The 131,709-nt window shown below is 39.7% G+C and overlaps 3 protein-coding genes, 2 long non-coding RNA genes and 1 pseudogene across 7 annotated transcripts; 2 read left to right on the top strand and 4 right to left on the bottom strand.

Annotated features, from left to right (window-relative positions):
* Positions 1-10,521: 10,521 nt before the first annotated feature.
* On the bottom strand, positions 10,522-83,136 carry MOSMO (modulator of smoothened). The gene is made up of 3 exons (XM_069570320.1): positions 82,804-83,136; positions 16,182-16,394; positions 10,522-11,335 (listed from the first exon to the last, which is right to left on the bottom strand). The coding sequence occupies exons 1-3, from the start codon at positions 82,907-82,909 to the stop codon at positions 11,151-11,153; spliced, it is 504 nt and encodes a 167-aa protein (XP_069426421.1). The 5' UTR covers positions 82,910-83,136; the 3' UTR covers positions 10,522-11,150.
* Positions 39,460-40,794, bottom strand: LOC138429136 (uncharacterized). The gene is made up of 2 exons (XR_011252699.1): positions 40,678-40,794; positions 39,460-39,664 (listed from the first exon to the last, which is right to left on the bottom strand). It is a non-coding gene; the product is annotated as an uncharacterized lncRNA (long non-coding RNA).
* On the top strand, positions 59,656-60,409 carry LOC138429134 (large ribosomal subunit protein uL30 pseudogene; annotated as a pseudogene).
* Positions 61,263-62,787, bottom strand: LOC138429137 (uncharacterized). The gene is made up of 2 exons (XR_011252700.1): positions 62,696-62,787; positions 61,263-62,583 (listed from the first exon to the last, which is right to left on the bottom strand). It is a non-coding gene; the product is annotated as an uncharacterized lncRNA (long non-coding RNA).
* A 4-nt stretch (positions 83,137-83,140) lies between the features above and the next one.
* PDZD9 (PDZ domain containing 9) lies at positions 83,141-104,173 on the top strand. Of its 2 annotated transcripts, XM_069570319.1 has the most exons (6): positions 83,141-83,456; positions 84,519-84,598; positions 88,857-89,094; positions 91,049-91,228; positions 98,444-98,633; positions 102,273-104,173. In XM_069570319.1, the coding sequence occupies exons 3-6, from the start codon at positions 89,064-89,066 to the stop codon at positions 102,661-102,663; spliced, it is 792 nt and encodes a 263-aa protein (XP_069426420.1). In that variant the 5' UTR covers positions 83,141-83,456; positions 84,519-84,598; positions 88,857-89,063; the 3' UTR covers positions 102,664-104,173. The 2 variants fall into 2 exon arrangements, with proteins under 2 accessions (XP_069426420.1, XP_069426419.1); XM_069570318.1 differs by having other exon boundaries at positions 83,164-84,598.
* Positions 103,169-129,531, bottom strand: UQCRC2 (ubiquinol-cytochrome c reductase core protein 2). Of its 2 annotated transcripts, XM_069570316.1 has the most exons (14): positions 128,737-129,531; positions 125,622-125,705; positions 125,378-125,527; positions 124,252-124,316; positions 122,853-122,909; positions 122,369-122,493; positions 120,752-120,849; positions 119,090-119,147; positions 115,634-115,729; positions 115,110-115,309; positions 110,639-110,719; positions 108,965-109,041; positions 106,810-106,963; positions 103,169-103,436 (listed from the first exon to the last, which is right to left on the bottom strand). In XM_069570316.1, the coding sequence occupies exons 1-14, from the start codon at positions 128,767-128,769 to the stop codon at positions 103,353-103,355; spliced, it is 1,362 nt and encodes a 453-aa protein (XP_069426417.1). In that variant the 5' UTR covers positions 128,770-129,531; the 3' UTR covers positions 103,169-103,352. The 2 variants fall into 2 exon arrangements, with proteins under 2 accessions (XP_069426417.1, XP_069426418.1); XM_069570317.1 differs by lacking the exons at positions 125,378-125,527; positions 125,622-125,705 and having other exon boundaries at positions 128,737-128,853.
* Positions 129,532-131,709: the final 2,178 nt, after the last annotated feature.

Below are 131,709 nucleotides of genomic sequence, written 5' to 3'. Positions count from 1 at the left end.
GAACCTCTGGGTCATCGGAAAACTATGGTTTAGACCAGTGGAGCCCTGGTGCCTGCTGCCTTCCTGTGCTAGGAACTGAAGACAGACAGCAGAGAACCTGTGACATGCGTGAAAGCTGATGACCTTCCTTCTCTTCTGCAGATTCCCTGGGGCCCTCCAAACACACTCCTTGGGAGAGGTCTGGCAGTCCCTCACCCCGACCAGCTCCAGCTCCACCCAAACCTGGCTAATGCAACAGCAGTCTCAGTGATCTCTTAGCATAAGAAGAGATCACCTATTACAGTGGTTCCCAAGCCCAGGTGCCCATCACAGTCATCTAGGTTGTATGCTAAGAAAACATACATACCTTCCCATCTGGCAGACTGATACAGAACTGTAGCAGAGTGTGGGAACAAGAATCTTTAACAATGGTTCCAGGTGATTATGATGTAACCAGCTCTTAGCCCACAGTTGGGGACCTTTCCAGCTTCTTCTATGGAAGTCAAGAGAGATGAAGTGATGTACTCAATGTCAACTAACTAGCTTGTAGTAGCGAAGGGATCTGCACTTGGTTTTTGTTCTCCAGGTCATTCCTCAAGTCACGATCTTCCCTTACTGAATCTTGAATTTGTAATTTAGAACATGTGCTACTTGTGGTAGTCACTATGTGATAGAGAACCCCTTCAGATGTTGACCCCCCAAGATCCCTCTATAGGTCAGATCAGACACAAAATTCTTCAAAATAGAGACAGCTCACTTATCACCTCTCACTCTGGGCAGACTAGTTATGGGTGAGAATAGCAGCTGTAAATCATGGCATTTGGTCAACACCAATGAGGCAGGAGAGGAGGAGCCTAGAAAGAGAAAAGGAAGTCAGAAGAGGGAAGAGCCACAGATGCCGAGAGAAACCAGCCAAAGGCTACCCTGTGAGCAAGAGGTGAGGGTCCTTGGGCCCACCTGATTGGAAATCCTGGGTAGAAGGGGCTGGCTGGCTTTGATGCACCATTCTTGGAGACACAAGGGCTCAAGATAGATGGGTTACCACCCTCACAACATCCTTTGCTCCTGGATAACGGATTTTCAACATTTTACAAGAAGTAAAACCCAACATTGAAAAGTTCATTGTTACTACTGTTTTCTATTTGAGTTTACATGACACATACTCTGGATGTATTTGGGCCAGATGGGTAAAGCAGAGTAAGGTTTTCAGGCTTTATGATTAGTGTAGGAGAAAGCTCTGTGCTGGTACCATCTTTCTTGGCTCTCCTCAGACTGTCTACAGCTCATGATTGGCCTCGTGTTGGAGCACAGTAGGAATTTCTCTTTCTCACACCTTAGGTTCTTGGGACCTGCCATCTACTATACTCCAGTATATATGTACTATATTCTGTACTCTCATGCTCAGGGCCTGGGTTCAATCCCTTGTTGGGGAACTAAGATCCCACAAGCAGCACACTGCGGTGGAAAGAAAAATCCTCTTTCCCTCTTTTTTAAAAAATTGAGGTATAATTGACATACTACGTTAGTTTCAGGTATACAATGTATCTAGTTAGCATCTAGTTAAATTTGTTTTTTATAAGCCAACTAAGTCTGAGGTATTTGTTACAACAGCCCAAACAGACCGACAATATTGTGATATACTTCTTTAGACACCAATTTGTATTTTGCTGTATTTCTTCCCTCTATTTCAAGCAGTTGCAGGTGTTTTGTTAGGTTTAGAAGTGGCCTGAAGTCAACAGTTTTTTCCTGTCTTTTGTAAAAGCCTAAGTCACTTAAAAGATTAAAATGACATGCAAAGCATGGGAAGTGATGGATGTATCAATGTCAAGAGGAAAGTGGGAAAGTATAAAGATTCTTTTAGTTAAAAAGAGACAAAAACCCAACTCAAGCTGGCTTAAGGAAAAGAGGGAGTTTATTTACTCAGAAGACAGAAAAATCCAGGAATAATTTTGGCCTTGGGCATGGCTTGATCCAAAGGCTAAAATTATGTTCAGAAATTTGTCTCCATTTCTTTGTGATGGCTTTATTCTTAGGTAGGCTCTTTAGGAGTGGTTGGCAAACTTGGGACGTCAGCCCTCAGCTTTCCTCCCCACAGTCTTCAGCACCCTAAAGAAAGAACAACTCTTCCAGGAGAGTCCCAGGCTTGGCTTGGTCACAGGATATACTCATTCCTGAACCAATCACGGTGACTCTGATTGGCCAGATCTGGCTTCTGCATCTAGTCCTGGAGCCAGACGGTGAAATCAGCCTCATGAAAAGATCTGTTTTTGTTGTGGTTTAACCAAAGAAGGGGACACTAGGCAAACATGACTGAGGAAAGCCAATGCAAGAGAGAATAGTCCCCAGAAAAACAGAGGTCAAGAAATCAGATCTGAAATTAGAGGGAGGAGGGAACTGCATAGCGTTTGTAGCCATAGTGGTGAGATAGCAAGACCTAAAGGGAAACGGGTCCTTGGTACATCCAGGAAGATAGTCCAGAGGCATAGGGGCTTCTAGCTCACCAAAGGTTACCATGCCCCAAGTGTGGGGATTATTGGACCATTCGGCCTAGAGTAGCTGATGTTTCAGCAGCAACGAGTATAGGGGCTCACTACCAGAGGGGTCAGTCAAACCACCAGAGGGGACTTTCTAAAGTTTCAGCCAGGGGTCTCTGCACAACTTGAGGGTGTCCCCAGTGGCCAATAGATTTCCTGCCAACAAGGTAGAAGAGAGCTAGTTGATTTTTTAAAGTGCTATAGGTAGGATAGGGGATGGCCTTTTTGGGAAAATTTCCCTATGTGCTCAATTCTCAAGAGGGTTCCAATAAAACCATTGGATGACATCATGTAATTCACTAGTTAAGGAAGTAAGCCCTGCTGCTGCTGCTGCTAAGTCGTTTCAGTCGTGTCCAACTCTGTGCGACCCCAGAGACGGCAGCCCACCAGGCTCCCCCATCCCTGGGATTCTCCAGGCAAGAACACTGGAGTGGGTTGCCATTTCCTTTTCCAATGCATGAAAGTGAAAAGTGAAAGTGAAGTTGCTCAGTTGTGTCCGACTCTTAGCGACCCCATGGACTGCAGCCCATCAGGCTCCCCTGTCCATGGGATTTTCCAGGCAAGAGTACTGGAGCGGGGTGCCATTGCATTCTCCAAAGTAAGCACTATAAAATACCAATTAGCAATGATTGCAGAAAGCTTGAAAATCAGCAGTGAATAATGGCAGATTAAAGACAACTTAATAACTTTTATAATTTTTTCTTTCAATATAAGTAATATTTGTAAGTAGAGACTACCTTTTATGGTTGTTTGCATTCCACATCCAGAAGAAGCAAACCATAGATTTAGCTGCTCATGTCTGAGCCAAGGAATCATGCATCTGGGACAAGCTATTTTTATTTTCTTTAGACTAGCCAAACTGGCAATGTGGGACAGCAGAAGCAGTTCTAGATCTGAAGTCAGGGAACCTAGGATTGAAACCCCAATTCACTAATAAAACTTTGGGTAAATGGTTCACCCTTCTGATTCCTAGTGTTTTCTAATTTATAAAATAGTCTCCTACCTCATAGGAGTATTGACATATGGAAAAACACAACATGGATTTAACGTTAGCTTCTTTCTCTAAACTCTTACGAATGCCACTATTTTTCAACCAGTTTTTAAAAAAAAATATGAATTGTGTTAATAGAGTAATTGATGTGCTTCGGTTAGAATGTCAGATTATTCTATTTGGCAAGATATTTGGGGAGTTTCTGTTATGTAAGGATTAAGTTCACAGCTGCATTATTTGTAATAGCAAAGACTTGGAGACAAATGTACAACAGGAAAGGAGAAATATATCTATATTATACAGTGTGTAAGAGATGTATCTATCTATATAGTCATTAAAAATCAGGAAGATCTATATTTACTGACACAGAAAGAGAGTCATCATAAATTGTTAAAAAAGAAAGTAGTGCTACTCATGTATAATATGATCTTGCTTTTGTTAAAACAGTTGAACAGGACACATCCACATACATATATGCAAATACCACACACACATACACACACACTGTAAAGAAAGCAGTCTCTGAAAGAATACCTAGTAAAGTGTCAACAGTGGTACTTTCTGGAAGGTGGAATGTCAGGAAGGGAACTTTAACTTCCTATTTTCATTTAAAAATTACAGACGTGTTACTGTTAAAAGAAAAAAAATATTTTGTCCCAATTTAGGGTCATGGTTAACTTTCTTCTCCACAGCAGCATTGAGGACAAGAAAAAGTTGCCAGTGACCTTGAAAGCAGAAACGAGCTAAAGTATTTGAGTGGTATGTGTGTGTGGGGGGCTGTGACACACAAGTCCATTTTGCTCTCACTACATTAGCAAAATATGTAGAAGATGAGGTAGTTAAAAACTTTCTTAGATATGTGGATTACTTTTTCCCCTCTAACACGACTTATCAAGGTTAGTGGGAGAGGTTTTCTTTGGTGGTTCTTCAACTACATTTGCATTTTGCCACAGAAAACAAAGCAATGTGAAAGAAAAAGGTTTTAAGTTTTTTATTTAAGAAAATACTTAACTGTCTTACACAACTAAATTAAGTATTTAAACAACATGAAGAGTGCCAGCGTCAGGACATAGCATTAATTTTACTGACTTGCCCCAACAGATAATAAATATTGATTTAATGGTGACCAAACACATTGGCAATAGCAACTAAAGTGCCACAAGATGGTCAGTTGGGGATAATCTCCTCTAAAATGAGATCAAATCCTTGAGTCCATTCCTTTTAGCAGAAACAAAACCATCTTGGCAGAACCAGGTCTCAGCAAAACATACCACATGTATGGAAGGCTTCAAGAGAATGAAGAACCCACAAACTTGAAGAAGCCTCCAGAGTTCTCGTCAGGATCAACAATGTGCTTGTTATCATCATGGTCCTCTGTATGAGTATCAACATTAGAGCACTGTGAATTTAGCAGTAAAGGGTCTTGAGTCCAGAGAAATCCTAAGGGGGTCAGCAAGACTGGCATGTTACACAGTCCAATACTCACCAATAAAATAACCACACTCACCCATAAAGGCTGCTGATCTATGCATGTCTCTGCTTTCAGGAAAAAGTTCACTGAAACAATCCTGGCAGATAGGTGAGTGGGCCTTTTACACCTCCAGGAAATAGTTTCATAGTTTTCCTTTATAACCTAGCCCCAAATTTAATCATGATAATTCATGTAAAGCACTGTGTCAGGTCTCTGGACTATGAGAAAGCCACATTCCTTGAATTCAGAAGTTTGATCAAATTATAGAGAAGTGTTTAATAACAGCAGCAACGAACACTTGAAGGTTTACTATGCACCAGTAACTTTCTGTGCTTTACCTCATTTAAACCAACAATACCCTATGAGGTAGGTACTATCAGACCCGGGCTACAAGTAAGAAAACCAAAGTGCACAGAGATTAAGTGATTTATTACGTGATTTATTGTGGACCTGAGACTTGAATCCAGGCAGTCGATCTCCCTCTAGTTAGTTCTGTTACAGAGGTACAAGCAAAAGAGAAACACAGCACAAAAAATTAGATTATTTAAAATACAAGAGGGATTAAAGAAACTGCAAGGGGGAGGGCATACAGGCACAGCTAAGACAGAAAGCAAGGTGTAGTAAAAGAATGAAGATGGTTTGTCAGTAAAAAGTGAAAAGAGAATGATGGGAAATCAAACTGAACAGACAGACTGACGTCAGCTCATAAGGGTTTTCGATATTATGGTAAGGAAGCTTGGATTTCATTCTGTAACTGTGGGGCTAACAGGAACTCAAGTGAAGAAACGAAAAGTGTTCTTCTGTGTTAAGATTGGCAGAAATGATTTGGATGAACCGACGGAGATGGAGATTAGTTGAAGAAACACTAATTCAAGTGACTATAGAATTTGAAGAACTGTCCTAGGTCAACAACTGCCCAAGGCCTGTTTGTCAAACACATTCTTTTCTACAGTATTGAGTGTCCTGCTGAGACCTAGTTATGTGACTTTGGGAAAGTCAAGAAGCCTTTGAATCCTTGATTTCTTCATCTAGAAAATGGAAACACTGAACATGCTTTTAGATTTCATCCAGGTCTGAAAATTTGAGTCGCCTGAAGAATCTTGTCTTGAAATTTAATCTTGGGTGGTCTTAGTCTTTAGAACTGGGGCTTATTTGTAGAAACCTTGAATGTGCTTGAAAATATCCCAGTGTTTTTTTTTCTTGCTGGGAAAAGAACCAAAATTCTAAAAAATAATACATTATGCTTTCTATCTTTAATACAACTTATAAATAACTACTTTTATTTTGTTGCTGGGTAACTGTGACCCAGAAGAGTTGACTTTGCATAAAAGGAACCCACAGTCCTCTAGTCTTGGTGTTTTTCCTATAATCTTCTCATACAGTGGTTAGAAGAGTTGATGGAAGACTAACTCAAAGTATTTTTTAACTCATATTATTGTTCTTTAAAGACAGTGTGTTGCCTTTTCCTACAAAGAGAAGAAAAAGGCATTTTTTCCCCCCTCTCTTAGAAGTTCTGTATTTAGTCAACCACTGCCATTTCCAGTTGACCTATTCATTGATATTTATAGAAAATAACCCTTCAAATACCTCAAATCTGTGTTATAAATTGGGGTAAGATCTGAATGGTGCAAAAGTAGGGTGACCAGTTAATTTCTTTTTGCCTGGAACTTTCTCAGTTACAGCACTAAACATCTCATGTCCCAGAAAAGCCCTGTCTCAAACAAACTGGGATGGTTGGTCATCCTAAGATGCCGTTAAGGTCCAGAAGCCAGGAACATCCAATTCCTACCTTGTCCCAATTCCCTATGAGGCTCCTGCAGAGGCCATATAAAGAGACAGCAGTGAAGGGTAAACCTAGTGTTTTATTTGATTACTAGTTACTATTAGGCTAGGCTACTCCCAATACTACTAAACAGAGTTACAGTAAAGCTGGGATGGAGCATGTGAATGAGTCCGGAAACCAAAGGGCTCTACATTGCTCCTTCAAGCCCAGTTTTAAAATCTTACAAGCTAAGAGTCTTTGGCTTGAAATAAAAGTAGAAACAGAAGACTGAAGCAAAGATGAAAGAGTTTAGGTCAATGTGCAAGGAAAAAAGAAAAGATGAGAGCGCCTTGGCTCAGTACCTCTCTTCAAGTCCATGGAAATATGATACAGAAGAGTGCCACACGTACGGTCTTTTATTGCTGAGTGCCTCTTCTTATTGGTAAACACACAATGACCCATGTTGTGGAATATTAACAGCATCTCTTCCCTAGCGGGTAGGTAGGAGAGTGGGAGAGGGGAGGCCTTTCCCTGGCACAATGCTAACAACAAAATCAAACCAAGAGGCATCGAAGTGTCACTGTGTGAGTATGTGAAACCGCTATAAGAAATTTATTTCTAAAATAAAGTTTTAAATTCAAAGCTTGTTTCAAAGTAATAGAAGCCTTTTTAGTTTCTTTAGTAGACAATTTATTTTGATAAACTTGCTCAATAACAAAAATACAAGTGAAGAAAAATTATGTTCATTTTATACAGTTTGTATTAACCATTTGTTTTTAAACTATTAATTGAAAAATGCTATAACCAATTAGAAAACAATCCTTAATAAAGTTTGGGGTAATATACAGGCCTTGATCACAAACTTTAAAATCTCTTGAGGTGATATAACTAATAAGTCCTGTGTAGGGAATCCAACCTACACAGGCCACTTTTTTCCTTCATATGCTTTTATCCTTCAAAAATTAGTTCTGAAAGACAGCTTACTATTTTGAATTGTGAATGTAAATTTAATATTTTAAAAGAAGATCAAAGTGGGTTGATAAAATAGCTACTATAATCAGAGTAACTTGTGGCTAGTAGTCTTTTAATAAAGACAAAATAAATGCAACATGTTCTTCCCATGAAGCCCACGATGCAAAACAATAGCTAAGAGTAGTGTATTCAAAGTTAGTTTCCATTACCTTTTCAGGGTCTTCCTCAAAATCAATAGATTGTATGTCACCAGGACTGTTCATTATTTTACTTAAGAGATTAAGTGAATTCACAGAACATCAAAAGGGATATCAAAGATTTAGGCAAAAGAGTAAAAATCAATGAAGTGTTTTGGTCATCTAGAACATTAAAAAGAAAAAAAAAAGAGCCATCCTTCAAAAGCAAAACAAATGAAACAGAAAATAGGTTGATAAGAAATAGAAGAGTCAGAAAAATTACATACACACATTAACAACATAGAACATGGATTACCTTTGGAAAGAATCATACTGAAATATTTGCTTTTAATGAATTGAAGATTTTTCATGTTTACAGATGTTTAGGCATGTTCAATAGGAGCTTCCAAAAATTTCAAACTAATTAAGTCTTGTGCAAATAAAACCTATAAATATTTTTCAGCAGATTTTACAGTGATGTTCTTAGGTATGAGAAGAATGCACACACTCTAAAAACAATGTAACAGACAAAAGTTTGACAAATGATTGCACCATTAAACAGTGTTTTATATACAGTTTACAAGATATGATTTCCTGCTATAAATTAATACTGTACTCTATAGTACTTATTATAGTGACCTTTTTAAAAGCAACTGCTGACAATTGTCTATCTTTTCACTTACAGGATTTATAGAATTTTATATGAATGAATCCATTTCAATGTTTGGTCTGGAAGAGTACAAAGATGTGACTTCACATACTACTTGATGGGATGGTTTTCATCCTGGGTTAGAGTGCGGACTGGTTAGAGGGAGTTTCCCCCATCAGTCCTTTGTGCACTGGACCTCCAAGACAGTGATGAAATTAAAGACAAGTTTATGGTTTGTGTAATAGATACAAATAAAACTTTAAATTCTGCAATCTTATATGCAATACCACTGTAAGTGAAAGAAGTAAACAGTGGGGAAATTCTTAGCAGCTGAGAAACTTTCTCTCCCCATGCTCTTGATCCAGTTAGAAATACTTTGAGAAACTATTTACAATAAAATTCATCTTTTGGAAGAGAAAAGCTCTTGGTCATTATTATAAATTAATTTGAACCATACTTTGCTAATAACACTTTACTTCAGTGGTATAATGGCGACAACCAAAGCTTTCCTTCAAAGTGATCCACTTGACTGAGACTGAGGTCCAATCAAGTCACAATGAGAACTGCAATCCCAAATGTCCACAGCACATGTCCAGTGGTATTCTTAGAATGGACTAGACATCATAATACTTGGGGAAAACTAATCTCCCTCAGGCATTTCCTAGAGATTTCTTTGACCCTGGGAAGGAAATGTGTGACATTCCCCCAGTACACTCAAGGAACACACCACAGTGGTGGTCCTCCTCTTACCCTGACTCCTGAGTGAGCTGAAACACTGGGGTTTTCTTCTACAATCAATTACTGCTGAATTAACAGTAAGAAATATGAATGTCAAACAAGCCAGTGTGAAACACATCAGGCTCCTCCATTTCATACCTTGAATAACTGAGGAGGCAGCCCCATCTCTGAAGTAATCATTAAAAAACAAACAAACAAAATAAACCAGTGCATTCATTTCCATTTGTGTGAAACAAGGGACCTACACTCTACTGAGAGGACACTTGGGTTGCTGTTGTCATGAAAGACTCTCCTGCTCCACATTTCAAACAGGAGATTGTCTATTGTGTTTGCCTGGAAAAACAACTAGGCATGAAGGCATGGAAATGTGGAGAAGAGAAATACTGTATTTCAAAATGATCTGTGGGCTCAAACGTTAGCTGCAATGTTGCTTTCAGGAAGAAATATAAAGCTGTGAGGTTAGTACAGCTCTTTAAACTAAATGCAAAGATGTTAGCTTTTAGCAAACAAGGCATATAGCATTTAAAGAAAATATTGTATTGCTCATGTTTTTGGTAAAGGATATTATTAATAATGCTTACAGATGAAAAGAATATTAATTTTTATGGCAGAGTGAAGTTAGTGTTATAAATAGCCAAAATATTGTAAATTGATTCTACTTGATTTTGAACTTATGTAAAGTTGTGTGCTTGAACACATAAAATGCATTATTAATGTAACAGACCAAGCCAGTTGAAAAAGAGAACCTCTGTACAACAGACAACAGTTGCCAATAATTTAAATAGTGTCAGATTCCCCAAATTATAAGATTTGACATGGTCTTACCTTCTACTATCATGTACAAATAAATTAACCCTACAAAGAACTTTAGTTTAACTTAAAATTGCACCTAGAAAGGTATGGGATTATTTGTACCTATTACAAAAACCAGTTAAAATCAAGGGCTGCTACAAAGAATGAGGTAAACTGAAGACTCTCTCCACTATGCAGCCTTCAGATAAATGGCTTTTTTTTCTATTGGGTTCTAGGTTTGCACACCACAGTGTTTTGCTAGCAAAGCATTCAGAGTTCTCTTCCAGGAACTGTTTGCATGTGTGTGTATATAAATTTACACACACACATACACACACACACATATATACACACTGTATACTGCATCAGCAAAATATATATATTATATATATATTTATATAAATATAAGGAACATTTCCCCCACCCACCCACCCCCAACATGTTTCTTAGTGTTTAATTTTTCTTTTTTTGTACACAGAGAATAGGGAATTTCAGAATTTTTACATACATTTTAGCAAAGAAGTTTTGATCTATTGGCTTCTTGGTGCAGTGATGCAATGGCAATCCATTCTGGTGCCAAAGACTCATACCATTACAAGGAAGCTGTGAACACTAATTTCTTAGGAGGTGAGGCCAGCCCCACATGAACATCTTTTGCATCCCTCTGGTCCGCCATGATTCATAAATACTTAGACTTTTTTCTTTTCCTCCCTCAAATGAATCATTAGACGTTAAAAATGGAACAACAGAGTACAAAGGGCCACATGCTTTTCGGTATAAAGCATTCTCCTTCACTAGGTTGCTATCACAGTGCAGACCTGACTGCCTGAATATGCTCAGGAGATTTAGTCAATATTGTCTGTATTTGGTTATGGAAAAGGCTCTCCTTATTTTTGTTTTTAAATCCAAAGTGCATAGTGAGAACAAATCAAAGCATTTTTTTTTTCTTTTCAGCATCAGTTTCATCTAAGCATCTTCCTATGTGAGGACTACTCAGATGCCTTGCCTTTGTCCTCCCCACCCTCCAAAAATAAAAAATAAAATAAAATTAAAAATAATAAAAGAGTCAAGCAATTTAGACATTCATCAGCCTGGTAAACAAACTTTGCCGGCAAATAGAAGTCCTACTATTGTAAAGAAAATTGATAAGACAAAAAGTACATATGATGACCCAACTACTGTGTTGTTGGGTAATTTATAAGGTTGACCTCCGACTTCATTGATGTAAAATCCTATTGGAAATATTAGGGCAGCCATACAGAAAAGGATCACTGTAAAACAAACCAAAACATAATATTAGTAACATGGTTTGGTGATTAAGAAAACAATGAAAATTTGGCACAAAGGAAGTTTATAAGCAGGGTTGTGGACTGATGACAACATGGTCAAATCTGTTACAACATGGACCACTTGTAAAAAGGTTTGCATATATTACAGATCCTCCAAGCTTAACAATTAAATACAACAAAAGCTGGTTTAGCCTTTTACATACAGTTTTGAATACAACCATTAAGAAAGGCCACCAAACCTACTAAGTAATTGTATATACAATTCTTGACCATTTAAAGCAGTGGCAAAGGGCTCAGTCAGACAGGGGCAAAGTTCTGGCTCTACTAGAGTAATCTTAGTCTTCTGAAATTCTGAAAATGGGTAAGTTGTAGGAGAATAAACAAAACAATTTTAAGTCCTTTGTGCAGTGCCAGGTTGATATTCAGTGCTGAATAAATGTTGATTATTATCATCCTAGTATTATTTTCCCAATTCTCTGCTCTTCTCAGTTGATATGTTATAAGGAATTGAGAAAAGGTACATACAAATATAGATACTATTTACCTTACTCTGATTTAAAATCAGCTAGTGGAAAGAGCCACAGACTTCTGATATGTGGAACAAACTGCAGGTGTCTCTCTCTCTCATGGACAACATTCGAAAAAAATAAAAAAGCACAACTCTCCCAGGTTTCTGACTGCACAGAGTTTAAAGAGGGGGATGGTGGGGAAATCTTTGAGTTTTGTATACAAATACAATGAAATATATTATTTGCTAAAATGCTTTTAGAAAGATATCAGAAAACCCAGTGTTTGGGCAGAAGTTATTCCATAGTTGGTTGTTTTAGAAACTATGTGCTCCCCTATGCTACCAAAGAAAATCTCTTCTTAAGAAACACAAATTACCTATAAATAGGCTGGCTCTTCCAAGAAAATATTTTGTGCTTTTTGAAAGCATATTCATAGTCTTTCAACTTTCTCTGAAGGCAGAAATATTTCCTCAGTATATTGTGAAGGCAGAATACTACAGTCATCCCTATTACTAAATCAATGAGAAAAGTTTTCTGTGTTAAACCCATTCCCAGCAATAATGACAGAATCCTGGATGAATATACCAGTTGACACTTGTCCTAAATTATTTGTGTTACTCAATCAACAAAATTTAATAGGAGAGTTCTGAAAAGGCCAATTAGAAATATTTCCTGGATGGAATAGCTCCAGAAATGTAGTAAAAGGCAACATTTTCTTAAGTAATACACTAGCTTAAGAAACACACCAGCACGCTTGTTTGCTTTGCACCGTTTACGTGACTATTTTATATTAAATCGACATAGAGTTTGTTTTCATTTTGGGCATATGACCACACCAAATAATGTTACATAAGCAGATTTAGATTCTTTTAGATACCTACTACAAAGCGAATGAAAAATTCAGGTATTAAGCATTAGATTTTTTGGCCTTTCTGTTGTATAGTTAGCAATAAACAACTTTATTAGCACTGCCAATGTCCCCTCATCAGTGTTATTTGTCACCAACCTTTAATGGTTCTTATGTCTTAATGTGGTTTGGTAAATAAAATGAAACCACAATCTAAATAGCTATAGACAATCTAATAAAAGCAATGGGAAAACATTATTGTCTTAAAAACAATTTGTTATTTAATATAGATTAATCTAACTTCAGGAAACACTAAAATAATTTAGAAGTGCTTCAGACATATGCAGATGTTACTCTTGTTCATTCTGTTAACTGATGTGCCAACTTAATTCCTATCCTTTATTATTTTCTACTGTAAAATAAAAATCTATCCTTTATAGTAATCATTTACCACTTAATGACTATATTTAAAGCAGGGTTTAATATTTTACAAGTGTTAAATATTTTCCAAATTGGTTAGGAACAGCTTAATCAAATTTCAAGGAAGCAATGAACACCTGATTGTATCCAACAGTGATTTCTAATCCAAGGAATCAAGTTATCTATACTTCCTGAGGAGTTTTTAATGCTGGTGGATGAGATTTTTTTTAAGCTCTTGAGACCTGAGAAGTTACTTCAGATCTTAAAATACTGTTTATGCTGCAAATATCTATCAACTTTTGACAATTAAGTTCTGGGTCCTAAAAAAGTCTGTAAAACATATATAAAAAAGTCTGTAAAAACTTCATATCCTGTATGGCATAGATTTCTTGGCAGTGAGAGCCAGATATCAGGTGTACTGGCAGACAAGTAAATTAAGGTGGCAAAAGCAAGGACGAGAAAATAACTTGAAGAAAAAGACACGTCTTTTTGTCACTCTTGCCGCCACAGGTGAGTCCCTAATGTGTGGCTCTCCTTTGAGCACTTCTTCTGTGTAAATCCATTTGAAAATTAATTTAGTTTATATTAACAAAACGACTGAGAAGTACATTTTCAAAGGCTGAATGGCAACACTAGGGGGAGTCCAACCCCTCTTCTGACTGCCACCCCAGTAGACTAGCTGGGGTAACAAAAACAATGCATTTAAGGAAGTTAAGAGAAAGGCTCTACGCTTCCTTAGATGACATCAACCCTAAGATACACTGTTGAACCAAAAAACCAAGATACAGAATAGTATAAATAGAATAAATATGTATTTATAGAACACTCACACATATACATATATGTTTCTACACACAGAACACCTCTGGTAGGAAACCCCAGAAACTGGTGAGAATGGTTGCTTCCAGGAAAGGAGTAGTGGGTAACTGGGTGACAGGGCCATAAATGAGATCTACTTTTCACTTGGTGACCCTTTCATAGGTTCTGAATTATATATCATACACATATTTTAAGAATTTAAATTATTTAAACTGAAAAATAAAGGAAAAAAATTCTACATTTCAAGGTGAACCAGTGAAGTTGCTCAGTCGTGTCCGACTCTTTGCGATCCCATGGACTGTAGCCTACCAGGCTCCTCCATCCATGGAATTTTCCAGGCTAGAGTACTGGAGTGGGTTGCCATTTCCTTCTCCAGGGGATCTTTACGTATGTAAATATTCTCTCTTGAAGAGGAATGAAAAACAAGATAATCAAATTTCTTTCCTTTTATTGAGTCACAAGAATCAATGGCTCATTGAGTAACTTAGTGCTTTTCTTTGACTCATACTACTTTGCTAACTTATATTTTAGATTTTTGATATTCAGAGCACGGAAAGTGAAACTGTTAGTCACTCAGTCGTGTCTGACTCTTTGTGACCCCAAGGACTGTAGCTTCTGTCCATGGAATTTTCCAGGCAAGAATACTGGAGTGGGTTGCCATTTCCTTCCCCAGGGGATCTTCCCAATCCAGCGATTGAACTCAAGTCTCCTGAATTGCAGGCAGATTCTTTACTGTCTGAGCCATCAAGGAATATGCACTCCCAAATTTTAACTAAATCCGTCTGGATGTTATTTTACTTCTAAAGAGTGAATTCTATCTGGACAAGTAACTGTATCTGTAAGTAAAGATTCTCTTTAAATTCCTCATCAGTACCCTTTAATTTAGTAGCCCCATCTCTGTAACTGCCTCTAGACCCTACTATTTAGAAAACTGTCTCAGGAGGTCTGAACTCAAACGAGATCATCAACTTGTTTTACAATTCTTAACAAGGTTGAAGAAGCATTTTTATGTCAACTGCAACTTGATCTACATTTTAAAATTAAGGGAGAAATAGAGGTGAGAATAAAACAACAGATCTGGAAATGTATACATTCTCTAAAGAGAAAGAGCTTCACAGAGAGAGAGGGAGAAAAGAGGCTCATGAACTAATATCCCTATCCTATGATCTTTAAGAATAAATTGAGTATTAACATTAATAGGAATACATGGGATTATGCCTGCCCCTATAAATCCTACATGGCAACATCAAGGAAAGTAAGCTGTGCTATAATATTTATTTTTTAAAAAACTTAAGAAAACCTGAGATGATTATAAGATATTGAATTAGAAATTAAATCCTGTATTATTTGGCATAGGTATAGTTATGTTGTTCTTTAGTACAGAGTTTCTTAACAGGCCCTACTGGCGTCTGGGGCCAGATAAGTCTTTGTTTTGGGGGCTATTCTGTGCATTTGTACACTTCTTAGCAGCATCCTTGGACTCTGCTCACTACATGCCAGTAGCATCCCCTTAGTTGGAATCTATCTATCAATCTAAGATGTTTACAGACTTTGACAAATGTCCCCTGGGGGATAAAACTGCCTTAGAAGGAAGAAAGCAAAATTATAGGAATCTTTCCTTTGTGCATTTTTGTTGTTTCTAGCTTGGGAAAAGCCTGTGTTGTGTTTTCAAATTAAACCAATTTTGCAAAGTACAAGAGAATGTGTAATATATGTATCATACCCTTGGGCATAGCTTAATGGCATAAGAAATGTTGACAAACAACTGTTAGTTAGCTAAATGTGTTGATTTTTCAATGATCACACAACAACTTACAGTAGAAACTCAAATCAATGATATTAAAAAGCAAATCACCACCTTAAACTAATTTATATTTCTGTATATATTTTTCTAGATTTATTTGACAGAAGATACCAATACCTTTAAGAAGAGGCAAAGACTCAGGTTAGTGGTAGCTCTGAGTCACAGGCCTGGAAAACTTATGTCACAGTGTGAGCAAAAATAAAATTCATTAAAATAGCACTTTATTCAAAGCAATTAAGGTCTGGATGTCCTGGTCTTGTGGTGAGAATTCTGAAGAGCTGATGGGACTGCGTGGAGTCTATCTGATGGCCGTGCACAAATGGTGCTCTTTGATGATTAGAGAGTCCTTATTACTGAGACTTGAATATCTTCATAAAAATACCAGTGTGAGTGCCTTCGAGACAAATTTACTTAGCACAGGTTACTTACTTCCAGTGAATGCTATCCATCGAGCATATTTTGTGGCTTCTCTTCGCCAGTGGGAAGCCACCAACAAACCACAAGTGACAGTCAATGAAATGATTCCCATGATGATAAAAAACAGTGTGGTGACCCACTCTGGGGGAAGCCGAGGTGGGATGCATGTCCGGTCTCGCCCATGGATTGTTTGACACTGTCGCACAAGGCCTACAGTGAGTGCTCCTGGGGAGATGCAAAACACAGGAATATGTTAGTGGGTTTGGCACACCCAGGGAATAGTCCCTACCAACACCCCTTAAATCTTATTTCTCTCTGAGTGGGTCATCCCAGCACTTAATCCCACTGGGTCCTACTCTGCAGCATTCTGCTGTAGTCTGTTACGTAGAAATATTTCATTTAACATGCAAAGTAAACTTAAACAAACCCCACCAGTCATAGAAGGCAATTCATTCAGTCATTTATTACTTTTCTGGGTGCTTGAGTCAAGCACTGTTCTAGGCTCCAGGGAAATAAGTGAATAAGAGAGATGAGGTTCCTGCTCTCGCTGGGCTTATCATTCTAGCAGAAATAATCGAAACTTTTCTATTCCCAGATCTAAGTCTCACCGTATATTGTTTTGGCTGAGAAGAAACACACTTAAAAAAAAAATTAAAGGCAAACTTGAACTATTTCTAAGTGTAATATGTAGATAAAATTAAATAATGGATTAAATACTAGATACAATATTATTTTATTAAAATGTAAAAGGTCTAAGAATATTACAATATAAGCATTTTTCCATGAAATTCAAGAAAATGCTAGAAAAACTAGTAAGTTCACCTTGTTTGGTAAGTTCAACAATTTTTGTACAATGTAAAAGTACTCACATTGCTAAATCATTACTAGCATGCTTCAGCAAAAAATCATAGAGGCATCAGTGCTAATTTTTAAAACACCTCTCTCCCATTTAAATAAATGAAAGCATTTTTTTGTAAAACATTAAGTGCTATTTTTAAACAAACATGTTCTCATGTCAAACCCAAGGAACCCCTCTATCAAATTTGGGGTAAATTAATTTACAGAAATCTAGACAAGGAAGATGAAAAAGTAATTATTTTATCCTTTTCCCCACTAAGAAGAACAATTAAAATGTTACTTCTGAGTAAAACTTCCTTGCTTCTCCCTTTAAGAGCAACTAAAAATGGGAAAACAGCTGCCAAAAATACAAGAAATTACTGGAGCCACTGAAAACATAATAGATTTCTGCATCTTTTGTTGGTCTTATTTTCTCACTATGAGCAACAGCTACAACAAAAAGACGTTAACCTCAAAATCACAGCACGTGCCATGAACAAGTTTCTTTGTGAGGCATTTTGGGAAGCTGCCCTTAGTGGGAGAAGACAGACCAGGGCTGGAGCTGTATATATATGTGTATATGTGGCGCTGTTGGATGGGTGCTGCTTTCCTGCAAGTTGCCTTTGCCATTAGTACATTTTTAGAAATAATCAATGTGTTTAAAGAAAACAAAGAAAAAAAAACAGCTCTGCTCTCAAAATTGAGTTGTGGTCTTTTTTTTTTTTTCCTCTAAGGCTAAGTGTAACTTTTCAAGAATGGAAGACAATAACTCAAATGGGCTGGACTTTTTCTCTCAAATCATCTGATAATTAGGCACTTCCTGTGATCTCCGAAGAGGTGCAAAGAGCGTTATAATTATGGGATCATCTCCAGCAAGGTGGAGGAGGTGCGGGGGGAGAGGGGCAGAAAGTGAGCAAGCCTTCATGGTAATGCTACACTATCCGCCTCCTATAGCCGCTGTTTGGAGTGGAGTGAGTTCATAGGCTCAGTTCAAAGTTTCAGACAATCACTAATCCCCTAGATCACGGATTGAACCTGTGTCTCCTGCTCTGGCAGGCAGGCGGATTCTTTACCACTGAGCCACCAGGGAAGCCCAACCTTTTTAGTATCCTGGTAATTGCTTCAGACCAGAAAAGGGGCGACAACAGGGGTGAAGAGGTACCAGGGAGTTGCATAATTGTTCTTAAAATGAATCACTAAAAAGTTTTCTTGAAAAGGAAACTTGGGGGAGAGAGTGTGTCTTATTATGATAAGCCATTTTATAGTAATTTGGGAAATAAAGAAGGCATTCACAGCAGTGCTCAAGCACTTCTATCAGGAAACCATTCCTGATCACTCAGCAAAAAACTTCTAACAAATTACCCTCTGTAGTCACTATCTCATTTATAAAAGCTCTAATTACTGTGAGAATAGACAACAGGCAATAAAAGACCCTCTGGAAAAATTCAATATTATGAATTCTGATTACAGTTAACAACTTCCCTCACTACTTAAATATTGGTACAGACACTTTCATCGGTAACTCTAAACAGTCAGCACAGTGAAATTTAAATTTGAGAATTATTCTTGCTGGTAAATATTTGAGGCTGTAGGTTCAATACATCTCTCCTTCAAAATATTTCTGAGTATCCTTTTGTTGCCCCTCTTATTTTCCATTTATGGGCATGGCAAGGAGGACTCGAATTTAATTTTCTGCGCCTATAGATTGTTATGCTTTCTGAGTAGGACTGCTTTTTCCTCCTCTCCTGAGAGGCACACCACACCAAGTGAATACAGAGATAACAAGTAAGAAAATGAAAATTATAGCTTTCAGTTCAGTTCAGTTGCTCAGTCGTGTGCGACTCTTTGTGACTCCATGAACTGCAGCATGCCAGGCTTCCCTGTCCATCACCAACTCCCAGAGCTTGCTCAAACTCATGACCATTGAGTCCACTGAGATAGCTATACTTTCTAGAAATCAAATGGATATAACCTGACAGATGTTCAGCTTTGAAAGAGGAGTTATGCTCCTATATTTACAAAAGGCCTTATCACCACAAATCAAGACCAAATATTCAACAGCTATGTTCTGGAAGAAAAGAAAGCTAATACTAACAGGAAGATATACTGTATGTAAGAAAATCAACTCACAAATATTTTATTGAGTGTCTCTTATGTGCTCACATTTCTATAGTGGTTTGAGATTATAAAACTAATACTCTGTCACACTTTTGGTTAAAATAGATTTTTTTTTCTTAAATTATGCAAGCCTTAGTGCAAATAGTGGTTGGTCAACATTGTTGCTAATATTCATTTTCCTAAGATTCTAGGGCAATATAATTTATATCAGAGTTACATATTTTCCATAAGCTGTCTGGATGTAGGGAACTGCAAGGGTAACTGTGCTGCTATTGTTGAATGTTATAAACTCAGGTACTGTGAGTACCCGAACTTTCACCAGGTCTTTAAATTTCATCTTTTACCTCAGAGTATTATCTCCTACCTGCAGATTCAAATCCACCACTCACACTGACTAGATAAAATCTTTTATATCCTCCAAATTCTCTGAACACACTTACAGACTGTATCACATAATTGTGCACTTGATTTTTTAAAAATAAATTTTTAATTTATCTATTATTTTTGGCTTTGCTGGGTCTTCATTGCTGTGTAGGCCTTTCTCTAGATGCAGTGTGTAGGCTTCATCATTGTGGTGGCTTCAGGGCACGCAGGCTTCAGTAGTTGGCTTCAGTAGTTGCAGGCACTCAGGCTTCAGTAGTTGGCTTCAGTAGTTGCGGGCACGCAGGCTTCAGTAGTTGGTTTCAGTAGTTGCGGGCACGCAGGCTTCAGTAGTTGGCTTCAGTAGTTGCGGGCACACAGGCTTCAGTAGTGGCTTCAGTAGTTGTGGGCACGCAGGCTCCAGCAGTTGTGGCTCCTGGGCTCTAGAGCACAGGAGCAATAGTTATGGCACATGGGCTTAGTTGCTCCGTGGCATGTGAATCTTCCCAGATCAGGGATCGAACCTGTGTCTCCTGCATTAGCAGGATTCTGTATCAGTGAGCCACCAGGAAAGCCCCATGCACTTGATTTTAAGGTAGCTTCTTTTAGACCCAAACAGAAAATGAGGGAACTGAACGTTTCACTTCACTGAAAGTCCTCAGAATGGCCTGCAGCAGTGGGTGCAAAGCAGGAATTAACAAACATTTGGTGAAATTAAAAAATAAACTAAATTTAAAAATCACGCTGCATTAAGTAAATTCTCTATAGAACTCAGTGTGATTTCTTGAAGCACACTAAATTAAGCATAAACTTAGCCATTCACTAATTTTTTGCTTTATCCAACAGGTCTTCTGTTTCTTGAAGGGGTCTGTAATTCCATTTCCCAAACAGCCAATCCATCTTTACCCTGCAGCTGTTTCCTAGGTAACCAGTCTAGCCAAATAAAAGACTTGCACACAATAGGAAAAAGGAAATCAAACCAGGAACTATAGCATGCCATAGGCCTCTTAGTATCTCACCCGTGTATCAAAACACAGAAAAATAAGTCATAATTTCCTGTGAAGTGGGGAATCTTAACTGAGGAGGCTTTTGACATCCATCATCTATGGATCCAAACACTACTGAAATGATTTAACACAGCCAGTTTGAGCACGTCTGTTGCTACAATGAGGATGATTACAAGGCATGTCATCACCATGTGGAAAAGTGGTGTTAACAGAAAATCTGAAACACAGGCGTCGTAAAGCACTAAGGCACGCATACCCACCAATCCGTCAGAGCAAACTGGGTGCAGTAACTGCTCAATAAACTGGCCATAGATTGGGTTTTCCAATATAGGTCTGAATTTGAAGAAAACGGTGAAGTTATTTAACGTTTGCCATTGCCCTCTTCCATCTTCCCCTTGAAATTTCTTCCTACCCGTGTTCTCTTCATCTCATGGGCTCTCTTTGTTAGTGAAAGGTACTGGGAACTGGCCCATCCAATCGCTACCACTGATGTGGATCTTTTACTCTACTTTCTCTCTGGGGATACAAACATCTGATCTTGGCAAGCTAGCCTGCTAGTAACGTAAGGGTCTTAATGATTGATAAAGGCTTAACATATTGCCCTTTTCAAGAGCATATGTTTAAGTAAGGGACAACCGAACTGAAACTTAGAGTTTTATGTTTTAGTGACAGGTTGGCTGAGGAAATTTAGGAGAATCTGGAGGCAGGTGAGAAGAAGCCTGGTAGGGGCCCCAGTGTGGGCAGTGATATACACCTTCCTGTGTAAGTCATACCCTGGCAGCTCATACTTTAAATGAGTAGGGACACAAGCACAGAAAATAATAGTTCACAGGTAACTTAAAAACTTCACCTATTTAATTTTTTCCTCCAGAAGCACTGCTAGTAATGATTATTTTTTATCAGCTGTGATTTCTGGTTTCTACCTTAAGAAGTTGTTGTTTACTTCCAAAGTTGGGTCCGACTCTTTGCCGCCCCATGGACAGTAGCCTGCCAGGCAAGAATACTGGAGAGGGTTGCCATTTCCTTCTCCAGTGCATGAAAGTGAAAAGTAAAAGTGAAGTCGCTCAGTCGTGTCCAACCCCTAGCGACCCCATGGACTGCAGCCCACCAGGCTCCTCCGTCCATGGGATTAATGTTTGGGTTTATTAGGCCAGTCACCAGTGTCTGCTATAGTAAGTGTCCCTTCCTCTTACTTCCACCTGTTCTTATACCTCCCTGGCACTTCCTGTCACTGGCTGCTATTTTCTTAGCATCCACCACTCTCCTATCTTCTTCACTTCTTCCCTTATATAGCCTAGAGTCCTTGATCCATCATATTACCCCCTAACTTCTATCCTTTCACTGCACCCACCTGGCAAAAACCATAACCCAGATTCAATATAAGTTTTGCCCTTGCACTTACCTCCAGGATGCGGATGCTCAGAGCAGAGGAGTGCCACTGTTAAGTTCCTATCGAGAAACCATCACTATCTCAGGACCATTATTATCCAGAAACAAATTAGATTTCCCTAATTCACCACTTCCCCATTCTCTCCTGCGCCCATTTCAAGTCCGCTGCACTCAATATGAGAACGATCCACCACCCCCTATCACTTCAGTAGATGCCTTCGTCTGTTACTTTTCAGAAAAGATAGGGGTCATCATACAGCAACTCCTTAACTGTTCACCATCAAAACTTACAAATTTATCTGCATATACTTGTTCTTTCATCTTATTGATCTTTCTACCTTTGTTTTGGATCCTATTCCCTCTTACTTTCTCTGAGAACTTGCCTAACATTATTTTCTTTCTCTTCTGGATTGCAAAAGTCTCCCCTATTTTTTAAGACCTGTTTACTTTTTATTGTTTGGCTGCACCACCTGGTGTGTGGGATCCTAATTCCCTGACCAAGGATGAAACCCATGGCCCTTGAATTAGACATGGAGAGTATTAACCACTGGACAGCCAGAGAAGCCCCCTAAGTCTCCCCTATTATAAAACAAGAACACCCCATCATGTCAAGTCATCCTCTGATCTCAACATGCCTGTGTTTCTGTCTGCTCTGCCTAGCATCTTTTGTCCCCGAGCCTGGTCAACAGTTCCTGGCTCCACTTCCCTGAGTTTTGTTCACCCTTAAATCTACTGTAGCTTGGCTTTTACCCCAACCACCCACTGGCACAGCTCTTGCCAGGCTCATTCATCTACTCTGCTGACTTTGATAGATATTTCTAAGTCTTTTCTTAATATTTTAGCAGCATCTGATATAACTTCGTTTCCTCTGGTTTTAGTGGCTCCATATTCTATTTATTTTCCTCCTGCCTCTCTGGTTTTTCGTTCTCTTTTTTCGCAGGCACTTTTTTTCTCTGCCATGGTGTTTCTTAGGGATCTTTGCTGGATCCTGTTTTTCTTCTACACATAGTTTCCTCGATTAAGTCCAAGTCGCTTACAAAAGTCTGGATGATATTGCTTCTTTTTTCCTTTTTCTTCATATTTGGTGTTCAAGTTCTTAAGTTAATTCTTAAATCATCTCTAACAAGCATGAGCACACCAGGCTTTCATATATGCTGTTCCCTCTGCTTAAACTACTCTTTCAAACGGTTACTACCTACAATTCCAAATCCCAGTCACAGTTTATAAGTCACTTCTGGGAAGGCTTCCTCGACAAGCTCATACATTCCCACTCTGGGTGCATCGCTCCTCTATGCTTTCATGACCCCAGTCATAGCATCATAACTGTTTCTTTATTGAACTTGAGGGAAATCCTAAATTTATAGCCAGTAGGTCAGAAATACCCCCTCACCCCAAACTTGTGGCACTCTCTGAATTAGGGGCAATCTTGTGGAAGACAGAGCCCTTAATGTGTGGGATCTGTGCTAACTCTAGGTGGCTACTGTCAGAACTGAAGTGTATTACAGTGTTCTCAGGAGTTAGAATACATACATTTACACAAAAACTTGTATATGAATATCCAAAGCATTATTCATAATAACAAGGAAAGTGGAAACAACCCAAATGTCCACCAACTGATAGACAAAATCCATAGATTATTCAGAAATTTTTTTAAAAAGTACTAACACAAGCTACATGTATGAACCCTATGTTAAGTAAACAACAAAAAAAAAGCCAGACACAAAAGGCTATCAGTCAGTTTAGTTCAGTCGCTCAGTCGTGTCCGACTCTTTGTGACCCCATGAATACCAAAGGCTATATGGTATATTATTCCATGCATATGAAATATAATAAATAGGTAAATCCACAGAGACAGAGATTAGTTGCTGCCAGGGGCTAGGGTAGGAGAAATTGCAAAGTTCGGGGTTTCTTTTTCCTGGGCTGATGCAAATACTCTGAAACTAGATATTGGCAATGACTGCACAGCGTTATGAATATACTAAAAATCACTGAATTGTACACTTTAAAATGATGGATTTTATCTCAAACAGATTAGATTTACCAACAGATTAACCAACTTAATTTCAACAGTATACCAAAATTTTCACCCCAATATCCCTCTATTACCTCCCTTTCTTTTGTACTTATTACCATGTAAATTACATCTTTATACATTGTAAGCCCATCAACACAGTTTCATAATTATTACCCCATTTTAAAGAGAAAAAGAGGACTTCCCAGTTAGCTCAGTGGTAAAAGAATCTGCCTGCCAATGCAGGGGACACAGGTTCAATCCCTGGTCCAGGAAAATCCCACATGCTGCTGAGCAACTAAGCTTGTGCACCACAACTACTGAAGTCCAAGAGCCTAGAGCCTGTGCTCCACAAGAGAAGCGACTGCAATGCAAAGCCTGCGCACTGCACCTAGAGAACAGCCCCCACTTGCTGCAACTGAAGAAGGCCCACACAAAGCAATAAAGACCCAGCACAGCCTAAATAAATAAATAAGCCTTTTAAAGAGGAAAGGATTACTAGCAAAAAGACATTTATACTGACTTTTATTTTCACTTCTGTAGTTACTTTTACTGGTGGATTTCTTCAAGTGGATTCAAAACAGTGCCTCATGCCCTTTTATTTCAATTTGAAGAAAACTCCCCTCAGTATTTCTTACAGGACGAGTCTGTTTGTGATGAATTTTCTCAGTTTTTATTTTTTTAAGAATATCTTGATTTCTCCTTTGTTTCTGAAGGATAGTTTTGCAGAATTTTTAGTTGACAGTCTGTTTCTTGTAGCATTTTGAATGTGTCATCCCACTGCTCTCTGGCCTCATGATCTCTGATGAGAAGTCAGTTGCTAATGGTTTTGAGGATCCCTTGTACATAAGGATTCACTTTTCCCCTGCTGTTTTCAAGATGCTCTTCATGTCTCTGGATTGTTTGACTACGATGTAGCTAGGTGTGAATTACTTTGAGTCTATCCTGCTTGGAATTTGTTGAGATTCTTCAATGTGGAGATTAAAGTTTTTCCATTAAACCTGGAGGGATTTTGGTCATTATTTCTTCAAATATTCTTTAAGTCCCTTCACTGTCCCCCTTCTGAGACCTGTTATGTGTGTGCTAGAATACAATATTCCCCCCTTAACCACAGTTTTGTTTTCCAGTTTGTTACCTGCAGTCGATCGCAGTCCAAAAATATTAAATGGAAAATTCCAGAAGTAAATGATTCTAAACTAAATAAAACTGTTCAAATTTTGGGGGGGTCACAAAGAGTCAAACACGACTGAGCGACTGAACAACAAAATGAAATACTTAGTTTTAAATTGTGAGCTGTTTTGAGTAGCATGATGAAATCTCATGCCATCTGTCTCTGGCCCACCTAGGACACGAATCATCCCGTTGTCCAGTGGTTACACACTGTGTGGGCTACCGCCTGTTAGTCACTTGTTGTTCAGTCACTAAGTCATGTCTAACTCTTTGTGACTCCATGGACTGCAACATGCTAGGCTTCCCTGTACTTCACCATCTCCCAGAGCTTGCTCAAACTCATGTCCAGTAAGTCGATGATGCCATCCAACCGTCTCATCCTCTGTTGTCCCGTTTTCCTACTTTGCCAGCATCAGGATATTTTCCAATGAGACGGCTCTTTGTATCAGGTAGCCAAAGTACTGGAGTAGCCAAAGTACTGGAGCTTCTGCATCAGCATCAGTCCTTCCAATGAATATTCAGGGTTGATTTCCTTTAGGATTTTTGGTCATGTAAGTTATCCAACAGACTCTTGAGGTATCCCAGTGCTTCTGTTCAGGAACCCTTATTTTACTTAATAATAGCCCCAAAGTACAAGACTAGTGACGCTGGCAATTAGGCTATGCCAAAGTGAAACCATAAAGAACTTCTTTTACGTGAAAGGTGACAGTTTTCAGTAAGAAAAACAGTTGTATGCCGAGATTGCTAAGATCTATAGTACAAATGAATCTTCTATCTGTGAATTGTGAAGATGGAAAAAGAAATTCATGCTATTTTTGCTGTTGTACCTCAAGCTGCGTAAGTTATGGCCACAATGTGTTAAGTACTTAGCTAAGATGGAAAAGGCATTCAACGTGTAGGTGGAAGACATGCCAATTGATGGCAATGTGTTACATCAGAAAGCATAGAGTCTATAGGAAAACATCAGCAAAGGAGTCCCTAAAACAAATGATACCAAGCCATTTACTGCCAGTAAAGGATGACTACATAGCTTCAGGAATAGGTCTGGATGGAAGAATATACAAACTATTAAAGAAGTTGTATCTGCAAATGAAGAATCCACTGCCACATTTCTGGCAGTGTTGAAGTTAAAGAGAGATCACATTCACATAACTTTCATTCAATATATTCTTATAATTTTTCTCTTTTAGTTCTTGTTTTTAAGCTCTTACTCTGCCTTATTTATAAAAACTTTATCATAGGTATTTTTGTATAGGGAAAAACATAGTATAGAGGGTTGAGTACTACCTGCAGTTTCCAGCATTTACTGGGGGTCTTGGAACATACCCCCTCATAGGGGAGAAAAAGCAGGAACTACTGCATTTCCCTTACTGAAGTATAAGAGCTCTTTAAATATTAAAGAAATCAGCTATTTATCTGTGATTTGAGCTACAGATTTTACCTGAGATATCCTGAGAACTCCTGCTTTTTCCTAGAGATAGGTTTACCTTCAAAACTTGCTTCTTGTCAAAGAGATGATCAGACCTAAAGAGTAACAATCAATTATACTTGGCAAGAATAGTGTTTCTTAAATCCTGGAATTATTTTCTTTTGGAGTTTAATATTTTAAATCACCACATAAAGCCTCTGGTGCTAGAGATATAGCGAAGTATGCTATTTAAAGACCACAAGGCAGAATAGAGGAACACAAGCAGAACCCAAGTCAATTCACTTTACTTACTCTAGCTTAAGAGAGGATTTCCTTTTAACTTCCAAAATTAAAGTGTTTGAAAATACTTCCACAGAGTGCTTTCTTTCCAAAGCAAACTCTCTGGCCACAAAACAGATGTAAACAACCTCAATCAATAAATCAATAAAACAGAATCAAATAACCTCAACAGATCAAATGTATATATGATGGCATTAGAAATCAATAGAAATAATGGATTAAGAATTAGAAAAGAACTTTTTAGAAAGTTAAAAAATAATTTTCTAATTAGAAAAGAATTAAGATAGATCCCTGTTAATACCCTGTATCAAAATAAGATAGCAGAAATATAAAAATTAAAACCATAAAATAAAAAGAAAAAAAATAGGGGCTTCCCTGGTCGCTTAGTGGTGAAGCATCCACCTGCCAATGTAAGAGACATGAGTTCAATCCCTGGTTCAGGAAGATCCCATGTGTCCCGGAGAAACTAAGCCTGTGTGCCACAACTATTGAGCCTGTACTCTGGAGCCCAAGAGCCACAACTCCTGAGCCCACATGCTGCAACTACTGAAGCCCACGTATCCTAGAATCTGCATTCAACAAGAAAAGCCACAGCAATGAGGAGGAACCACAACAAACAGTAGTCCTTGCTCATCACAACTAGAGAAATGCCCGCACAGCAGCAAGGACCCAGCACAACCAAAAATAAACAAATAAATAAAAGTATTTTTTAAAAAAGGAAAATATACTAGTTGACTGTGTGGTCTTAGGAATGGGGAATACTCTTCAACTATATACGCAAAGTCAGACTCTATAAAGAAAAAGATCATGATTGTAATTTAAAAATAAATAATAACCACTGTGTAATACATATGAAGGGGTAATATTCTTTATATATAGCGAGTCCTTTCAAATCAATATGAAATCGAACATCAAAATTGAAAAATGGACAAAGGATATGAATAAGCAATTCATATAAGATGGCATACAGGATATCTAAAGTATATATACTTTAAAGTTCATGCTTTCCAGTAACCAAAGAAATGCAGACCAAAACAATATTTCTATTTTTTGGCTACAGCAAAAATAAAAAATATTAAAAAAAACACGAAACACCAGGTTGAGGAGGTGAAGAAAGATATTCAATAAGACAAATTTCTAAACGTATTCTTCAGGGCAATTTGGCAACACATATTAAGACCTTCAAAAATATATCCATATCTTCCGATCTAATACATACAAGAATTTAGAATACAGTAAAGGTGGCATTTCAAAATATCAGGGAAAAAAAAAGTGCCCATCAATGAATAGCACTGGGGCAATGCCCATTATTGGGGGAAAAAATAAAGCTAAATATTTAAAATTATGGATAAAAATAAATTCAAAATGTTATATATAGCTAAATATAAAAAAAGAAACAAACCCCAAAACTATAACCCTGAAGACTTAAAAAAAAAAAAGACACAAAACCCTCAGCTCATAAAGAAAAAAGATAAACAAAACTTTAGGGACTTCCCCCACCACGGTGGTGCAATGGTTAACAATTTGCTTTGCAACGTAGATGACACAGGTTTGATCCCTGGTCATTGAACCAAGATTCTACATGTTGCAGAGTAAACAAGCCTGCGTGTGGCAACTACTGAACCCGAGCGCCACAACTAGAGAGTGTTCGCCATCAATGAAAGATCCCACGTGACACAACTAAGACCTGACACAACCAAATAAATAAATATTTCAAAAAACTTTTAAACTTCTTTTAAACTTCTTACTTCTGGAAAGGAAAGATGGAGTGGGGCGGGGTAGGAAAGTTAGATATGAGCAAGAAAACCTGTATTTTCTTTTTTTTCTGGCCACGCTGCATGGTTTGCAGGATTTTAGTTCCTCTCTTCAGGGACTGAATGTGGGCCCCAGCAGTGAAAGTGCCGAGTCCTAACCATTGGACTGCCAGGAAATTCTCTCAGTTTTCATCTTAAAATTTAAAATGCATTCACATACAGTTGATCCTCATTATTTGTGGATTTCATACTTGCAAATATGCTCACCCACTAAAATTTATTTGTAACCTTCAAATCAACAGCTGAGAGGCACTTTAGTGGGCATCCAAAGACAACAGAATGTGTGCAGGATGGCAAAAAGCTGAGTCACCTGACATACACATTTTCAGCTGAAGTCGAACTAGGTGATGCTCTGCCTTGTTTCAGCTCTCATATGGAAAACAAGGGTCCTTTCCATGGTCTCTTTATGCTATGTTTTTACATTTGTGAGGTGTTTATTGGCGATTTTACTGTTCACTTTTTAATTTTTTTGGCTGTGCTTCAGGGCACATAGGGTCTTAGTTCCTTGACCAGGGACCAAATTGGCATCCCCTACATTGGAACTGCAGTCCTAACCACTAGACCCCCAGGGAAGTCCAGAATTGGCTGTTTAAAATGGCCCCCAAGTATAATGCCCAAGTGCTGCCTAGTGTTCCTAAGCAAGGCTAAGTGTTCCTAAGTGTTCCTAAGGAAGGCTGTGGTGTGACTTTCAGAGAAAAAACATGTGTCAGATACACTCTGTTCAGACATGAGTTATAGTGCTGTTGGCACCATATTATTATATATTATTAGTAGTGTATGGAGAAGGCAATGAACCCTCCAGTACTCTTGCCTGGAAAATGCCATGGATGGAGCAGCCTGGTAGGCTGCAGTCCCTGGGGGTTGCTAAGAGTTGAGCACGACTGAGTGACTTCACTTTCACTTTTTACTTCCATGCATTGGAGAAGGAAATGGCAACCCACTCCAGTATTCTTGCCTGGAGAATCCCAGGGACAGAGGAGCCTAGTGGGCTGTTGTCTATGGGGTCACACAGAGTCGGACACGACTGAAGCAACTTAGCAGCAGCAGTAGTGTATAATATTTGTATATTAATATATCATTGATTTATTGAATCCTTAACGAGTCTTTTGGAGAAGGCGATGGCACCCCACTCCAGTACTCTTGCCTGGAAAACCCCAGGGACAGGGGAGCCTGGTGGGCTGCAGTCCATGGGGTCTTGAAGAGTCGGACACAACTGAGCAACTTCACTTTCACTTTTCCCTTTCATGCATTGGAGAAGGAAATGGCAACCTACTCCAGTGTTCTTGCCTAGAGAATCCCAGGGATGGGGGAGCCTGGTGGGTGGCTGTCTATGGGGTCGCACAGAGTCGGACACGACTAAAGCGACTTAGCAGCAGCAAGGTGTCTTTAAACAGAAACACGAAACTAGGTAATGAATTGACTGGTTGATGAAATGTGACCATAGGCTCACAGTAACCTAACCCTTAGGGGACAGTGATCCACTATTCACTAATCCAGCGTTTGGAGTGACTTTACAGAACATAACTACCAAATGAGAATTAAATCAAAGTGTAAAAAAAAAAAAAAGGCACAGGAGTTATATTAACCAGAGTCCATTAAAAACAGAGAAATAAAGTCCTCAACAGGGGTCGTGTCCTTTTAGTTCTCCTGTGCATTCAAATTCCACATCCCTGACCTTTCTACTTTTCACGTGGTGATAACAGAGCTGTCTGGACTTTTCTAAACTTAAGTTTTTCTTCACAAGGCCCCAAATAAAAGAATTAAAGAAATCAAAACAAATTACTACTGACAACCTAGGTTCATTCAACAAGATTGAAGATTTTATTATGAAAATGACATCTTGGTCAGCTTGAACCTGAACCAATATATTAGCCACTAGACATATTTGGTTATTAAGAACCTGAAATACATCATAACATTTTTTAAACACTAACCAAAAATCTTTTTAAATTTAAGAAATGCAGAGGGCAGACAAATTGTTATTTTCAGGATCCAATAACTATTCACTTTTGTTGTTGTTGAGTCACTAAGTCACGTCTGACTCTTTGCGACTCAGTGGACTATAGCATGCCATGCCCCTGATTCTACTATCTTCTGGAGTTTGCTCAGATTCATGTCCATTGAGGCAGTGAAGCTAACTATCTTATCCTCTGCTGCCCCCTTTTCCTTTTGCCTTCAATCTTTCCCAGTATCAGAGTCTTTTCCAGTGAGTCAGCTTGTCGCATCAGGTGGCCAAAGTATTGGAGCTTCAGCTTCAGCATTAGTCCTTTTAATGAATATTAAGGACTGATTTCCTTTAGGATGGACTGGTTGGATCTCCTTGCAGGCCAAAGGAGTCCCAAGAGTCTTCTCCAGCATCACAATTCAAAAACATCAATTCTTTGGCACTCAGCCTTCTTTACGGTCTAATTCTCACAACCATACACGACTACTGGAAAAATAGCTTTGACTATATGGACCTTTGTTGGCAAAGTGATGTCTCTGCTTTTTAATATGTTTTCTAGGTTGGTCACAGTTTTCCTTGCAAGGAGCAAGCATCTTTTAATTTCATGGCTGCAGTCACTGTCTGCAGTGATTTTGGAGCCCAGGAAAAGAAAATTGGTCACTGTTTCCACTTTCTCCCCTTCTAATTGCCATGATATGGTGGGACCACATGCTATGATCTTAGTTTTATTTTAATCTTTTTAAATTATGAAAGTATGATAATACATTTATAGGAGACTTGGAAGATACAGAACAAGGTTACATATAGTTCCACTATATATTACAATTGCTTTTAAGTAGATAAATTAAGATTTTTAGTTGGAATTTCAATAACAAACTCTCAAAAATTAATAGAAGCAATATACAGAGAAGTAGAAGGATACAGTTGATGTGAAAAGCACTGTGAACCAATTCAACATAATTAACACTTATACAATCTTCGCACAACAGCAGGATACACATTCTACTCAAGTACCCACAGACTGTAAACTAGGAGACACTGGATCATATCCAGGGACATAAAACAAGGTGCAAAAATTTCATGGTCTAAAGGTACTGACTGGGAAAGGAGTATGTCAAGGCTGTATATTGTCACCCTACTGATTTAACCTATATGAAGAGTACATCATGTGAAATGCCAGGCTGGATGAAGCACAAGCTGGAATCAAGATTGCCGGAAGAAATATCAATAACCTCAAATATGCAGATGACACTACCCTTATGGCAGAAAGCAAAGAGGAACTATAGAGCCTCTTGATGAAGGTGAAAGGAGAGTAAAAAAGTTGGCTTAAAACTCAACATTCAAAAAACTAAGATTATGGCACCTGGTCCCACCACTTCATGGCACATAGATGAGGAAACAATGGAAACAGTGACAGACTTCATTTTCTTGGGCTTCAAAATCACAGCAGATGGTGACTGCAGCCATGAAAGTAAAAGATGCTTGCTCCGTGGAAGAAAAGCTATGACAAACCTAGAGAACATATTAAAAAGCAGAGACACTACCTGGCCGACAAAGGTCCATATAGTCAAAGCTATGGTTTTTTCAGTAGTCATGTATGGATGTGAGAGTTGGACCATAAAGAAAGCTGAGTGCTGAAGAATTGATGCTTTTGAACTGTGGTGTTGGAGAAGACTCTTGAGAGTCCCTTGGACTGCAAGGAGATCCAACCAGTCCATCCTAAAGGAAATCAGTCCTGAATATTCATTGGAAGGACTGATGCTGAAGCTGAAGCTCTGAAGTATTGGAATTCTCCAATCAGTTCCACCTGATGTGAAGAACTGGCTCATTGGCAAAGACTGATGCTGGGAAAGATTGAAGGCAGGAGGAGAAGGGGATGACAGAGGGTAAGATGGCTGATGACACCACCGACTTGATGGACATGAGTTTGAACAAGCTCTGGGAGTTGGTGACGGACAGGGAAGCCTGGTGTGCTGCAGTTCATGGGATTGCAAAAAGTCGGACATGACTGAGCAACTGAACTGAACTGAGAAAGATACTGAAATCATAGAGTCAGTTCTCTTATCATCATGGAATTATGTTAGAGATCAATATCAAAAGATATTTGAAAATAACCCGCATATTTTCAAGTCAATGTGACATTTACCAAGAGAATTTTTGACTTAGTTATTCAAAGCCTTAATTTAGACTGAAAAAAATAGAGGGTAATTGCAGAGAAGAAAGCATTTAAGTGAGAAATTAGTATCAAAATGAGAAATTAATATTAAAAATAATTTAAACAATATCCCATGCATTTGGAAATTAAATATCCAATTTAAGTAACGGGTGTATCTAAGAAGTCATAATAAGGAAAATTAGGAAATATCTGTAAAAGAATAAAAATGAAGAGAATTTACCAGAATTTGCTGCATGTAGCTGAAACTGCTCAATGCAATTAAATATAATATGGAGTCTTGAATACGGTATGAAAACAAGTAATGGACATGAGCATAATATTTTGTGAAATTTGAACAAAACTTGTACTTTAGTTAGTAATACTGTATCACCTGTTAACTACTTTTCTTTTTTATAACATAGTATTTCTCTATATTCTCAGAATTGCATTAGAAGTTTCAAGCCTCATTCCATTTTTTAAAATCACTAAGATTATAAATTCTCTAGATTTTTAGCAGTAATACTAGATACTAAAATATATGGAACTACATCAAAATTTTGAGTGAACATTTATTAGAAATCTAGCATTCTATTCACACTAAGTCAAAAAAGTGGAATCAAAATGTCATAAAATTTGTTAGCTAAGCAAAATTTCATAAACGTTGTAAAATATATGTTATACATATTATACACACACACACAAACAAGCTTTTCTACTAGGCTTGAGAAAGAACAAAAATAAAGATATGGAGAGATCTGAAAACATAAATGAGAACACAATGTAAAATAGGAAAAGTGAAACAAATTAGATAAAAATAAAAGATCATCATATAGTCTAGTTGTTTTTAAACATGGCTGCTCATCAGAAACATACCTGGAGGCATCTGTATTTTTCAAAAAATTTCAAGATAATTCTGTTATGCATCTGGATTTTAAATGGTGATAACAAGTTTTTCTATTAAAGGAAGTTTTAGTGATATACAATTCTACTATGTTGAAGAATCATGATACAGTGGTATTAAGTGAACAATACTTACGTTATCACAATAGTAAAAGATGTTTATCAGTTGTCACAATCAATAGCCACACAAAAAATAAAAGATAATTACAATTTCCATAATCACAGAAAACTAACCAATCTGATCACATGGACCACAACCTTGTCTAGCTCAATGAAACTATGAGCCATGCCGTGTAGGGCCACCCAAGATGGACTGGTCATAGTGGAAAGTTCTGACAAAATGTGGTCCACTGGAGAAGGGAATGGCAAACCAACTCAGTATTCTTGCCTTGAGAACTCCATGAACAGTATGAAAAGGCAAAAAGATAGGACATTGAAAGATAACTCCACAGGTCGGTAGGTGCCCAATATGCTCCTGGAGATCAGTGGAGAAATAACTCCAGAAAGAAAGAAGAGATGGAGCCAAAGCAAAAACACCACCCAGCTGTGGATGTGACTGGTGATGGAAGTAAATTCCTATGCTGTAAAGAGCAATATTGCAAAGGAACCTGGAACGTCAGGTCCATGAATCAAGGCAAATTGAAGTGGTCAAACAGGAGATGGCAAGATTGAATGTTGACATTTTAGGAATCAGTGAACTAAAATGGACTGGAATGGGTGAATTTAACTCAGATGACCATTATATCTACTACTGTGGGCAAGAATCCATTAGAACAAATGGAGCAGCCATCATAGTCAACAGCAGCCATCATAGTCAACAGAAGAGTCTGAAATGCAGTACTTGGATGCAATCTCAAAAACGACAGAATGATCTCTATTTGTTTCCAAGGCAAACCATTCAGTATCACAGTAATCCAAGTCTATGCCCAGACCAGTAATGCTAAAGAAGCTGAAGTTGAATGGTTCTGTGAAGATGTACAAAACCTTCTAGAACTAACACCCAAAAAGATATCCATTTTATTACAGGGGACTGCAAGCAAAAGTAGGAAGTCAAGAAACACCTGGAGGAACAGGAAAATTTGGCCTTGGAGTACAGAATGATGCAGGGCAAAGGCTAACAAGAGTTTGCCAAGAGAACGCACTGGTCATAGCAAACATCCTCTTCCAACAACACAAGAGAAGACTCTATACATGGACATCACCAGATGGTTAATACCAAAATCAGATTGATTATATTCTTTGCAGCCAAAGATGGAGAAGCTCTATACAGTCAGCAAAAACAAGACAGGGAGCTGATTGTGGCTCAGATCATGAACTCCTTATTGCCAAATTCAGACTTAAATTGAAGAAAGTAGGGAAAACCATTAGACATGCATGACCTAAATCAAATCCCTTACAATTATACAGTGGAAGCGACAAATAGATTCAAGAGATTCGATCTGATAGACAGAGTGCCTGAAGAACTATGGATGGAGGTTCGTGACATTGTATAGGAGGCAGGGATGAAGACCATCCGCAAGAAAAAGAAATGCAAAAAGGCAAAATGGCTGTCTGAGGAGCCCTTACCAATAGCTGTGAAAAGAAGAGAAGTGAAGGCAAAGGAGAAAAGGAAAGATATACCCACTTGAATGCAGAGTTCCAAAGAATAGCAAGGAGAGATAAGAAAGCCTTCCTCAGTGATCAGTGCAACGAAATAGAGGAAAACAATAGAATGGGAAAGACTAGAGATCTCTTGAAGAAAATTAGAGATACCAAGGGAAAATTTCATGCAAAGCTGGGCACAATAAAGGACAGAAATGGTATGGACCTAACAGAAGCAGATGATATTAAGAGGTGGCAAGAATATAAAGAAGAACTGTACAAAAAAGATCTTCACGACCCAGATAATCATGATGGTGTGTTCACTCACATACAGCCAGACATCCTGGAATGAGAAATCAAGTGGGCCTCAGGCAGGAAGCATCACTACAAACAAAACTAGTGGAGGTGATGAAATTCCAGTTGAGCTATTTAAAATCCTGAAAGATGATGCTGCGAAAGTGCTGCACTCAATATGCCAGCAAATTTAGAAAACTCAGGAGTGGCCACAGGACTGGAAAAGGTCAGTTTTCATTCCAATCCCAAAGAAAGGCAATGTCAAAGAATGCTCAAACTACCACACAATTGCACTCATCTCACACGCTAGTAATGTTTAAAAGTCTCCAAGCCAGGCTTCAGCAATACGTGAACCATGAACTTCCAGATGTTCAAGGTTTTAGAAAAGGCAGAGGAACCAGAGATCAAATTGCCAACATCCGCTGGATCATGGAAAAAGCAAGAGAGTTCCAGAAAAACATCTATTTCTGCTTTATTGACTATGCCAAAGCTTTTGACTGTGTGGATCACAACAAACTGTAGAAAATTCTTCAAGAGATGGGAATACTAGACCAGCTGACCTACCTCTTGAGAAATCTGTATGCAGGTCAGGAAGCAACAGTTAGAACTGGACATGGAACAACAGACTGGTTCCAAATAGGAAAAGAAATACGTCAAAGCTGTATACTGTCACCCTGCTTATTTAACTTATATGCAGAGTACATCAAGGGAAACGCTGGGCAGGATGAAGCACAAGTTGGAATCAAGACCGCTGGGAGAAATACCAATAACCTCAGACATGTAGATGACACCACCCTTATGGCAAAAAGTGAAGACCAACTAAAGAGCCTCTTGATGAAAGTGAAAGAGGAGAGTGAAAAAGTTGACTTAAAACAACATTCAGAAAACTGAGATCATGGCATCTGGTCCCATCACTTCATGGCAAATAGATGGGGAAACAATGGAAACAGTGACAGACTTCATTTTTTTGGGCTCCAAAATCACTGCAGATGGTGATTGCAGCCATGAATTTAAAAGATGCTTGTTACTTGGAAAAAAGTTATGACCAACCTAGATAGCAGGTTGAAAAGCAGAGACATTGCTTTGCCAACAAAGGTCCATACAGTTAAAGCTATCCTTTTTCCAGTAGTCAGGTATGGATGTGAGAGTTGGACTATAAAGAAATCTGAGCGCCGAAGAATTGATGCTTTTGAACTGTGGTGTTGGAGAAGACTCTTGAGAGTCCTTTGGACTGCAAGGAGATCCAATCAGTCCATCCTAAAGGAAATCGGTCCTGAATATTCATTGGAAGGACTGATGCTGAAGCTGAAGCTCCAATACTTTGGCCACCTGATGCAAAGAAGTGACTCACTGGAAAAGACCCTGACACTGGGAAAGACTGAAGGTGGGAGGAGAAGGGGACAACAGAGGATGAGACGGGTGGATCATATCACCAACTCAGTGGAGATGAGTCTGAGTAAACTCTGGGAGTTGGTGATGGACGGGAGGCCTGGGGTGCTACAGTCCATGGGGTCCCAAAGAGTCAGACATGACTGAGCAACTAAAAGGAACTGAATTACAATTACAAGCTATAATGGAAACATGATTAACCTAAGAATATAAAATAATTACATGCAATATGGGGGGTTAAGTAGAATGATATAGTTATCTCAGTGTTTTTGAATGTTGAATTTCAAGCCAGCTTTTTCACTCTTCTCTTTCACCCTTGTCAAGAGGCTCTTTAGTTCCTCTTCACTTTCTGCCACTGAAGTGATATCATCTGTATATCGGAGTTGTTGATCATTTCTCCCAGCAGTCTTGATTCCAGCTTGTAATTCACTCAGTTCAGCATTTTGCATACTGTACTCTGCATGTAGGGCTTCCCAGTAAAGAACCTGCCTGCCAATGCAGGAGACATAAGAGATGCAGGTTCGATCCCTGGGTCTGGAAGATCCCCTGGAGGATGGCATGGCAACTCACTCCAGTATTCTTGCCCAGAGAACTCCATGGTCAGAGAAGCCTGGTGGGCTACAGTCCACAGGATCACAAAGAGTCGGACATGACTGAAGTGACTTAGCATACACACACTCTGTATGTAAGTAAACAGGGTGACAATATACAGCCTTCTCATACTCTTTTCCCAATTGTGAACCAGTCCATTCTAACTGCTGCTTCTTGACCCACATACAGGTTTCTCAGGAGACAGGTAAGGTGGTCTGGTACTCCCATCTAAGAATTTTCCAGTTTGTTGTGATCCACACAGTTAAAGGTTTTAGTGTAGTCAGTGAAGCAGATTTTTTTTCTGGAATTCCTTTGCTTTGTCCATAATCCAATGAATGTTGGCAACTGGATCTCTAGTTCTTCAGCCTTTTTGAAACATAGCTTGTATGTATCTGGAAGTTCTTGGTTCACATACTATTGAAACCTACCTTGAAGGATTTTGAGTATAACCTAGTTAGCATGTGAAATAAGTATCATTGTATGGTAGTTTGAATATTCTTTGGCACTGCCCTTCTTTGGGACTGGAATGAAAACTGACCTCCAATCCTGGCCACGGCTGAGTTCCAAATTTGCTGACGTGTTAAATGCAGCACCTTAGCAGCATTATCTTTTGGAGTTTAAGTAGCTCAGCTAGAATTCCATCACCCCCATTAGCTTTGTTCATAGTGATGCTTCCTAAGGCCCACTTGACTTCACATGACAGGATGTCCGGCTCTAAGTGAGTAAGCACACCATCTTGGCCATCCGAGTCATTAAGACCTGTTTTGTATTGTTCTTCTGTGTATTATTGCCAACTCTTGTTAATCTTTTCTGCTTCTGTTAGGTCTTTACCGTTTCTGTCCTTTATTATGCCCATCCTTTCCTGAAATGTTCCCTTGGTATCTCTCATTTTCAAGAGATCTCTAGTCTTTCTCATTTTATTGTTTCCTCTGTTTCTTTCATTGTTCAATTAAGAAAGCCTTCTTATATCGCCTTGCTGTTCTCTGGAATTCTGCATTCAGTCGGGTATATCTTTCCCTTTCTCCTTTGCCTTTTGCTTCTCTTTTCTCAGCAATTTGTAAAGCCTCCGCAGACAACCACTTTGACTTCCTGCATTTCTTTTTCTTTGGGATGGTTTTGGTCACTGCCTCCTGTACAATGCTACAAACCTCTGTTCATAGATCTTCAGGCACTCTACCAGGTCTAATCCCTTGAGTCTATTTGTCGCCTTCACAGTATAATCATGAGGGATTTGATTTAGGTCATACCTGAATGGCCTGGTAGTTTTCCCTGCTTTCTTCAATTTAAGTTTGAATTTTGCAAAAAGGAGCTCTTGATCTGAGCCACAGTCAGCACCAGGTCTTATTGTTGCTGACTGTATAGCACTTCTCCATCTTTGGCTGTAAAGAATATAATCAATCTGATTTTGGTACTGACCATCTGGTGATGTCCAGGTGTTGGGTCAACTCTTATGTTGCTGGAAAGGGTTGTTTGCTATAAGCAATGTGTTCTCACTCTTGCCATTTCCTGCTTGACCATGTCCAATTTACCTTGATTCATGTACCTAACAGTCCAGATTCCAATGCAATACTGTTCTTTACAGCACTGGACTTTAGTTTCACCACCCGATACATCCACAACTGAGCATCATTCCTGCTTTGGCCCAGCTGTTTCATTCTTACTGGAGCTCTTAGAAATTGCCCTCCACTCTTCCCCAGTAGCACACTGGACACTTTCCAACCTGGGTCGGGAGTGGGGGGCACATTTTCCAGTGTCGTATTTTTTTGCCTCTTTTTACTATTCACGGGGTTCCCATGGCAAGAATACTGGAGTGGGTTGTCATTTCCTTCTCCAGCGGACCACATTTTTTGTCAGAACTCTTCACTATGACCTGTATGTCTTGGGTGGCCCTGCAGGGCAAGGCTCATAGCTTCACTGAGCTATGCAAGGCCCTTCATCATGACTAGGCTGTGAGCCATGAAGTGGATTGTTTTTTGTCAGTTACCAAATATTATACTACCCACCAATGACCACAGCCAACATTAGAGAATTCAATACAATTTATTTATAACATCTTATGGGAAAACACAAATGAACAATGAGCTTTTTGGCCAATCCAATACAAATATCATGGGAGATCTAGTCCAAATATTGTTCTTCTGGGAATCCTCTGGTGGTCCAGTGGTTATGACTTGGAGGTTTCACTGCTGTGGCCTGGGTTTAATCTCTGGCCAGGGATCTAAGATCCTGAAAGCCACAAGGGGGGATAAAAAATACGAAAACAAATCAAATACTATTCTTCTTATGCCTTCCCACTCTGGTAAAGTGTCATGAGAAACTATGCTGCATTTTTCTCAAATACCCAAACTTCACACTATGAATTAACTACAGATGATAGACAGAATCTTGACTGTGTGATAAGAGGTTACAGTAAACACCAGATTCTTTCCTTTCACTTAGTTATATTATTGCTATTAAACATAAGTTCATCAGATAATGCAGATTAACTTGTTAAGCTGTTTGAAAGCTATCCTTATTTAACATGAGGGCCAGTGAAGGGCAGCACAGGATACTGGCTAATAGTATAGTAAGCCATAGTAAGTCTGTTTGGGGTACTGTCACTTACTAGCTCTGCAGCTTTGGACAAGTAACTTATCCTATCTCACTTTCTTCATCTGTAAAATGGAGATGATAAAGAGTACCTATCTTACAGGCTGCTGCTGCTACTGCTAAGTCACTTCAGTCATGTCTGACTCTGTGCAACCCCATAGACAGCAGCCCACCAGGCTCCCCCGTTCCTGGGATTCTCCAGGCAAGAACAATGGAGTGGGGTGCCATTCCCTTCTCCAATGCATGAAAGTGAAAAGTGAAAGTGAAGTCGCTCAGTCGTGTCTGACTCTTAGCGACCCCATGGACTGCAGCCCACCAGGCTCCTCCGTCCATGGGCTTCTCTAGGCAAGAGTACTGGAGTCGGGTGCCATTGCCTTCTCTGATCTTACAGGCTACTGCAGATTAAATGAGTTTAATATTATAAAAAGCTTAGAACAATGTGTGATACACAGAAGTGCTTAATAAATTAGTTATTAACACTGAGAAAACGTTTCATACAAACAAGACACTTCTAGCTGCCTAACTTGGGGAATAGGTAACTAAACCCTTTCAAGGGGTTACATTCTATACAATTATTTTTATTTTTATTATTTTTATTTTTTATACAACTATTTTTAGACAATTGATATTTCAGAATTTCTCAGACCTACCTCAACTGAATACATATTTGAGGCAATCGAGGCATCTTAGGCTATCTCCTCATTGTAAATAGAGATCTTCTATTATCTACATGGGCTTCCCAGGTGGCTCAGTGGTAAAGCATCTGCCTGCCAATGCAAGAGACTCAGGTTCAATCCCTGGGTGAGGAAGATCCTTTGAGGGAGGAACTGACAACCCACTCAGTATTCCTGCCTGGAGAATCCCATGGACAGAGAAGCCTGGCAGGCTACAGTCTATGGGGTTGCAAAGAGTCAGACATGAACGATTAAGTGATTGAGCAGGCATGCATGCACACATTAATACAAGGTTGCTAAAAGTATTTAGTAAGTTAAATAGAGTATAAACAGCATAGTGCCTAGGTGTTCCTCCCACTTAGTTTCAACTGATTCCTACGTACCCAAATCTAGAGAAAGCTGAGCAGATTGGTTTCCTTTGCCCTGAGCAAGGGCCCTACATTTACTTGGTAACTTCTGGTGCCCAGGTAAAAATAAAGACCCTCCATGTGTAAAATGACAAGCACCATATGAATTGTGATCAAAGTCCATAAAAACTTGAGTATGGAGAAAATGAATGTAATTATGAATGAAAATTATACAGGAACTATCTTTTGAGTTGAAAGGCAAATTTTAAATACTTATAAAATACTCTGTATATGCAGTTTATTATTCCATGAAGTGAGATAGGTTAAAAGCATTAAAAAAAGTTGTAAGTAAATCTCCAGATGACAGAGTCATGATGAATTATCAAGAGAAGAAACATGCTTTTAGGATTATTTCTTACTTTGAAAACTGTCAGGTCCACCAGTCAGAAGCCTAATGCTGCTTGGGCATGCATGTTTAGTCGCTCAGTGGTATCCAACTCTTTGTGATCCTTTAGACTGTATCCTGGAGAAGGCAATGGCAGCCCACTCCAGTACTCTTGCCTGGAGAATTCCAGGGACGGGGGAGCCTGGTGGGCAGCCGTCTCTGGGGTCGCACAGAGTAGGACACGACTGAAGCAACTTAGCAGCAGTAGCAGACTGTATCCGGCCAGTCTCCTCTGTCCATGGAATTTTTCAGCCAAGGATACTGGAGTGGGTTGCCATTCTCTCCTTCAGGGTATCTTCCTGACCAGGGACTGAACCCACATCTCCTGTGTCTGAGTGTGTCTTTACGCAATGAAGCCCAATGCTCCTCAGTTCAGTTTTGTCGCTCAGTCGTGTCTGACTCTTTGCGACCCCATGAATTGCAGCACGCCAGGCCTCCCTGTCCATCACCAACTCCCAGAGTTCATTCAGACTCACGTCCATAGAGTCAGTGATGCCATCCAGCTATCTCATCCTCTGTCGTCCCCTTCTCCTCCTGTCCCCAATCCCTCCCAGCATCAGAGTCTTTTCCAATGTGTCAACTCTTCACATGAGGTGGCCAAAGTACTGGAGTTTCAGCTTCAACATCATTCCTTCCAAAGAAATCCCAGGGCTGATCTCCTTCAGAATGGACTGGTTGTATCTCCTTGCAGTCCAAGGGACTCTCAAGAGTCTTCTCCAACACCACAGTTCAAAAGCATCAATTCTTCAGCGCTCAGCCTTCTTCACAGTCCAACTCTCACATCCATACATGACTACTGGAAAAGCCACAGCCTTGACTAGACGGACCTTTGGTTGGCAAAGTAATGTCTCTGCTCTTCAATATGCTATCTAGGTTGGTCATAACTTTTCTTCCAAGGAGAATGCTCCTCAGAGGGGCTTAAATTTCTCCTTGGTGAGTCTGTTGCATCTCCCAGAGCAGCCGTTTTGGACCTTTCCATTCTTCTCAAATTCTCTTATGCCTGGCCAGAGTAGATAAACTTTCTTTTCACTTAAAGGTAAAAAAAAACCCGAGGTCATGTAAATGAAGCAACCACATTTGTCCTCGTTTTCACCTGAAAACATCTTTGAAGCTCAGTGCATAATGTCAGAATTTCTCTATACTACCTCTTCCTGTGTGTTTTTGTTATTGTTGCTGTTGTTTTAAGAGCTTAAGAGTAATTTTCATAGTGATCTTTTAATTGATGTATAGTTGATATAACTTCCTATTTCTTTGAAAGGAGATGAACTCCTCCCTCCCAAAGCTTTGCTGTTGTTCAGTCACCCTGTCCTGTCTAACTCTGCAACCCCATGGACTGCAGCATGCCAGGCTTCCTGTCCATCACCATCTCCCAGAGCTTGCTCAAACTCATGTCCATTGAGTCAGGGATGCCATCCAACCATCTTGTCCTCTGTTGTCCCCTTCTCCTCCTGCCCTCAATCTTTCCCAGCATCAGGGTCTTTTCTAATAGTCAGATCTTCACATCAGGTGGCTGAAGTATTGAAGCTTCAGCATCAGTCCTTCCAATGAATATTCAGGGTTGATTTCCTTTAGGATTGACTGGTTTGATCTCCTTGCAGTCCAAGGGCCTCTCAAGAGTCTTCTCCAACATCATAGTTCAAAAGCATCAATTTTCTGGCATTCAGCCTTCTTTCTGGTCCAACTTGCACATCCATACATTACTAGTGGAAAAACCATAGCTTTGACCAGACAGACCTTTGTCGGCAAAAGAATGTCTCTGCTTTTTAATACCCTGCCTAGGTTTGTCATAGCTTTACTGCGGGGGAAGACCCGTGAAGGGTTAAGTCTTGGGAGCTGCTCAGCAGGTATGCAGAGCCCTAGGACATGTTCCTAAGCTCCCTGTCCCGCCACCCTCAAGAATTTTTATAGCCCTTAAGGCTCCAAGATGTTTGGTTTCGGCAACATTTCCTAGAAGATAGATTATCTTATTATGTACACAATGGTAAGGGTCTGGTGATTGTATCTTGAGATTAAAAACAACCTTGTGAATGTCATAAGTCACGTACTTTACCCTATATATACTGCAGCACAATAAAGCAAGGTATCAGCCATTTTGGGCTGATCCTCTCAACCCCATCTTTTGTCTCTCTCTTATTTTTCTTAGCGGGGACGCTCCGTTCTCTCCCTGTGCAGGTGCGACTCTTGCTTGTGCTGGCCGCGGCACTTTACTTCCAAGGAGCAAGCATCTTTTAAGTTTGGGGCTGCAGTCACCATCTGCAGTAATTTTGGATCCCAAGAAGTCTGTCACTGTTTCCATTGTTTTCCCATCTATTTGCCAGGAAGTGATGGGACCAGATACCATGATCTTAGTTTTCTGAATGTTGAGTTTTAAGCCAGCTTTTTTACTCTCCTCTTTGACCTTCATCAAGAGGCTCTTTAGTTCCTCTGCTTTCTGCGATAAGGGTGGTGTCATCTGTATATCTGAGGTTATTGGTATTTCTCCTGGCAGCAATCTTGATTCCAGCTTGTGCTTCATCCAGCCTGACATTTTGCATGAGGTACTCTGCATATAAATTAAATAAGCAGGGTGACAATATACAGCCTTGATGTACTCCTTTCCCAATTTTGAGCCAGTCCGTTGTTCCATGTCTATTTCAAACTGTTGCTTCTTGACATGCATACAGGTTTCTCAGGAGGCAGGTAAAGTGGTCTGGTATTCCCATCTCTTTAAGCTTAACCTTTACCTGATTTCCCTCCCACCCTTTCTTTTGACTTCAGCTGCCTCCTGGACCAGAGTGTCTTAGTATTTAACCATATCAGCATCTCTTTAATGGTGTATGTATGCATCTTGGGGGGTGTAGAGGGGGTTTGCTGTCATTGTTCTTTAGTTGCTAAGTGATGTCTGACTCTTTGGAGACCCCATGGACTGTAGCCCGCCAGGCTCCTCTGTCCATGGGATTTCCCAGGCAAAAAATACTGGCGTGGGTTGCCATATCCTTCTCCAGGGGATCTTCCTGACCCGGGGATCAGACCCACGTCTCCTGCATTGGCAGGTGGACTCTTTACTGCTGAGCCATCAGGAAAGTACGAGGAGAGGGTACTTGTTTTAAAATGCTGATTACAGTATACTAACACATATATATGGAATTTAGGAAGATGGCAATGACGACCCTGTATGCAAGACAGGGAAAGAGACACAGATGTGTATAACGGACTTTTGGACTCAGAGGGAGAGGGAGAGGGTGGGATGATTTGGGAGAATGACATTCTAACATGTATACTATCATGTGAATTGAATCTCCAGTCTATGTCTGACGCAGGATGCAGCATGCTTGGGGCTGGTGCATGGGGATGACCCAGAAAGTTGTTATGGGGAGGGAGGTGGGAGGGGGGTTCATGTTTGGGAATGCATGTAAGAATTAAAGATTTTAAAATTTAAAAAAAAAAAAAAGTGAATAAATAACACCTGGATTTCTATTAAATATTTAGCTTGTCTGGAAGAGAAAACAAAAAAAAAATAAAAAAATAAAAATAAAATAAAATGCTGATTATCTGGTTGTCAGACCTACTGAATCAGATTCTCCTTATATGGCACATTTTAAAGAAAATCCTCTTTTTTTTGGCCATGAGGCAAGTGGAATCTTAGCTCCCTGACCAGGGAACAATGGATCAAATCCGTACCCCCTGCAGTCGAAGTGCAGAGTCTTAACCACCGGACCACCAGGGAAGTCCCAGTAAAATCTCTTGTTGTGCTTATGCACACTAAAATTTGATAACTGTCTTAGACTATGGATCTTTCTTCTCTCTACAAATGTAATGTTTATGTTTTTAAATAAAAAACAAAACAAACTATACTTCTTTTAAATGACTATTCAGATTGCAGACTGCCACACTGTCTCTCTTCATTTGAAAAATTAGTCATTTATTTTTAGTTGCGCCCTCTCTAGTTGCAATGAGCCAGAGCTACTCTTTTCTACAGTACACAGGCTTCTCACTGCAGTGGCTTCCTTGTTGTGGAGGACAGGCTCTAGGCACACGAGTGGACTCCAGTAGATGCAGCACATGGGCTTAGTAGTTGTGGCTGCAGGCTCAAGAGTGAGCAGGCTCCAGTAGTTGGAGAATATGGGCTTAGGTGCGCTGAGCCTTGTGGAATCCTCCCAGACCAGGCATCAAACCCTCATCCCCTGCACTGGCAGGATTCTTATTCACTGTACCACCACTTCTCTTCCTTTAGCTCTGGGAGGTGGGGAGGAGGGGTGATTTATCTCATTAACTCATTCCTCACACCCCCTGTAACATGATTTTCACTTAATTGCTCTATGTAGGTTGTTCTTTCCAAGATCATTCTTGTCCTCTCAGTTCTAAATCCAAAGATCTTCTCCAGTCCTCATTTTCTTTAGCTTTTCTGTAGCTTGTGACACTGGCAGCTCTTTCTTCCTGGCTCTGTCTTTGCCATCCTGAAACCATACTCCTGGTGTTCTCCTGTCTCTGGGGCTGCCTCTTCTGTTTAGTTGCATCTTCCCCCTTAAATGTGGTAAATCCCAAACCCCTTAATTCTTTACAGAATTTTAGCCTCATCTTCTACCTGCTTGGGTGTCTTACTGTTACTTCAGACACACAATGCATGTAAGAGGTAACTTCCTGATTTTCCGGTTTTCTTCATTCATTCAAATATTTACGGCCCATCACTATATATGCTAGTCACTATCCTAAGTATCGGACATAAAAAGTTGTAAAAGGAGATGAATGCAGACACTCTTAATAATGAAACTGTCACTGCTTCAATCACCATTTTGGAAATCATGAAACTATTCTGTTGCTTGCCTCATTCTGTCCTTTCTAATATATTAAAAATTATTCTTTCTTTTCAATTTTTGTTTGTTTCTCCCATTTATACTACTATCATCCATATCTAGATCTTCTACTATTGAAATTACTCCAATAACTAGTCTCTCTTCTTCTAGTCCCTCCTATTTCATTTATTCACCATATATTTACTAAATGTCTTCTGTGGGCAAGGCACTCTTCTGGGTACTGGGATACAGCAGTAAGGCAAAGAACATCCCTTTTTTCATGAAGAATATATCCTGGTAGAGGGAGAAAGGGAAAAAAAAAAAGAATTGTAGATAGTCACAAATGTCACTACAATACTGGAAAATTATATGGGGTTAGGGGTTAAAGAAGAAGAGGAAGCAAATCTAAGATTCTCAGAGTGGTTAGGGAAGGCCTCTGTGAAAAGCTGGTATCTGGCTTAGATCCTATCACATTACTGATTAATTTTCTCAAAACACCACTTTCATGTTATCTCTCTGCTAATTGTTCTTTTTGCTTTCATTGTAAATGCAATCATTACCTTCTTAATTTTTACAGGCTATCTACTAATTATAAAACAAAGGCCAAAATTCCTACCTAGCCTTCCAATTTAATTTTGTAAAAATCTACAGATTCTGCTTCAACTCAAAGTTACTGAGTGCTGAATAGGATATATCTGTCATTGTATTTTTTTCCCTTCAAAAAATACCCAACTGAATGCATATTCCCAACAAGTATTATCATGTCCTTTTTACAAATAAAAAGGAAAGAAACCTGACTAAGATCATTCAGCTAGTGATAGGACTGGCCCACAGGTAATAATAAAAGCTGCTGTTTATTAACACTTCTGTGCCAAACTATGTGTTAAGGGACTTACTTGTCTTTTTTATTCCTTATCACTGAGAGAGGCATTATTATGATTAGGAAATTAATATGATTAGGTGTTGATTTAATTATTAGGAAACTGAAGCTTAGAGAAGCATAAGTAATCTGCCTAAATCACTAGTGGTCAAAATAGGATTAAAACTGAGACATGTCTGATTTAAAAGTCTATTAGACAACTATGCTTAATCAATTCAATGTCATGTGGAAAACTCCATCCCTGGATCAACATAATGATCTCCTTTTCCCACATCTCCACTTACTCTGCTGAACTCTACTAGGGAAAAATATATAACCAGAAGACTGGGATCATTAAAAAAAATCTATGTCCCATAGGCCCAGCTAGGCCCTCATTATGACCTAGAAATCTTCCTGCTTTTCTACTCAGCTCACTCTCTCCTCCCACTCTCTACAGTGGCTATCTCAACCTTTTCCACTCTCCTAAAACTTCCAACCTTATCATCCCCTTTTCATTCCTAACAAATGATACCTTCCATTACACTGCAAAGAAAATATAAGCCACTGGAAGTAAACTCCCTCAAATTTTTACCATCATATCTAGAAATTAACTTCATCTGCTTGATCCTTACTTCCTTTCCTTTTGTCACAAAGGAAACTGTACCTTGTCTCCTGAAGTCTGTCCCTCTGCTATGCTGTCTACCACTCTGCTTTGTACCATCAGGATCCTTACTCAGATGGGAATTCCTTCTCAGACTTTCCTGGTAGCCCAGTGGTTAAGAATCCTCCTGCCAATGCAGGGGACATGGGTTTGATCCCTGGTTGGGGAAGATTCCACATGCCTGTGTGCCACAACTACTAAAGTCCGCAAGCCTAGAGCTCATTTTCTGCAACAAGAGAAGCCCCCACTCGCCAAAACTAGAAAGAAGCCCCCACTCACCACAACTAGAGAAAGCCTGTGTGCAGCAACGAAGACCTAGTGCAGCAAAAAATAAATAAGAATTCCTTCTCTTTGAAGCATTTTCAACTCCTCCCTTTCTACTGACTCCTTATTACCATCAAGATAAGCTCAACTCTTCTCCAGCTAAAACTGACCCACCCCAGACCCCACATTCTTTTCTATTTAACTTACCTCCCTCTCCCTTCCACAGGCAAAATTCCATCTCCATGGCTATCTTACTTCACCTACTAGTCATTTCTCAACCCACTATAGATGAGGCTCCTACTCTACCACTTCACTAAAATGTTTCACCAAGGCTATTAAAAATCTCTTTAAAACTAATTTAACTTTACTTTGGTAACACTGCTGACCATTTCTTTCTTCTTGAAGGCTCTTTCTCCCCAAGATCAAGATCTTTTTCCACAAAATCAAATTTTCTTTTGGTTTTCCTCTTAAATCTAGCACATGGACACATGAAACTACACAGGTGATAAAACTGTGCAGAACTTATTAATACATAAACAGAAGTGACTACAAGTAAAAATAAGGAAATACAGATAAGATCTGTGGAACACATCAATGTCAATAATCTAGTTGTGATATGATACTACAGTTTTGCAAAAATGTAGATATAGAATAGGAATAGACTAGGAATAGAAATGAACTTCTTCAACCTGATAAATATCATACATGTATATTATAAACATAACACTAGGATATATGTACATATATCAGTGTTAGCATACTTAATGGAGAAAGACTGAATGAATGTTTCTGCATAAGATCAGGAATAAGACAAGGATATCTATTCTTGCTGCTTCTATTCAGCACTGTTTAGCTAAGGCAACTGGGCAAGAAAAATAAATTTGTGGAAATACTATTAGAATAAATGACTGTAAAAAGATTGAAGGATATAATATCAATATATAAAAGTTGTGTTCCCATATACTAGTAATGAACAATCTGAAAATTAAGAAGGTAATGATTGCATTTACAGTAACAGCAAAAAGAACAAAACACTAAGGAACAAACTTAACAAAACAAATGGTTAACTTCTGGTTTCTAGACCTGTATGTACGGAACTTAGACGTTGTCACTCTTGCCCACAGAACAAGAAAGTGACAAACTCAATGTCAACAACTTTTCTTAGATCCATCAGAGAATTGGGGACGCAGGACGACGACAACTATTGAAGCCCAAGTGCCTAGAGTTCATGCTCCACGGCTAGAAGACCACCACAAGAAGCCTGGCACTGCAACTACAGAAAAGCTGGAGCAGCAATGAAGACCCAGCGCAGCCAAAAATAAATAAAATAAAAACCCCTGAAACAGAAATGAAGACTGTCTCTGATGGGCTCATCAATACAGTAGACACAGCTGAAGAAAGAATCAGCAAGCTGGAAATGTCTATAGAAAATGCTTGAACTGCAAGGAGAAAAGAGAATGAAAAAGATAGAATATCTAAGAGCTGTGAGACAATGACAAAAGATATAACATAGAATAGTGAGAACACAGAAGGAGAAGAAAGAGAAAAAGGAACAAAAGAAACATCTGAAGTAATGGCCAAGAATTTCCCAAAATTAGTGACAAGTGGCAACCATAGATATAGGAAACTCAGAAAATCAAGCAGGATAAGTATCAAAAAACATACAAGAGTCTTCCTTGGTGGTCCAGTGGTTAAGAATCCGCTTTCCAAGGCAGGGGATGCAGGTTCGATCCCTTGTCAGAGAACTAAGAGCCACATGCCATGTGGCAACTAAGCCCCCACACCACAATGGCTGAAGCCTAGGAACTCTACAGCCTCTGCTCTGCAGCTAGCAAAGTCCTGGCATAACCCAGCACAGACAAAAGGGAAAAAAAAAAGAGAGAGAAAGAAAACAGTTCGTGCAAAGTAATAACAGAAACAATGTAGTCAGTGAAGTGAATGACAGTGATGTTGCAAGGAGGAACTGGGAATTTAATACTCTATAATAAGGGCAGAAGGAGAAGGGGACAACAGAAGATGAGATGGCTGGATGGCATCACCGACTCGATGGACGTGAGTTTGAGTGAACTCCGAGAGATGGTGATGGACAGGGAGGTAAGGCATGCTGTGATTCATAGGGTTGCAAAGAGCTGGACACGACTGAGCGACTGAACTAAACTGAACTGGATTAGCTACAAACTTGAGGTCAGCCGCTAAAAAATTTTTTTAACTATAACTCTTTTACACTGAACACTACAAAATGTTGCTGAAATTAACAAAGTTTTAAATAGATAGTAAGATATCCAGAGATCAAATTGCCAACATCCGCTGGATCATCGAAAAATCAAGAGTTCCAGAAAAACATCTATTTCTGCTTTATTGACTATGCCAAAGCCTTTAACTGTGTGGATCACAATAAACTGTGGAAAATTCTGAAAGATATGGGAATACCAGACCACCTGACATGCCTCTTGAGAAACCTATATGCAGGTCAGGAAGCAACAGTTAGAACTGGACATGGAACAACAGACTGGTTCCAAATAGGAAAAGGAGTACGTCAAGGCTGTATATTGTCACCCTGCTTATTTAACTTATATGCAGAGTACGTCATGAGAAATGCTGGGCTGGAAGAAGCACAAGCTGGAATCAAGATTGCCGGGAGAAATATCAATAACCTCAGATATGCAGATGACACCACCATTATGGCAGAAAGTGAAGAGGAACTATAAAGCCTCTTGATGAAAGTGAAAGAGGAGAGTGAAAAAGTTGGCTTAAAGCTCAACATTCAGAAAATGAAGATCATGGCATCTGGTCCCATCACTTCATGGGAAACAGATGGGGAAATGGTGGAAACAGTGTCACTTTATTTTTGGGGGCTCCAAAATCACTGCAAATGGTGACTGCAGCCATGAAATTGAAAGATGCTTACTCCTTGGAAGAAAAGTTATGACCAACCTAGATAGCATATTCAAAAGCAGAGATATTACTTTGCCAACAGAGGTCCGTCTGGTCAAGGCTATGGTTTTTCCTGTGGTCATGTACGGATGTGAGAGTTGCACTGTGAAGAAAGCTGAGTGCTGAAGAATTGATGCTTTTGAACTGTGGTGTTGGAGAAGACTCTTGAGAGTCCTTTGGACTGCAAGGAGATACAACCAGTCCATTCTGAAGGAGACCAGCCCTGGGATTTCTTTGGAAGGAATGATGCTGAAGCTGAAACTCCAGTACTTTGGCCACCTCATGTGAAGAGTTGACTCACTGGAAAAGACTCTGATGCTGGGAGGGATTGGGGGCAGGAGGAGAAGGGGACGACAGAGGACGAGATGGCTGGATGGCATCACTGACTCGATGGACGCGAGTCTGAGTGAACTCCAGGAATTGGTGATGGACAGGGAGGCCTGGCGTGCTGCGATTCATGGGGTCGCAAAGAGTCGGACATGACTGAGTGACTGAACTGAAGATATCCCATACCCATGGATTGGAAGACTTACTAGATAATAGTTCCCCAACTGATTTATAGATTCAATGTGCTCTTTATCATAATCCCCAATGGGTTTTTTGTTTTCTGTTGTAACAATCAACAAGATGACCCTAAAATTTATATGGAAATATAAGGGACTTACAAATGGTCACAAACATCTTGAAAAAGAACAAAGTTCAAAGATACACTTCTTGACTTCAAAATTTACTATAAAACTACAGTAATCAAGACTGTAACAATGGCACAAGGACAGACAGAGATCAATGGAGTAGAACTGAGAGTCCCAAAATAAACACTCACATTTATGGCCAATTGATTTTTAACAACAGTGCCAAGACTATTCAGGGAAGAAAGAATAGTCTTTTCAACAAGTGGTGATGGGACATATGTGAAAAAATAAATGCAGACTCTTGCTTCACACCATTTACAAAAATTAACTCAAAATTGAAAAGAAATCTGAATGTAACAGTTAAATCTCTGAGATGAAAACTTAGGAAAAGACCTTCATGACAGTGGATTCTTAGATATGACATCAAAAGCACAAGCAATAAAACAAACAGTAGATAGAATGGACTTCAAAGTTAAAAACATCTGTGCATCAAAGGATTCCATGAAGAAAGTGAAAAGATAACCCACAGGACAGAGGAAAATATTTTCAAGTCATATGTCTAATAATTATCTTTTATAACTCAATAATAAAAAGAATTCAATATAAAAATGGGCAGAGGATCAGACATTTTTCCAAAGACAGAATAGAAATGGCCAAAAGTGTATGAAAAGTGCTTACCATTATTAGTCATCAGGGAAATGGAAATCAAAAGCACAATGAGAAACTAGTTCATATCCACTAGGATGGCTATAATCAAAAACACAAGTAACAAGTATTGGTGAAATGCAGAGAAATTAGAATCCTCATACATTGTTGGTAGAAAGGTACATTGGTGCCACCACTTTGGAAAACAGCCTGTCAGTTCCACATAAAGTTGAAGATATGATCAAGTAATTTCACTCCTAGGAAAGCAAGAGAACTGAAAACATATGTCCACATAAAAATGTGTATGTTAGTGTTCATAGCAGCATCATTCATAATAGGCACAAAAAGTAGAAATAACCCAAATGCTCATCAATTGATGAATTACTGAACAAAATGAAGTTTATCTATACAATGGAACATTATTTGGCCATAAAAAGAAACGAAATACTGATACACGTTATGACATTGGATAAACCTTGAAAACATACTAAGGGAAAGAAGCCAGTCACAAAACGGTTATATGATTCCATTTACATAAAACTTGCAGAATAGGTTAAGGCTGGAATATTTGAGGGGGTGGTGATAGTTGAAGGGCAGAGGGTTTCTTTCTGAGGTGACAAAAATGTTCTAAAGCTGACTGGTGATGGTTGTACAACACTGAATTTACTAAAAATTGTACACTTTAAAGGGATGCACTATGTAGCATGTAAAATATCTCAATAAATCTTTTTTTTTTTTTTTTAAGACAGAGATGGAAAAAATAAGCTCTTCATGATCTAGTCCCTATTTCCCCATCATCCTTTGACACTACTCTTCCCTTCAAACTACAGTAATCAGGCACACTGAGCTTTCAGGTTCCCCACATACAACTTTAAATCAAAACAAACTTCTGAGACTTTAAACTTGCTTTTCCTCCTATCTGGAACACTCATACATCCTTCCCTTCTCTGGTCAACTTATTCTTTAGATCAACTTATTCTTTGGATGTCACTCTTCTGTGTTGCTAGCCATTTCTAACATTTCAAGCCTGAGTTAGAGGCACTCCAGTGTGCTCCCACAGCAATATGCCTTTACTACTATTTTAGCACTCTTCTTACTGAATTCCAATTAACTGTTTGTTTGTAGCTTTCACTAAAACTGAGTCTTTATTGCATCTTATCCTAGAGTAGGTAAAAACTACTTTGTAAAGAATGGAATAAACTAAGTCAGAATCACTTCTGTGACCATTTGTCAGCTTAATAGAATACTTAAAAAAAAAGTTCTGAACTGGAAATACTTAATTGTAAACAGAAAGGCACTGGTGCATAATTTGACTAGAAATATGCATCAAATATTCATGTTATGACACTTGAAGCAAGTTTTCAAGTGGAAAAACAGTGACCTGCCTTAGCTGGTTTAGCTTTATACAGACATACATGTTTAACCTGTTTGGAAAAATAAAGTTTTGATTTTCACATACAACTGCATTTAAATCTTTTCCTGCAGAGATGCATGATAGGTTCTGAACCCCAGTGAATAATCAATCTACAGGTAAGTCTGCAAAATAAAAGACCCAAGAGAATAGTGAGGCTCAGAGCACTCTTACCAACTCTGAATCTGGGTGAAGTTTGAGCAGACAGTATGAATTCTGTATGGAGTACAAAGCAACATGGTGACACACTTTGAATAGATTTCTTCTAATATAAGAATGGATATTAGAAACAATTTTGCTAGGAAACATCCCAAACCTGGGGGACTGGGCAGAGAAACATGGGTTTATGGGGAAGGAATCTGAGAAAAAGGTTTTTATAGCCAAACATTAATTTTTGTGTGAAGCTGTTTAACAATCCAGTGATTTCAAAATTTCTATGAGAGGTCCAAATAACTGATGAAAAGCCCTTAAGAACACAATAGCATTTTCTGTCCAGAAGATTTTAGTGTCTAAAATTCAAATCAACTGATTACCAAACTACATTTTGGTGGCACACTGAAAGGAGAGGTAAAAGCTTTAAAACTGGAAAGGAGATTGAAGAAAGGAGAATTTTCCCAAATTGTAAGATCTATGATAATCTATATGACATTAAACTATGTTAGATATTTTCCCCCTAGACAGATAAGGGGCTTCCCTGATGGATCAGACAGGGAAGAATCTGCCTGCGATACAGGAGACCTGACTTTGATCCCTGGGTTGGGAAAATCCCCTGGAGGAGGAAATGGCAACCCATTCTTGTATTCTTGCCAGGAGAGGAACGTGGCGTGCTACAGTCTGCAGGGTTGCAAAGAGTCGGACATGACTGAGCAGCTAAGTATAGACAGGAAAGACCAGAAGACTTTCAATGTCAACTTAATTAAGAAAGAACAGGCAACCCTGTTTCATGTTATGAATCATACACATATCTAACAGCCTTGAGAAAAAATTCTTTTGAACTTGGAAGTATTCAAAATGGTAGGAATTTACACTAAACAATCTGTACTTTGTAACTTTTAAAAACATGAAAGTGAAGTGAGGTCACTCAGTCGTGTCCGACTCTTTGTGACCCCATAGACTGTAGCCTACCAGGCTCCTTTGTCCATAGGATTTTCCAGGCAATAGTACTGGAGTGGATTGCCATTTCCTTCTCCAGGGGATCTTCCCGACCCAGGGCTCAAACCCAGGTCTCCCGCACTGTAGACTGACGCTTTACCGCCTAAGCCACCAGGGAAGTCCTAACATGAGCATCACAGAAAGTGAAAAGGAAGTAATACTCTGATCATACGTACTAATTCACATATATAGTAGTGATGCAATGGTAAATGGAATGTAAATGTAGAACACAAAATATAATTTATCACCTTTGGGAAAATAAAGTTTTAGAAAAAGAAAAATTAAAGGAAATATGACTAAGAAGAGTATATATATGGTGCAATGGCGCAGTCATGTTGCTCTTTGTGGCCTGCCAGGCTCCTCTGCCCACGGAATTTTCCAGGCAAGAAAACTGGCGTGGGTACCATTTCCTAGGGAATATTCCTGACCCAGGGATTGAATCCGAGCTTCTTGCATCTCTTGAATTGGCAGGCAGATTCTTTATCACTAACACCAGCTGGGAAGCCTCAAGAAGATTATATACAACAATGCCTATAAGAAAGAGGTTCAGTATAGTAAAAGGTAATTTAGGACTTCCCTGGTGGTCCACTGGTTAATAATCTACCTGCCAATGCAGGGGACATGAGTTTGATTCCTGCTCTAGGAAGATTCCACATGGTGTGGGGCAACTAAGCTCTACTGACATAACCACAGGGCCCATGAGCCCTAGAGTCGGTGCTCTGCTCTGCAACAAAAGAAACCGCCACAATGAGAAGCCCACACCTTACAACAAGAGAGCAGCTGCTGCTTGCTGCAACTAGAGAAAGCCTGCACACAGCAACAAAGACCCAGTGTAGCCAAAAAGAAAAATAACTTAAAAAAACTTTTTAAAGGGTAATTTGAAAAAGGAAATAGTCATGGATATAGAAAAACTAGTGGTTACCAAAGGGAAGAGGGGAAAATTAGGAGTATGGGATTAAAAACTATATGCTGCCGCTGCTAAATCACTTCAGTCGTGTCCAACTTTGTGCGACCCCATAGACGGCAGAAACTATACGCAGCTATATAAAATAGATAAGCAACAAGGATATACTGTTTGGCACAAGGAATTTTAGCCATTATATTGTAGTAAGTTTTAACAGAGCATATCTATAAAACATTGAATCAATATGCATACACTTGAAAGTAATACTGTTAATCAACTATGCATCAACTTAATGTTATTTTTAGAAATGTTTAAAACACCCTTCTGGGGATTCCCTGGTGGCTCAGTGCTGAAGGGTCCACCTGCCAATGCGGCAGACATGGCTGGTCCGGGAGGATTCTACGTGCTGTGGAACAAATGAATCCATGTGCTGCAAATATTGAGACTATGCTCTGGAGCCCAGGAGCCGCAACTACTGTAGCCCACAAGCCCTAGAGCACTTGCTCTGTGATGGGAAGCCTGAGCACCGCAGCTGAGGGGAGGCCCCCACTCACTAAAGCTGGAGAAGGGCCCAGGCAGCAGTGAAGACCCAAGACAGACAAAAAAGAATGAATAAATAAAATTAATAAAAAAAAGAATGTCTTTTGATGAAGCAGGAAAAATGACCAATTTATTTTAAAAACAAACAAAAACCACCATCTGATATTTACAAAGTATTAATTACGCACTTCTGATATCAGCATCTGCTCTCAATTTTTTTGGCCAAGATGTGTGGCATGACGGATCTTAGTTCCCTGACCAAGGATCAAAGCTGTGGCCCCCTGCATTTGAAGAACAGAGTCTTTACCACTGAACTGCCACAAAAGCCCTGGATTCTCTCTCTTTAAAGACCAGGGTCCAGGGGACTTCCTTGGTGGTCCAATGGTTAAGAATCCGCCTTCTTATGCAGGTGACACAGCTTCCATCCCTGGTCAGGGGACTAAGACCCCACATGCTGTGAGGCAGCTAAGCCCACACCACAACTAAAGAGTTTGCATGCCACAACGAAAGATCCTGCAATCTGCAACTAAGACCTAATGTAGCCAAATAAATAAGATTAAACAAAAAAAGACCAGGGTTCAGCAGCTTATCTATGACACTGATGTGAAAGTGAAAGTGTTAGTTGTTCAGTCGTGTCCAACTCTTTGCCAACCCATGGACTGCAGCCCACCAGGGTCCTCTGCCCGTGAGATTCTTCAGGCAAGAATACTACTGGCGTGGGTTACCATTCCTTTCTCCAGGGGATTTTCCTGACCTAGGGATCGAACTCAGGTCTCCTGCATTGCAGGCAGATTCTTTACCATCTGACTGAGCCACCAGGGATGCCCATGACACTGATGAAATGATTATAATAATAAAAAAAAATCATAACTTCTATTACATAAAGCAATTGAGTAATCACAATAAAGAAAAACTACATTTGTGTGTATGGGTATATATATATGTGCATGTATGTGTTTGGTGTAATGATTATATTCTGAAACAGATAAGGGAAAACTCCAGTAGTTTAACTGATAATAATTTTTATTGATAGTCAACTATATACTTACATTTTCTGTATAAAACGTTTATTTCTTAAGATGAATGGCCACAACTTAGGAAAAGAACTGAAAGAAATTTAATGACATAAAATATGATAGGCTTTAAAAATTGCAACTGCATCCAGATATTCTTCCAGAAAGTTATGGTTAGCTAGCCATACTAAAACTGCTGGAAGCTGTTCTCAGTTGTTTCAGTCAGACAAGGATCTCCAAACGAATACAGAAATATTCATATTGAGACAAAGGAACTGAAAGCAAGCACTTGAGGCAGGAAACAAACTAGAAATTCAATCTTCTTGCCACTGCACAAGTAGAGTAGACATTTGGCAGCTTTCTCACTTTCCAAACAGAATCTCAAGTGTTTGGGTTCAGAAAAATATGATTTTGTCTTAACCTCTACTTTAAAACATTAGAATAAAGGGTGCTCAAAATAAACTTTGCTTCCCTATCACTCATAAATCTAGAGGGGGAAGGAAGGATAAATAATAATAGCTGCCATTATATTCTGGGCACTTAGTGCCAGGTATAGTATTATTAAGTGTTTTACATATACTTATTTAATTCTCAAAATAATACAAATGAGGAACTGAATAACAGGTTAAATGACTAGGTACCAGCTAGAAAAAGTTATAATTCGATACTTTGCTAACAGTTTACTATTTAGGCATGTTTTGGTAGAACAGTGTTTTGTTTTGTTTTTAGTATGTTTGTCCAGAGAGTTAACCCTTAGAACAAAAACAAAGAGGTCTCATAAACTCTGATTCCACAGACAAAGGCACATTCTTCACAAACTCTGCACAGGAAATACTAAAATAATTTTCTTCAGGTGTTTAGAAACTCAGTTAATCTAATAAAAGACAATAACATTATTTTACTGTCTTAATTCTGATAAAACATAATTTTTAAAAATTAATCTGATTCCTAATCTTATTTCTTTTTAACATTATACTGAAATTCTGGGCCTAGGTTTTCTGGACAATTTCTCTGATATGTGCTGTGCTTAGTTGCTCAGTCATGTCCAACTCTTTGTGACCTCATGGACTGTAGCCTGCCAGGCACCTCTGTCCATGGGGATTCTCCAGGCAACAATACTGGAGTGGGTTGCCATGTCCTCCTCCAGGGGATCTTCCCAATCCAGGGATCAAATCCAGATCTCCTGTACTGCAGGCGGATTCTTTACTGTCTGAGCAACCAGGGAAGCCCAAGAATACTGGAGTGGGTATCCCTTCTCCAGGGGATCTACCCAACCTAGGAATGGAACTGGGGTCTCCTGCATTGCAGGTGGATGCTTTACCAGTTGAGTTACTATATTAAATTACGTTTTTAAATCATGCACTTTAAAGATAGTGAAAATAATGAAGTAATACCATTTGCAGCAACAGAGATGGACCTAGAGATTGTTAGATTGCATGAAGTCAGAGAAGGAGAAATATCATATGGTGTCCCTTATATGTGGAATCTAAAAAGAAATGATAGAAATGAACTTATTTACAAACTAGAAACAGACTCCCAGACTTTGAGAATGAACTTATGGTTGCCAGGAAGAGATAGTCGATTTGGGATGACACGCACACACTGCTATATCTGAAATGGATAACCAACAAGGACCTACCGTATAGCACAGAGAACTTTGCTCAATGTTATGCGGCAGCCTGGATGGGAAGGTGGTTTGGAGGAAAACGGATATGTGTATTGGGTATGGCTGAGTCCCTCTGCTGTTTACCTGAAACTATCACAGTATTGCTAATTGGCTATATTCCAATATAAAATTTTTTAAAAAAGACTGGGCCAACTGGAATAATCCAAAACTTTTTTTTAAAAAAATTAAAGATAGTAATTCAGGAATGATTAAAAAATAGAATGAATTCCATTTTGATTGTGCTAATTCAAGAAGAGGTTCTTTAAATGCTGTAGTTTAAAAGTAAGTTTGGAGATTTACAACACAAAGTACTTTAAGCAAGATCCAACTAAATTCTTGTATAGTTTAATTCTTCCCATCATTTTTATCCAGCAAAATCTCAAATAGCAGCTTATGTATGCAAATTATTTACATATTTTCTTCCTTAATCCGTCCCTTTTCAAAGGACAGAAAGTTCATTTAACAACTAATTATATCTTGTTTCACTGCTATTTTTACTTGCCTTCTTTAAAGAATCAATCATTTCAAAATCAAAGTTTATAAACTGATATTTGTTTCTATCTCTTGTGGAAAAAATGCAAGTCCAACAATTGCATTCTCTATCACTTTCCCCACTATATCTCTCACCAAATCCCCGTAAGATATTTCAAGTTACAAACAGATAGATGTCTTTAGGAATGAAGCTTTCACCTCTTTCCCAGCTGGAACCATGGAGGGTGTAGAAGAGAAGAAAAAGAAGGTTCCTGCTGTGCCAGGAACCCTTAAGAAAAAGCGAAAGAATTTCATAGAGCTTAAGCTCAAGTGACTGAAAGAAGTTTGCCCAAAAGATGCTTCGAAAGGCAAGGAGGAAGCTTATCTATGAAAAAGCTAAGCATTACCACAAGGAATATAGGCAGATGTACAGAACTGAAATTCAAAAGGCTATGATGGCACGAAAAGCCGGCAACTTCTATGTACCCGCAGAACCCAAATTGGCGTTTGTCATCAGGATCAGAGGTATCAATGGTGTGAGCCCAAAGTTTCGAAAGGTGCTGCAGCTCCTTCGCCTCCGGCAGATCTTCAATGGCACCTTTGTGAAGCTCAACAAGGCATCAATCAACATGCTGAGAATTGTGGAGCCATACATTGCATGGGGGTAGCCAAATCTGAAGTCTGTAAATGAACTGATCTACAAGCGTGGTTATGGCAAAATGAACAAAAAGTCAATTGCCCTGACACACAACGCACTGATTGCTTGGTCTCTTGGGAAATATGGAATCATCTGCAAGCAGGATCTGATTCATGAGATCTATACCATTGGAAAATGTTTCAAAAAAGCAAACAACTTCCTGTGGCCCTTTAAATTGTCTTCTCCACCAGGTGGAATGAAGAAAACGACCACCCATTTTGTAGAAGGTGGAGATGCTGGCAACAGGGAAGACCAGATCAACAGGCTTATTAGAAGGATGAACTAAGGTATCTACCAGGATAATTTTTGCAGTCTGGTCAGTTAATAAACAATTGAAATAAACTGAAGGAAAAAAAAAAAAAAAGACCGAAGCTCTCTCATTTACAACTTTCAGGCTCAGTTATCAATACAGACTATGCCTGTAAGTAATCATTACTTTGATACTAGCTATAATTCAGCAGGAAACTAATTATTGACAAAGTAGGAGGAATGAGAATCAACAGAAAATCTTTCAGGCCACCTTGGAATTCATAATGAAAAGAGTGGGAAGTGTCACACACCCTTTAATTTAGGAAGGCAGATTTCAAAAAGGTAGGCATGATGGCATGGAATGAAATTCTTGAAGGAAAGGAGATACAAGAGGTCAGGACGCTCTTGAAAATGAGGTTCTGACTAATATTACAGATGATAAAGAAAAGAAATAATAAAAGATAAAGGGAAGGGACGAAAATAAACAAAAGGTAAGAACTAAAGAAACCAGGGACTCATCTAATAGCACACTATAATAATTTTAAAAAGTAGTGTGGTATAATGAACAGGTTATGGGCTTTGAAATTCAGCTCTACCACCTAATTAAATGATGCCAAACAAATCATTCCCTTCTTCAACTATACTTCTTCATCACCAAAATGGGAATAACATTTCTTGTGAAGAGCTACTATAGGGGGTTCGCTACCTACCAAGATCAACATTTCCTTACTGGTCTCTTTGTCCTTAGGTATGGTCCACTAAGAGAACACAGTCAGAGCACTGTATTCAAAAGTTACTTTATTATTTTTTCCTTGGTAGTTACATTATCAATCTGAAATACAGTTAGGCTCACTGGTTTCAATTTGTACTCAACAGTAGGACTTGCTTTCTTGCTATCATTTTTATTTTTTGTGAGTATGTGAAACATATACATGGTTCAAGCAAAGCTTTCTTTTAGCATTTCATTATAGTGGTATTATTCTTTATATAAGGTAAAAAAAAATGTCCATTTGTACATGGGCTAGATTCTATATTCTAGTATGGTGACATTTATATCTACAACCAAAAACTACACAGCATTTATGATCAATTTTAAGATAACTGCCTGTGACTATTGAAAAGATTATAGCAAAGAATCTCCGAAAGTCAGTCCCATCAATTTTAGTTGACACGCAGTGCTATGTGCCAAGCACTATTTTATACACATGATGCTTTAACCTTTAAAGAGGCCTCTGAAGCATGTCAGCCAAGACCATGCCACTAGCAAACAGCACAGGGAGACTTTGAATCCGGATTCCAGAGTCTGCGTTATTAGTCACTTAACTAATGTAACATCTCCTGCATTCGAACCAGTTACCCAGTGTTCTTACTATTTGGGGACTACAGACTTTAAGCCTCTTTTTGTTGTTGTTTTGTTGTTTAGTTGCTAAGTCATGTCCAACTATTTGGCGACCCCACGGACTGCAGCCCACCGGACTCCTCTGTCCATGGGATTTCCCAGGCAAGAATACTGCATCAGGTTGCCATTTCCTTCTCCAGGAGTTATTCCCAACCTAGGGATGGAACCCACGGTTCCTGCATTTGGCAGGTAGATTCTTTACCACTGAGGCACCAGGGAAGCCAAATCTTTTCTAGCTTACCTTAAAAAAAAAAAAGTGTGACTTAGGAAAATTACAACTTTTCCAAGTATTAATAAAAACCTAAAAGACAATAAATTAATGTGGACTAAATCTCTTTTGATTTCTCTCATTCAATTAGCATTTATTCCACACATCTGGGCTTAGTAAAGAATCTGCATGCAATTCAGGAGACCTGGGTTTGATCCTTGGGTTGGGAAGATCCCCTGGAGAAGGGCATGGCTACCCACTCCAGTATTCTTGCCTGGAGAATTCCATGGACAGAGGAGCCTGACAGGCTACAGTCTATGGGGTCACAAAACAGCTGGACACCACTTAGCGACTAACACCTTCACACTGGGAGATAAAGTGAGTCAGTTTGCTCTTCTTCCTTCTCCAAATCTCAATGAAATGACCCAAGTAATTTACATTTAGAAAAATTCTGTAACAGCACGGGAAAATGTCAACAGCAGAGCAGAATCGCTAAAGAATTTCTGGAATGCAGAAGAGAGTAAGTTCACAAAAAAGGAGCAAGTGCTTCTGTAGTTTATAATCATACAGTCAAAAGACAGTCCTGTTCTTCAAAGAAGTGGGTGGATTCTCCCTAAAAAAAAAAAACAAAACACCCCAAATCAGAAAATTGGAGCCCTTAACCACATTAGAGGTCTTTGGTTATATATCTAAGGGGATACAAGAAAAGTCACTGGGAACTGTACCATTTGGGATGGCTGATGACATTTGCAACCCAGACTTTTCCAACTGGATGTGAACTGCTTGAATGGTCAAGTTGGGGATTTGCCACAAGTTCCTAAAGAGGGAGGGCAGAAGGCAAAAGGAGGCGATATATACGGGGTAAAGTATTTAAGTATTTATGGGAAAAGTATTTAAGTATTTTCATTAACTCTAGGCTAACAAAGAGAACAAACGCACTGGCCAACAACTTAACAGAGACAAAAATAAAAAAAGAAACAGCACAGTAGGAAAAACCAAAATGCACCAAACCTCCCTGATAACTCTGGAGATATTCACAATAACATTAATTAAAATCTTAAGTGGTGAGGGATAAACTGGGAGATTGGAATTGACATATATACACTGAGTGAGTGAGTGAATTCGCTCAGTTGTGTCTGACTCTTTACGACCCCATGGACCTACCAGGCTCCTCCATCCATGGGATTTTCCAGGCAAGAATACTGGAGTGGGTTGCCATTTCCTTCTCCAATATACACTACTAGAGATAAAATAGATAAATAATAAGGACCTACTATACAGCACAGGGAACTCTACTCAATACTCTGTAATGACCTATATGGGTAAAGAATCTATAAGAAGAATGGATATATGTGTATGCATAACTGATTCACTTTGCTGTAGAGCAGAAACTAACACGACACTGAAAATCAACTATACTCCAATTTAAAAAATAAAACTTGAAAGTCAAAAAAATAAAATCTTAAATACAAGGTGGTCCACTTAAAGCAAGCATCTTACTGGCTACTAGTGTGAATCTAAATGGTTAATGGATGATAACTACCTGCTGGATGGTTAGTAGGCAATACTCCTGATAGAAAGCTTTGGGAGTTAGTCCTATACCAGCAACACTTCAACATAAGAGTTTGTTTTCTGACCCTAACCCACTAAATCTTGTGAGAGTGGGAGTCCTAAAGGTGATCTTACATGCCTACATACATTTGTTATTTAAAGAAGATTCATTGCTATGGTTTTTTCAGTGATTCAATTAACGATTTTAAAAATTTAAACTCTCAATATAATTATTTTATCTACAGGATAGGAAAATACAGAGTTTCTCATTTATGTCTCATAATAAGCAAACGAATACGACTATAACAAATTATAGGTTACCTGTGATTATCAATCATCCTTTACTTTTACTTTACTTTTACTTTATACTTGGTTACTAACTTCAACTAAGGAGGTCAAGGTCATGGCTTATACAGTTGGCTGGTTAGGGGAAAATCTATTCTTGGGCCACAGACTACATCCATAGTGCACTCAGCAAATGTTACAGTAAAAAGGTTGACATAAATATGGTTTAGTATGTTCTATCATCATTACTGGAAAATCCCCAAATACATGTTACCTTTAATATGCAGAACATAACTTGTATATAAGCATTTAAATAGGCTACCTGAGACTCCCTGGTTGTCCAGTGGTTAAGAATCCACCTGCCAATTCAGGGGACATGGGTTTGATCCCCGGTCTGGAAAGATTCCACATGCTGAGGAGCGACGAAGCCTGTACACCACAACTACTGAAGCCTGTGTACCCTAGAACCCATGCACTGTAACAAGAGAAGTCCCAGCAAGGAGAAGCCTGCACACTGCAACCAAGAGTGGCCTCCGCTAACCGCCACCAGCAAAAGCTTGCCTGCAGCAATGAAGACTCAGGGCAGCCAAAAACAAATAAATACATAATAAATAGGCTGCCTGGTATTTTTTTTTCTCTTAGTGCACTAAACTGGAAGGAAGAAGACAGGAATCCAGATTAAGTATCAGGCATGTATGGTAAAAATGGTATGGGCAACCAGGTCTAACACAATGATATATCCGAGTTGAAAAAAAATCAGATTGCTTTTGGTGACTATATGAGGTCCATGAATCAAGGTAAATCGAAAGGAGATAGCAAGAGTGAACATCAATATTTTAGTAATGAGTAAACTAAGTGGACAGGAATGTGCTATGCTGTGCTTAGTCACTCAGTTGTGTCCGACTCTTTGTGACCTCATGGACTGTAGCTGCCAGGGTCCTTTGTCCATGGGGATTCTCCAGGTAAGAATACTGGAGTGGCTTGCCATGCCCTTCTCCAGGGAATCTTCCCAACCCAGGGATCAAACCCAGGTCTTGTGCATCGCAGGCAGATTCTTTACTATCTGAGCCACCAGGGAAGCCCAAGAATACTTGTGGGTATCCTCTCCAGAGGATCTTACTGACCAAGGAATCAAACCGGGGTCTCCTGCATTGTAGGTGGATTCTTTTCCAGCTGAGCTACGAGGGAAGCCCCCTTCTCTGCCTTCTACCCAGCTATTCCCATTCCTGGACAGATACCCAGCACGCACAATGCAGCTAAAAGTCCAGCTCGTCCTGTCCTAACTGGCCCAACCCAATATACTTCCGGAACACCGACTCCACCCCAAACAATGGTTAGGAGGTTCCATCTTCCTCAACCACTTCCAGGTTTTGTGTTTGTAGAAGACAATGCTCTCAGGGAGGAGGGACAGGAATGAGCGAATTTAACTCAGATGAAATGGAGTAGCTCTCATAGTCAAGAAAACAGTCCAAAATGCAATACTTGGGGTTCAATCTCAAAAATGACAGAATGATTTCAGTTCATTTCCAAAGCAAATCATTCAACATTACAGTAATCCAAGCCTACGCCCCAACCAGTAATGCTGAAGAAGATGAAGCTGAATGGTTCTATGAAGATCCACAAAACCTTCTAGAACTAACACCAAAATAAGATGTCCTTTTCATCATAGGGGACTGAAATGCAAAAGTAAGAAGTGAAGAGATACCTAGAATAACAGGCAAGTTTGGCCTTGGAGTATAAAATGAAGCAGGGCAAAGGCTAACAAAGTTTTGCCAAGAGAACGCACTGGTCACAGCAACCCTCTTCCAACAACAAAAGAGATGACTCTACACATGGATATCACCAAATGGTCAATACCAAAATCAGACTGATTATACTGATCGAATATACTGATTATATTCTGTGCAGCCAAAGATGGAGAATCTCTATACAGTCAGCAAAACAAGACTGGGAGCTGACTGTGGCTCAGATCAAGAGTTCCTTATTGCAAAATTCAGACTTAAAATTGAAGAAAGTAGGGAAAACCACTAGGCCATTTAGGCATGATCTAAATCAAATCCCTTATGAACACAGAGGAAATGAAAAACAGATTCAAGGGATTAGATCTGAGAAACAGTGCCTGAAGAACTATGGTCAGAGGTTCATAACACTGTACAGGAGGCTATGACCAAAACCATTCCCAAGAAAAAGAAATGCAAGAAGGCAAAATGGTTGTCTGAGGATGTCTTACAAATAGCTGAGAAAAGAGAATCGAAAGGCAAAGGAGAAAAGGAAAGTTATATGCATCTGAATGCAGGGTTCCAAAGAATAGCAAGGAGAGATAAGAAAACCTTCTTAAGTGAATAATGCAAAGATATCAGTTCAGTTCAATTCAGTTGCTGAGTCCTGTCTGACTCTTTGCGACTCCATGGACTGCATTACCACAGGCCTCCCTGTCCATCACCAACTCCAGGAGTTTACTCAAACTCATGCCCATTGAGTCGGTGATGCCATCCAACCATCTTATCCTTTGTCATCCCCCTTTCCTTCTGCCTTCAATCTTTCCCAGCATAAGGGTCTTTTCAAATGAGTCAGCTCTTTGTATCAGGTGGCCAAAGTATGGGAGTTTCAGCTTCATCATCAGTCCTTCCGATGAATATTCAGGACTGATTTCCTTTAGGAGGCACTGGTTGGATCTCCTTGCAGTCAAGGGACTCTCAAGAGTCTTCGCAACAGCACAGTTCAGTAGCATCAATTCTTCGGCACTCAGCTTTCTTCACAGTCCAACTCTCACATGCATACCTGACTACTGGAAAAAGCATAGCTTTGACGAGATGGACCTTTGTCGGCAAAGTAATGTCTCTGCTTTTGAATATGCTGTCTAGGTTGGTCCTAACTTCTCTTCAAAGGAGTAACCGTCTTTTAATTTCATGGCTGCAGTCACCATCTGCAGTGATTTTGGAGCCCCCAAAATTAAAGTCTGCCACTGAAAACAACAGAATGGGAAAGACTAGAGATCTCTTCAAGAAAATTAGAGATACCAAGGGAACATTTCATGCAAAGATGGGCTCAATAAAGGACAAAAATGGTATGGACCTAATAGAAGTAGAAGACATTAAGAAGAGGTGGCAAGAATACACAGAAGAACTGTACAAAAAAGATCTTCATGACCCAGATAATCATGATGGTTGATCACTCAACTAAAGCCAGACATCCTGGAATGTGAAGTCAAGTGGGCCTTAGGAAGCATCACTACGAACAAAGCTAGTGGAGGTGATGGAATTCCAGTTGAGCTATTTCAAATCCTGAAAGATGATAATGTGTAAGTGCTGCACTCAATATGCCAGCAAATTTGGAAAACTCAGCAGTGGCCACAGGACTGGAAAAGGTCAGTTTTCATTCCAATCCCAAAGAAAGGCAATGCCAAAGAATGCTCAAACTACTGCACAATTGCACCCATCTCATACTCTGCTGCTACTGCTGCTAAGTCGCTTCAGTCGTGTCCGACTCTGTGCGACCCCAGAGATGGCAGCCCACCAGGCTCCCCCATCCCTGGGATTCTCTAGGCAAGAATACTGGAGGGGGTTGCCATTTCCTTCTCCAATGCATGAAAGTGAAAAGTCAAAGTGAAGCCGCTCAGTTGTGTCCAACTCTTTGCGACCCCATGGACTGTAGCCTACCAGGCTCCTCCATTCATGGGATTCTCTAGGCAAGAGTACTGGAGTGGGGTGCCATTGTCTTCTCCAATCTAGTGATGCTCAAAATTCTCCAAGCTAGGCTTCAACAGTATGTGAACCATGAACTTTCAGATGTTCAAGCTGGTTTTAGAAAAGGTAGAGGAACCAGAGATCAAATTGCCAACATCTGCTGGATCATCAAAAATGCAAAGAGAGTTCCAGAAAAACATCTATTTCTGCTTTACTGATTAAGCCAAAGCCTTTGACTATGTGGATCACAATAAACTCTGGAAATTTCTGAAAGAGATGGGAATACCAGACCATCTGACCTGCCTCTTGAGAAATCTGTATGCAGGTCAATAAGAAACAGTTGGAATTGGACATGGAACAACAGACTGGTTCCAAATAAGGAGGAGTACATCAAGGCTGTATATTGTCACCCTGCTTATTTAACTTATATGTAGAGTACATCATGAGAAACGCTGGGCTGGAAGAAGCACAAGCTGGAATCAAGACTGCTGGGAGAAATATCAATAACCTCAGATATGCAGATGACACTACTTTTATGGCAGAAAGTGAAGAGGAACTAAAGAGTGTCTTGATGAAGGTGAAAGAGGAGAGCGAAAAAGCTAGCTTAAAACTCAACATTCAAAAAACGAGTATCATGGCATCCGGTCCCATCACTTCATGGCAAACAGATGGGGGAAACAATGCAAACAGTGACAGACTTTATTTTCTTGCTCAAAAATCACTGTGGACAGTGACTGCACCCATGAAATTATAAGATGCTTGTTCCTTGAAAGAAAAGCTATGACAAACTTAAGCAGCATATTAAAGAGACATCACTTTGCCTACAAAGGTCCATATAATCAAACCTACGGTTTTTCCAGTAGTCATGTATGGATATGAGAGTTGGACTATAAAGAAGGCTGAGCACCGAAGAACTGATGCTTTTGAACTATGGTGTTGGACAAGACTCTTGAAGGTCCCTTGGACTTCAATGAGATCTAACCAGTCAATCCTACAGGAAATCAGTCCTGAATATTAACTGGAAGGACTAATGCTGGGCTGAAACTCCAATAATTTGGCCACCTGATGCAAAGAGCTGACTCACTGGAAAACACTCTAATGCCACAAAGATTGAGGACAGGAAGAGAAGGAAGCCCCAGAGCATGAGATGGTTGGATGGCATCATTGACTCAATGGACATGAGTTTGAGCAAACTTTTGGGGGATAGTTAGGGAAAGGGAAGCCTAGGGTGCTGCAGTCCAAGGGGTCACGAAGAGTCGGACACGACCGAGCAATTGAACAAAACAAACAGATGAGGAAACTAAACTCAGAGGTCAAGCAAGAAGTCCAAAGCCACATAGCTCAAAAGTGGCAGAGCCAGAATTTGAACTGAATTCTGGCTTCACACCCGTATTCCTTTCACAACATCATTATTAATAATTTCCCAAGAATTCAATATATGATATCATATACACCCACTTTTATTTTAAATCAAGAGATGGATGGTGAAAGAGGAGCTTGGAACTATTTTTTGGTTGGGAAAAATATAAAGAAAAAGCATTCAAGTAATTTTTCAAGCACAAACAAAACATCTACAGCAAAGCCTAAATTAGAAGCCAAGTATCAACAGAAATACTCTTCAAGTTAAAAACAATTAATTTGTACCATTTGTATCCCAACGGACACACAAAATACTATTTTCCTCCTTATTCCATTCATTCATAGAGACCTTCAACAAACAGTAACCATACTAGCCAGGACTAACAGTCCCTCTCATGAGGGTTGGATGAGGAACATTGGATCCAGCTTATTCTGTATCACTTTACTTTACCATGGAGAGATCATTCATCCACTGTAAGTTCCTTATCTTCCCCATGTCTCCTTCCTACCATCACACACCACACAAATCACACATACATTCATGCACTCATACAAATCTTCCTCATCTCCACTGAGTTAATTCTATCTCTGGATATTCTATCTCAAGAAATCTCTTAAACATACATTTTCTGCAAGTCCTTTTCTTCCTCTGCCAGGGCGATTTGTAAGTAAAAAATGACTCAAAATATTGTTGACAAATGTTAAGAAGAATCTCAGTGAAGGACTTTTGTCACATAGAAAAAAAATCTCATGTTTTAAAGTCAAATTGACAAAGGATCAGAGATACAAGCTATTTCTACTTTTTAACTTTTAAAAAGGTTTTTTATCAGTAACTGTATTGCTTTCTACTATATTTTTTTATACAGAAGTAAATAGTTCAGTCATGACATGGTCTTACTGACTAGCCTAGTAATCTAATTTCCGTATTGACCCAGAGAATCAACTAATCAACCTACAAATTAACTTTCATCTTAAAATATTTTTTCAAAGTTGGGAATAACTAGACAGTAGCTGGACCTTACTTTCTAAAATAAAAACCAACTGACAACATGTAAAAAAATTATGAATTTTGTGGACATACAGCTATTTAAAGAAAACCATTAAAATAGAAATATCATATTTATGAAAATGAGAGACAACTAGGGATGCCAAATCCCTCTTTCCTGATTAGCCCCTTTCTGCTTCGATATTCTACTCTCACTTGAAATATAACCTCTAAACCAAAATCATCACTTTTGCCCTTAAAGTGGCTCACTGTCCAAAGTTCCCAATTCTGTTCCCTACTCCAAGTTTAAAGACTTAGTGTCAACCATAACACTTTCTCTTTCCTGCCAAGTGCAAATTTGAGTGAGTGCTAAGGTACAGAGATCAGTGAATTTTATGCCCGGTTCTTTTTTTATATATAAAATTTTAAAAATTATTTTTGTCTGTGCTGGGTCTTTGATGCTGCGTGGGCTTTTCTCTAGTTGTGGAGAGTGGGGGCTACTCTTTAGTTGCAGTGTGAAGGCATCTCATTGTGGAGCAGAGGCTCTAGAGTGTGCAGGCTTCGGTAGTTGTGGCACGTGGGCTCAGTAGTTGTGGCTCAGTATAAAGCACACGCTCAATAGTTGTGGTGTGTGGGCTTAGTTGCTCCACGACATGTGGGATCTTCCCAGACCAGGGAATAAATCTGTGTCTCTGGCAATGGCAGGTGGATTCTTTAACACTGAGCCATGGAGGAAGTCCTATTCTTATAAAACTAAAAATCTACACTAGAAAGCAGGGAAAGTAACATACAAATAACCATAATACAGATATGCTACCATGAAAAACACACAAGAGGGAAAAATCATGTGAGGTAGGAGATCAAAAAGATTTTTATGAAGACAGTAGTTGACACATGCTTGGAAGATGGGTAGGACACCGAACCGACAGGAACTGCTAAGCATGAAAGAGCATCACACTGAGAATAAACAAAGATTTAGAGATGAATAAAGAGATTACTTAGGAAAGTTATGACCAACCTAGATAGAGAGACATTACTTTGCCAACAAAGGTCCGTCTAGTCAAGGCTATGGTTTTTCCAGTAGTCATGTATGGATTGTGAGAGTTGGACTGTGAAGAAGGCTGAGTGCCCAAGAATTGATGCTTTTGAACTGTGGTGTTGGAGAAGACTCTTGAGAGTCCCTTGGACTGCAAGGAGATCCAACCAGTCCATTCTAAAGGAGATCAGCCCTGGGATTTCTTTGGAAGGAATGATGCTGAAGCTGAAACTCCAGTACTTTGGCCACCTCATGTGAAGAGTTGACTCACTGGAAAAGACTCTGATGCTGGGAGGGATTGGGGGCAGGAGGAGAAGGGGACAACAGAGGATGAGATGGCTGGATGGCATTACTGACTCGATGGACGTGAGTTTGAGTGAACTCCGGGAGTTGGTGATGGACAGGGTGGCCTGGCGTGCTGCAATTCATGGGGTCGCAAAGAGTTGGACATGACTGAGCAACTGAACTGAAAGAGATTACAGATTATATTTAGGAAACCGAAAGTAATACAGAGGGGCTGGAATGTAGATCCACGTAGGGAAAAAGTAGGATCAAAAGTTGGAAAGACAAGCCAGAGGCATGTTGTGAAGATCATTAAGGGCCTTCTGTGCTATGGTAGATGAAGGGTCACTGAAGGTTTCTGGTCCAAACATATGCAGTGGTTAAAAGCCAGGACTCTGGAGCTAGATCCAAATCTCAGCTTTTCCACTTAGCAGCTGTGTGACCCTGGGCAAGTTACTTAATTTCTTTTTATCTCTGTGGGGCTAATAGCAGCACTTAGGGATGTTGTGAGGATTAAATTGGTTCACACATGTAAAAAGTGTCTAGAAAAGTAGCTGTCATAAAGCAAGTACTTATAAGTATTTGCAACTATTTAATATTACCATCCTATCCTTTAGAAAGATAAATTTAGCAGCGATGTATAGAAATGAACTGAAATGAATCTTCCCAAACACTTTACAGGTTCCCCAAGGATAAAATACTTTTTCATTCACTTAAAAGAAATCCCTCAGAATATTTAGTACAGTTCCTTACAGACCACACATATCTTAAAAAGCATTTAATGTGAGATTGTCTGTAATAAAGTACAATGATGTAGGAAATATTTACATGAAGATTTAAGGAATACTCACAGTAAATGAAAGATTTATTAAAATGGATGGTACTTTATAAGTGAAATGGTCATAAATGAAGTGGCCTTGGAGATCTTTGCCTTACTTTGAACACGTCCTATTTTTGAAAAAAATTTCTGTATTATAGCTGAAAGCAGACCCAATAATGTTTCAGGTAAATAACTTACTGTGAATATACCACAAATGGGGAGACTCAATGAAATTCCCCTCTCCCATTTTCTTACTTGACCCAACCAACTGCATTTTCTTTACTTTTTTTAATCTCTAATGATAGCATTATACGGTTTCTGTTGAACAGATCTATATTAAAATTCAACAGCTGCCTTTTTGCTCAATATACACAACACCAAGTGTCAAAATACCAAATGTGACCTTTTATTTATAGCAAAGCTAGTAAAAAGAAACACACAAAAAGTGCAGTCTTTTTATCTCAATTAAAAAGAAAAAAAAAGCAATTCAATGAACTGTCAGTTTGCTTCAAAACTGAAGTCATAAACTGAAATGTCATGTAAGTAAACTATACATTCTGGTTTATACATATTCATAAATATATGTAAGTATCATTGATAGCAACACCCAAATCTTTATGCTTCTTTGTCAACTCTAAGGCAATAAATCCCAAAGGACTATTTCATTCTACTTGCCCATGGCATTTCCAGTAAGGATATTTAATTTAGCTGTGACTTACAGCTAATGAGGGAATACATAAATTTTAGAGAGGTATGTTATTGAAAAGTGATTTTGATCCAAATACTTAGTTTTATGTACCTTGATTTTCAAGGATCTTTAGGTTCCCTCATTCTCTTATTTAACCTCTCTACTATTTCAATATGTTTGCTAAATATTGGGCTTCCCTGGTGGCTCAGACTGTAAAGAATCTGCGTGCAATGCAGAAGACCCAAGTTCGATCTCTGGGTCGGGAAGATCCCCTAGAGGGAGTGGCTATACACTCCAGTATTCTTGCCTGGAGAATTCCATGGACAGAGAAGTTGGCGGACTACAGTCCATGGCGTCACAAAGAGTCAGACTCTCGACTGAGCAACTAACACTTTCACTTTTTCACCTTGATTTTCAAGAATCCTTAGTTTCTTTCATGCCCTTAGCTAACCCCTCTATTTCAACAATGTTGTGTTAGCTATTCCAACAATAGCTTTGCCAAATACTACCTTTTCATCAGTCTACAGTCAATAAACAATAAAATAATGTTACCACTACCCATAATCTATTACCAAGTGTACCATGCTTTTTAAGTATCAAACTTATCAGTAGTTACTTGCTAGCCAGGCAAAGAATTCTAAAATGTACCTGGAAAAACATGTAACTTCAGAGCTTGAAATAAAACATTCTGACAATTAAAGAAGTATGAATGTTATGTTTATGTAAATCATCATAAATAAGTTGTAGATATAGAATTTACACCTATATATTATCACTGCTGTCACTGTACAACCTAATTTCTTGGGTTACTCAGAGGATATAAAACAAGGTCACTATGTAAACAATTATCCCTTCAAGTTGCATGATTAAGCTATTTATAACTCAATAACAATAATTTCATGAACAGTAATACTTTATTACATGTCTAAATTTCCCCTGTAAGATTATGTAATATGGCCCACTGCTTAAGTATACACTGAAATGGGGTATGGAAAAATTCATAAACTCACAGGTACATTGAAGAAGCTAATGACAACTAGAAGAAATTTTATTTCATAAATGAAAAATTAACAATTTTCAGTTGTACTATTTGCCAGGTTTCTATCAAGAAACAACTATCTCAGATATTTCAAACTTATTTTCAGCCTTTGAGGTGAGACTCTTTGACTATACTCCAACTGAAAGCTTTACAGATCACTATAGTCCTTTAAAAATAATTTGGGAAATATATGATTTTCATAATTCACTGCAGATACTATTCTTTAACATATTTGTTTTCAGTCACTTTGCAAACCAGTCAATCTTTAATATACAGGAGAACAGAAAGTTGGGGTCAGAACCTGTGCAGCAATTATAAGTTCTACAAGAGGTATTAACCACATCTGAATGATATAATTTTGATTAATAAAAAAATCATCAACTACAACTTGTCTAAGATCAATTACATGGCTAGTGAATAGTGGGACTGGGATCTGACTACATGCTGATCTAGCCCAAAACCTGTGTGTTCTTTCCACTATGGTAGGCTATCTTTCACTTAGAAAACCTCTTTAGTCTATTCCAGAAACATATAAACTCATGCATTCCTTGGTTTTGGTACTTACATATACCCCATGAAGTTTACATTACCACTACAACTGACTTCACAGTCTGTATTCCTGCAAAGCTCCCTTCCCCAAGCTGGATTTCAGAAATATTCACCACAGACACACTTAAATCTCTTTTTAGAACAAGGCAGGACACAAGTAAATAAATAAAACAGATAATACAAAAGGGAAACATTTTAAAATTAGGATGTTTTGACCTTTCATATAACAATGACTAACATTTGAGCATTTGTTATATATTAGGCCATGTGCTAATTCTTCATATGCTATATTTTATTTTCTCACAACCATCCTTTGAGATAAATATATTAATTCCAATTTTATAGGTGAGAAATCAAATTACATGCCCCAAATCATAAAATTCATAAAAAGGGAATCAAAAAATCAAATCTCAATATGTCTGACTCAAATCTCATGGGACTATTTTACTGCACTAAAACTCCAATACAAACTCAACATTTATGAGGAAAGGGGTTAACAACAGAACTATTTTAGGTTTATACTAAGCTGAACAGTGGAGGACTGATGTATATTACTCTTACTATGCCAGCTTTGAAAGGGGTTCTGGCAGCCAAGTGAGGAAGAACTCAACAAGTCTGGTCAGTCTAATAAATGCAATGGCTGTCATCACTCTGTAATACCTTTTTCAGAATTTCCCTCCTCTTAGATTTTTCTACTCTCTCATGACTTCTGTCTATGTTCTTGGTCCCAAATTCCCCTTCACCAAATCTTTTAAGTCAACTAGTTTACATCCTTTATCCTGAAGTGCCTACATCTCTGTTGATAACAGTAAAAAGAGGGGCTTTTTGGAACTAAGGTTGTAAAAAAAAAATGTTTTGTTCAGGAAATCTCATCTCAAATTGGAAAATCTGGACTATCCTGTGAAATTCACAGTATTATAAATTATTTCAAGCTTCAAGTATGATCTGTGAACACTGTAAAAAGACTGGTCTTTGAATTTTTATTCAAAGTTCTTATTTGATATGCTGAAATAAATAATACTGATGATTTACTTTAAAAAAATAAGGAAAAAAATTTATACCACTTTACCATTATGAAGAAGTGGTATTCTTGGAAGGCAAAGAAATTTACTGGCTCCAATATCCATTAACTGATGAATGGATAAATAAATTGGGATTCACCACACAATTTGGCAATAAGAGGAAATGAACTACTGATATTTGCTATAATATGGATGAACACTGAAAACATTATGCTAGGTGAAATAAGCCAATCACAAAAGACCACACATTGCATGATTCCATTTGTAGGAAATATCCAGAATAAGCAAATCTACAAAGACAGAAAGCAGTCTGCCTAAGAACTAGGAAGTTGGGGGGTAATGGCAAAGGGATCTGGGGTTTCTTTTTGGAGTACTGAGAATGTTCTAAAATTGACTGTGGCACAACTTTATGGTTATACAAACCACTTCATTGTACACTTTAAATAGGTGCATCTTACGGTTAATGAAATTATATCTCAAAAAAGCTGTTTTAAAAAAGAAATTTACTGGAAAAAGACTCAAAAGGCCATTGAAGAAGTTTTGTTAATGCTTTTTAAGTTAAAGACGAGCACAATCTCAAGATTTTTGCTCTCTGAGGTAAGCCAGTTCTGTCCTTCTCCAAGTCATGTCCAAAATGATTAACACGACAAAGTTCTAGACAGTTTAGTTTGTTTAACAAAGGATGTTACAAAGCTCCTTCACACCAAACCAACTCTGCTTACCGAAGTTGTCACAGTTCAGGAAAAGGGCTTATCATTTAATAATTTTCTACTATTTAATAACAGATGTGCTTTGGAAGCTTGTAATTTTAATGTTTAAACCAAAGGCTGCCAACGTATAGGCTAGGATCTACCTAAAGATCTTGAACTCTTATGTGACAGATGTCAAGCCCACAGTGTCCTATCTGAGGTTTACCAGGATTTTCTGTGGAGAGAGTAGTGGGTAACAGAATGGGAAATGAAACCCTTCCTCATCTTTCTCAATCATCTGCCAGTCTTCATACTTGAGAAAAAAGAAAATTCTTCCTTGCAAAAGGTTAGCCATCTCCTAGGTTTCAACCTGCTAAGGCTTTCTTCCCACTTCTGATGTTTTTATCCATGAGAGGTGGGGTGGAGGTATGGCTGTTAAGAACATCTAAGTTTATCTGTGTCCCCTCACTCAATCTTTCTCAGGTCAGGAGGAATGATTTCATTTGACTGGCAGTTTAAGATAAAAAACTGGGCATAAGTGGTCCAACTTTTTGCCCTTAGGAGCAAGTTGCCTAAAGGGAGCACTCATCTCTTTCGTTCTTTCGCACTGGAAGTCCTACAGAGCAGGTCCCCCAATCCTGCCTGGGATTGGACAATTAAGTCTGTTCAATTTTGAGGCCCAGTAGGAGGAAGCTGGAAAAGGGAAAGGCTACCCACTCCAGTATTCTGGCCTAGAGAATTCCATGGACAGTCCATGGGGTCGCAAAGAGTCAGACACGACTGACTGACTGACTGACTTTCACTTTCAAGAGGAAGTTACTTGTCCAAGGATATAAGTCACATTCTCCAATATCCTCTTTATCAATATTAAATAATATTTTGGCTAATTATCTTATTCTTTTTTTCTCAGTTAGTTCACAATATAAATAGGGAAGAGGATGATAATGAGACTCCTTAAAAACTCTCACATCCAATCTAATTTTAAAAAGAACAAGAGTAAAGGTATTTTCAGGAATAAATACACTATGACAGACTACAATCTGAATAAGAGAACCAATTCTAGAGAGAAAAATTTTGCTTAGATATAAGGAAGAGGTTCAAGTTCCTTCATATGCTAGAAGACTCCTGGGAAACAGTTGGAAATCTTCATTAAGTACAATGAGTAAATCCATCTAGGATGATAATAATCCTCAACGGCTCGGCTTCCCCAGTGGCTCAGCAGTAGAAAATCTACCTACAATGCAGAAAACACAGGGTTGATCTCTGGGTCAGGAAGATCCCCTGGAGGAGGGCATGGCAACCCACTCCAGTATCCTTACCTGGAGACTCCCATGGACAGAGAAGCCTGGCAGGCTACAGTCCATAGTTACAAAGAGCCGGGCACAACTGAAGTGACTGAGCACACACAATCCTAAATGGTCACTGAAATCTGTGCCATAAAGGAATGATGCCTCAGTAAAAGATCTCTAGATCACTTGTATTTATCAGGAGCAGCTTTGTTGATCTTGTTTAAAAATTTTTTTTTCACTAAAAATTTGTCTCTTGAGGGATGAGAAAACAGTAACTGTGAGGTTAAGGTAATTGTACAAAGTACAGGACATCCCTTTAATACTGAAACCCAAATCTCTTTTACCTCTTCTGTATTCTGGCAAAAATTTTAGCCACTGATATGTACACAAATTCCTACATAGGTAGTGTTCTTGAAGGGGGACTTTGCAACTCGGAAACTCAAATCTCACGTGCGAAACACCGACTTATGGGGCAAAATGTAGAAATTACTATTTAACACTGGCCAAATATAAGAACCCTAGGGAATCAAATCAAGTCACAGATGTCAAAGTGCTTCAAAAACTATAAAGCACTACATAAAATATTGTCTTGATATTGAGTTCCAGTAACCAGTAGAAATTTGACCCTAGTATAGCAGAATTAATGTAATTCTGCCATTATATTTACTATCATTTAATACTTTTTATTACATTAACAGAAACTCCTGAAGGTCCTTACTAAAGTATCCCCCCATGTATATTCCCCATACAAAAGACATCTATTTCTGTTACACTGTATCTTTAGAGTTCACTGGTGGTCCAGCGGTTAGGAATTGGGGTTTTCACTGCCATGGCCTGGGTTCAATCTCTGGTTGGGGAACTAAGGTCCTACAAATCACTCAACCAAATAAAAAAAAAAAAGGGGGGGTGGCAGTCATCATATGTTTAAAAGTTTGTGCATCATCCACAAGCTATTAGAACAAACTCAGGAAATGCTATCACACACAAATGAAAATTAAAGGAATATAGTTTCTCTGTATTTGGGCCAATACTATAAAAACAAATAAAAAACTGCCAGTACGGGACTTCTCAGGTGGCTCAGTGGTAAAGAATCTGTCTGCCAATGCAGGAGACACTGGTTCAATCCCTAGGCTGGGAAGATCCCCTGGAAGAAATGGCAACCCACTCCAGTATTCTTGCCAGGAAAATCCCAGGGACAAGAGGAGCCTGGCATGCTAGAGTCCATGGGGCTGCAGAGCCAGACATGATTGAGCATGCCAATGCAGGGGACATGGGTTCGATTCTTGCTCCAAGAAGATTCTACATGCTGTGGGGCAACCAAGCCTGTAAGCCACAACTACTAAAGCCCACATGCTTTAGATCCCAGGCTCTGCAACAAGAGAAGCCACCCCAATGAGCAGTCCACACACCGCAAGAAGAGTATCGAGCCGAAGAGGAGCCTCTGCTCACTGCAACTAGAGAAAGCCCACGTGCAGCAACGAAGAACTAGCATAGCCAAAAAAAAAAAAGTCTTAAAAAATGGTAAAAAAAAACAAAACCCAAAAAGCTTCCAGCATGAAACATGGCTCATAATGTTATAGTAATATAGTTTATTAGTTGAGATTTAAGGAAGTTATTTTACTCAGCTTTTTGTTTTGGGATATTTCATTTCCTTTTGTGGTAGTTCAAGTAGAAGCTGAGGAGTACAGAGACTAGGAGTTGGAGATGAGAGACTAAAAGAGGAGAAACGGTGATGGTGGAGTCCAAAGCCAAGAGGGAAGACAAATTTGTTTGACTTGTGCTAAGCCTTGATGTCTTCTCACTTCTAAGCATCTAATAAAGAAATTGTGTCAGTTCTCAGTAATAAGTTCTGAGCTTCAGTTTCAAAACTGGGATTCTGACACCTGTTATAAACTTGAACAGCAATACAATGATATCTAACTTTTACTGAGCACTATGTATCAGGCACTGTTCTAAATGTTTTACATGGTTTAACTCAATCATTACAATAACTCAGAGATGCTATCTCTATTTTACAGAAGGGGAACTCTATAGAGAAAGGCCAGGTAAGTTAACCAAAGTAACAGAGCTACTAAGTGGTAAGGTTTGGATTTGAATCCTAAACTTTTCCATTCTAGTTTACTGCAGTGGTTTTCAAACTACATTCTGAGGAACCTTTCAGCTCCAGGAGTTCTATTTTCAAAATATACTTTGTTCATTTAAAAAGTAAAAACATTACAATCAAGACTTTTAGTACGATGTATAATGCACCAAAGGGAATCAACAACATATTAACTTTTTGCTGCCAGGTAAAGTCACTTTTTTGCAGATCTTAGTGTAAAGCCACTCCAGCGTTCTTACCTGGAGAATCCCAGGGACGGGGGAGCCTGGTGGGCTGCTTTCTATGGGGTCGCACAGAGTCTGACACGACTGAAGCGACTTAGCAGCAGCAGCAGCAGCAGCAGCAGCAGTGTAAAGCCAGTCCTGCCACCTCTGAAATCTTAACTGAACTTCCTGTAAATGTTTCATTGATCTGGAAAGTGTAACTCTGCACTGATTTTTTTTTTTTTAACTCAAGACTAGATGTGTTTATTCAGGTAAGAAGTACAATGAGCATTCAAGCTCAAACACTAGGCAAGATTCAGGTACATCTTACCACAAAGCAAAGGCACAAAAGTGAACAAAGAAACATACCACTTCATTCATTTTAAATTTGGGGGAGCTCCCTGTCTGACATATTTAACCTTAAGAAATACAGGTCAGGGAATTCCCTGGTAGTCCAGTGGTTAGGGTTCCATGCTCTCACTGCCAAGGACCCTGGTTCAGTCTCTGACTGGGAAATGAAAATTCCACAAGGCATGGCCAGGAAAAAAAAAAAGAAAAACGAAAACAAGAAAGAAATATCGGGTAGATATGATTTTGAAAAAATCTCCAGTGTTCTTACTATCTCCTCTTATTCCTCTTGCTAAACACAGAATATTTAACTGAAAGGTTATCTTGAGATGGCAAGGGAAACTTTTAGCGGGGGAAAAAAGTCACCTCCTCCACCCCTACTTCAGCCACACAGCACCAGTGTTACAGTCTGGACTTTGTGTCCCCAATCCCCTGCCCTTCCACTCTGCTGTATCAATAACTCTCAGTGAAGTCTTCAACTCTATGGGTCTAAGTCAACTATTCCACTGACCATATGCCATCTGGTATTCAATGACTAAAATATATATAACAGCTTTTTTTTTCACTTTTCCTCTTTATCCAGTTGAGATTTAATGAGCCATCATTACAATATTTTGACCAATGCCTTAAACACTTTTGCTCCTCTGTCATTTTGTTGCATGTATCTGGCAAACCACAACTCTGAATGAAGCTGTCTATTGGCTTTCATCATACACTGGTGCCAGAGTAGCTGAGCACCACCAGAGGGTCAACAAAGCATAGATGGGTTATCACACTTATGTTCATGACCACTGACTTCAATGAAGTCTCCAGGCTGCTAGATAATCCTATTGTCTCCAGCTGTCTCTCACAACTATTATTTCAAACATTTTCTACTTCTTTCAAACCTTGGGACTTCCGTCCCTCCCATCTCCAAGGCAACTCACCGCTGATGACTGCCTAATTTAAAGGAGTTGTATTCATCTTATTCTTGTTTTCTTTCAAATACAATAGAGTATAACATCTTCTCAGGGAAGTTATGAGATTACTTATCTCTCTTTCCTCCCTCTCTAAGCTGTTTCCTTCCCATGGACATTCAGTCTATTTTATAAACTGGGATTCCACTTAAAACTTCTTTACAAAAGGAGTCACTGAACACATAATCAGATTAAAAACAAGTCAGGAACTGGATGTCACACACACAACTAGCAACAGTGACATTACTAACATTTTCAGAAACAAAGCCTGCAGTTTCACCAAATTTGAAATCATTCTGATATTTTCTTTATATGTTTTACAGTTTTAAAAAACAGATATAATTAACATATAAGATTGTGTATGTTTAAAGTGCACAAAGTTTATTTGATACATTTATAAATTGCAACATTACCACTGTAGCAATAGCTAACACTGCTACAGGGTCACATAATAATCATATATGTTTTACACTTAAGAGCTCTGCTATGACTATATAGGCAAGAAAAGGAGCAGAAATTTTTAGAGTGTTATTTTAATAACCAATAAATCTGACAGCATGATTTTGTGTTACTAGGTCTAGATGGGGGAGAGAAAGGAGGAGGAAGCAACAAATGTCCCAGCCACGGCTTTTTTTTAAGAGCTAAAAATACTGCAGGATAAATACAGAATCATAAGCAATACTTAAGAAGTAAGTCTGACAGCACAGTGATACATTCTTACAACAAATTATTCACGGAGGGAGTCTGATAGTCCCAACTCTCATTATTCCCTTCACCTGCACTGAACAAGCAGTTAGAAAAGAAGTTTATTCCTTTACTCCCAACAGCTCTCCTGGCAGCTTTACATTAATTAAAGTTTTGGTCTTACAGGTCTGGGTGAGTGTGAGTGACTGTGTGTGTGTATGTGTGTGTGTGGGGGGGTGTAGTTGGTGGCCCAAGCCAGGAAAAATCCTGCAAAGGCATTCACCTGGGATACCCTTCAGAAAGATGCTTTCCTCTTTCCCGAGGGCACCACCTCGTCGCTGCTGCCCACAGTTCGGTGGTGTTACAGCAGGCACTGTTGGCTACTGGGCTGCCTACAACTCTAATGTGTTACTTAATTTTGTAACTACTATTAGGATCTCGAAAGCGTTTTGTGATGCGCTGGAATGAAAGATGCTCCATAAAATGAAGTTTATTATTAGAATTATTACAGCTCCGGGGCCTAAAATAAAGCAAAATTATAACCACATAGGCTTCAAAGGGAAAATCGGAAGCCACATGCATCTCAAACACTGCCAAGTGGGCAGGGGCTGGGCAGGGGCGCGGGTCTGAGGCTCTCATCCGGCGCCCCCACCGCCACCAGCTCTCGCGGCACCATTAACCCGGTCCTGCCCGGACCTCTATCCCGGACGCCGCTTCTTAGGGTGGGGGAACGAGGGTCAGCGGTCGGCCCCGACTCCTTTCGGCCTCTCGTCGCCCGTCAGCCCTCTCACACCCCACAGGCTGCCTCGCTCCGGGCCCCAGTCTCACCGCCTGGTTTCTAATTCCTTCACAGGCGCCTCAGTTTCCTCCAAATCGGTTTCCTCCTGTCTCTCACCTGGACTTTTTTTTTTTTTTTTTAAATCCAGGACCACGCTCGTTGCCCCCTCCGCTGTCCCTCAGGTTGGCGGCTGTCTCCCTTCACCCTCTCTCCCAGGTCCAGGACCATCAGCCCGGTCCAGATCTCCTCGGCCCTCGGCCATTTCGCACTCAGCCCATGGTGCCGCTCCTCTCCGTTCCCCGCGTGTCCCCTTCGCCAGCCCCTCGGCCAGGCAGCCCGGGTCGCCTCATCGCTCCCTTCTTCTCAGGCTGGCCGCCGCCGCGCATCCTCCAGCCCCGTCTTCTCCTGAGCCGGGTCTCCCCTCCCCTCCCTTCGCCCTCAGCCAATCCCCCGCCCGGCCCCGCGCGCCTGCCGCTCGCTCACCCGCGGACTCCCCGGTGTTGATCCAGTCCGGGTTGGCGATGCTGGCGATGGCGAAGATATCGGCGGCCAGAAAGAGACATCCTGAGATGATGGTCAGTTTATCCATCTCCCCGCCCCGTCCCCCCACCCCCCGAGCCCCGGGCAGGCCGCGGCCTCACGCCTCCCGCCCCATGGGCCGCCGCCGGGGCCAGAAGACCCCACGCCGCCGCCTCGCTCCCCTCAGCCCCCGCGCGCCGCTCGCGCCCTCCGCGCGCCCGGGACTAGCAGCCGCGGCGCGGCCCGCACAGCCGGAACCGCCGCCCGCCCCGGAACTGCTCCGCTCGCCCGCCCCTCACCCGGAAGCGAAGCCGAGGTGCTGGCGCGGCCGGCTCCGGCTCTCGGCCCCTGGCGACCCCGTTCTGTCTTCTCGGTCCAGCCCAGGCTCGCAGCCCCAGTCCTTCCTCCCGCCCGCCTCAGGCCTTGCTCCGCCCGGCTTCTTCTCGGCCGCCCGCCTCGCTGCCCTGGACTGGGCAGGAGCCGCTTTTCTTCCGGCAGGAGGCGGCCTCGCGACCGCCGAGGGAGTTGGTGACAGGCTCTTGTCACCTTGCATTATCGTTGCCTCTGCCGTATCCGTCAGCCCGGGACTGCCCTATTTAGGGAACGCAGCAGGCACTGTAGGTGCTGGGGGTGCCGGAGTGGACAAGAGAAACAAGTTTCCTGCTCTCAGAAAGCTTACCTCCTGGGGCGGGGGGAAGAGACAGAAACTTTGTTAAAAACTGATCTTTAATGCTAGGTGTTAATCTGTTTGATGAGAGGTTTAGGGGGCGGCGGTTTGATGATACTTAGGATAACCAGGGAAGGTTTCACTGAGAATGCCGCGTTCATAAAGACCTCATGCGTGAAGATCTGGGCAAGACTGTACCAAACAGAAAAGAAAGTTCAAAGAACATTAGGGAAGCGGGCAAGGAAGAGGTGGGCTGTTCAAGGAACTGCAAAACGGCCCATGTGGCTGGAGAAAAAGAGAGGTAGGCAGAGATCAAATGTAGGACTTCGAGAGCCGTGATAGAGAGTTTGGATTTTGTTCTAAATGCAACAGGAAAGCACTGGAGGGTTTAAAGCAAGAGAGTGACAGGTCTTATTTAGTCTGTAAAAAGAGTATAGATTGTAGGTGGGGAGGGGCAAGAACAAAAGCAGGGATACCAGTTAAGAGGCACAGTAGTCCAGGACAGAGAGAAATGTAGCTTTAGCTAGGATAAGAGTATTGAAGATAGGGGACAATGGGCAGATAGGGATGTTTTTTAGGCAGAGGAAAGGACGTGCTGATAAATGGGGGTAGGGGGGCAGTTGAAACAGGATTCAGGGAATAACTCCTAAATTTTTGGCCTGAGTAACTGGGCGTTTGAGGATACTATTTACTGAGGTGGGATGTGGGGAGGGGCTTAAGTTGGATGGAGAAACAGAAAAAGAGATGGTTGGCAAAATTTGTTAGCGACACATATGGTCTACCACATACGATTTTGCTGTCTAATGGAGGTTTCCTTTTCTTCCATGACTCATGTACTAAGTCAGTATTAACTCTGACGTCGAGTCCAGCTCTTTCTTTCCCAGATAGTTCCCCATGCAGCGAACAGGAAATGAGAGGCTCATTTTCTCCATAAAGGCCACCTAGGTCATCTCTAGAAAGACCTAGAAGAGTGATATCTGTCTCTATTTTTGGAATGCCTACATGTCCACAGAACTCAGCAGGTTTCAAATTCCACCAGACCAACAGCTTTGCAGAAATGCACAGAGTTATCAGTATCAGCACATAGATTGGGTAAGGAAGTTCAATTGCTAGCCTATAGACTTTCCTGTCCAAACATTGGTCTCTTGTGGAGGGGGAGGGGAAGGGTAGGGTTTTTGTTATTATTATTAAATCATATATTTTTCTTCTGCCACAGAAATTGACACAAGCTGATTTATATGTTCCAGGGACTTAGACATAATGCATATCACATTACTGCAGGAATTTTTCACTGTTTGTTGTTGTTTAAACACTGGAGAACTTTGGCGGAGTCATTTTCTTGGCTTCTTTCTGGTGTTTCTGTTGCCAGTTGATAGAAACTCCAGCTGTACAGTTCTGAATTCTCAAACAATGTCCACGGATGTTCACCATTGGCCAGTTGAGAATCCTAGGGTGAAATGTTGGAACACTTGCCTATTCTAACTCCAACTAAGTGGAATTATGACTTGATTCTTGTGTTTAAAAAAATACAAGCATAAATTCCTCCCTCTACCCAGGCATCCCTTCCTGTCCCTCCTACCTTTGCCCCTCCATGAGAGGTCTGAATCTAAGATTAAAACACAAAAACAACTATTACAAAGTTAAAAGAATTTAAAACTTTTTCTACCGGATAATAGCTGCACATCACTACAGACAACAGCCACCTATCCCATTCCTTACCAATCAGGATGTGGGATGATAGGGGTGGGCAGGAACCAAATTCTCTGTTTACAGGTTTCCTATTAGTCCCAATAATTTGGGCCTGGTTTTAGCCCCCAGTTTCATTCTTGCTTGCCAATGTAGTGTTTCAGAGTCCCAAGACTCTCAGGACAGGACAGATCAGTCTGTTCTCTATATCTCAGTCTAGATTTTAGTAGAGGCAAACCCTAGGGGTTAGGGAGACATCGTGTGATGGAGTGAAAAAGAACACAGAACCATATTTCAGTCCCACCCATGCTACTAACTTGAACTTGGGAAAGTTACATCACCTCTCTGGGCCTCTTTCCTCTATCTGACCAATAGATTTCCAGAGTCAGGCACTCTGTTTCAGTGATAGAACCTCCCCATCCTCTCACCTCTATGCAGAGCAGCTAGAACTTTTGTATCCAGAGAGAAGATGAGCCATGAGGCTCCAACGGGCAGAAAGTCCTTAAGGACCCAGGAAAACAGAAGGTCCCCAGGAGGGAGCTATGCTAGCAGCCTGAAGTCATAGATAGTCATTCTGTGGTTTTTAAAGGGCTCTGGACATAGCAGGCCTTGTCATGATGGATGTTAGGCCTCAGCCCAGCAGAGGCTGAATCCAGAGGCAACCTCAAGGAAAGCTGTGGAGGGGACTGTGTAATAACTCTTCTTTTTAAGGAGAATCTTTGGCCTGACAGGGTAAAGAACACACCACCTCCCTGGGGATCAGGTTTACCATGCAGGCTAAGGATGTGGTGAATGCAACATACATGTTCACCTGGGGTTTCTGGGATCAGATGAAATGAAAGAGCTAAATCCAGAGGCTAGTAACTTGTGCCAGGGGCTCAAATATCATTTAGTCTCTTGGATTGGGTTCTGCTGAAGCGACTTAGGGACAGATGATTGATTACAGTGCAAGAAGTTTATTAGGGAGTACTCTTAGGATCAACTCCTGTGGAGGAAGGGAAGGAAGCAGGACTGGGCAGAGGAAGCAGTTTGACTGTGGTGCAGTCACAGGAGGCTTTGGCAAACCCACAGGGAACTCTGAAGTGGCAATGGCTTGTCCTGAGTTCTGAGCTGGGGTAAAATGGCCAGCAAAGCCTTGATATCTCTGTTTGGACCAGTCATTGGATGCTAGACATGGGGCGTGACCTAGGGTAATGTGGCTCTTCAGCCAAAGACAATTCCTTGAGAGGGCTGACAGCTGAGAGCTGTCAACCTACAACCTCTGCAGAAGCTGGGCATTGGTCCTCCAGTCCTGAAGGGGGACTAGGTAGGACAGTGTAGCATTTGCAACAGTGCAGCCATTGTGCTGCACAGATTTACTTGCTTCTTTTTAGTTCTCAGCGCATCACCTTCAGGACCCAGTGGAGTCTTTTCCTGTGGGAAAGTTATAATAGGAAGGTTAATGGGACAAAATAGAACTCTTGCTGCTGCTGCTGTAGCTCACCTTAATGTATAACTGACATCCTCATCATTTTCTGCCTCTCCTGTCCATCCTAGATTTCTCTCACCCTCAGCACCTCTAGGTGGCTTACATGGTGGCATGGTCCAGACCTCCATCTCTAAGGGGCTGAGCCTCTGGTTGCCATGTACCTCTCAGGCTGTGGCTGCTGAATTTGTCTACTTACTATAAAATAGGGCAAAGGAGAACTGAGGCACCCAGGTAGATCATGTGGGTGCCAAGCCATTTTTCTACTGGTGAAAAACTGAACAATCTTAGTGCTTCCCTGTGCCCAAGGCTATGTATGCTCCTCCTCTACGGGGATGGGGTCCTCATTATTACCTGGGCAGCAGGTCCAGCTCCAGAATCCCATTTACCATCTACTCGTTCATGCTGTCCCTGGCACAAGCTGTTGCAGGTTGTATTCTCTGGGAATACTCTTGAGTTGCAGGGCATTTACTGGGAAGTACTCTCCATCAGTGGACAGAAGGAAGCAAGGCCTGGCAGAGGGAGAAGTCGGGTTGCTGAGCAGTGATAGGAGGACCTCAGCAGGTCCCTTAGGGGGCTCTGAAGCTGAGATGGCCCTTTACAGTTGTTCAAGTTGGGCTGAGGGAGCCAGGTTTTTTACCCTGCATCGATCGGTCATTGGATGCTAGCTGCCCTGGGTAGGTGTGATCTCGGGCAAGAGCTCTCTTCAGCTAGCAGCAGGTTTGGGGTAGAAGAGAAGGAACAGATCCTTCAGTCCTGAAGGGGGATCTGGGCAGCACAGCATAGCATCCACAACAGTTGGTACCTTTCAGTTCTACCAGTTGGTGTGATCTTGGCATTCACTATAAAGAGTTTTCAGTCTGGGATAGAAGGAGGGTCCAGGAACCCTATGCGCCAGGTCCCTCATAGGACCTTGAAGGCTGACGTACTTGATTCCTGCAAATGCTCACCATTCTCTACTGATAGGAAAATGGAGGGAAAGGATGCATTTTATGATAGAATTAATTTAGTGTCTGGACAGAAGCCTCGCCAGACTGAAGGAGGAATCAGGCAATCTATCACAAGGAGCTACCTGCAGGAGATGTCTTGAGGCTGAGAGTAACAGGGAACAGGATGACATTCCCTTCTGAATCAGCCACCTGAGCACAAAATTTATGCAACAAGAAGTCTGCTCTGGTTAACTGGGTAAAGCCACAGAAGCAGCTGAATAAGCTGGGACCTCCCGGTTTACCATGGAAATCTTTGGACAATGCTACACCTCACACGTGCTTGATTACTGTTTGTTGAAAGCATGAACACAAGAGACTTTGCCTTTTGGTTTTATCAGAGTCCGGATGACAGTGCGTGTGTGCGTGTTAAGTCGCTTCAGTCGTGTCTGACTCTGCAACCCTGTGGACTGTAACTTGCCAGGGTTTTCTATCCATGGGATTCTCCAGACAAGGATGCTGGAGTGGGTTCCAAGGGATCTTCCAAACCCAGGGGTCGAACCCTTGTCTCCAGTATCTACCTGCGTTGGCAGGAGAGTTCTTTACCATTAGTGCCACCTGGGCAGCCCAGGGATGACAGTAGTACTGTGTTATTACATTGTTTTCTATTTTTTATAGAATTTATTTTTGATAATTTATACTTTCCTAAAATTGTTTACTTCATCTGTTTTTTAAATCTAAGTTCCAGGAGGATAGAGCCTATGTTTGTTTTGTCTACTGTTGTGTCCTTTGCATTAGCAAAAACCGTGGAGCAGGCTTCCAGTAAATATTTATTGTGTGAGTCAATGTGTGTGTGTGTGTGTGTGGGGGGGGGGGCTGGTGGTGGAATGGATTATTTTGGAAAAAAAGAAGGAAGAATTAATTCCTCTCCTAATCGTGACTCATTTTTTTCAGGCCACCCTTGGCCTTTTTTCATTCAAAACATTCATGAATAAAGTACAGTTCCAAAGCAGTTGGCGCTGTTGATGTAACAGTGTTTGAAAATACCATTATTGGAAGCTCAGCAGGACATTTGTGCTTATCTATGAACTAGTCATGATATTCTGCAGACCATTCACGTCTTTGAGGCCCCCTCTTCTAGGTTTCCTCCACCCTCTCCATTTCAGTAGTTTCCCAAGAATGGGTGATGAACCCACTATGAGCCAGGCACTGGGTTAGTTCCGCAGAAGTTTTGTTTTTCTGCACCAAAATTTTCACGTACTGCATTTTCCAGGGTCTTCTGAAGCTTTGGAGTGACCGCACTGCCGCGCAACGTCTGGGATGTGGCGTCGCAGCGCCCCCTAGGGGCCAGCTCGAGCTCTCCTTGCCACCGGTGATCGATCCACAGTGCGCTGGCTCCTCGTTCGAAACAGTTGGGAGATGGACTGACTCCAGCTTCCGCTCAGGGAGGCCCTCCTGAGAGGCCTGGCCTCCCAGGGCCATGAGGAAGTCCGTCCAGAAAAACGTTAAAGGTAACTGGGTATGTTCTGGAGACCAAGACTCCTTCACTTTTCCTTGTCTGTAAAATGGGGACATCACACTCTTGGCTTCTGAGATAGCGCCTCACCATCCTTGGTTTGCCAAACTCTAATTTGCATACAGGAAGAGCCCCCCCCCCCCTTTTTTTTAGTGTACAGCTCTGTGAATTTTGATAATCATATATCTACATTTAATCCCCTACAATCAGGACGTGGTGGTTCCACAACCCCTGAAGTTACCTTGTGATGCCCGTTTACTGACAACCCTCTTTCCACCCCAGCTCCTGACACTTCTGATCTGTTTTCTATAGTTTTGCCCTTTCTATTGAGAATGTCACAAAAATGGACGCGTACAGTATGGAGTCTTTTGAAATTGGCTTCTTTCACTTAACCCTGCTGTCTTTTGTGACTGGGCTTCATAGATTATATCAGGAGCATGTTTAATTTGCAAGCTGAGGTTGGAACTCAGACCCTATCTATGATGCCAGTTCTCTGTTTGCTCAGGAGCCATAAATTTGAGGAGGGGATGATCTGTTCCAAATTGCTCCTATAATCCTGAAAAGTCTCAAAGATGGTGCCTTCTTTATACTAGGATTCTTGCCTGGAGAATTGCTATGGACAGAGGAGCCTGGCGGGCTATAGTCTGCAGGGTCACAAAGAGTCAGACATGATTGAGCGACTAAGCACACACTTAATTTTCCAGTCAGAGAGCATCTGTGGTTGTGGGGAGGGTGAGGTTGGAGACAGGCAAGGATACTTGTTTGAAGTTGAAAGGACTGTGAAAACCCTGGAGATGTGGGGACTTCCACCCCCAACAGTGGGGAGGACTCCTGGACTCACTCCCCCCACCCCCAAACACTGCAGTCACATGGATTTGGCAAAGGTTTGGCAAGTAGCAGTTTGTCACTTCTCCTTAAGGAAAAGTGCTGGTGTGAAGAGTGTGCTGAAAACAGGTTTCCCCAGAAGCTTCCTGTGAACTGAAAATGAATCTCAGAAGCTTCCTCTTGGAAAAATAACTTGTTGTTCTAATCACTCCTCAGTCTTGGAAACTTTTCTTGTGAGATTTAGTTCTGTATAAAACATATTTCAATTCCTCACTACCCATTTTCCTGGATTTTCCTCCCCACTGCTTATTTTCTACTGTCTATTTCCGCTGACATTGTCACGACGTGCTTGGGTGAATGCAGTAACACTTTCTGTCTTCTAGTCTGGACCCCACAATCCATATAGCAGCCTGAGGTGTTTGATTCTTTCTTTGAATGCAGATCTTAGCTTGTCCTGCCAAGATCGCTTCTAAGCTTTTCCAGTGAGGTAAAATGGCTGAGCAGCCTGTCTGTGACGGCTTCGCTCCTCCTGTCTGGCCCCTACTCATCTCCTTTTATGTTCTTTCCTGTCTCAGAATCTTATTTGTTCCCTTCCACCATACTTTGCTTAAAGCTCTCATATTGGGCCTTTCGACCTCAATTCAAATTTTACCTCCTCTGTGAAGCCTTGATCCTTCTTCCCCACAGGAGACTTAACCTGTTGGTCACCCTCAGAGCTCTCTGTATTTTTCCTTCATAGCATGTGTTACAGTTTGTTTGTATGTTTACATAGCTCATTGATATTTGTCTCCTCCACTAGGCTGGGAGATTCATGAGGGCAAGAAACACTTCAGTCTCTAGCACACTGCCTGTATCAATAAATACTTGTTAAGTGAATGGATAATAATAACTAGCTTTGAACATTCACAGTGTGCTAGGCACTGTGCAAAAGCCCTTTAACTGTCTCCTTTAATTCTCATAACAACCCTCTGAGTGGGTATTTTTATTATCCTCACTTTACTGATGCGGAAGCTAAGGCAGACAGAGGTTAAGTAACTGCCCTAAGATTCTGGTGTTAGAACCCCAGTTATTACTGTCATGCTGATATCTAGCAGAAGGACTAAAACAAATCTCTCCATTTTTAGGAAAACAAGTCAACCTCGAGGTCAAGCCATCTGTACACGACTTGAGCAAAACTCATCAGACCAAGCTCACTGTGGGTAGTCTGGGATTAGGCCTGATCATCATCCAGCATGGGCCCTACCTTCAGATCACCCATCTCATTGCAAAGGGAGCTGCAGCCAGGGATGGAACACTCCAGCCAGGTGACTGTGGTTTCCCCAGGCCTCCTGACCCCTCTTCTTCTGCTTCCCTTTCATCTGCCTTCAGGGAGACTCAGGTTATTAGGTTCCAGTGTAACAGTGATGATGGTGACTTTGTTTGAGAGCTTTCAATGGGCAAGCCAGCTGCTACTACTTGTATAACCCTCATTGTATTTATTCTTTGAATTCTTTTACTTATTTATTTTTGGCTGTGCTGTTTCTGTTGCTGTGCGGGCTTTTCTGTAGTTGTGAGCAGGGGTTACTCGCTTGTTGCAGGGCTTGAGCTTCTCGCTGGTAGTGGCTTCTCTTGCTGTGAAGCATGGGCTCTAGGGCGCACATGCTGCAGTCGTGGCTCCAGGGCTCTAGAGCACAGGCCCAGTAGCTGTGACACACGAACTTAGTTGCTTCACGGCACGTGGAATCTTCGCAGCTCAGGAATTGAACCCAGGACTCCTGCTTTGGTAGGCGGATTCTTTACCACTGAGCCATCAGGGAAGTCCTGTTTATTGAATTCTTATAATAACCCTTTAGGTAGGAACTATGATTATTGTCTACCTTTTACAGATGAGGAAACTAAGGCTCAGTGAGACTGAGTTCCTTGTCCAGGTTCACCCCCATCTAGAAGGGATTCATATACAGGAATAGTGTCACTCCAGCATTTATGGCTCTGTATGGATAAGGCTTTCTTTTGTAGGCAGTATGAATCATCATTAACTTTAGATGTGTGATCTCATTTCACCTGGCTGACAATCCCCAAGGTAGATTCTACATTAAACTGATATACAGATGAGGAATCAGATATTTAGTAACTTGTACGTTGTCACACCAAGGAGTGGAGATTTGAATGCTGTCTTTGTCAGTACTGCCCTGCTTCTCTTGTCTTTAGATGAATGAATTTTCCATCCAGTTCAAGACATTTCCCCAGTGCCTTCTCTGGGCTGTGCTCAGGAGTTAGGGACACACAATGGGATGGTAAGGTGGTGGAAGGAAAAACCATTCAGTGCGAGCTGGCCTGAATTCAGGCCCAGGCTGTACCTCTTTTTGGTTCTTTGTCCTGGGACAAAGTCCTTTAACTTTGCTGGCCTTAGTCACCTCATCTCTAAATTGGGATAATACCACCTTTGTCAGAAGTTGCTAGTATTTGATGAGATAATCTTTATGAAAATACTTGGAGAGCCACAGTGCTATGGAAATATTGGCAATCCTTTCTCTAATGCTGTTCTTAGAGATTCTCCAGACTTGTATCTTGTTTTGTTGTTAACCAAAAAGGATTGTGTATTGGCCAAAGTATTGGCTAATATTTTTGCATCAGGTCAGCTGATGCAAAGAGCCGACTCACTGAAAAGGACCCTGATGCTGAGAAAGATTGAGGGCAGGAGGAGAAGGGGATGACAGAGGATGAGATATTAGGGTGGCATCATCGACTCAATGGACAGGAATTTGAGCAACCTCCAGGAGATGGTGAGGGACAGGGAAGCCTGGCATGCTGCAGTCCATGGGGTTGCAAAGAGTAGGACATGACTTAGTGACTGAACAACAACAATAAAAATGGTTGTGGTGCCACAGCCCTAGTGGATTAAACCATTGGTTTGCAACGCTGGTTACTTATTAGAATCACCTGGAGACCTTTTAGAATAAAAATGGCTTGGCCCCATCTCTCCAGAGGTTTTGATTCAGTTGGTTTGGGGACAGGGCAGTTCATGGTTTAAAACTTCTCAGATTATTCTAATTGTAGTTAGGGTTAAATGCAGCAGATTAAAGAATTAAGTGGATCAATGATGCTGTTATGAAAGTTCACCTCACCTTAAAATCCAAAGCATTTTCTCCACGTATTACTTACTATTTGGTGCTAGGGAACAGCCTTCCAGAAAGAAAGTTCTGGACTTTCCATCCAAAAGAACTCTAGGCCAGGTCCCATGGGCCTTTTCTGCTTGTTCTCCGCAGGTTTTTTGGAGTCAGGGGACAGACGCTGGTTGATAAGCAAAGTGCACACTCACTGGAGTGGGATGGGAGTATGCTTTCATGAAACAGAATCTCCTGGTAGGGTCATAGTGTGCTCCTGGAGGTCAGAGGCAGTCTTGAATTCATCTTTTAATGAATTCAAGGGACTTACCATTAGAACTGGTGCATTTATTATGTCTGTGCTTGATAAATGAAGAGTAAGTGAGCATTGTTCTAGGATTTTGCACGGTGTTTCCACATCTATTAGCTAATCTTTGCAACACTCCTAGAAGGTAGATAATGAAATACAGAGGCTGAGAGAGATGAAGTGAATTGTTTAGTACAGAGCTAAGTGGGTGGTCAGAGCTGATTTGAACCCATGTCTGCTTAGAAAGCCCATATCTTTGACTAGAAAAGAGATTGCAATATGGAGTACGTCCCATATCTCTTCATGACAAGTCAGACACTTCTCTTCAAGGCCTGGGATTCAAAGGCTCTGTAACTCAGTCCCTTTGACAATGATTATGAGATTTGGAGAGGTGATGGTCCTAGAAACCTGATTTTTTTTTTTTAACCCCATTACCTCCCAGCACCATTATTTCTTATGTGCTTTGAATTTCTCTTCTTTTGTTGTTTCTTAATAGGGCTTCATCTTGATTTCCTAATTTATTTTGGCTAAAGTTTAAAATCCTTTTGGCCAGCATAGTTTTAGCAAACTCTGATATCCAGAGTCTTAAGAAATTAATACAGCATTTTTCTTTTCTTGGAGAAATTAATATAGATTTGAAGGTAAACAAAGTTATGTACTGGTCACCACCCTTACTAGGCCACATTAATTCAATAAGCATTTCCTGAATGCCTGCTGTGTGCAGACATCAGGCACTGGGGTGTAATGGTGAGCCAGTCATATGTGGTCTCTAACCACACAGAGCTTATGGAATTTATAGCCTAGTTGAGAGAAATGGGAGAAAAATAAAATCTACTTTTTTTGGTAGTGGCTTGGCTGCTGAAAAGTTGATTAAATATAGATAACTGGGACAGTTTATACAATGTGGTTCCTACAGCCCATTAAAACAGAAAAAAATGTATAATATTAATATTTATAAATACCAAATTGGTGCTTCTTTATGAAATGCAATGTTAATGTCTCTTGCTAGAATAATCACATTCATGCAATAACACCTTTGGCTTATAGTCAGGACGGTCAAGCAGTTAAGCTGTTTATTTTCTGCCCTCTCGATAAGTCACCTTTTTAACAACATAATTAAGCAGCATGTCAAGCCATAGCTTTCAGCTATAAACACCCCTTTTAACATTAGGCAAGTAAGCTTATCCCGTGAGGGTTTCTTTTTTTTTTTTGACATTTTAATTAACCTCTATAAGGTGAACGGCTGTTTCAGATTACACAATCTGTAGGTAGCTGGGAGAAGCCCTGTTTCATTCTGAAGTTAGCCACAGCTGTCTTTAAAGACCAAAGTAGAAGCTTTTCTCCACCCATCTCAGTATTCATTTTCTTTAAAACTGTGACCTTTTGTTTGATAGAATCTAGCACTATGGAAATTTGTCTTTGGTGTTCCTTTGAGGCTTCCTTTAGGTTCAGCATAATTTCTAATTATAGCGGAGTACAGAGTAGCGCTTCCCGGGTGAGACTCAGTGGTAAAGAATCCACCTGCTGATGCAGGAGACACGGGAGATGCAGGTTTGACACCTGGGTTGGGAAAAACCCCTGGAGGAGGAAATTGCAACCCACTCCAGTATTCTTGCCTGGAAAATTCCATGGACAGAGAAGCCTGGTGGACCACAGTCCATGGAGTTGCAAAGAGTTGGGGAGTAGTAATAGAGAAAGTACTTCATCTTGACTCTTTTCTACTCTGAGGTTAGACCTCAGTTGTCTTAGAATGAGGTGATTGAGGGATCCCTAGCTTCCCATATACAGTGGGGTAAACGTTCTTTGGGACTTATTAGGGTCACTTTATCTGATGTTAGCTCTGAAGTCTCCATGACCATTTGGCAGGATGATAGTACTTGTATGATCTGATAACTAAGATTTTATTTACCCAGTGTGAATCTGACCTTGAAGATCAATTTCCCTGTATTCCTTCTTCTCTTGCTAGATGCCCTATAGCAGTCAGGGGTCTTAACCGCAAGCAATAAAGAAGTTCTATTGTTGTTGTTGTTGAGTCTCTTAAAAAAGTCATGTCCAGCTCTTTGCAACCCCATGGACTGTAGCACACCAGGCTTCATTGTCATTTACCATCTCCCAGAGTTTGCTCAAACTCATATCCTTTGAGTCAATGATGCTGTCCAACCATCTCATCCTCTGTTGTCTCCTTCTCCTGCCTTCAATCTTTCCCAGCATCAGGGTCTTTTCAAATGAGTTGGCTCTTTGCATCAGGTGGCCAAAGTATTGCCCTTCCAGCATCAGTCCTTCAAATGAATATTGAGGGTTGATGTCCTTTAGGATTGACTGGTTTGATTTCTTTGCTGTCCAAGGGACCCTCAAGAGTCTTCTCCAATACCACATTTCGAAAGCATCAGTTCTTCAGCACTCAGCCTTCTTCATGGTCCCACTCTCACATCCATACATGACTACTGGAAAAACTATAGCTTTGATTATACAGATCTTTGTTGGCAAACTGATGTCTCTGATTTTTATTACTCTGTCTAGCTCTGTCCTAGCTTTTCTTCCCAGAAACAAACATCTTCTAATTTCATGGCTGCAGTCACTGTCGGCAGTAAATTTGGCGTCCAAGAAAATAAAGTCTGTCACTGTTTCCATTGTTTCCCCATCTATTTGCCATGAAGTGATGGAACTGGAAGCCATGATCTTAGTTTTTTGACTGTTGAGTTTTAAGCCAGCTTTTTCACTTTCCTCTTTCACTTTCATCAAGAGGCTCTTAGTTCCTCTTCACTTTCTGCCATAAGGATGATATCATCTGCATATCTGAGGCTATTCATATTTCTCCCAGCAATCTTGATTCCAGCTTGTGATTCATCCAGCCCAACATTTCACATGATATACTCTGCATAGAAGTTCAATAAGCAGGGTGACAATATACAGCCTTCTCGTACTCCTTAACCAATTTAGAACTAGTCTGTTGTTCCATGTCCAGTTCTAACTGTTGCTTCTTGACATGCATATAGGTTTTGCAGGTAAGGTGGTCTGATGTTCCCATCTCTTTAAGATTTTTTCACAGTTTGTTGTGACCACACAGTTAGTCAAAGGCTTTGGTGTAGTCAGTGAAGCAGATGTTTTTCTGGAATTCTCTGGCTTTTCTATGATCCAGAGGATGTTGCCAATTTGATCTCTGGTTCCTCTGCCTTTTCTAAATCCAGCTTGAACATCTGAAAGTTCTCAGTTCACATACTGTTGAAGCCTAGCTTGGAGAATTTTGAGCATTACTTTGCTAGCATGTGAGATGAGTGCAATTGTGCGGTAGTTTGAGCATTCTTTGGCATTTCTTTTCTTTGGGAGTGGAATGAAAACTGACCTTTTCCAGTCCTGTGGCCACTGCTGAGTTTTCCAAATTTGGTGGCATATTAAGTGCAGCACTTTCACAGCATCATCTTTTAGGATTTGAAATAGCTCAGCTGGAATTCTATCATCTCCACTAGCTTTGTTCATAGTAATGCTTCCTAAGGGGCCCACTTGACTTTGAACTCCAGGATGTCTGGCTCTAGCTGAGTGATCATACCATCGTGTGTTATCTAGGTCATTAAGATCTTTTTTGTATAGCTCTGTGTATTTTTGCCACCTCTTCTGAATCTCTTCTGCGTCTGTTAGGTCCATACCATTTCTGTCCTTTATTGTGCCTGTCTTTGCATGGAATGTTCCCTTGTTATCTCTAATTTTCTTGAAGAGATCTCTCGTCTTTCCTATTCTGTTGTTTTCCTCTCTTTCTTTGCATTGTTCACTTAAGGCTTTGTTATCTCTCCCTGCTGTTCTTTGGAACTCTGCATTCAGATGGTTATATCTTTCCTTTTCTCCTTTTCCTTTTGCTTTGCTTCTTTTCTCAGCTATTTATAAGGCCTCCTCAGACAACCATTTTGCTGTTTTGCATTTCTTTTTCTTGGGGATGGTTTTGGTTGCTGCCTCCTGTACAATGTAACGAACCTCCATTCATAGTTCTTCAGGCACTCTATCAGATCTAATCCCTTGAATCTATTTGTCACTTCCACTGTATAATCATAAGGGATTTGATTTAGGTCATACCTGAATGGCCTAATGGTTTTTCCTGCTTTCTTCAAGCTCTCGCTTGAAGTTTAAAGAACTTTCTTCAAGTTCTGTAAAGGCACTGAATTTAGAACATTTAATCTGACAGAATTCCTGGAAAGCCTTGAGAACCAGGTTTGGAAAATGATGAGAGAACAAAAGGCCATGGAAACTGGATGCTCCTGTCGCTTCTCTGTATCTCCTGCTCCAGGTTTAGTGACCCAGGGGGACTGACCAATAGCTGGACCTATTCTACATGTCCATGCCTTAGCTGCTGGGTACAAATGAATAATTGGGTCTATTTAACATCCAGCTGGGAGGTCCAGGGACTTGGCTGTCAAGATGTGGTTCTCTTTCCACCTGTTGGGGGCTCAGAAGCTGCATGGCTGGCTATCATACTCCCCTCCCTGTTCAACTCTGTCCTACGATAGGGGACCTAGGCGTCAAATCCCTTTGAACTTCCATACTCTCTGTATACACATCTTCAACTTAATTAAAGCATGCTAAATGTCCAGTGTTATATGTAGAATTACTTGCTCAATGAATACTGCATAAGGAAAGAATATTAAACTGTAAGGCTTGATGTTTACTATGGTCTGCTTACTGTGGAGGGCATTGGCAATGGCCAGGCAGGTATAATAAAAATGGGTCATTTGTTCACTTAGTGTAAGTGATTTTTTTCTTTAATAGTAGTAGCCATTTATTTTACTTGAAACAAGTACATTTTTAGAATCTTCAAGGATGGTTCAGATTCTAAATCATTTTTAGCCTCTGTCACACCAAGGACCTTAGAAATGTTCTAAAAACATGTTATAATATCTACCATTACACTATTAAGAAACATCTTGCATGTATTCATTATTCACTGAGAGGATCATTTTTTTTTTCATTAAATAAAGTTTGAAGCCTGGTTTTGGTTGAAAATGAACCAACAATATGAACCTATAAAATGAAATACCTCACCAAATAAAAAAAAGGGAGAGACATTGCACAATGAAGACAGAAATGGCATGATCTTTTTTAAACCATCATCTTAATTTTATTGAATTTTTTCCCTTTTTCAGGTGATGTTTTGATTAGTGTTGGCTATGCAAATGTGTTAGGTTATACTCTTCGAGAATTTTTAAAGCTTCTGCAACATATCACCATAGGAACAATACTACAAATAAAAGTTTACCGAGATTTTATAGACATACCCCAAGAATGGCAAGAAATATATGATTTAATCCCTGAGACCAAATTCCCAATCACACGGTAAGTAGTTAAGTTTAGGAAATCTTTGTTATACTACAGAATTCTCCAGGGTCTGTGAAGCAGAGTCTTAGTTAAATGTGAGAATTATCAATTGGACCATGTAGGAGGAATTAATGACACTGTCACAGTTCAGTGAGTTTCTAAATCCTTTTGGAAAGTACAATCTGTAGGACCTAATATGAGGCAGGATGATAAAGGCAAGAATGAGCCTTGGACATGGAGTTTAAAAAGGACCAAACTACCTAGTGGCAACTCTGCCTTCAAACCTAGATATGACTCCCCCTTTTCCAAAGTTAGCCCTGAAACATGTGCTGTGACTCCCTTTCCTCATTTGTCTCCAGCATATTCAATTCTCCCTCTGGATCCTTCTCAATAACCGTTAAGCCTGTTTAAAAGTCTTCCATCTTAGCAAAGCCCACTTTAATTCCACTCCCCTCTCCTTTCCTTACCAGCCACTGTCCTGTCCCTTGACTCCAAAGCTGTTGAGAGTTATATTAGACATTACCCACCTCGGTGCAGACCTTGGCTGAGAGCCCTTTACCCCAAGGTCACCTGCAACCTTCATACTGCTGATTTCAGTGGACTCCTCTCAGTCTCTAATTTTGCTTGGCTTCTGAGCAGCAGCAGGCACTCTACAGCCTCCCACCTCAACTCTTGTTGAAATATAAATTTTCCCAGACTTCTGGAATACCATACTCCGTTATCTCCTTTTGTCACTTCCTCGTGATTGCCTTTTACCAAGCCTTGTCTTTGGCTTTCTTCTCTCAATCTTCTAAGCAAACTCCTTGGTTTCTATTAGTATTCATACATTAATAATTTCCAAATTGTATTATCTCCAAACTTGTATAGACACCCACTTGATATCTGTATCATAAACCCCTTAAACTCATTATGCCTAAAATTAAAAGCCAGTTTGCCATTGTCTTAGTGGGAGAGCATTTGCTTAGTCAGACAAGTCAGAAATTTAAGGCCTGGCTTGATTTCTCTATCTCCTTTTTAAGTGGCACATTTAGTATTCTGATCCAAGAGTTAATTCTGACCAGATCCCTGAGCACTAGCTGTACAGCTGTGTACCTTTGCTTATTGGGATGTGCTCAAAGAAATATGGCTAGGGGCTTTCCTAAGATTAAAAAATGGCCCATATTACTTCAGAGTCCAACTTGTGGCTACAGGGACTGATACGGTTCACAGATATGCTTTGCTTATCTCCCTCACTGTTTTAGACAGCGTTGAGCAAGGAGGATACATAGGAGGGCTTTTTCCAGGGGCCAGTAATACTCTATTTCTTGACCTGGGTGGTAGCTACCAAGGTGTTTAGAATTTTTTTTTTCATTCAACTTATTTGCATTTTTGTTTCAAAAAATTTTTAATGAAAAAAAAATGGAATTGCTAAATTTACAAATCTCTGGTTTCTCCTGAAAAACAAAAGATGGGCTTGCATCCTCACATGGTAACAGTGGACTAGAGCTGGATAGCAGTTGTTCCCTTCAGATCAGATATAGAATGGGAAAAATTTTCTCCCAATAACTAAACCAATCCTGCTTTGATTAAAAATCATTAATGATAATACTGAACTTAATACTATGTGATGGACTCCGCTTTACAAGCGTTGTACCATTTAATCCTCATGACAGTTCTATTTATCCGCATTTTACAGATAAGAAAACTGAAGCCAACAGAGGAGCATGTAAACTTGTCAGAGGCCACAGGGCTAAGTAGTATACGTCTGTTTTCAGAGCAGCAACATCCAATAAGAATTCTCTATGCTAGTGGAAATGACCTGTATCTGTGCCATCCCGTGTGGTAACATTAGCCACAGGTGGCTACTAAGAACCTGAAATGTGAAGATTTGTAACTGAGGAACTTTAAATTTATTCAAGTTTAATCAGTTTAAATCTAGCAGCCATACACAGCTGGTGGACCCTGTATTGGAGAGTTCAGCTCCCGAAACAGAGCTGTTCACCATTTGCTTATGGGACAACTACATTCTAAGTAGAGTTTGAGATTCAGAATATTAAAAACCTAGGGATGGCAGGTTGACCATTCAAAAGCAAACACAGAATACCACAACTTAAGTTATGAGGCTAAAATCCACAAACTTAGGAACAATACCAATCATGTTCTGAATCCCTTAATTAAGCAAAGGGCTTATAGCTAAGGCATGTTAGCATCTTATGTGGAAAAGGGTAAGGAAGGGGCAGAAGGGGAACAAAAAGGTTTATTTCACAAAGTTGTAAGGCTTCTTTCAGGAGCAGATAGCATCGAGTGCACAATTTGCCATGTGATGCTCTGGGCAGGCCTAGTGATATTAAAAACTGTTTCCAGCGAACCCTGACCTCTGCTGGCTTGTGGCATTTCTATCTAATGCCACTTTAATAAGAACCTGGCTCTGCCACCAGTCTTTATGGTGATCTAACAGAGCGACAAAGAAGGTCCTTGAGTCTGAAGGCAAACTGTTCTAGTCCTAAGATCTTCTGAATCTCTCTTGTACAGCACTACATCAAGGATTAAAGAAAATCATACAATTTAAGACTAGTGGCTTTCAGAAAAAATGACTCAGTATCAAATGCTATTACCAGAAGAGAGAAACTTTAGGGAAGATCTGTTCAGATCCTTAGGAGCAAGCAACAAACAAACACACACCACAAGCAGGCCTCCAAGGATGTTAGGGAAAACACTAGTAAGTCTGATAGGTTGGAGGGACTGGGGTAGGGAAGAAATCCATTTCCTATTAGCAGGACAGAAGGTAACGGAGGTTCATAATTGCAAAGATCTAGTTTTGGATCTGCTGGGTAATAGCACCAGCATGAGGGGTAGCACGTGACAGCATTTGTTCAGGAAAATAATAGCAGGCGCAGGTGCTACAGGCATTAGAAAAGTTCAAGAACCCTGTTGTTGGCAAACTGAAAAAAAAAAAGAATCTTCGCAAGTTTCTGGATGGCAACAGCAAGGTGGAATAGTGCATGATGAGACATCTGGGTGGAAGGGTGTTCTACAGATCCACATTTGTAAACCCAATTGAGAAGCAAATGATACTCAGGAGCAAAAATAAAAGGATTCAGAATAACCAATGATAAGCATATTGAAGATCTTTGAGGCCCATTATTTCTGGACACCTCCTTGGAAATCAGTAATATTCTATTATTGCTGATCCCACGAGACCCATGAAAACTGAGTTCCGTGGATGAGATGGCCACACTGACCTGTTACATTCTGTGTGAGGTGAAATCAACCCACCCTTTAAGGCCTGCTAATATTCTGGTCAGTAGTCTCGCTTAAGTCTGTACAAAAAAAGTAATGTGAAATAATTTAGGGCAGAATTTGATTTCCATTTAGGAATGTAAACAAATTTAAAGGTAATTTAAACAAATTTAAAGAGGATCTTAGTTCCCCTACCAGGGACCGATCCTGAGCCCTTGGCAGTGAAAGTATGGAGTTCTAAGCACTGGACTGCCAGGGAATTCCATAAAGGTAATTTTTAAAAGAGAAGATTTTCAATAACACAGACAGGTAATGCTAAAGCTATATTGTATTTTTTCTTTTATGACCCAAAGCAAGTTATAAGACATCTTGTTAGGTGATAATAATGAATGTATAGACATTAAGAATCCATTTCATTCACTAGTCTTTCCATTTCAGCACAACAAAGAAAACTGAGGAGGCAAAAGATAGATCTGTCACAAGCAGTGATGATGATGAAGCTTTCGATACAAGACTTAAGTACTATAAATATCCACGGTCCACTGGACATTACCCTGTAAGGAGACCAATGTCTATCTCCAGAGAATGGCATGGATATAAAAAGAAGAACCATGTAATGCGTGTAGGAAAAGACATTAACTGTGACGTAATGATTCACAGAGATCACAAGAAAGAAGTGAGGGCCCCTTCTCCATACTGGACCATGGTGAAGCAAGACAATGAAATCTCCTCCTCCTCATCAGCCTCCTCCACCTCAGACGCATTTTGGCTGGAAGACTGTACCCCTGTTGAAAAGGGCAGTGGTGAACCAGTATCACGAGTTGGTTAGGCAGCAGTTTTCAAATCTGTGACCACAGAAGCATTTACCTTGAAAACACTCTTTTGTGCACTGCCTTACTTTTGAGTGTTAGGTTGATAATTACTTGAAAGAGAGAATAGAAACAGAAAAGGGAGATGAGGGGGAAAAAAATACACCAAAATTGTGCCACAGTGAAGATAAACATAAAAAAGGAAGCAGTGCAAATACAGGCTACAGCTAACAGGTAATATATATTTTGCATAAATAACTTTTGGAAAAAAGGCAAAAGGGGGTAAAACCCAGATCATTTAACTGTTCTTACCCAAGAATACAGACTTTTAACTGCTTTTATCTTTAAAAGCCAATAATAATCTGGAGATAGTTACTCTGATAGCCACTTAAGCCTTAATTTTAATAGTTTCTCATGCTTCTGTACTTTATAATTATATTCCTATTCTCCTTAAAAGTATCTAAAGCAAAAACTCAACATAAAACAAATACCTCTTGATTAACTGATTAGGAAAAATGCAAGAAAAACATTTAAATAGAATGCTTTATTGACTTTAGGTCAGTTGGGAACAATTACCTATATTTATGCTTTATATTTCATCTCATTGGAAAAAAAGATAAACGTTACATTAGAGACTTTTCACTTTTATGTATTTGCTGCTCTGGGTTGACAAAACGTTCAGTTCTTTCCTGCAATATGGGATTCAGTATTACAACTCATCAATGAAAGGTGTATGCCCCAAATTTCCACTTGCTGCCATTGACTTCCGGCCAGAAACAAACTTCTTTGCAGCCTTTAAGACAGAAACAAAGACAGAAAAGTTAATACAAATAAGCAAATAGACAAAGTTCTGTTACTCTGAATATTTCATACTTTGTGTGACTGAGTGAGCGTGGTGCTCTAACGATGACAGTAGCTGTTAAAGAGGGAAAAGGAATTTCTGATACTACAAAATAGGGTAGTCTCTTGGAGCACGGCTGTCTGCCTCTGCGTCTGTATTACAATGGCAAATAGTCTGAGTCAATGAAAATACACCAATTGCTAACTTGTCAAAGTTACACTATATCCTAGTGTTCTTTATGCCACTACTTTAGAATTCAAAGTCTGTTAGTTTACGTCAAATGCAGTACCATGAGGAGTGGTACTTAGATCAGCTTTTTAAATAAAGATGGTGTTGGAGGCAGCTGGGTTGGACTCGTGACAGTACAGTATATAAGACAAGGACAACCATTTGGAAGAGTATACAATGATAAAGCCTCTATACAGTCAGCAAAAACAAGACTTGGAGCTGACTGTGGTTCAGATCATGAACTCCTTATTAAAAAATTCAGACTTAAACTGAAGAAAGTAGGGAAAACCACTAGGCCATTCAGGTATGACCTAAATCAAATCCCTTACAATTATACAGTGGAAGTGACAAATAGATTAAAGGGATTAGATCTGATACACAGAGTGCCTGAAGAACTATGGACGAAGGTTTGTAACATTGCACAGGAGGTGGTGATGAAAATTATCCCCAAGAAAAAGAAATGCAAAACGGCAAAATCGTTGTCTGAGGAGGCCTTACAAATAGCTGAGAAAGGAAGAGAAGTGAAAGGCAAAGGAGAAAAGGAAAGATATATTCATCTGAATGTAGAATTCCAAAGAATAGCAAGGAGAGATAAGAAAGCCTTCCTCAATGATTAATGTAAAGAAAGAGAGGAAAACAACAGAATGGGAAAGACTAGAGCTCTCTTCAAGAAAATTAGAGATACTAAGGGAAAATTTCATCCGAAGACAGGCACAATAAAGGACAAAAATGGTATGGACCTAACAGAAGCAGAAGAGATTCAGAAGAGGCGGCAAGAATTCACAGAACTACACAAAAAAGATCTTAATGACCCAGATAACCCACAATGGTGTGATCACTCAGCTAGAGCCAGACATCCTGGAGTGTGAAGTCAAGTGGGCCTTAGGAAGCATTACTATGAACAAAGCTAGTGGAGGTGATGGAATTCCAGCTGAGCTATTTCAAATCCTAAAAGATGATGCTGTGAAAGTGCTGCACTCAATATGCCAGCAAATTTGGAAAACTCAGCAGTGGCCACAGGACTGGAAAAGGTCAGTTTTCATTCCACTCCCAAAGAAAAGAAATGCCAAAGAATGCTCAAACTACCGCACAATTGCACTCATCTCACATGCTAGCAAAGTAATGCTCAAAATTCTCCAAAGCAGGCTTCAACAGTATGTGAACTGAGAACTTTCAGATGTTCAAGCTGGATTTAGAAAAGGCAGAGGAACCAGAGATCAAATTGGCAACATCCTCTGGATCACAGAAAAAGCCAGATAATTCCAGAAAAACATCTCCTTTGCTTCATTATACTATGCCAGAGCCTTTGACTGTGTGGGCACAACAAACTGTGGAAAATTCTTAAAGAGATGGGAATACCAGGCCACCTTATCTGCCTCGTTTGAAACCTGTATGCAGGTCAAGAAACAACAGAACTGGACACAGAACAGTGGACTAGTTCCAGATTAGGAAAGGAGTACATAGGCTGTATATTGTCACCCTGCTTATTTAACTTCTATGCAGAGTACATCATGCAAAATGCCAGGCTGGATGAAGCACAAGCTGGAATCAAGACTGCCAGCAAAAATATCAGTAATCTCAGGTATGCAGATGACATCATCCTTATGGCAGAAAGTGAAGAACTAAAGAGCCTCTTGATGAAAGTGAAAGAGGAGAGTGAAAAAGCTGGCTTAAAACTCAACATTCAAAAGACTAAGATCACGGCATCTGGTCCCATCCCATCACTAATGGCAGATAGATGGGCAGACAGTGAAAATAGTGACAGACTTTTATTTTCTGGGCTCCAAAATCACTGCAGATGGTGACTGCAGAAATGAAATTAAAAGATGCTTGCTCCTTGAAAGAAAAACTATGACAAACTTAGACAGTGTATTAAAAAGCAGAGACACTACTTTGCTAACAAAGGTTCGTATAGTCAAAGCTATGGTTTTTCCAGTAGTCACGTATGGATGTGACAGTGGGACCATAAAGAAGGCTGAGTGCTGAAGAGTTGATGCTTTTGAACAGTGGTATTGGAGGAGACTTCTGCAAGGAGATCAAACCAGTCAATCCTAAAGGAAATCAGTCCTGAATATTCATTGGAAGGATCAATGCTGAAGCTCCAATTACTTTGGCCACCTGATGCAAAGAGCCAATTCATCTGAAAAAACCCTGATGCTGGCAAAGATTGAAGGCAGGAGGAAAAGGGGACGGGAGAGGATGAGATGGTTGGATGGCATCACGGACTCAATGGACATGAGTTTGAGCAACCTCCAGGAGATGGTGAAGGACAGAGAAGTTTGTCGTGTTGCAGTTCATGGGGTCACAAAGAATCAGACACAACTGAGTGACTGAACTACAACAACAATGATGATGAACTTAGGCGCCAGGTGAAATCAAGTCAGTATTGCTATCTTCCAATAACCTTCATGTTTTTTCTATCCACAAGGATAGACCCCTTGGTGAGAAGATGGTTGAGACCATGACATGAAAGGGGAGTTGGCATTTATAATACAGAAAGGACTGATTTAGGGTTCATTTTGTAGTTCATGTACTTGTTAGGCATAGTAGGGAATACAATGAGGTATAACACATAGTCCTTAAAGTACGTTCCTAAATCCTCAAGGAAGTTAAAGTATGTTCCTAAATCCTCAAAACCAGTCAATTTTATAGGAAACAATATGTAAAAAAAAAAAAAAGAAAAAAGAACAAGGGCAGGAGAATGTCTTTGGCTGAGAAGACTAAAGAAAATCTTGAGATGGTGGACTGTGAAGGATTGGCAGGATAGAAAGTTTCTTTCAGAGTGAGGAGGAAAAATACCAAACCTGACGATTAGATTGAATCATATGAAACTGCCAATATTGGACTCTTGGTGACCTTTAAGAATTTAAAATAGTTTAACCTAATGGTAAGTTAGTTGAATGAGGAAGATACACAGACTTCCTGAGTTGACAAGGAAGCTATCTGCAGATCTGATGGGATTGAGCCTCTGCCTCCACACCAGGCAGACAGTTACCAAATACCCTGAGAATAGCATTTACAGTCCTTATGCATTCCTTCTGAAATGGCGTCATTAAGGACAAGTTATGTGATGTTAAACAGATCTTCATTTGCTTACATTTATGACATCAGCGTCAGCTACCGCATCAATCTGCTGAAGGACTGTGGATGGCGGCGTGTATGAACCAGCAGCTAGAGCCTGGCACCCAACTTCATCCAGGAAACCCTCAGAAGATTCCACTGACATGAGGTACCCAGCTTTCAGCTTGTTCCTGTCCAGTGAAAGGTATGTAAGTAAAGCAGAAGGCAGTTTTATGGAGCAAGTTAAAGTATGTTCCTAAATCCTTAAACATGTTTCAGTAAATATGCAAACTAACAGCTTTGAAATTTTAAGAGTGCTAAAGGTCTCCATTCCATTTCTTCAGTTTACCAACTATTTTATTATTTACATTATCATTTTGAAAGCTGTCATTGTAAGATTATACTAAAAACCCGAAAGAATGCATCTTGCTTTTAGATTAGAACTCAGCTCTAGTTAAAAATATTTTAGTGTGAAGTCTTGATTACTGAAGGAATTCTAGTTTCCTAATATACTTTTGGTGATAATATTAGACATCTCTACTAAAGAAAATACCTGTGTAGGCTCTTCTCACTGTCCCTTTAGCAGCATGCTGTGGACTGGGATTTGTCTCATTGAGGACAGAACAAATGGGGAAGGAGAATATAGAATAAGCTCCTATAGCTTAAATATGGGCACAAAAGCGTCAATTTGAAATACAATCCAATTCATAATTATCCCAGAAAGAAACTGGTGTTCAATAAGGCACTTGAGTTATTTAACTCAAACTCTGTAGCAAGACCTCCATTTAGACATAATTACAACTTAATGTAGCAATTTTACCACACTGTCAGCTTAACTGAAAAAAGATTTTACCTGCAGTAAACTTTACCAAGAGATTATTAGTTTGTCCCTTCAGCAATGACACCTCACTTTCTCTCTTTCAATACAGGACTAAGAACCTTACCAAAAATGTATCAACTCCATCAAAATGGCAGGAAATAAACAGAACTTGGCATTAATAACCAAAATTCTACACTTATTAAGAAAATAAATTTTCTTAAATAAATTGAGACTTGAAACAGATTTTTCCTAAGTTTATCCAGTGTTTCAGTTTGTTATAAGCATCTGTTTCTGATGCAGTCATGTAGAGCTGCACCCTATCAGTCCTTGGTTCCATGTATACAACATTTAATAAAGTGTGTTGTACATTTGAGAGATGCACTTTTCAGTGTGTACAGTGTGAAAAATGTAATAATACTAATGAGAAGAGAAATGGTAAAAGGTTGTTCCCTCCTGGGTTGTAACTCACCATCATAACTTCCTTTGTGGACAATACTAAATGATCTTGAAGACTGTCTGAGTTTTAGGATTTACGTTTTGAATTGTCCTAAATGGATGAAATCAAATTTAAATGTTTTCATCTCCTGTATGAAAATGCAAGCTGATCTGTAACTCTGTCCATAGTTTGTCTCTTTTAGAGAAACTCCCAGAACTACTGAGTTAACAGGTGTTTGTTAGCACTTGCTGTTAGCACAGTGAAGACAGTGGGATTTAAAAATCACCAAATAGATGGATGTTGCCATTTTTTAAACAGGTATCTTATTGTCTATCAAATCAGTAAAGAGGAAAAAAAAAGCTGCTAGTGGTTATGGTGGAACAGGCACTCCTGATGATGGATTATAAACTGGTACAACCTTTTAATACTGTGACTGCAAAATATATAAACACAAACATATATTTTAATGCAGAGACTTTCATTATAATATTTATAACTCTTGGCTCAATTGCAAATCTATACCAAAAAGTAATGTGAAATATGAAATTTTTTTAAGCCCAAAGATATCCTTTATAGTTTACAATTTCCAACTGTCAACAAGTATATTCTGACATACCAATTAATTCAGTAATCTGAATAAATGAAAACCACATTATAAAGAGAAATCATTGGTTAGTAATGATAGATAATTATTAACAACTATATATCTTAGTTATTTATTAACAACTATATATGCAGTATTAACAATTATGTTTAAAAATGGTGAAGAAAATATTCATAATGTTAACAATTATATCTCTAGGTGGTAGGAATGTATTTTCCTCTCCTTTAAATACTTTTTCATACTTTTCAATCCTATTGTACCTTTGTTACAATAGTACTGTAACTAGAAAAAATACAGCTTTCCAATAATTGAAAGTTAATACTGAAACTTACTTAGCAGCTTGGACATCTGGATTAGAAAGGTTTCCTTGAGCAATTGTTTTTACTTGGTTATAAGCAGCCTTGATAACCTAGGATAGAGAAGTAAAAGCTGGTCATCTTTGATCAGTGCCAGAGTCTCCTGCAGTATTCCAGATGCTCCTCTATGAGGCAGAAACACAAGATGGAAATAGTTGTGTCCATCTGGAATTCGTTAAGTCACTAGATGCTGCTTACACTTCCAATAAAGCAGCTGTTTGTACAATATCCAAGTAGCCAAGCTTCTTATAAACATTAAGGGGCAGGGGGCAGAGGATGGCAGTAGGGTTTAGGAAAAGAAAACTCAGAGATTTATAATTGCTTATGAAGAATAAGCACCTTTTAAATTTCCCCAGGCTCTCAAAGCATCATGTAATTAATATTGCTCTCTCTTACTATTCACTAAGAAGAAAGCAGTAAACCATACAGAGCCAATCTGTGAAGACTGTCCATGCCTGGAATGCTGGAGTCATGAAGGAATCAAGTTCTAGTGATGTGAGTGGGTATAATAAACCTGGCCCATGATTTGCTCCATCCTAACCTTGGCATCATTTGGGGTCTGTTAACTTACTTTACCCTCCAAGTGAGCTACCTATTTCCATACCCATACCCCAGACCTGAACTCTGAAATCCTCAATTCCAAGACCTTTGGCCTGTCTTTAATCATGCTATCCATATCTTCCATTTTTGTCAACATCTCTAGTTCCTTGTTCACTTTCAATCTATCATGTCCCTCGGGGTTTACTTCTTTAGCCTAAATCCATGAATTAAACATGATTTAGCTTCCTACCTCACCAGGGATGTACTTCCTCATCTCTGATATCCTGTTCTCCCATCAGCCTTTATGTCCAAGGATAAAATGTCTATTTATACTTTGGATCCTGCTTGCTCTTACTTTTACAGATTTAATCCACCTATAATTTCCTATCTCCTACATTCACTCCAATTTCTTTCATTTCAGTATGAATGTCTGTCTCTTCCTATTCAATCTCTCAGTGTAAACTCTACTAAAATCCCACCCACTCCCCTATACCTGCACCAACTTTGCATTTCTTTCTTCTCATTCATTTCTTAATATTTTAAATTATAGTTCACTTCCAATAGTCTTGTAAAAACTGATATTGTCCAAGTTTGCTAAAACTAGCAGACTTCCCTGTGGTAACTAAAGGGATGTTAATATAGAGTAGGTCAAAAGATTGTTAACCAGTCTCCCTTTCTTGGTCTCCAAATATACCAGTTTCTCTTCCTTTTGTTTTCTTGGCCATTTCCCCTAGCTTGACCTTCAGTTTTCTTCTCCTACAAACTTTTGTATGTAACCCTGATTTCAACACACTTTTTCTGTTGAGGACTCCCAGTATACATCTTGGCCTTGACTTCTCTTGAGTTCTCCATTTAGATACCCTAGAGGCAACTTAATGTCACATGTCCACACAGAACCAAAATACCAAGGAGTCGTTTCCTCCCTCTTTCCTGGAAGGATCAGTATATACATTTTCCATTTCTAACTTTCTTCCATAGCAGATAACACTTAAATGATATTACACTAGACAGAGATTGGATAATCACTGTATTCAAACATTCTATATTTTTACTAAAAAAATGTTAACAGGAGAAAAAAATCTGGTGAGAATTTTTCAGTTTGCAACTTACATCTCCAGCAGATGCAGCTTGTGAGATAGTGTAGAACCCAAAGAGTCCAGAATCTGAGTAACTGGCATTAAAAGCAGAAACCTGAAATATAATGAAACTTTACTATAGGTCATTCTACCAGGTAAAACGGTACAGTTTCCCTAAGGTTGACTAGAAAAAATATGTACCTTCATAGTATAAGCAAAGAGATAAATTAATATTTCAATTAACTGATTCTATTAAGGACTGAAGTGTTCTGTACACAGGTTACCATTTTCAGAACTATAACTTTTCTCATTTAACTCTTTCTAAAATGGATTGCTCACCTTCCTTGGTATTGTCTAACCTTTTGATGATTAAGGGTTAATGCAAACAGTAACCGGTAAACATTACTGCTATAGACTCAGTACAGCTGAGTGATGCAGATCATGTCCTTGACATGAGACACACCTGCTTTCTTCCCTCTGTTGGTGGTGACTTCCTTTTCACCAGTTCACTTTTTCTTTTTCTACAGACCAAAGTCAAAGGGTTAGAAAACTTTTTCTGCTTAGTCGCAGGTGTCCAGGGGAGCAAAAAGTTTAGCCTCTGGAAAACAGGGGTATTTCTGTGTGTAGTCTGAGTCGAGTGTTAAGCTCCTTGAGGTGGATATGACATCCTAGTAAAGTGCTTTTCAGTGTTTACGTGGACCAGTAACCTAAGGGTCACTCATGTGTGTCTGAGTACTGTGTGCTCAGCTGTATCTGACTCTGCAACCTCATGGATTGCAGCCTGCCAGGCTCCTCTGTCCACGGAAATTTTCTAGGCAAGAACAATGGAGTGGGCTGCCATTTCCTATTGCAGGGGATCTTCTGGACCCAGGGATCGACACCACATCTCTTGTATCTCTTGCTTTGGGAGGTGGGTTCTTTACCAGCAACGACACCTGGGAAGTCCAAGGATCACTTGAGTTGTTATAAAAAACACACTTTCAGGTTCCCACAACAGATCCACTCACTAAGATCACCACGGATGAAGTCTGGGAGCCCGAATTTTAAACTATATTCCAAGTGAAGTTTGAAAACCATGTGTTTGGTCTATATGAAGCACACAAAGATAGGCACTTCAATCACTTGAAGTTTAATTACAATTCTGAGACTAACCTAGTCATTCTCCAAATTTCTGGCCAAATTCTAAAATAGGAATTTCTGTTAAATTATGTCACTGGATTAAACTCCAACTATCCAAAGCATCATTAACGTTCAATGGAAAAGAGTAAAGCATAAAAAAAGAAAACAGAGTAGATCACAGACTGGAAGAAAGACCATTTGGAGGAACTCTAATTTAGGACTAATTTAAGATAATGGTTTGAAAACTGTGCTCCATGGACCCCTAAGGCTCTGTTTAGAAGATTCCAAGGGTTTCACTATCAAGTAAGCCTTCTACTTTTTTAAAAGCAAAAGCTTTTGTGTTGGGCACTGCAGCTTGGAAGTGGTATTAAAAAAGGCTCCTCTGCTTAAAAAAAAAAAGTCTGACACAACCAGTCAAGTACTAAAAGGAACGATAAAAAGAGAAGACTGATTTAATTTCCACTGTTAAATGTCAAATGGCCAAAGACTTACTAAAACATAACCTACCTGTGCCATGCGCTATTGCTGAAATTATGAACAATACTTAACCCTACAATTTTGTGTTACTTTTTATCATTGAGTACAGCACTTTAACAGCATCATCTTTTTGGATTTTAAATAGCTCAGCTGAGTTCCTTCACTTCTACTACCTTTGTTCATAGTAGTAATGCCTTCTAAAGCCCACTTGACTTCACATTCCAGAATGTACAGCTCTAGGTGAGTGACCACACCATCACGATTATCCAGTCATTAAGACCTTTCTTGTATAGTTCTTCTGTGTATTCTTTCCACCCCTTCTTAATCTCTTCTGCTTCTGTTAGGTCCTTACTGTTTCTGTCCTTTATGGTGTCCATCCTTGCGTGAAAAGTTCACGTAGTATCTCCAATCTCTTGAAGAGCTTGCTGGTCTTTTCCATTCTAGTGTTTTCCTCTATTTCACTGTCCATTTAAGAAGGCCTTCTCATCTCTCTCTTTGTTGTTCTCTGAACTCTGCATTCAGTTTTGGGTACATCTTTCCCTTTCTCCCTTGCCTTTCACTTCTCTTCTTCATTGAGCTATTTGTAAAGCCTCCTCAACCACGCTGCATTCCTGCATTTCTTTGGGACAGTTTTGGTCACTGCCTCCTATACAATGTTACGAAGCTACATCCATAGTTCTTCAGGCACTCTGTCTACCAGATATAATCCTCTGAATCTATTCATCACCTCCAGTGTGTAATCATAGGGGATTTGATTTAGGTCATACCTGAATGGCCAGTGGTTTTCCCTACTGTCTTCGATTTAAGCCTTAATTTTGCAATAAGGAGCTCATGATTTGAGCCATAGTCTTGTTTTTTGTTGACTACACAGAACTTCTTCATCTTTGGCTGCAAAGAATATAATCAATCTGATTTTGGTACTAACCATCTGGTGATGTCCATGTGAACAGCCTTCTCTTGTATTGCTGGAAAGGGTGTTTGCTATGACTAAAGTGTTCTCTTGACAAAACTCTGTTAGCCTTTGCCCTGTTTCATTTTGTACTCCAAGGCCAGACTTGCCTGTTATTCTAGGTATCTCTTGACTCCCTATGATGAAAAGGACACCTTTTTTTGGTGTTAGTTCAAAATTGGGACAGGAGTGCAACCAAGGCTATATATGCAGAGTGCATCATGCGAAATGCCAGGCTTGATGTATCACAAGCTGATGATACCTCCGTGATGGTAGAAAGCAAACCGAATGAGGGTGAAAGAGTAGGCTCCTAAATCACTGTGGACGATGACTGCAGCCATGAAAGTAAGACGCTTGCCCCAGGGCAAGAAAACTAAGACAAACCTAGATAGCTATTAAAAACTGGAGACATCACTTTGCTAAAGTCCATATAGTCAAAGCTATGGTTTTTCCTGTAGTCATGTATGGATATGAGAGTTGGACCATAAAGAAGGCTGAGCGCCAAAGAACTGATGCTTTTGAATTGTGGTGCTGGAGAAGACTCTTGAGAGTCCCTTGGACGGCAAGGAGATCAAACCAGTCAATCCTAAACTATTGCTGAAGCTTAAACTTCAGTTAAGTTCACTGAACTGAACTGAACTGAAGCTCTAATACTTTGGCCACCTGATGCAAACAACTGACTTATTGGAAAAGATTCTGATGCTTGGACAGATTGAAGGCAAAAGAAGTGGGCAGCAGAGGATGAGTCTGTTAGGCAGAACCACCGACTTAATGGACATTCAGTTCAGTTTAGTCGCTCAGCCGTGTCCGACTCTGTGACCCCATGAACCGCAGCACGCCAGGCCTCCCTGTCCATCATGAACTTCCGGAGTCCACCAAAACCCATGTCCATTGAGTCGGTGATGCCATCCAGCCATCTCATCCTCTGTCGTCCCCTTCTCCTCCTGCCCTTAATCTTTCCCAGTATCAGTATCCTCATTTGTCTTTTCAAATGAGTCAGCTCTTCGCATCAGGTGGCCAAAGTATTGGAGTTTCAACTTCAACATCAGTCCTTCCAACGAACACCCAGGACTGATCTCCTTTAGGATGGATTGGTTGATCTCCTTGCAGTCCAAGGGACTCTCAAGAGTCTTCTCCAACATCACAGCTCAAAAGCATCAATTCTTCTGTGTTCAGCTTTCTTTATAGTCCAACTCTCACATCTATACATGACCACTGGAAAAACCATAGCCTTGACTAGACAGACCTTTGTTGGCAAAGTAATATCTCTGCTTTTTAATATGCTCTCTAGGTCGGTCATAACTTTTCTTCCAAGGAGTGTTTTTTAATTTCATGGCTGCAATCACCATCTGCAGTGCTTTTGGCGCCCAGAAAAATAAAGTCTGACACTGTGTGCCCATCTATCTGCCATGAAGTGATGGGACCAGATGCCATGATCTTAGTTTTCTGAATGTTGAGCTTTAAAGCCAACTTTTTCACTTTCATCAAGAGGCTCTTTAGTTCTTCCTCACTTTCTGCCATAAGGGTGGCGTCACCTGCATATCTGAGGTTATTGATATTTCTCCTGGCAATCTTGATTCCTTCCAGCTTGTGCTTCTTCCAGCCCAGCGTTTCTCATGATATACTCTGCATGTAAGTTAAATAAGCACGGTGACATGAACATGAAGTTCATGGACATGAAGTTTATGGACATGAAGTTGAGCAAACTCCAAGAGAGAGTGGAATTTTGGATTTTTTAAGCATTCAATTCTTATTTTTATATTAGAATAACAGTAAGTTTTTGATAGACCCACTAACGTACTAAAATTAAGCCTGGCTGCTTCTTCAATTTTACAAAGATTTTCTTTGAGTCATCTTAAATTTTAAAAGCAGATTAACACTTAGATCAAGTTCCCAGGACAACACTATAAACATTAAGCCTTTGAAAACAAAAGGAAAGATGTTCACTGTTCAGACTCACATCAAATGGCTGGTGAACTCCCTTGGCAACAGCCTGGTACAGAGAGCTGGTGGCATTGCTGCCCCTCTTAACATGTGGTCCAGCACCGAGGACGTGCTGGAGAACACTGAACGCATTTGCTTCTGCACTTCCTATGGCTGCACTCTCTGCTACAAGAGCAGCATGGACGAGACTGTCTCCATTCTGTTCTCGAATTTCACCTGGGGCCATGTAAAGAAAGAGCAAAGAAGAAAGCATTTTTTGGTTTTATTCTTCAATATTCTCTATTAGATGGTATTACTGCATTAAGATGAAGCATTTCTCTGGCCTGGTCTTCTCCTTGCTATCCTGTCCTTCCCCCAACACATTCACAAACATACTTAACACATAATACCCAAGCAATTGATACTTTCCACAATGATTCTCTCTCTTTCCACATTGATACTGTTTAGTAGTAAACAATCAGGCCTATTATACTCCAATATGCTATTGTGGGGGAGAGGCGGCATCCTGGTAAATTAACCGTAACAGAACAAAATGCTTACCTCCACGGTACTTGGCTTTTGCACCAGATAAACCAAGGCCACCCCTTATGTTAAGAAACTGTTCAGCAACCTGCTTTAGAACAGGATGACTCACACCTGTCAGTAGAAACAAAAACAAAAAACACTACAGAACCAGAATTTCTAAAACACAATTGTAAATACCTACTATTTTAAAAATGCTTCATTATATAATTAAAATATTATAATGCTCTTACAGAGATATGCATTTACAGCTTTATTATATATTCATCTAGAACCTTTTTCCTATGTAAATACTAATATTATCCTTTTTATTTTTAAAATGGTGTCTTCTATTGATAGTTTCTAAATTGTCTTTTGTAATTTACTTCTGAGTGGACTACACCAAACATTTAATGGTTATAAAGAATTCTATTATACTGATGTACCATTATTTATTTAATCAATCTCTTCCTGATGGACATGACTGATGCTTGCACAATACTGCAATAAGCACCAAGAGGCATTTTTAAAAGGAACGAAGAGATACTCCACAAAATGGGAAAAATATTTGCAAATCATGTATCTGGTAAGGATTAGTATCCAGAATACATAAAATACTCTTACAACTCAACAATGAAGAACAAACAACCCAATTAAAAAATGGCAAGCACTTGAACGAACATTTCTCCAAAGGAGACACATAAACAGCCAAGAAGCACAAAAAAAGTTGTTCAATGTTATCAATCACTACAATCAAAAACCACAATGGGATACCACCTCATAAGACATATGACAGTACATATTGGTGAGGATGTGGAGAAGTTGGAATCCTTATACACTGTTGGTGGGAAAATAAAATGGGTTCAACTGCTTTGGAAAACAGTTTCATAGTTCTTCAAAGTGTTAAATAGAGAGATATCCTATATCCTAATCCTAGCAATTCTACTCCTACGTATACACCCAAAAGAATGAAAAAGATATTTTGTTAAAAAACTTACACGTGAATGTTTATATTCTTAATAGCTAAAACATGCAGGAACAACCCAAATGTCCAAATGGTGAATGAACAAAATGTAATGAAATGTTTTTCAGCCAGAAAAGGGAACGGAACATTTGTACATGCTGTAGTATGGATGTACCTTAAAAACATTATGCTAAGTGACTAAGTGGAAGAAGTCAGTTGCAGAAGCTATTACTGTATAATTCTCTTTGTATGAAATGTCCAGAATAGTCAGCTCTCTACAGATAAAAAGTAGACTGCCAGTTGTCGGATGCAAGGAGGTGGAATGAGGAGTAACTGCTAATGAGTATGGGGTTTCTTCTGGGGATGATGAAAATGTTCTGAAATTAGATAGTGGCAATAGCTGCACAACTCTGAGTATCTAAAAACCACAAACTACACATTTTAGAAAGGTGAATTTTACACAATGTGAATTATACCTCAATTATTATTTATAAAACAAATGAACAGAATCCAACTACTGCAAACAATATTCTTTTGTAAACTTATCAAAATATTTCTGAAGGGTAAATTCTTAAAATAGACCTCCAAAAATGTACCAGTTTACACTCCTACCAATAATTTTTGAGTGCCTATTTCTCCATACCTTGGTTAATACTGGGTAGTGTCAATCTTTTAATTTTTGCCAACTTCACAGATTAAAAATTTCTTAGTTATTACATCTTTTACAATAATTGTATACACACATAATACACTTTTTGCATGAATTGTTTGTTCATCCCTTTGTCGATTTCTCTATTAAACTGTACTTAAAAGCTCTTTGTAAAAAGCTCTTTGCTTAGAGAAATTTGCCTTTTGTCATAGGTTTTGCAAATACTGTAATGAATTTAAAAGTTAGTACTTAAAAAAAAAGACTAGCCTTTTTCTTTTCAGAGTTGTGGAGGATTTATTTACATGCTATAAAACTGTGTTGAGGATATTTTAAAAATTTTATTGATGTATAGCTGATTAACAATGTTGTGTTAATTTCTGTTGTACAGGAAAGTGATTCAGTTATACATATACTTTTTCATTATGGTTTATCACAGGAAACTGAATATAGTTCTCTGTGCTATATAGTAGGACCTTGTTGCTTATACATTCTATCTATACTAGTTTGCATCTACTAATCCCAAATTCCCAATCTTCCCTCCCTGACACCCCTCAGCAACCACAATTCTGTTCTCTAGGCGTCCGTTTCTGTTTCACAGATATGTTCATTAGTGCTGTATTTTAGATTCCACGTGTAAGTGGTATCATGTGGTACTTCTTTCTCTTTCTGACTTACTTCACTTAATATGATAATGTTTACATCCATCATGTTGCTGCAAGTGGCATTATTCCATTCTTTTTAATGGCTGAATAATATTCTATTGTGTATATGTACCATATCTTCCTCATCCATTCATTTGTCAGTGGACATTCCGGTTGTTTCCATGAAAGACTAGCTATTAAAATCCTATCAGGGCTTCCCTGGTGCCTCAGTGATAAAGAATCTGCATGCGAATGCAGGAGACACAGGTCTGGGATTGATCCTCGATCTGCAAAGATCTCAAACGTTGCGGGGCACCTAAGCCTGTGCGCCACAACTACTGAAGACTTACAGCCTGTGCTCGGCAACAAGAGAAGTGATCACAGTGAGGAGCCTGTGCATTACAACTAGAGAGTAGCCTCCGCTCTCTGCAACTAGAGAAAAGGCTATGCAGCAACAAAGATCCAGCACAGCCAAATAAATTTAAAAAATTATGTGCATAAAAATCCTATCATATACTGACTTTCTGACATAAAACAGGGTAGTTCTCAAATTTTGTTCAATCCAGTAATCACATAATTATAGCTTAAGGCACTACTCTTTTTTAAAGTAACTCATACAGAGACAATGAAACAATATCTTTATTCTTAACTATAAGTGCAGCATCTACTAAGAGTGCACCTTAGTTTCTCTTTTTTCGATTAACCACTTTCTAAAATGAGACAGAACAACATATGGAGAATTGTGTAATCAGAATTTAAGAAAATACCCAAGTGAGTATATTATAAATTGAGGCTGGTTACCAATATAGTGATAGAATTACAATGCACTGGAAAGGTGTCCCCTTCACTACCCCAACAATTACAAAAGGAAAAGTCAGCAACCTCAGGGAATTTCCTGACTATCTACCACTTTCTCTGGGAGCCAAGAAACATGGAACTGTAAGTTATCTAGATGTTGATATAACTGTAAAAGATGTATATATACACAGTTACATATGATAGTATCTGATTTTACAGTTTCAAGGATAATTCTACCTTCTCATTGAATATAGCTTCCTGTGTTATAACACAGGATCCTGTTGTTTATCTGTTCTATACATAATAGGTTGCATCTGCTCTTCCCAAACCAACCCTTTCCCGTGCTTCCCCCTTGGCAACCATAAGTCTGTTTTCTATGTTTGTCAGTTAAAAGAACTACTCTTAAAAGAAGCAAACTGACATGCAGGTAATTGCCAACTTACCAAGTCCAATCAAAGCCATTCTTGCACTTGTAAAATGATTCTGTACATAGTCATGTAACTGAGAAAGTAAAAACATTTATCTGGTTATACTGGTATAAATATAAAGAACTATAAAAATGTCAAAGTGCAGTTTAGCAGAAAATAAACAGGCTTAAAAGCTGCTGTAATAAACTATAAGGGACTTCCCAGTACTGAGTTAAATTGAGCTTTTAAAAACCATTGCTAGAACTGAATGTGGTGATGGTTATGTAACTCTGTGAATAGAATAAAAACCTGAATTGTGCATTTTAAATGGTGAACTGTATGGTATGTAAATTACATCTCAATGAAGCTGTTAATGAAAAAACAAAACCAAAATAAGAGCACATATTGGCTTGAACTTGAAGAAATGGGACGAAGTTTATGATTTTTATTATAATGTGATTTAAGTAGTACATCAGGTTCATCTTTATACAGGTAGTAATAAAGCACTGTCGTTAACACTCTACAGTAGAGTTAACAGTTATATCACTATATTCCTCTTGCCTGTCTGAAGATTTTTTTGCTATTAAGTTACTGTCTATACCAGGTTTTCCAACTTGGATGACTACAGAATTATTTTGGGAGCTTAAAAAATATTCGTTAATGTCTCCCTACTAATATAGGCTTATACAGTAGATTCAATGTGAGATCTTGGAATCTTTATATAAAAGTAGGGCTAAAACATGCATTCTCAACTATATTACTGTTCCCAAGAGAGTGAAAATTACTTCTTAGGGGAAGGGAAAAAAAAAAAAAGAAAATCCTTCATATATAAAGTACAAATATACATACAGTGCATAAATAGATATACAGTATACCTGCGGTGTTAAAAATTCATGGCAAGGGGGTGGCATACAAGGTTCCCTGACTAATGTTTAGACTTGCTGAAGCTCAGTTTATTTAGAATTTGTGCCCTAAAACGAATGCTGTCTCCATCTATGGAGCCATCTTGGAAAGTCATATATTTTTTTCCTGGTGATGTTTTTCTACTGAATGCTGCTTTTGCTCAAAGTGTTCCAGCACCAATTTCTTTAGAATTTCCTTTAGCCTAGGGATACATTTTAAAAATGCTAGTAACTTTGATAATCATGGTTAATATCTTGGCATTTGTCTATGATACACACACCTTACTTTTTGAAAAATGGGACCCCTTAATATACTCTATTCATAAATTATGAATGAAATTTCTGTAATGAATTCATAAAGTATGAATGAATGAAATTTCTGTTCAGAACGTAATTCTGAAATTTCTGTAACTCCCCACCAGGGAATTGCCCCTTTCATAATAAACACTTTTTTTTTTTTAGCTGAAAGATACACAAGAACTGTTCAGACAGAATTTTAGTTAAAAAGCAAGTTGATGAATGGGCAATTTCCTGGTGGTTCAGGACTCTGCTCTTTATTGCAGGGGACATGGGTTTGATCCCTGGTAGGGGAACTAAGCTCCCACAAGCTGCGTAGTATAGCCAAAAAAAAAAAAAAAAAAAAAAAAGCAGCAAAGTGATGGGGAAAAAAAAGCAAGCAAGAGAATCTCTAAAATTAGAAGACAAGAAAATTAGCTAACAAAACTGAGTGGTAGATGAACATTCAAATTAATGTGAAAATGAGCACATTTAAAAATGTAAGGTGTTTTATCAGTACCTCATCTGGTGTTACTTTTCCAATCCTATAATCAGGACAATATAAGGAATTAGCCAAGGCATTTCTGTAAGCGGCAGCATGCAAATTTTCAATGACGTCTGTAAAATAAGTAAAGAAGCAGTTACAGAAACATTGTTTAAATAAAGACAACAACATGTAGAGAGCATCGAAAACAATTATACAACTTTGGTCATCGCATTCAAGCACTGAAAATTTATTATCATTTAACCTCTAGCAACTTCTAAAATTCTGCCAGTCAAATGTGCTGAGAAAAATAAGATTCTCTGATAGCAGCCTATAAATGTCAGAATCCACCTGAAGAGGTATGCCTGGGCAGAGAGATACCAGCCAGGAGACTACAATAACTGTTCAGGCACAAAGGATGAGGGCTGGAGCCTCACTGCTACCAGTGGGGAAGAAAGCTACTCAGGACAGAGAAGTCATCTCTTCTACAATTTTACTATTCTATTTCTTTTATCAAAGGTCTGGGGTAATAAACTTATCACCATGAAATATAATATGAGCAAACAGGAGTCAAGCACTCACTATGTTCCAGACACTTGACAGGCCTGCATGTGAATGAAGTCCCTGCCATTCTGAGCCCCTGCAGTTGGTCGCCTGTTTATACCTCAGTGGGCTACCTGCACATTTCTGCTCCTACCAGAAGTCCTATGACTTCTGAGAATCAGTGGTGCTTTTTTTATCTTACAGATTGGTTCTGCCAGATATGCTTGTCAAGATTATATAACCAAACATTCTATAAACACAAACATGAATACAGAAAAGGTTTTTTAAAATTAAGTTGATTGCTTTGGAAAAACCCAATAAAAGGGAGCTGGCTAAACAACAGCAGTAATATATAACAGTAAAAGTAGCAGCAGCAGCAATAAATTGCTGCCAGATTTGGTGTAAGTAAAACAATCATTAAAAAACACCAGGGGGTGCTCTGAAACAACCTAGAGGGGTGGGACAGGGAGGGAGGTTTAGGAGGGAGGGGACATATATATACACATATGGCTGATTCATGTTGATTTAAAGCAGAAACCACCACAATACTGTAATTATCCTTCAATTAAAGATAAAAGACTGTTAAAAAACAAAAAACACCAGGGAACTTTCCAGGTGGCACAGTGCTAAGAATCCATCTACCAATGCAGGGTACATGGGCTTGATCCCTGGTCTGGGAAGATTCCACATGCCGAGGAGCAACTAAGCCTGTGCGCCACAACTACTGAACCTGCAGGCCTCGAGCCCATGCTCCACAGCAAGAGAAGCCCGCTCCCCCACACTAGATAAAATCTGCACGCAGCATGGAAGATCCAGTGCAACCAATAAATAAATAAACAAAACAAAAAATCAGTGGTGGGAGGATGGGCATAAAACACAGGTGAAAGGCCTAGGATTCTATAATAAATTTACATATTAACGATGAAAAGTAATCAATACAAATGTTTAGAAATGAACAATGTTTTAAAAAGTGGACAAATTTTTGGAAAGTGTATTTTCAAACCCAAGGAGAAAAAGAATTTCAACAGCAGTTTTATTTCTCTAAAAACTGATTTTCTCGAAATCCCAGTATCTTAGAAACAACCGAATATAATCTAAAAGTGCACTTACGAGCCTGTGGATTCTGAAAAGCCACAGCTTTGTCAATCCTGAGCTGAGACTGAAGGGCAGCTACCTCCCAGCGTCGAAATTCTGGTGCTGTGGTGACATTGAGCAGGAACTCCATTAGAATATCACTACAGAAGACATGAAGCTCAGAGTTACCAGTCAAAAATTTAAAATGAACATCCATTCTACATAACTGTAATGCTTTTTATTCAACTTTAGGCAGTTTGTGAATAATAATCCAAAACCAACATCAGAGGTCATGCCACATTGAAAAAAAAAAAAAAAGAGTAGCATGCTTGGGGCTGGTGCATGGGGATGACCCAGAAAGATGTTATGGGGAGGGAGGTGGGAGGGGGGTTCATGTTTGGGAATGCATGAAAGAATTAAAGATTTTAAAATTTAAAAAATAAAAAACTAAAAAAAAATAAATAAATTAAAAAAAAAAAAAAAGAGTGGAACTGAGCAACTAAGTATCACAGGTACTCACACATCGTCCCGCAGGCATTCCACAGTATAGGCCATGTTTTCCCTTGTTGAAGTCACGCTGAGTCAAAAATAAATTACAGTGAATTATCTAAATCAGAAGAATAAGCTTTCTCTTATATCTTCATGAAATCAATCTTTTGGAAAAAATATTTTGAAGGATAAAAAGTATAAGTAATAGTGAACAAAAATATGCACACTCAACTAAAGATTTTAAGTATTAAAAAAAATCTTAAATAAAAGAAGAGTTAAGTATTTCAATTTGACAAAAAGGAAGAAAGTCCTGACATATTACACTTGGATAAACCTTGAAAACATTTTGCTCAGTGAAGTCAGTCAGTCATGAAAAGGTAACAAATACTGTCTGATTCCACTGATATGAGGTACCTAGTCAAAATCATGGAAACAACACAGAATGGTGCTTGCCTGGGGCTGAGGGAAGGGAAGGTAGTGTTTAATAGCTACAGAATTTGGGTTGGGGAAGATGAAAACATTCTGGAGATGGGTGGTGGTGATGGTTGCTCAATGACACTTATTATAGAACTATACATGTTAAAGGTGGTAAATTTTATCTTATATGTATTTTACCACAACTTAAAAAAGAAAAGGCAATTTTAAAGTTGAAGATCTCTTTGTATCCTTCCTAGGCTCTCACACTTTCTCCCACTTGAGACAAACATAATTATAAGCATTATATATTATTTTGTTAAAAACCTCCTCATACCTCCAAAAAATCTTAAAACTTGTTTTCCACAAAACATTTTGTTAAGTCTGCCATGTTGATACAGACTGAATTCATTTCTTAACTGCTGTTCATTCCTAACTGTAGTAGTCCCAGCATATTATTGTATCATACTTTACTTATCCACCTCTTTAAAAACAGGCATTTAGATTGTTTCCAGTCACAACATAAAGAATTCCTTTGTGCATGTGGATTAAAAACTGTTAGGTTGTAGAATATGCTCATTTTTAATATTAACTGATATTTCTTGATTCTTTCCTAAGTAGCTGTATCAACTCATACTCCCACCAGCAGTATAAAATGGTATTGAACTGTTGATTATAAGTAAAGATCATTGTTTCTGGCCTCCTCTTCTGGGAACAGCCTATTCCTATCTTTGTTCCTATCCATTTACTCTTTGGTTGTTTTCCTAATTTGCAGTTCTTTATTTTTCCAAATAATCCTCTCCATATTACATATGTTACAAATACCTACTTTTAGTTACTTAGATTTTTACTTTCAGGCATAAAGATGTTTTACATTTATGCAGTCAAATTCATCAGTCTTTTCCTTCTTGTGCCTTAAGAAACTGTTAACCACCTTGATAACACGAGAAAAGTTCCTTTACAACTGATCATCTTCTGGTGTTTTCATTATTTCCGATTATTTATTTTTAACAAACCTTAATTTACCACCAACTGCTTCAATTCCACGGGTTATCTTGAAAGATGAAGCTCCTTTTGTAGTCTTGGAAAAGAAAAAAACAACCATTTTTGGTAGTTTTTAATGCCAAGTTTGCCAAACATCACTTTATGTCAAAATCTAATGTCTGTCATTAAATTCAAAAGGAACACTAACTAAAAATACTGCCTCCTTTTAAGAAATACCCAACAAAGTTGACCCAAAAGCACAAGTATAGATTTTTATATAAAGCACATTCAGATAAAAATTCAGTTATCAAATACATGCTTGTTGGATTCATCAATCTATTGTGAAAGCGATTTGCATATGGGAAAAAGTAATTTTCTTTCAATTTCTGGCACTTCTTTTTAAAAATTAAAAATGTCCTTTTTTGGTACATGATTCTTTTATTGTTTAAAAAATTAATTAATTTATTTTAATTGGAAGCTAATTACAATATTGTGGTGGTTTTTGCCATATATCGACATGAATCAGCCATGGATGTACATGTGTCTCGCCACCCTAAAAATGTTGTCTTTTTACTGATTCCTTATGCTCTAGCATGAACATCTGGATGGGCGCTAATTTACTGCTTCTCTATGATAAGTATCCTGTGATTTTTCATGCTATATTAGAGGTCTGTACTAAAATTCATGTCTACGCAAGAACCTACAAAAGTGACCCTGTTTGGAAATAGCCTTTGCAGATGTAAATATTTAAAATGAGGTCATGCTGGCTAAGAGTGCCCTTCAGTAAGAGGGATATTTGGACACAGAAACACAGACAGACAGGGCCACATGAAATCAGGGGCAATATTGGAATGATGCAGCTGCAAGCCAAGGAATGAAAAGGACTGCTGGCAACCACCAGAAGCTGTGGGTGACACAAAGGCAAGATTCTTCCTAGAGCCTTCAGAGGGAGTATGGCTCTACTGACACCATGACTTTGACTTCTAGCCTCTAGAACTGCGACAGGATAAACTCCTGTTGTTTAAGCCAGACTGTTTGAAGTAATTTGTTATGGCAGCTCCAGGAAACTAACATAGGGGTGCTGCTTTTAGTTTTTCTTCTCTGTAGCACCAAGATATCACAGATTTCTAAACACACAGAAGTAGTAAAGATGCTTACCAAACTGGATGCAAGACGAAGCAAATGAGAAGTTCCTAAATTGTTGAAGTTCTCGTATCTGCTGCCTGCTTTAATGAACAAACCAATTCTTGATGCAGGAGCATAGTTTTCAAGGGAAGCAATCACTAAACCATTTGGTAACCTGGTAAACTGTATATAAAATAAATCAGGGATGTGATGAATGTCTTTATATTACCAAGAACAGTAAGGCGTCTGTGTCCAGTGAGTAACTCAGGGGACTAACCTCGAGGTCCTGAGGATGTTGAGGCACTCCTGCAGGGGCTGCTGTGGCTTTTGCTTTAGGAGCAACTTTGAGGGAATAAAATCTCTAAATACAAAAAAAGACAGGTTACCACATTTCTCAAAAGGAGAGTGCATTGTATCTGAGTTGGCCCAAGCAATAGAGGGTGTTCAGTGGTAAAAAAACTCCATGGGAGGATTCAGCTGATTAACGTATTAACTAACCCACCAGTTTACCCATGCCACTCTTAAATCTCTATTTGTGATCTGTAGAGCTAGAAGAAACGCTGAGTTGAACATGTTCATTTCTTATATAAAGATTCACTGCATTTTATTTTACCCTTTAACAACCTTACTAGAGCTCCCAGTGGTCCTTTCTAGGCTCTAATGCTTTGGAACTTTTTCAAAAAGTGTGGAATAGCCACATTCATACCCTTTTATAGATTTCAGCATTACTGCTTCTCTTATCTGCCTAAAGAGTCTCATCTTTTTAGTCTACTTTCCAATGACTTCATTTCCTTAAATTATTTTAGTAACCTTTAAGAAGCATATCAAAGAAAACTTCATCCAAGCCCCAAATATTTCCCATAGTATCTTCACTCTCTTTTGTGCTACATTAAGACTACACAACTAAAGGTTTTTTTTTTTTTTATCTTCTTTGACTAATATATCCTGAGATTAACAATAGGTACACCCACAGCAGATTCTCAAAATGTAATATGCAGCCATGGGAAGGGATCCTCTTACATGTCAGATAACGAATCAAAAATGTGTAATTTTATTCAGCTTTTTTTTGGCAAATGATATACAATGCCACAGAATTAATTTTGATTATGTCTAAGGATCATAAGATTACTAGTGGAGATGTTGAGAATTAAACCTTAGTACTCCCAGGATTAAATGAACATGCTGCCTGAGTTTCCCAAGGAGCCCCTCAGAGGCTGCATCGTACTTCATGTTGTCCAGGAGGGCTGCTGGTTGTGTATTCAGCTTCAATGCTGTACTGTCAAAAAGTTGGTTCCTAGTTTTCATTTGCTGCTCAGTTCAGTTCAGTCCTCGGTTGTGTCCGACTCTCTGCGACCACGTGACCCCCAGGATTCCCTGTCCATCAACCAACTGCTGAAGTTTACCCAAACTCATGTCCATTGAGTTGGTGATATCATCTAACCATCTCATTCTCTGTCATCCGCCCTTTTCCTCCTCCCTTCAATCTTTCCTAACATCAGGGTCTTTTCAAACGAGTCAGCTCTTTGCATCAGGTGGCCAAAGTATTGGAGTTTCAGCTTCAACATCAATCCTTCCAGTGAACACCCAGGACTGATTTCCTTTAGGATGGACTGGTTAGATCTCCTTGCAGTCCAAGGGACTCTCAAGAGTCTTCTCCAACACCACAGTTCAAAAGCATCAATTCTTCTGCGCTCAGCTTTCTTTATAGTCCAACTCTCACATCCATATGTGACTACTGGAAAAACCATAGCCTTGACTAGACGGACCTTTGTTGACAAAGTGATGTCTCTGCTTTTTAATATGCTGTCTAGGTTGGTCATAACTTTCCTTAGCACTTTCAAATTATAAATTACCATTAGCTTTGCTTTATTATCAACAATTTCATTCACTGGGTGTGGTACAGTTAACTCTACTAGTGTTTCTAGCTTTTGATTTTTCCAAAAAGTAAAAAAATTAAGATATGTGGGCACATCAGTCGCTAAGGTAGATTTAGGTGCTCTCCTCTCAAATGTGCCTGAGCAGTGACACTTTGTTGATAACGTACTTTCTATAATTTGTTCCAGTCAAACCTGTTGCAAAGATTTATCCTAGTAACTGTCCATACAATTACTATTTTGTTTTAATAACAAAAGATGTATAAGTTTATTCTTATGTAAAGTAAACGCTTTAAGTAGAAACAACAATTGCTTTCAAGCTTACTGCAATTTGTTTACATTGGTCCTCTTCAACTCTGTTACCTTTGAGTTCTTTTTTCTACTGAAAGGTGAGGATGGAATGAATGAGGAGGAGGTTTTGAGCTCTTTTGCCAGTCCAACTGGACTTCCCTCTAAGGGTTATTAAAATCACCGGTTAGTTTGGGGTGCTAAGAAGGCTAAGAGAATTACAGTCTAAATCATGGTCATTTGTATAATTCATAGTTTATATATTTAAATATTAAGTACCTGGAAACTCCATTCCCTGGTTTTTCAGAAGCTTCTAGTACTACGTTACTTAGCAACCCAGGCTCTCCTGGTATTTTTAGCTGGATAACTCTGTTGTGGGTACCTCTGAGCTCTGAAGGATGTTCAGCAGTAGCACTCCCCCGCCCCTCAGGTTGTCACAACCAAAAATGTCTTTAGATATTGCCAAATGTCCTCTGGGGGCAAAATTGGCCTCGAAGAGTTGTTTTAAACTCAGAGGTTGAAACTGTCCCCTCTTGATAACCACCAGTCCACAATGATATAACACCGATACTGGAGTTTTCTCCAAGTGACAGCTATGTGTCACTCGGACATGGAGGAGGAGCCTTAAGAAGCTCTAAAGGGAGGGCCAAGAACCCCTCCTGGATAATATTAAAACAAGATCAAGAAAAGCACACTTTATGCAGCCATGACACGACAGTAACAATCAAGTTCCAGGTTCACTGAAAAACGCTATACAGGTATTAGCTCATTTTTTTTCTTATGATTTTACTCATAAGCCCATTTAACAGTTGGGGCAGCTGATGCTACATGATATGCCAAGAAACAAAGGCAGCAGCTGATAGGGTAGGGATGGGGGACTAGGTCTACATCGGCCTCCTGCGACCCATATTTCGCGGGCTTCTTCACCTGCACGCAAGTGCAGCAATGACCTTCAAAGGTGTCTCCACCGAATCGCTTCACCTCTGCTCTCAAGCCCTCTCTCTCTCAACTCTGCACGTTTTCCTGCATTAGGTCTCCTCTGCTCAGAGCACGAGCGGGCCTTCCAACGCCTGACCCACCCAGCCTGGAGCCCAGTTGGCCTGCAGGGTTCAGCTGAAGGGCAGAACGAAGCCCAGCGCCCAAGGGCCCCAAACCAGGCAACTCCGGTCCGTATGACCTTGCTGACCATCTGCTTTCCAACCCTTTCCCAAGCCCGCCAGCTGTGCTCACCGAGAGGGCCCCGGCTCTGGTTAACAGCTTCATTGCTCAAGACTGTTCTGAGCCGCGGTCACTGCCGCCTTAGAAGAAAGCAAGATGGTGGCAGACAGCGGCAGTGGCCCAGCTTTCCCTGCGACACTCTTTCCCACGTCTCTTACGTGAAGGACTCTCTAGACGACCGGCTGCGCTCTACTGCTCCGTGGAGGTTGGGCCAGTCCAATTCCTCCAAGACATAGGATACGGAGATGTATAATTTCGTAAGGGAGTATTTAGAAGATTATTCAAGTTAACGCTTTTTTAGTTCTCTTTTTGGCCTGGATATCCACTCTGTAATCTTCTGACTACTCCTGTGACAGCACATCGCAGCCCACCCCCCACCCCCGCCACTTTGGATTCTCCCGATCCGGACTGTCCAATGAAAGAGTCTGGTTTCCCGGATTCCACCCGCGGGGTCTGGGCTCAAGCCATCTGAACTGCAGTACTTCCCGCTCTGTAGAAGCCGGGGGCTTTAAAAGGCCTTCTTCTGTCTGCTCTTCTTAGAGCAGACTCTTCTTAGTGTCTCTTCTCTGCAGAGACTTAGGCTTCGGGTCATTAGCTCCATGAGGACACAGGCCTTGTCCAATCAATTCGCTTCTCTAACTGCCAGACCACGCCGGGGATACACCTGGGTGAGACGGAAGCTTAGAAAATCAGTACAACGAAGGTCTCTGCTATCCTGGAGTTAATAGTCTAGGCTGGGGTTATCTGGAAAATAAAAACTGAACTATAGTTTTGTTTTAGAAAAATTAAAATGTTTTGAATAGTAGTGGTGTGAGTGGTTGAGAGAGAGACTTCTAAGCGGAAGCTTGCATGTGGAGAGTCACGTGACTGCGGAGAGCCTGAAAGTCGCTCAGTCCAATTCTTTGCGACCCCATGGACTAGTCCATGGAATTCTCCAGGGCAGAATACTGGTGTGGGTAGCCTTTTCCTTCTCCAGGGGATCTTCCCAACCCAGAAATGGAACCGAGGTCTCCTGCGTTGCAGGCAGAATCTTTACCAACTGAGCTGTCAGGAAAACCTCACGTGACTGGTGGGGAAAGAAAATTCTGTGCTCTTTTCCACGAGTATTAACTAAGAAGTTGTTTGTGCCAGATACTACGCTGAAGATTAAGGCGCGATCCCTGCCCTTCAGGGACTTACAGTCCTGTACCTTGCTACGTTGCATGGTTGGGAAACTAACATTAACATAATTTAGGAGTTTGTTACGAGTGAAGAATTTTCGGATCCCCTACTGGATCAAAATCTGCGTTTTTAGAAGATCCTGAGGTGATTTGTATGCACATCAAAATTTCATAAGGCGTTACAGAGTAGAGAAACTAATACCCCTAGCCTGTGTCTGAGTTTCTCTACACTCACAACTCTGTAATAGATTACAGGGGACACCTAAGACCCGGTAATTGAGAATATGGCAGGAGTTCCCTGCTGCCTAGTGTTTAGGATATGACGTTGTCGCTGCTGTGGCCCATGTTCGATCTCTGGTTGGGAACTGAGAGCCTGTAAGCTGTGGAAGGTACAGCCAAGAAATATTTTTTAAAAATGCAAAAAAGAATCTGGCACAAAAACTGTGGTAGATTTACATAGTGGTGCATGAGATGATTTAAAGTTGGTACATAAGACTTCCCTGGTGGTACAGTGGATAAGAAGCTGCCCCCTGCCAATGCAGAGGACACAGGTTAGATCCCTGGTCCAGGAAGATTCCACATGCAGTGGAGCAACTAAGCCACTGCCACAGCTAGTGATCCTGCTTTAGAGCCTGCACATGGCAACCACTGAAGCCCGTGCGCCTAGAGCCTGTGCTCAGCAAGAGAAACCACTACAAGGAGAAGGCCTTGCAGTACAGAGAGCAGCTACCCCCACCCCTCCCCTCCCCACCAACCCTCATTGTAGCAACTAGAGAAAGTGCATGCATAGTAAGAGAGACCCAGCACAACCAACAAATGAAATAAAAAATAAAGTTGGTACAGAAATGAACATTGTTCTATTTTAATGGTTATATATTATTTTGAATATTATGGCAAGCAGTGCTGATAATGAGTTTCCTTTTGGCATATGTTTATAAAAGAATAAAAGATTGATGTAAACAACATTAAATAAATTAACTATAGGTGATATGGACATATGGAAAAAATGACGAAGGTGTTAACAAGGAGTAAAGTTTGAGAAACATTTCGCTGATCCAGACACCTACCTGGTTACAATTTTTCAATGGTTTCCCATGTTTTTCAGGATAAAGTTCACATTGATTAACATGATATACAAACCTCTGTCTCCAGTACTTTTTAATCACTACTCTCAAGTTAACTTCACCCCTGAGAGTCATTGGAACTTCATCATCCAGTTGAGGGTAGGTGGGGTACACAAATGCACATGTCCATGAACACACTACTATTTAGAATGTTTCCTTCTTCAGTTATAACACCACCAAGGCATCAAACCATAATTGTGACCCAAATTAAAAAATCTGTTCAAAATGTGGTAGTGTATGAAATACAAATCATGATAACAGCTACATAAGTAATACTGTTTATTAAGTATTTTGCAACATTGCAATATTGCTTATTAAGTTTTACAGTACAAAGAAAGACTGCCATCTTGTGGAAACATCTACTACTTCCACATGATGTTGTGACTTAGCTCAATGACAGCTGTTTATATGTGGAGGAAGGGTGTGTGTGCAGAGATGGGATAGCATTGTTAACATGTATTTGTGAGATTGGTTGGTGGTGTGCATTTTCCACCTCAAGCTTTTTTTCCAGCTCCCAAACCGTCCTACAGCTAATTAGATAATTATAGGGAAAGAAGAGGCTGGATCCATGAGCTCCAATTCTCACTTAGAGTATATAAGGATATAATTTGGGGACATTAACAACTGAATGTGGTGGGGATAGACGTGCAAAGAGTAAAGTTTTTGTATGTTATTGAAGATAAGCTAGTTGTTCAGTTGCC

Source organism: Ovis canadensis, chromosome 24 (assembly GCF_042477335.2).
Source record: "Ovis canadensis isolate MfBH-ARS-UI-01 breed Bighorn chromosome 24, ARS-UI_OviCan_v2, whole genome shotgun sequence".
NCBI lineage: Eukaryota > Metazoa > Chordata > Mammalia > Artiodactyla > Bovidae > Ovis > Ovis canadensis.
The sequence above is the reverse complement of the archived record's forward strand: the minus strand, read 5'-3'. Positions and strand labels throughout refer to the sequence as shown.

Coding starts and splice junctions, on each gene's coding strand:
- MOSMO (XM_069570320.1), bottom strand. CDS start 82,909: ATGGATAAACTGACCATCATCTCAGGATGTCTCTTTCTGGCCGCCGAT. Junction 16,395..82,803: donor CAACACCGGGGAGTCCGCGG/GTGAGCGAGCGG, acceptor GCATCTCCCCAG/GAGCACTCACTGTAGGCCTT. Junction 11,336..16,181: donor ATGGATAGCATTCACTGGAA/GTAAGTAACCTG, acceptor TTTGTTTTACAG/TGATCCTTTTCTGTATGGCT.
- PDZD9 (XM_069570319.1), top strand. CDS start 89,064: ATGAGGAAGTCCGTCCAGAAAAACGTTAAAG. Junction 91,229..98,443: donor GGATGGAACACTCCAGCCAG/GTGACTGTGGTT, acceptor TCCCTTTTTCAG/GTGATGTTTTGATTAGTGTT. Junction 98,634..102,272: donor ACCAAATTCCCAATCACACG/GTAAGTAGTTAA, acceptor TTTCCATTTCAG/CACAACAAAGAAAACTGAGG.
- UQCRC2 (XM_069570316.1), bottom strand. CDS start 128,769: ATGAAGCTGTTAACCAGAGCCGGGGCCCTCTCG. Junction 110,720..115,109: donor GAGTTCACCAGCCATTTGAT/GTGAGTCTGAAC, acceptor ATTATATTTCAG/GTTTCTGCTTTTAATGCCAG. Junction 103,437..106,809: donor CTGACGCTGATGTCATAAAT/GTAAGCAAATGA, acceptor TCTGTCTTAAAG/GCTGCAAAGAAGTTTGTTTC.